Raw genomic sequence first — 141,187 nt, forward strand, 5'->3', positions numbered from 1 at the left:
CCACCATTGAGCAGCAAAAATTCCCAAATGCCCAGCACAAACTTGAAACTGTGTTCTGTCTCTCAGCAGATGTTTGGAGTTGTTAAGGCTCTTGGCTTTAAAGAGTTTATTACTTTGGAAGTTTAAAGCTGTACTCGCAGTAGGGTGTAACAAGTCTCTGTCTTATGAACCAACATGGTCTCTGAAAATTAGAAGAAATTAAACTGGGGAGAGGGGTACTTGGGCAACCGTGGACTCCTGCACTACTACACATGGAATCACAGAATGGTTTGGGTCAGAAGGGACCTTGAAGGTCACCCAGTTCCCACCCCCTGCCATGGGCAGGGACACCTTCCACCAGACCAGGTTGCTCCCAGACCCATCCTGCCTGGTCCGAAACACTGCCAGGGAGGGGGCAGCCACAGCTTCTCGGGGCAACCTGTGCCAGGGTCCTACCACCTTCATGGTGAAGAAACATCTAATGGTGCCGGTGGGACCCCGGCGGTACCTGCACAGTGGCCAAATCCTGGTTCAGGCAGCGATGCAGAGCAGACCGCTGCAATACTGCAAACCCCCTCCTCCGGACAACTTCCAGGGCGACAGCAAGATGCAGTTATACAGCTGCTATTAGGAAAAAAAAAAAAAAAAATCACAAATAAAGCGCTGGTCTCACTCGAATAAAGGCAAAGTTTCAAAGACACTTAAAGAGGCACCTTCCCTCTGGGCATACCCGCAGATGTACCACGCGCTGCTGCATCTTCCCTGCCCTGAGCTTAAATCTTTCAACAACCACCGACACAAACTATCTTTCAACTGCAAACTAATATTTAGCCGAGGCATTAAGTCAGAAGCAAGCAAAGACATGAGTAAGGGAGAAAAGAAGAAAAAAGGTGAGAAAGTTGCTTTGTTTTGACTCATCTGAAGAGGATTTGAGCACTGATGCTCACAGGAGGGACGTGCGAGCGGCGCCGCCAGCAGCGGTCACCCGCTGGGGCGCTCGGCTCTGACACTGCGGCGCATCGCTGCCTACCGCTGGATGTCAACTGGTTACAGCCAAAACTTAACATGTTTTGAGCCATAACCCTCTCTGCAGTTCTTCAGACTGAGCAAACGCTGCAACTCCTGGAGGTTAAAACACGCGCTGGTGCAGCGAGCCGGAGCGCGGGGAGCGGACAGAGCGCACCGCGGAGAGGCTCAGAGGCGAGAAGCCGACGGCAGCCTCGGGCCCTTCCACAAGTGTCAAACACCAACGACGACTTCCTCGACGCCGATTCCCAACTGGGAGACACGCGTGGGAAACAGCTGCTGTTGAACGTCTCGCGTCTGCGGGACGCGCCGGGCGCTGCCTCTGCTCCTCACCAGCCTCGGGCTGGGCGGCTCGGTTAGGCGAGCAAAGGTTCAGCAGCCACAGTCAAGTACCAGGGAAAAAAAAAAAAGCTTTAAATACCTTCTACTGACCTATTTTTTTCCAAAATAGCCTTCTCTCTCAAAAGCAAATGTTCCCTCTCAAAGGTAAGGAGCAAACACTTCCGTACGCACTGTACAGCCCAGCCACTTATCCGGGCTGAAGACAGAGGTTTAGCAAACCTGATGAAGACTTGAAAAAGGTTTTATAAAGAAAATTTGCATCATTTTTTTTTTTTTCTACCAGAGCTTTACAGAGTGCCTGTAAAGCACCTCAAAACTCTTCCCCATGGCACCACTTGAACTGAGCCACTGTTAAGACAAAATGTAGTTTGCCCCTACTTTATTTTCTGCTTGAACCCCCTCAGCAGCTGATGTTCATGTTAAATGAACCCCAGTAAGACAAAGTCCATAAGCTCCTTGTGTCCCATTTTTGCTGACCAAACTCCTTCTCATCACTCCGGACAGAGTTCAGAGGGTGGCATTAAAGCAGGTTCTAAAAAAAAAATACGCCCATTTTAAGGCTCCCTGATCTCACCACAGAGAACGCCATGCTGGGAAGCTGGGGCTCTGCTTCACACTGGAGAAACCTTCTCCTGCAGCAGCCAGCAAAGACACGACACCTGGAAATCAAAGCTCAGCCTTCAAAACAACCTGATGCCTCGTTTCACCTTCCCCTTCTCCTTTTCTCACCGATTTCAGGCCCGGAAGCACACGTGATGGTACAGAGCACCTCCCGTGCCGTGTGCGTTTGCACAGCGAGCCAAACCCCATCACTACGCTGTGTCTTACCCTGCTGTGCTGCACTTCTGCAGGTTCCTTTACAGTTTTGATGTATTTTAGCAGAAAACGGTCCACGATTTCACAGCTCTTGACTGAAAAATCTTCACTCAAACTACAACCTGGACAACTACAGCATCTGCCAGAATTAGCGTGTAATTGTTACAATTTCCAACTTTTTTTACAGCGTTTTGCAGACTCCTACCACTGCTGGCAGTGGAGGGTGTTCTCAGCAACAACCAACAGTAGTTCAGGTTTTTCACCTTAAATGTTGCTCCCCTAGAAATCAAACCAAGGACTGTTACAGCCTGTATCAAGAACTCAAAAGGAAAAAAACATTGAAATAAATGACTTTCCTGCCCAAACCAACGTTCCACATACTGCTGGCCAAGTCTCAGGATTACTCTGAGACCGCAAGTGGGTTTTCGCAGCTGCCTGGGCATCGAGAGGGAAGTATGGCAGCACTGGGGGATCCCTGCACCTCCACCTCGACTGTTTCTCTCTCCACATGAAGATCACTCTGTATTTACAAACAAACCACCCCTGCGATGTCTTCAGCATTTGGGAAAGTCACATCAATAAATAATTACTGTACTTTTAGCAGTTTTGTAATATTTAATTAAAACAGGACTTAAAGGAATGCTGCTTCACTGAATTCCAACACTGACAGCAAACACTGGATTTTGTTTCTTACCCTCTTTGCTTTGGCACTCAGGGTGCCAAACTCAGTGTGCAAAACTCAGGGTAATAAAACCTTTTTTCCACTTCTGGTGTGATGAAGAACGTATTTTTTTCCACAGAATTCTTACATTTAACTACCAGGATGTGCCTGCTGCTCTTCTGCATCTTCTGTTAAGCAGCTTAACAACAACACAAGGAGGAAGCTGCAGCTCTGACTGGACAAATAGACCAAGATACCAAACGTACTCCTTCCCTTCATACCAGGGAACAGAGAGGCAACCAGCAGCGAAAGCAGCGCCTGGAGCCACCCCCCGGCAGCAGCAGAGTTCAAAGGCTGCTGTGCAGGGCGGAAGACGCAAAGGTGAGGAGCAGGGAGGCAAGAACCACTCACGCGTCCTGTCCGGACCGAGCAAACAAGACCACAGCAGGGAAGGAAGGAGAAAACAGACACAGTGTTTAAATTTGGGAAAAAAACCTCCAACCAATCCAAAAAACCCCACGCCAAGAGCACAGTTAAATCACTGACCACGTTATACCCAACCTCGGGCGCTCTAGGCCTCTTGTGATGTTGCAAAATAAAGACATGAAGTTAGGAACTGCTCCCCTGAAACATTTTCTTTTTCCATTGTATTCAGAATTAAAGTTTTAGAAACAGGTTAGAGTTAGAAATTTTAAAATGCTAGATACCCTAAAAGCTTGACCCTTTAATCAAGAATAAACGCTTCTTTAGCTAAAAGCTGACATGGGGACAGTGTTTGGTTTATAGCTCCTTTCATTTTTGCTCTGGGCACCTCCTTTCTGTGTTTTAGCCCTGAAGTAAGAGTATCCAAATATTTATTTGTTTGGTAAAGCCCTTGAGGAGTCCACCCTCTCCCCCCCTCATTTGGTTACATCAAAATCCTCCTGTGCTTTGTATCCGGGCACGGCAGGAGCCGCAGTCAGGCAGTGGCACCGTCCCACCCTGCTCCCAGCGCTCGTGTTACCTCCACCAAAGGGAAACGGCCCCAAATCCTGGGAAATAACAGGCAAATCTGTTCTTCTCAAAATCACAAATGCCAGAAGAAAACCAATGGGAATGCCATTTACTTGATTTTGAATGAGAAATCTGTCTCACAGAAGTAGCAGGGAGGAAAATAAGCATTTTTGTGTGTCAGCAGCAGATTAAGACGACACTACAGAAAACCTTCAGCAGATTATGATGACACTGCAGAAAACATTCCGCATATTCCTCGTTACCCTACGCTCTGGAGCCGCTCCTGCAAGTGAGCCGTGGCAGAAGGCAACAACAGGGCGAGCAAACAGTCAGCAATCTTCCCAATCCCCCTCCAGATAACGTTTAAATTACCACCATTAAAACACCCTAAAAATAGGAAGGGCAGCAGTGCACAGACTATTCTTGCAGGCCTCACTTCCAGGTACCCAACTCCTCAACTCTTACACTGTGTTCGAATCACACTGGCACTAACAGAACGAGCACAAAAGGTACTTTAACGAAATGAATTTTGATCATGGCCTCCCCCACGGCTGCAGAGAGGAACGCAGAACCGCACCACGCCGCTAAAACCGCCTCCAGTGATCTTTGTGAATATTGGGGGGCACTGGGACATCTTTTTGAAGGCGTAAAGGTTCAGCTCCCACTGTTTTACAGTAGGAAATAGGGACCTCCTTGCTCCTTGTGCCTGGGAAAATCTCACCATCCGAACTGGACGTCGAGAGCTTAGCTTCTTGATGTCGTTACTACACTGCGTTAAAGAGAAGATTTAAAACCTCCGAAAGAAGAACCTGCAGCCTCAGCTGTGGAACGCCCGCTGCTGTCCTGGGGGCAATGAGCAGACAGGGGCACTGTAGTCACCCAACGTTTTACGACTCTTTTCCCAGAGCTAAGGCAGAGTTAACACCGCCAGCAGCGCCCAAAGCAGACAAAAGCCCTTGATTTTAGTGTCCACTAATGCTTCTGTCCTCAGTCATTTTATTTGCTTAGTGCCAATGAAAAAGAGGCCCCAGTAGATTTTTTTTTTTTGGTATTCTAATGTCACCAGAAAGCCAACAATGCTCCCACGGCAGCATGGGAGCATTATTTACTTTACAGGCTGGAGGATGAGGCTTTTGTGTTCTGCAGCGCATCGCTGGAATAACGAGAAGGAAGGTGCTCTGGGTCCGGGGCCCGACTCCAGCCCCTTCTCCCCTCACGTTTAATCACAGGGTGCAAACCTCTCACGGGATGCAGGGCTGCTGCTGGTGGAGGTTTAGTTATTGTGCAGTGTCTCACACGTGAGAGAAGCCAGCGTGTCTCGACTGAGCTCTGCCATTGCAAACAGCTATCAATGAGAGAGAAATGCTGGGTAGAGTCGTCTATAAAACTGGGAGAAAGCAGTGAAAGGGAGAAAGGTTTGAAGGACTTTGAGACGCTAATGTAACACTAGAAGGCATGTAAACAATTCTGGACCACGTTAACTCCTTGACTGTAAGAAAAGGAATACTGATACACACTTAACTGAAACGAGAACCCTAAAAACGGTTTCAAGAATACATTCTTCGGATGCAAGAGGTATTTGCAGAATTAGACTACCTGAAAGTTGGAAGTGCAACCCACTACGGGAAGGGGGGCGGAAGGGGGCTAGTTTTAATCTACAGAGAAGGAAGGCTGCTGTAAAACTGTGGACTGACAAAAACCTGATCTTGTTGCTCGTCAGGAATAGCCCCCAAACAGGCTACAGCATCTGCGGCAGAAGGGTACGGGGTTGAGTACCCCCCGGGTTTTTTTGTGTGCTGGCAGACTGAGCAAGTAAGGTTAATTTTAAACAGCTTTCCTATCAAACACAATTTAGACATGCATAAACAGCAGCTTTGGCGAGAACCGCGTGCAGAGTCTTGCTAAACTGACCGAGATCCAGCAGTCTCACAGATTTACATCTGACGAAGGCTTCAAGGGCTGCAGGCCGGCCGTGGAGTGCAGATGGATCTCAAATAGCTGAATAGGAACTTCACCATGTATATATTTATTACTCAAACCCCCAAAATCACAGAGGGAATAAAAAAAAAAAAAAGTATCAACACATTCTGACTTTAGCTCAGATGGGAAGAAATGAAACCCCACACCGACGCGCAGACAGCACGGCATTGCATTGCACCAGCTCCTCCCTGGCTAACGAACTTATTTTGGGCATAAAAATTCTCTCACTGTATTTGGGGTCGCAAGGAGTTAGCTGAACTGGACTAGTTGAATAATTAATACTACCCAAAGCAGGACACCAGACGTCAGTGAAGGAGCGATGGAAGCATACCGAGGGCAGACTGGTGTAGCCCGAGGCCCTCGCCTCGCAGCTCCCTCTGCGCAAGCAGGTTCCTGTGCTCCCGCGGGCCATCGGTCCCAGGGACCTGCACAGAGTCATCTGCAGGACTGGGAAATTATTGTGCTTCTCAGCTCACTAGAAAGGACTCTTTTCCCTATTCCTGCTTTCAGTGGCACGCAGGGAGCACGCTGTTCTAGTCCCTGCTGCAAAAGCACAGTGTAGGGGGGAAAAATCCTGAAAAATATTGTGCAGCACCATTGAGTCAGTACAGAGGGAAGCTGGGATACTCAATTGCGTTTGGTGGCTTCGGAAGCTTCACCAGCTTTGAAATATTGCCTAGGTAACATCCTCACAGTGGTTGGTAGTTCAAAGAGGCTGAAACCCCATCTTATCACTCTTATTAATCCAATTAACTCATCATCTCTCCTGATCCCTTCCGCACACGCACACAAAAACCCCCCAACAAAAGAAAAACAGGATTAAAAATAAATAAATAAATAAAAGCATTCCCAAAACATTCATTTTGCTCTTCCTCTCTCTCAAACCAGACCAGCTTAGAGACGCCAACTCCACCTACCTTCGCAAATTCAGCTAGCGTACGGAGTAACGTGAAACTGCTTTAGACTCCTAAGACCTGAATTGCAACACTCTTGTGGTCACTCATCTGCTTCTGGAAACCTGTCCCGAGAGCTGGTGATGTCCGAGCCCTTATTCCTTTCCCACATATCAGTAACTCATTGGCTATATGGAAAAGAAGTGTATCCAAAGCACACAATGGCACAGTAAGCATTGGGAAAGGAGAATAAAACTACAGCAGTTGTTCAGCCTACTCTAACTAAATGTTGAGCCACTGCAGAACTCCTCCTCCAGCCCAATACAATGTCAAATTGTGTCACCCCCTCGCCACGACATTCTTTTGTGGTACGTTACTGGCACTTTATGTCAGTCTCATATGGTAGATACATGCACATTTGTCTGTGTGTTTACATACAAAAGGTCTGATAACAGTAAAACATTGTTCAGAGAGATATAAAAAACCCAAGGAGTTGCATTAGCCAAAAAAAGTGTTTTGTGAGAAACAACAATAAAAATGATATAACCACAGCTTTTCTTTTCTTTAAAATTAGATAAATACCCAAAGCTATGATTTCACTTGGGGCCTCTGTACCTTGACAGGGAGTCCAATGGAGTATATCTGAAGGCACTTAATATCCTCTACTCAGCTGTATGATGGTTGCACAGGGAGCTGGGGAGCCTGGGATGTGATTTGGGGCATGGAGGAGAGAGATGGATGAAAGCAAGCCCTGAAGAGCTGTGATCCACACAGCACCAGGCGCTGAAATGAAAACAAACGTACAACCCAGGTGTTGAGAAGGTCTCTCTTGAAAAAGAAAACTGCCAATTGCAAAGGTCTTTGTGTTTCTATTGACAGAGCACTTCATGCAACTCTGACTGCATCATACACTCTTAGAGATATTTAGCTTTGTCAGTTCATTGACCTCCTCAGTTCCCGTCTCCTCACAGTCAGTCTTCTCCGCGGCTTTGCCAAACCTGCACCTCTCCTCTGCTTTCACTGCATCTTTCTGGAGCTTCTTGGCGGAAGGAAGGATGTCCTTGGTTTCTGAGTTATCAGTGCCATGGGCTATCTTATCAGAATTCTGTACAGAAGGCACCAGGTTGGCAATCTCATCCGTCGGAGATCGCCCAATGCTGCCATCCACTTGAACCCGAATGTCTGGAGATATAGACAACTGGTGATGTGGCACGATCCCATTGTCCATGCATTTGGGGTAAAGGTAGGTCTTCATCTGACCCTTCCCCTTCACATTGACTGTCCCCCTATAGTCAAAGTCATACCCCATCTTGTTTAGGATGCGGTAGCTCTCCTCACTCACCTGTATACGACACTCGACGCCGGTGGTGTCCATTCTGCTAGCAATGTTCACAGTGTCACCCCAGATGTCATACAACAACTTGGTGGTGCCAATGACCCCAGCAGTGAGGGGGCCGTGGTTAAAGCCAATCCTAAGTTTAAAATTAAACCACAGCATGTTGTTGTTGAAGTCATCCACCACCCGCATCATTTCTTTGGCAAATTCAAAAAGGGTCTGCAAATGTCCATGGGGATGGTTGTTGTCCTGACACTGCGAGGTGTTCAGTCCTGAAGCCGCCATGTAGGTTGCCCCAATTGTTTTGATTTTCTCAATGCTGCTGTAATGGGGTTTGCTCAGCAGCTCATCAAAATCCCCAATCAATTCGTTCAGGACTCTGTAGCACTCTTTGCCTCCCTCGTAGTTCTCTTCGTAGAACTCGCTGAAGTTCACAATACTTGCAAAGATTACCCCACCGCTGTCGTGGTTTTTGGAATAGCTCTGGGAAACCTTCAACTGCTCAGCCACGTGGTACGGAATAATATTCCTCAGCAACCAGTCAGCTTGATCCCTCATGCTCTGAATTTTGGTGCGATGAAGATCAGCCTCCACATCTCCATGGTAGTGGAGACGGTAACTGACCTCAAACTCTCGATTCAGAAACCAGACCAGGAGGAGCAGAAGGAAGGAAACCAAAATCACTTCCTGACCGATCAGGTCTGCTGGTCTCTTCGTGTCATTTGGCACCGAACTGTTGCACGGACTCTTTCTGGAGCTGGAAGCAGAAGAGAGGGAAGAACACAAAAGGTGCATTTAAAAACACAGGGTTAGGGCACTGCCATTTCTGCGCCGTCAGAAAACCTTTGCTAGAAAAAGTAGTGCAGGGAGTGTACCGTACACACTGAATTATAAACATGCTTCGATAACTTTAGCTGCTGTTAAGATGTTTATCTGCATGCTAAAGAATTAATTTCAGTCTTGAACTGAGTACTTTCTTATAGGGATATCATCAGGTTCAGCAACACAGAAATTGCCCAGCCTTTACACAAGTCCTGTTTTAAGGACTCCACCAAGAAAAGAGTTACCTACGTATATAACTGAGAGCACTACAGGTAAATATGTGTGTATATATACATATATATATATAAAAATACTTAGTAGTGCCTGTGTGTACGTTTAGACACATGTGTGTACACGTGTGTCTGCACAGGGGGTGCGTGTGTAAGTTTTGAGGAATTAATTTTTTTTGTATTATCTCCAATGTTCAGAAACATCTATAATTTATACTTCCAGCGCCTCTTCCTTGTCTCCCCATCAAAGACCAGTAACCTTTGCAGTATGCCCTGAATGATAACACATGAAGGTGTTGGAAGAAGATAACCCTGTACTTCATGGAGACCTGCGTGAAAGTGGAGCTCTGGGTTGACACCTTTTGTACGTTACAACCACTGAAGCTTTTCATGGTGGAGATGGAAAGTTTCTCAAAGTGCCGAGATTGAAAAAAAAAAAAAAAAAAATTCATGTCCCACATAGATTGAGAGTAATATTTCAAATCCTTTTGACAATTCGTCAACTGCCTGTGCATATTACGAAGCACTGATGGAGCACGCTTCCAGCGCCAAACCGCCCTTAACAAGGAGACATCTGCAGTCTACAATCTCAACTTTCTGGAGAGATGTGAAAACACAAGTTTAATCTGAGAAGACACCACCTATGCAAGCCTAGAAGCTAAGTCTAAACCCAGACAGATTGGCGTGCAGTGATTTCTGGAGTCACTTAACTGCAATTTTTTCTATAAAACTATGCCAAAGCTTAAGATTTGATATGAGCAGACACATGCCAAAGTTTTTCAAGTTAAGAGATGGTTTGATAAGGGAAGGCATGACATCAGCCTTTCTCCTTGAAAAGCAGGAAGGCAAGCCGTATCTCAGTGTCTGTACTTCTCTTATGAGGGTATGTTAGCCAGAGATTAAAACTCAAAGCACAACTGTAGCAACAGCTCAAGAAGAGAAGATTAAATTTGCTTCTGTAACACATGAAAACATTTCTAAGTTCCATTTGTTTCTTCACGTCCATGGGGGACATGATGCTTCCGCTTCTGAAATCAAAGCGGACACTTCAGCAATTGAGCTGTATTATGGACCCAGGTGCTGCTTCTGAACGCTCACTCTCAAATACTCAATTGACAGAAAAGCACAATGAAGCAAAATCGCAGCACAGTTGTGAAAGAGGAATGCGCAGAATCTCTGAAAACATTTGTATGTGCTACGGTCTTCATTTGTATCTACTAGCTTTTATCATAGTAAGTCTATAGGAGAAACAGTTTCCCCTAAGTAAAATATTTGCAACAGAAGGCTTACAGGTGGAATTCCAGAGTAAAGATAAGACCGCACATTATGGTGGAAATCACTGCTTTTGTTTTCAACCGTAAATACACTTCTCCCAGGAGGAGTGAAGGTATATTCATTTTATTGGTTTGATATTAAAAAATACACAACGGAACAGTGAAAGGAGGAGATTACTCCCAACTCAGAGAACAGGTCCCTACAATCAGGTTCTGTAATTACCGGTGTGTTGCTGTACTAAGATTCCTTCCTTTCTCCCTTACAACTCCTTTTCTCAACGGAACCTCTGTTATGAACCTATTCATTTTCTCCCCAGAAAGACAAGTCAGAGACTGAGACAAAGGCTAATTATTAATCATTAGAATGGTAGCAATTCCTGAAATACAGTCCTTGCTACCTACTTTGCAGGTGGCAAAATATCCTTACGGATTGATGGGCTTATAAAACAAAATGAAAGGAGGATAAGTAAGAGAAAAGGTCTTAGAAAATAAATAATGCTGGAGAAGGTGAGGAATGAATCTCGGCGAATGAGCACGATTCAGGTTCTTTTCAGAACAGTTCATTATTTTCCGTATCTGGTGGGAAGAGATCTGCTAGAGGATCTGAGCAATGACATGTTACTCCTTTGAGAGTATGAGTTTGATCCAGATAATCTGCTCTAACATCAAACGTCCCTGCCACAGGGATTTATTTAAGTCATTAAAGGCTTTTTATTTACAGTTTATTGTACAAAGTAGTCCTCAAAGTACTTTAATTCCTCTTAAATGAATTAGGCAAGCACCACAAATTTTACGTTACAAAAAGCGGCTCGTGTTGAACACAAGATCTGCCTTTTAAGAAGAGACTGCTGCCTCCCATTCACCACTCCTGAAGTACTGGCATCTGCGAGCTCTCAATCATCTCCTCAAGTGCTGGCCTGACCTTGTTTCCCACGTGGGCGTACAACCTCAGAGATCTGCCTGTGAAATGAGTGACTCACTTGTAAGCTGACCTGATTTCATTAATAAGGTAATGGGTTAGTATCTCAAAAAAGAAGGTGCAGTATCTTTTCCAGAACAGGCATTTTCGATCACGATGCGACTGCCATAAGCGTTAGTACAAAGCCACGATGCCAGCCTGAAGGAGGGAGCAATTGCATCTTACTCATTTGGAAATCAAATCTCTGCATGTCGCAGCGACCAGGTTACAAGACCTACAGGACTATAAATCATCTTACACAGTCAGTTAGCAAAGATGACCTGAAGCTACCCTTTAGAATGAAAAGGAGATATAACAGAAACCTATAACAGAAAGGATCACACACACAAAAATCACTTTAAGGTCTACTTTTTATGAGGCACTGCAGCAGCAAACCAATTTTAAAAAACATTCAAATTGAAATCTCAAGCCGACGATGTTCCTTTAACTCAAACTGGTGAAGTGCTTCCTGGCACAGACGCCTAACTATTAACTTGGCATCTTCACCCAGGCTATGTGTTGAATACGGAACAAGTGAGAGCTCCGGAGACAGAATCTCCTTTGGCTTGATCACAAATCATAAAGATAATGGCTTTCCACTTATAAAGATTTTTGGAAAGCCATTTTGCTTCTGAGCCAGTAACTGATGTTTGGATTTGGAGATCTTGCTATATTTAAAGAGGATGTGTGCCTGCTGAATCTTAAAAAGGAAAGCAATGGCGGAACAGTGCGGAGAAGGGAACTCAGACTGCTGCTTGTGATGAGGAACATATAGTGGAAGCAGATAACCCCCCCCATCAAGTGATTTGAGTCTTCCACCTCAAATGGCCTATCAGTGTTCTTCCTGGAGCAGACACTGAAAATGATACACCCTACCTGCTCTGAGATAAGAAATGAATGAAAACGAGAAGAAGCTCCTGTTTAAAAGACAAAGCTTATGGTCATATCTCTTTTGGGCTGAGGAACTGGTCTTTGTGGAAAACATGGCAAATTCCGTATTTTGATATATTGAGCATAGTGTGGACAGCCCAGAGAGCAACTTTGTGCTAAGACTTCATTACCATTACTGGTATCTCTCTTCCCATGCAACATCAATAATTATCTCAATTCTTGTTCAAGAAAAGGGAATAACCTCATTAAAGGCGTGCAAAACAAGTAAGTTTTTGGCCCTCTTAGAGCACAGGAAAAGCTTTTGTGCTGACTGGGCTGAGCAAAGAACCTTATTTATTTATTTATTTCAGTGAGAAAAGAAGAGTAAAAAAGTTTGTCAGGATAAGAATGTTTCAACTTTTTACCAGTCCATCACCAGGAAAAAGGGGAAATTCTGTTTGCACAGAAAGCTGGCATACAACAATGTATGTTAAAAGACCCCCGAAAAGGGAAGCCAAATTCTCTTGCAAATTAATGGTAGAAACAGAATAGGATTAACTCCTAGTTCTCTCTTTTAACTTCCAACATTTAGAAGAATTGTGTTAATTTACAAGTTTGGGCAGCTTCAGATCAGTGGAGCCTGGACTGTTAACAAAGATCACACTGGACTGATCCAATTTCTGCGTTAAAACAGGCAGAGACCAACTAACCTGACAGAGCTGTCGCCAACACGCAGAAAGGGCAGCGCGATGCAGTATTAACTTGGGCACAATATACAGGCATTTTTTCTCCAACTTAAGGAGTGACAGATCAAATACAAATCTAGTACGTCTTGCACTAAAAAGTTGAAAATGAAGTTTAGAAATGTTTAATGAGTGAGATATTTTGGTCACTGCCTTATTCGGCACTAAAGCGCTGTCCTAGGTTACAGTGTAAAATGTGCCGAAAGAGAAAAAAAAGTATTCTATTACCATCTTCAGGAGCTGTTGAGACCAGGTGGGGCGGTGCTCCCTGCCTCCCCCCTCTGGACTGTCTTCTGTTAACGGCCCATCAAGGAACTGCCTCACGACTCCCCATCCCATTGTGAGATGCTCCGCCCGGGGGGAAGGAGCCAAGCAGTCCATGCTAAATAAAAACTGAGAGCTCGAACACCCTAGCAGCCTTCTTTCGCTGGATTCCCAGAGGAGTTTCCGCCCCCCCCCCCCCGCGGAGTTCCAGAGGACAAGAGCTACCTACCTACCACTGGACCTTCGGAGGAAGACCAGACTCTTTTACCTGATCGCTGCTTCAACAGAACTACATCCATCGCTTCAGGAGGACTGCAGCCAGCATCTTATCGGACTGCTACTGCCACCCTAACAGGGTGTCAGGTTGTATTTCTGACTCTGTCAGTGTAAACCAGTGGGTTGGTTTTTTTTTCCTTGCCTTGTGTTATATATATATATATATATATATTAGTAAAGAACTGTTATTCCTATTCCCCATATCTTTGCCTGAAGGCCCATTAATTTCAAAATGATAATAATTTGGAGGGAAGGGGGTTGCACTTTCCATTTCAAGGGAGGCTCCTGCCTTCCTCCGCAGACACCTGTCTTTCAAACCAAGACAAGCGCCAGCTAGGATTTGCAAAGCAGGCAGAGCGCGCTCCACGCCTGTTTGCCAAATATCTTCTGCGTGGTTTGGTTTCCTCCCCACGCTTACCTTTACTCGCCATGAGTTACAAGTTATATGACACATTTAAGGAAGAAAAATATTTTCATGCAAACAATGCATGATAGCTAATTTTAAGACAGATTTCTAATAAATGATGATGTGGAATCAGCAACTGAGCGGAAGACTGTGTTGTCAACTATTTAAAGCAGAAGGAATTCTTTATTAGGGATTAGCAGCCTGTCAGGAGCCTGCTAAGCTGTTGTCAGTGCTGGGCAAGACATTTGTAATTCTGAGCAGCACAAAAGGTTCAGCGATTTCACAAACTAATAATAAAGTGCTAAGGATCCAAACTCAAGCTAATCCTAAAACATTACTTTCAGTGATCACCGTGCTTTAATATTTTGTACATTGCCCCTTCAGCAAATTCCCTTCTGTGTTTCAGTTTACAAAAAAATCAAGCTGCCTCTGCTCTTTTGCCTTTAACTTTCCATTCTGGATCTAGTGAACTGGGATTCTGTTACGAAAATGAAGTCACCTTTCACGAGTCAAAGCCATACAAAAAGGAAAACCCATGTTAAAAAACCAAACCAAAACAAAAAGCCCCCAAACAAACCAAAAAACCCAACACTGTATTAAGTGCTAAATTCCTGGTCAATAAACATCTAACCTGAAAGCAGTTACCGTCTCTCCGTACTTAAAACCCACACGTTTTCTAAACTACCATAGCATTCACGTAGACAACATTTTTTAAAAGTAATTTTGTTCTGATACATAGCCCTGGTAAAAGCAACATGCTCCTGAACACACACTTGTTTAGGTGAATTTCTGAGTCACATATTCACAGGGTCATTGGTTCAATCGAGTACAACATCGCCCCAGTATCACCCCTGAATTTGTGATTAGCAAACACATACTCTTCCAATACCAAAAACCAATAAAAAACTTTTAAAATGGTATTGCAAAACTTGCAATAAACCCACGAGAAATTCAACACTGAAATAACCAGAGTGAATCTTTAACATGTTTATTTATAAGGGACTATTAATAACCCAGGAAAAGATTTCTGCTTGCTTGTTTAGAAGTCTAGGGTCTAAAATGTCATTTGCTCGCAAGGATACGACTTGCTGTTCTGCCTAAGCGAGCTCAGGGTGGCAGACAGCACCCAGACTGTCGCCACCAGCACGTCTCCATCCCAGCAAAGGCAGCTGGCTTCACAGCCATCTTTTTCAGCTGAAGCTCCTCTCCCACAGGGAATTCTCACCTGGCCAGCTGTGGATAGTATCCAACTCAGAACACTTCTGAATGGTGCAAATCAAATAAATAGCTCATCATGTACGGATAACTCTTTAAAAACTGCTACTACTAGAAACACAGATATAGCTCCTCCACAGTTCTAATTCCTAGAAATCAAATTTCAAAAGAAAATAGCATTACATAACTCAGTGACTGCAGCATCAGCTCTCTGATGATTTTTGGTCACACCCAAATGCTCTGTAAAGGAAGTTAGGTGCACAAGGAGCTTGAACACAACTTGCTGAACCTATTTGTTGAATTCCCAAATGCATTACTGTGGATGCAAAGTTTTGCTACACGTAATTGACCAAAAACATTTCTATCCCTAAAGATAAAGACAGCAATTTTATATAAAGCTTACCTAAAGTTCTGTGCCAAATCTAGATGAAAAGTTTCCACAGAGCTGAAATTAAAAAAAAAGCATTGATTTCAGAAGGAAAGTTAAAGCAAGAAACAAAGCATCCTGCCAGAAATTCAGTCAGCATTTTAAACTTCTCCATTATGTAGACTGTAGGACCAATAATTGCATTGCACGCTTGAGCAGCTTCAGACAGACTTTGTTTGAACATGACTTATCTGCACTTTTTCCTTGGGAGAAGCGACCAGTCATACAGAGATGCAAACACCTCTAAAGGGTACCTGATGATAATGCAGTCAAGATGATGTGGGGAATGAGTTAAACAATCCAATCTTACCTTGGAAACATGGAAAATTAATTTCAGAACTCTAAAACCCAGTTATGTTTTAATTTTATTTGACCACACAATACAAAGATTAAAAAAAACCCTAAAAATCAAACCTGACACCCCCCAACAAAAAAAATCAAACAAATACAGGGCCTATTTTTGAAAACGCCATTAGAGAAAATAAGTAGTAGTTCACGCAATTTTTGTGTTTGCTTGCATTACAATTTCTCTACCGCACTCAAGTACTACAACTCTCAGCATTAGTTACTTTTGGAAAAAGTAATAAAGAAATCTGCAGAATGCATTTGCCCGTGATGCATAAAGCTGCAATTACTGCCATGACAAAAAAATTTTGTCCAGACTAATGATGAGAGGAATAAAAAAGCTGTTATTAACAAAAATTATGGATCTCAGTAATTTAACCTGTATTTTTGTCCATGAGAAATTCTCTAAATCACTTTATCAGCTCTGCAGTTGAACAGCTCTGTCTATTAACTTAAATATTTATTTTAAAAAGATGAAATAACAACGTATTCCGTGACTTCTGTACTTCGCCCATTAACGGTCACTGCTACCCAAACCACCAGTGAAAATATGCTATCATTAGCAAAATTTCTTAACATAGCGTTTAACATTCCTGCCACCCTTTAGCAGCAAAAGCTGATGCCAGGAACTGATACAACAGTGAGGTCTCCACCTCTCTGCTCAGAACAGCTTCTCCCACTCCCTTAATAAAGCTGAAATGCAGGGAAAACCCCAAGTTTTGTATCTGTCTTTCTGCACAAAGTCTTAATACAGAGCCTATGCACAAGATGATTTTGTAATCCCACATATAATTTGTTCTAAAACTGTGTCTTTGAGTAAGGAATTGGGAGTTACAATTATGGCACTGAACCTCTCGATTTTCTTCTGCGACAAAACGCCTTCGACACGGACGCACAGAGGGCTGTTCAAACCACCACTCAGGGAACGGCAGCCACTACGATGGCTTTGTCACGCGTTGGCTTGCCTGCCTGCCTTTGTGTGAAGACTTTTAGTGCTACAAATATATTACATTAACCTATTTTAAAAGGCTCTGCCATGAACCAACATCTAGTTATGCCATGGTAGCTCCACGCAGACACGCTAACGTGCATGTAGCTTAATGAGCTGCAAGAACCCCCGCTTGGGGGAACTCTGGAGGAGTAGCCAGGGAGTCAAGAAATGGCATCAAGGCTTTGCTCTTCGCTCTCTTCCCTGAAAAACCAAACCTGGGGCTAACTTCTCGGTGAAGCTGGTGGATGGACAGTGCCAGCATCAGTGTGACAAAGGAAAAAGCCAATGGGTGGAAAGTGACCGTTCTTACTGAGAGAGGGTCACGGTGTGCTGGACGATGTTAGGTAAGCTGGACAAGTAAAACCAAAGGGACAAATCAAAGGTGAGAAAGGGGAGGCATCCAGAAATTAAACACTGCTTCCCTCCACTGAAGCTAGAAAGAACTACCCTGCAGTCCAACAGACAAGAAAGGGATTTTTCTTTAGTCTAATAGGATCTAGAAACCATTTGTCAACTGACTCCAGTTCCAAGTTATTTTTTTTCCAAGGAAATACTTTCTTCCTACAAGCCTTACAGCCACTTCCCAATCACAGGTATGAACAGGTGTTAAGGGGTGACTTCTATTCTCCCCGTCTCTTTCAATATAAATTAGATCACGATTAAACGAGACCGCTGAAGAATAGAGGATTAAAAGCTAAATACGCACACAAAACATGTATCTGCAGACTCTTTTTGGTTTGTTTGGGGCTTTTTCATGGTTTTCACCATATGATTCAGCAGGGCTCTGAAGAAGGGATTGGAACCAGAATAATCTAGCGTAAGAAGTCCTTGCAAAGTCCACACTGTGGTAAGAGTGCCAAAGCCCATGATAGTTCTTAAGCCACTGAGAAGTGCAAGTTGATTACAAAATTCTGACAATCGGAGTGGATGGCTGGAAGGACTCCCTTGACTCTCTTGGCAAGAAAATAGAAGGAGAATACTGCAAACAAGTTCTCCTATGGGGAAAATTGCTTATCGGAGGAAAACCTGAAAAGCCTTAAGGTTATTGCACAGAAAGTGCATTAACTTTATTCCTCCGGTTACTGTCTTGCAGCGTCCTCTGAAAAGGCAGGAAAGTGAGAAAAGAAATATTAGAATCCTATTTAATCTAAGCACCTGCCTTCCCCAGTGGAAAACTCCTTGAGGAAGGAGGCGGAAGAAAGATACACGGTTCCTAGGGGCAAAAATAAATCCAGAGGAGTCGGGGGGAACAACTGGGCTCTCTGGCACCACCAAATGCCTCAGAAATTTGTTAATAAAATAGATTTTCAAACAAACAGTGAAATGTAATTCTATGGGCTGATAAGAACAGGCGTGCCCTAGAAACACATCAGTTGAGGACAGTGTCATTTCAAAACAGATTACAGGAAAGGGCCCCTCAGATATCATCCTGAAATCCTTAACAAAAATAAATGCAGAACTCTTCTCAAATAAAATTATTAAGTTTGAAATGCTGGAGAAAATAGTGGCAGATACTAAAATCCCATGTATTAGACCCTCTCTTCACTGGTGGAAACCCCCAAATTTCTTCATCTAAACCACAGTGTACGAGCGCTAAGGTGTGATGCTCACCTGTCTGGACACAAGGAGATGTAGAGCAGAATGAGAAGCACTGCTCCTACTACGGTTGCCAACACAGATCTCATCCAGGAGCTAAGCTGGCAGAAGTTACAGTACTGCACAATGGTGATCAGAATCGCACAGCACATAAACATGGTGTACTGCAACAAAGAGAGAGAGTGCGAGTTAGCTTCTTCCTGCTGACTGGAGCCCTTCTGCACATAAATGCCAGCGTAAACTAAAGAATCTGTGATACGAAGAGAAGGATCTAATGTTGTTTGTATTACACACACAGTACCTAAGCCCTCACAGTGGGCTCTGCTATCAGGAAACAGCACTTGAAGATGGAGGTCTTCCCTTCAAAGAGCAAGAAAACTTTTAGCACAGGTAGTTGATCACCGTTTTCCCTAAATGGAATTTTCTATTACTGTGTTACACAACCATTATTTTAGTAACTTTCAATACCTTTAGCTTACCTTTGCAAAAAAACTCAGTGCCTCTTCTTATTGAAAAAAAAAGCCACAAGAAAAAGACCATAAACATTCATGGTAACCTCCTCTCAGTTGCTGGGGTTAGACCCTGACTGTTCTAAGCTGAATGTCAAAATTCCACTGCATTGAAAATGTGGAACACATTCACCCTCAGAAACTTCGCCCAACTGCCTGCTCTTAAAACACTTCCTGGAGGACAGTATCATCCTGGCCAGCAACAGGTGAATTCAAATCAGAAAAACTCTGGTTTGATAACAAAAATCAGTCATTGTCAGCTGATGCTTGGTAACACCACCACTTGTGCCAATTTGAAAGGACAATTTTAGATTTTCTGTTCCAAATGCCCTATCTCAAAAAACCTTTCCCTTTCCACATCCTTACTAGACAAAGAAAAGGAAGTGCAGGACAGACATATTGACAGTGGTCAAAATTCTCAAGCTGATGGGCAAATTTTGGTTTTATCAAGAATATTCATGACCATCCAAGCTAAAACAGACATTCCACGACTGCACTATGGAGTTCTGTTCTAGCGACATACTGCATTTCACAGTATCAAATGATCATTCTCTCATTTTAAATTTCCTTTACAGCTGAAGTGCAGAAACTGCAGATTAGCAATACTGTAGCATAACAAATAAGCATGTGATTCAGAAGTAGACACAGTGCATGGGGAAAAAAAATCTTACATAATCTACCATTTTTAAACCACAAGCAGAGTAGTTGTTTTTTAAAATCACTCAAAAATGGATAAAAGAATTTCAGAAGTGTCCATAAAAAAAACATAATTTAAACTTACTTTTGTCCCCCATTTCAGGTCTCCTAAAGTGGCAGAGCACTGGTTCTCACTCCAAGTGATGCCCCAGCATGAAGCCAGCCTATAGAGGGTCAGTAAGTGCTGTGCTTTACTATGTACGCATGGCTTTGGAAAGTTTTTTTTTTTTTTGCATTGCTGTTTTTGTTAATTTGATTTTAATTATTTTATATCCAGGGCGGGTATAAAATGCTATGAATAAAAAAAAACTTCGCAAAACCATGTCATAGTAAAATATGACACTTACCTGACCCTCTATAGATTAACTCCATTTCCTAGAGCTCCATGATTGTTGAAACACTGAGCACAAGACGAGTTGGGACATCTCTTGGAGAGTGAGCCAACAACCCCACGACTCTGGAGGACCTGCAAGAGGAAAGAAAGTAAAGTTCATTCTCAGTTTGGTGACAAACACCACCACCTTACTGCTGCTGCCTGAAGCATTTAGACTAACGACCTGATCCGAACAGGTATCGAGAATACACTAACAGAATGGTTCTTCCAACACCATTTCTAAACATTTGGAGAGATGATCAAGGATGGTGATGAATGGGATGATATAAAAATCAATGGACAGATTTGAGAGATTTGAAGGTTTTCAGCTCCCTTCAGCGTGAGGAAAACATTCCTACAATTAGTTTACTAGTAGTCACGAGGGAGGAAGACCACCATTAAACCAAAAAAATATAATTAATACATTCACAGCTTAAAAATAGTTAACTAACATTCACAGAAGGTAAAAGCTGCAGAATGATTTTAAACATGGGATGTGAAAGAGTATCAAATACACACTTCTGTGACTGTGATAACCATGGAATAGATGTTTAAATCAGGAAGGACCAACAAATGTCTGGTCCACGCATTCCCATGGAACAAACACTTCCTGACACCCAGTATTAAACTGTGACAGGAAGAATGAAGAGGATCTGGCTGTTACCCACACCCAGGGCCCTGAAATAGCAAGGGATTTGTGGAACAGAATTCCCTGAAGATCCTGGAAAGGAAACAGTGTACACTGTGCTACCTCAGAGAAAATTGCAGAGAAATGAACTTTCACTTCCAGTTCCACTCCATTTTATTCACAAACAATTTTAAAGCACTGATTTTATGCTACAGTTAGCCTTGAAATGAAACTACTCGTGCCCTCCCCAGTATTTAACCCCTTGTTTCCCCTTTCTGAACGTTTTTATTAAATTCGCTGTGGGTCTTTCTGTGGCTGGGCTAAATATGCCCATTTCTTTCCATCTCTTTTCAGAAGACAGCTATTGCATCCTTTAACCATTCCTGCAGCCCCTGCAGGGGAATCATTTCTATCTACTAAGAGCTCTCTCCTTTGAGTTTCTCCATCTCACTGCAAAGAAAACACATCCATGGCTAACACCATTCTCGCTGTTTAGATTCACTAATGTGCACGCAAAGTTTTTCAGTATACACAGCATCTCTGGCTACAAACTAAATCAAAACCAGAATGGATGCAATGAAAAGCCTGAGATACACCACTTGCATTATCTAGAATAAACACCTAGAAGTGTTTGGTCTAAGAAAACAAAAAAACACACATGTAGGCAGGCACTTACAGGTATCCCTCTCCTCTTTTGTATGAGAGTTTTCAAATAAGCAAGTGGCTGTATTTACATAACAAACTGGGCATTTCATCATACACGAAAGCCCTATCCCTCTATGGGATCTGTATCAAACTGCTGCAAAGTATGAGGAGTTGAAGGAAGATGGCAGGCAAGCAACAAGCTTTGTTAGATCCAAAACGTCAGATTATGAAGCAGAGTTCGACAACTTACATGTATATTTGTTTCAAAATCAGAGGTGAAGTGTGAAAAAACTGCAAGAGCTGGGAGAGAAACCAGGATGGCACCAAAAAAATGTCGAGGCAGCCAGCCAGATATCACCTCCAGGAGACGCTTGGTGCAAGTCATCACCTCCTCCAGAAAGAACGCCATTCTGGAACAAATGAAATCACAGATCGAGGCATTAATTTCAGCGCATCACTTCATACATCTAATTTACCTGTAATAGTAGAACTCCAAATCCTTTACTCAGACCACATGTGCAATCACAGCACACTACATGCCACAGCACCTGCTGGTAATTTCAGGAAATAATCCCCCTTTGCTGAAAGACGACTGGTTGGTTGCTCTGGCAAGGGGTGTCAGCAAAGGGAGGGCGAGCAAGTGGGATGGTGGGCTTTGAGAAAACAAACTGAAATCCAAGTTTCACTTACTTGGAAGGTAAGTGTAGGAAAGACTTCTCTCCATTCATAAATATTTAGCCTTAAAGCAGGTGGGGAGAGGGGAAGCTTTTACAAGTTAAAAAGTTACTCAAATAACACCAGAAACGTTTGAAAAGCAGGGCTGTGTACCCTGCTAACAGATCGGTCATCCACAGGCTGCGCAAATCCCTGCTGTCTTAACATTACGCTGCCATCAAAACCAGTTCTCCCAGTTCCAACCACCCCGACAGAAGCTCCCGTCTGCAGTCAGACTCCGTTCCCTCTCATTAGGGAAGGGGAAGAAGAGTGTGGGCTGAGAGCTGGCACCCTCGGCAGGCAGCAGAGCCCGAGAAGCAGTTGCGATGAGCACCTCGGGGGCCAGCTGGCAGCTGCCACGCTCCTCCGCTCGCCTGCCGGGATCTCTCATAGCAACCCGGCTGGCTCCGCACACGGCACGCGGGAAGGAACGGTTCTTGCCTCAAGCTGCTGATAAAACGACGGCCCAAACCTGTGAAGTGCTGAAGGAGCCAACTGGAAGAGCTCTGGAGAGCAGCTTAATGGAGATAACTTCTTAAATGAGGGCACTTCTAATTGTTAAGATGAACAAGGAAAGGTAAAATGATGCTTACTGCTCGAGGACATTGGAGAGAAAACTATTATTTACCTACAAAAACAAATCCTCAGGATAACTTCCTCCTTAAAGCTCAAAAACATTAGTCACACTAGAAAAATTGCAACTGCTGTTCAAGTTTCTAATTATTTTTATGAAGACATAAAAAGGTAATGTAGTACAGATGGCTTCATTCAGAGCCATCACATGTGGATGTATGTAACTACCAGAATCAGTCCAGGCAGGTGACTGCTGTCCTAACAGTGGATGAGAGCAGAGCCTAAACAGTAAATAATTACTGCTTTTTTGGGGCAGAGACGCTCACAGCTAAAAAAAAAAAAGTATAAATACAACAAACATTAAATATGAAATTCACAACGTCCGAAGTTACTCAACATCCGAAGTTACACAAGTCATTCCATATTACCTCTATCTTTTAAAAGAGAAAACATATCCACCGATTTTTTAACACTGTTGTCTAAAATACAAGGTATTACGCTGGATGAAAGCCTGATACAAACCAGGATAAATTTAAAGTTCTTTATATGAATTTGACACTCATTCTACTCCTTTTAAACATGTATTATTTATAAATATTATAAGTATTATAAATTTAATATTTAAATATTAAATATTTAAAATATGAATGATATTTTAATTCTCTGGTCTAGACTTCTGTGAGTTTTGTGACCTCAAGCATTTTTTTGAAGCTTCAATAGCTCTTCTCTAATATATTAAAATCTGGAAATTACACTCAAAATGTATAGGAAAAAAATTTGGGGTAACAGGATGGAAGACTCTGTAATACATCAGGACCCCACGAGAGGGAGCTCACACATTTGTTAGTTCCTAGGTTAATGGACTTCCATTTACGCCAAAAATTATAGCCGTATTCCATCCTAAAAAGAATTTCCAACAAAGCACAGAAATTAAAAATTGTTTGTAAAGCAAAATAATTTTTTTGAAAAGCTCTATAGAGTAAGAATTGGATTTTCTGAAGCATTATATACTGTCCTAACTTGTCTCTAACATCAGCGACAGGACTATCCCTGTCTCCATTGGCAGCCAAGTTCACCCAGTATCGAGTACTTCTGAAAATGCCACCCAAGTTCATGCCTCTAAAAATAAAGTTCAATTCTCCCAAAGCCTACGAATTAGGATGAACATTTATACGGCTGAGCTGTGAGAGAGGAAACCGGCCTGGGCCCCAGGGCAGAGCGCTCCCCGGGCTGACCGGCACCCGGCGCTGGGTGCAGAGCCAGGAGCAGCCAGTCTCTCCAGGCAGATCAGCGACACCTCTGCCCACGCTCTGCCTGATCTTCCCTGTCGCTCCCCTGTAGGCTGGCACAGAAACCAGCTCTGTGGCAAGCAAAGCGTGGCAGGTACCCAGTGCAGCTCATGTCTCTCACCCCAACCCACACAACAGGGACTGCATGGTGCAGAAAGCTTTTTTAAATTTATTTTTTTCTTTTCGCCAAGCCTCCATGCCAGGACAAATTCTTGTGGGAACTATAGCAACAAATCCATCAGCGAACGCGATCAGTTAATCCTCCGATGAGGACACTTCTTTATTTAGGCAGCCGTGTGTTTCAAAAAAGCTAGTGCAAATTCCAGGACAGCACCACATTTCTCCTGATAACGTTTACCTTCTCGCATTGATTTTTTTCTCCCAGCCCCACTCCGGTATTTATCCCAATGCCCTGCACTCTGGAATTAAAACAACTGAAATCTCATCCTTCACGGAACAGCAAAAGCCTGTGATACAGCACAACCCCGCCACTGCAGGAAGTATGAAGTGCATTAAATCCAGACGGCAACGAGAGCTGCAGACAGATTCAATGGCTACAGGGCAGTATCAGTAAATAATGCAGTGTCAGTGGGTAGCTCAACAGGGCTGAAATGCTAAAGCATCCGAGATGTTTACACAAGCTGGAGTTCAAATTAGTAACTTTGACATAAATGATTAATGGGTAATGGAGAATGTTACCATCATTTCTGTATTTACTGGCAGTTTAAAATCAATTCCCATAGTTCAAATCAAAAGCTTTTGGCGTAGCAGCAATTTGGTGGGATATTAAATACCAAAGTCACAGATGTTAGAAATAAATAAAGGCAAAAGGAATACATTGTTCTCCCTCACATCAATACTCTGCATCAGCCCTGTTGTTAACAGAACCGGTTCGTTAAGCTCTAGTTGCAGAAAATAATTTCTGCTTCTGGTCATTTGGAACTTAAGAAGATCCAACTGGTTGGTCCCAGGGTCTCAGCTGTGGGTGCTACTTCAGCAAGCCTGGGAAGGTGAAGCACCAGGCAAAGGGCAGTTTTGCTTAGTCTCCATCCTACTGTCTTGATTGTACCTGCTTTCTTCATCTGGAAGACATTTTCTTGCTCTCTAGAAAGGTCCTTCTTAATTCATGAAGCAACTCATCAAGTGCTCCCATCTCTCACTCTTTTGAACAGGGTTGAAATATCCACTATTCTGACCTCACCTCTTCACCCAGAAGTCTTTGCTGAAGGATGCTATCAAAACCTACACTTTTTTTTTTTTTTAAACAAACTTACTTATAGCAAGTTTTACTCGAGAACAAGAACTAGATGTCAAAAGTATCTAGTTAACAAAAATCCTGTATTTACAGCTAAAATAGTGGGCAGATGTCTTTTACCTGTATTCCTGCAGAAGTATTCCTAAGAAATCCAAGTGAAATCTCACAGACTATGGTACGTTCAATTACATTTCCCAAGGTATTTTTATAAAATAGCAGAACTTTAGGACCTCTTACACTTCAGCTGAACTCTTGAAAGTCAAAGTAGTCACATTTCAAGTGGGCAGAAGGACGTTCTTTGCACTACACTTACAGAACAGGAGATGACATCTTCCACATGCTTACAAATGAAGCACCATTTTTTTGCATGCAGCTTTATACAATTAATTTTAGAGTGGCACTTGTGATAACAGCGGGATCCTCATCTATAGATACTCCAATAATTTATTATCAGACACTTCAGAGGAATCAAAACATCCTTCTCCCTTGTAAGCTTTGCTCCATGAGGACTTCTGCTCTTCGAGAACTCAAGTTTTAGCACAGGCAGCAATAGTGCTCTCCTCTCCCACTCCTGCAGCTGGACTAAAGGTTTTAGCCACGAGAGCTGTAGTGAGTACTTCCTAGGCTGAGTCCTGGATCCAATTAAAAGTCAGACTGATTTAAAGGCAGGGTGTTTCGCATCACGATAATGAAAATACAATGAGAAACTTAGGCAAGAATTTTCTGGTCCTAAAATAATCCCTTTTCCTGAAATTCTGGGATTGTGCCCAGCATTGTAGTCCAATCTCCTCCCCAAAGATATCTCGGTAGTATTCTGTGATTGTCATTTGGGATGACATTTCTGCACAGGAAGCTCTGCACCGTTTCTGTACATAATGAGTCCTCAATTTGAAGAGGATTTCAGGAGGAAAAAGACAATTTTCTTCTTTCTGCTCAAGGGAACTGAACAGAAGTGTGTGCCTCAGGTTATGGAGACCAGAGTGGCCCAAAACTGTATTTTATGTATCTATCATAAAGTAAATACATATTATAAATTCAAAGCAAAAACCCACTCCAAGCCAAACCAAGTATCTTTTCCTCAAAAGTCCCCCACCTCCCCAGACACCATTGCCATTACATTTAAAACTGAAAACTTACCAGAAAGCTTCAGAGGTTTTTCACCTACAAAGACTGCTCTTTTTGGGTGTATGAGGCTATTTTCAAGAAGGCACCCTGGGTAAGTTCTACTCAGATCTGAGATGACCCTGTTTTGTACTTTAAGAGATTTACTACAGCGTTACCTCAGATGTGACGATCAGAGTTAAGCCAAACACAAATTATATCTCATTAGCAGAGGAAAGATCACAAACGTGAGCCCACGGTAGCAAACTCCTGAGAACCAATTGCTTGTAACTGTGGAGTAAACAGAGTGATTTGCAGATACTTCCCTCCCACCAAAAGAAAGGAGCAACACATCCCTCACTTGCACAAGAAGGGCTCCAGCAGCAAGGGATACCTTGCGACTCGATTCCTACGTCCCTACTCCTCAACTGCCAGAGAGGGCAGGGAAGGGCAGCAATGACTTACTCCACCCAGCGATTCCTGTTTCCCAAACTAACAAGGAGAATTTGTGGGGTCTTGAGATTAACGGTCAGCTTGACTCCAACGAGTGCAGCAAGCGACCACCGATCATCTGCACCCGCAGCAGCTGTGCAGGAACTGCAGCACCCCCTGCACGCCCAACCCTCCTGCAGGTGCCTGTTAGGATAAATGCAGCCCTGCATGCTGTCAACATGGTGTTTATTGAAAATCTGTTGTTACTACACCAAGCAGGACTACCTGAGTTTTGATGGCTGGCTACAGGTGCTCTCCACAGTGCGAGATGTTTCTCAATCTGTTTTTCAAGTCAGAATTAAGCACAGAAGAATGATTAATATTAAAAAATATATGCTTCTTAGACCTAGAGTCACCCTGAAACACTTGCTTTTTAAATCTCACTGACTACATGAGGCATCCAAGCCAGCTTAGAAAGTAAAATTCGGGCTTTAAGCCAACATAGTCTCACGAAAATATTAGAAATGTCAGTGGCAAAACCAAATGTTAAGAAAACATTACAAAGCCACTTAAACTCACTTCAGTAATGGCCCAGACTCACTACCAAAGAGCACGGCTCTCAACAACATGGTGCTGCAACGAAGCTAAACCTCTGTACAGCTGTACGCAGCTCGGAAAGACAAAACCACTTTGCAAATTCTTGACTATATAGATAGCATGTTGAAAACAACAATTTTCCTTCTCCTTAAGAAACCCCTAAACCACCAATTATAGAACAGGACTGAAATAAAACCTTACGTACCTACCTACAAACAATGCTAAGATTACAGCAATAATTTTTATAAATGTACAAAGTAAGAAAAGGCAAATGTAACGCAGCATTGGAAAACAAGTGGGGATAATAATGAATTGAAAAGTACTACAGTGGAGTAAAAATTCACCTGCAAGGTGAACAAACACAAATTTTCTCCAAACATATCTAAGCTAGCAGAAACCAGCTCTTCTGCAAAGTGGTTGTTGAGTTGTTCAGAGCTGAACAAATTCAGGGATACAATGCCATGGCCACCAAACCCAGACTACCTGCTCGCTGCTGCCTTCCTACTCTCCTACCTGGTGCAGTGAAGGAACTGCCTGGGCACATTAAACTGGCAAAAAACAACTTACCTGTTCCCCCAAGACAGGGTACAGAAACTGTTCTGCAAAGGGGAAAACACATTTCTGGTGCAGGAGAGAGGACAGAGCAACAGTTAATCCAGTTTAAGATGCACTAGAATGACAGTCCTACCAGTTCAACCATCTCCCAGTGCAGGTCTTAATGCTTTCTGAATGTCTAGATTTTCTAAAAACTCCAGAACTACAATACTGTTCAAATTGCAGCAATCAAATATACCTGCTCAGAAACGCTATCCTTAAAAGCATTTCCACTGTTCACAAACAACCTCTCTCCACTCCTAAATGCCAGCTTCCAAGTAAACACGCCTGCATACATTCACATGCAGAGTTACAAGCTGCAGTGACTAAAGTACAAGTTTAGTATTTTTTACCTTGATCCTGAAAAGTCAAAAGCAGCCTGCAAACTGCAATTTGTTTCTTTTGAAACAAGAGCAGAATTGCTTCTAATTTGTAATTACAAAAGCATTTGAACTTACACATACCTGATGGATTTCCAAAACTACAAGTGAACTACAGAACTGCATCTCCACACACCACCCTTATAACACGCTCTTGTGTCACAAGGAAGTGCCGTGAAAAGGGGGGATGTGGAGGGCAGAATAAATTATTATTAGGTCCATCACCTGGGTTAATAATGACAGGTTACACGCAGTATCTGTACAAATCGGACAACACACCCAGGAGAGCACGAGCTTTACTGAATGCACGTACAACTGCAGGCTTCTGCTACACTTGAACGTGTCAGTAACTCCAGCGTGCCTGGGGGAAACCCCACGTTACGCAGGAACCGCACAGGAACCGCTCGCCGACTAGTTACAAACACCAGGGTAAGGCCCGCAAGTGCCCCAGACGTCCAGAGCACACGTCCTCTGGGTGACCGGGTACAAGTCAGGAATGAGGAGCTGCTGCTAAATATCAGGTGTCTTCCTCCGCAGCCAAGCCTCACTGCCAAGGGCACAGGAGAGGCAGAGGCGCAGGGGTTGCAGGGATGTGTGAGAATTCAGGTACTGGGGATTCTTTGGTGCCGGCTGCGAAGAGGCAGCATGGGGGCTGGCACTGCCGAGCACAGTCCTGCGAAGCCACCCTTTCTGCCAGCAGCAGCTGACTGTCACACAGCCCAGGGCTTGGGGGAAATGCTGAACTCCAATTACGTGTCAAACGGAGAACACACAAACTATTTGAATATTAAACCCATGAGACCTGAAACAGAGATCATTAAAAAACCTAAATGCAATGTGATTTTGAAATTTCTTTTAATTTTATTTTTTCTTTTGAGACAAGAGCTGCTCTTAGCATTTCTGATAAGTTATTTCAGTTTTAACACCACAATGGTGCACTTTTATCTAGGAATTTAAAGATGGGTTTGTGTTTTTTTTGAAGGACAGATAAAAGTTTTCTGTTTGAATTCCGTCACACTGATGGCCCTGTGAGGAGAGGAGATATCCAGTTGCGTGTGGCATCCCAAGGAACAATAAGCAGGGGCAAGCATGGCATGCAGATTCTGTTTCCTTAAGTGGCCTCTACCAGAGTCACCTTTCTCTCCTCCAATTTCTGCAGCTAGACCTCTCTTTGCACAAGCACTGCTGCAAGCCCTCTTGGCTTCACTGTTCTCCAAATATTACAGACCGTCCAAGTGAGTTCCTGGGATGCTGTCAAACAAAATGTTCCTGAGCCAGCCACCATTTCAGTTCCCACTGCTATTTCAAGACTTTCTTAAGCTTTATTTACCTAATTGAGATGACAAGGGACAGCACCTCTAGCAGGATGGCGATGACGAACACCACGACTGCTGCGGGTGGTGGAGGGGACGCGACCATCCCGTGTTTCAGGAAACACGTGATAGAAAGTATGAGGAAGACTGTGGTGGAGAGGAACACGTCCAGGAGCGAGCTGAAGGTAGCGCTGGCAAACGTCTTCACTGGAGCATTCCTTATAACCTGTGTGGGATACAGGGATCAAGGGAAGGAATGAAAATGAATAACTTCTACTATGCTGAGTTCAACTGTGCCATAAACAGCAGCTCACAAAAGCAAATAAAGGAATATAGAACTTTTTGCTACTTCATTAATCCAATGCAAGTACTGTTTTGAAACAAGAAACAGAAGAGGTAGTTTAATGGCTATCACAGTACCCTGACAATAAGCCTGTGTTGAAAAAAGGCACTGGCAGTGCAGCCCCTGGTCTGAGGTGATTTTTGTAGAATATTATGATACAGAAATAAACCATATGAGAATTACTATTCTATGCAAAGAAACATAAAACCCACAATTACTAGCAGATAAAGCTATAAGAAGTTTCCTTGAATGATTTTAATTTAAAATAATAATAGATTTTACAATAAACCTTTCAGCTCCAATGGTTCTTTAAGAAAACCCTCCAAACCCCACTCTACAGAAACAGCTACTTGCCTGTGGCAGAGTTCACATCTCCCTTTCGGGCCAGATTAGAAGCAGCAGTCGGGACGCTATGTAATCTGAATTGATGAGAGCCCAGGACACCAAGTTCTGTTCTCCCGTAACCCCTTACCACACATTCCCATCCCTTCTTGTCCTGGCCCCGGTGCTTGTGCAGCTGTGCTGTGTGCTACTTTGGCCAGTCCAGCTGAAAAACTAGATCATGAGCTCCACATCCTGGCTTACTCAGATGAGCCCAGTCTTATGAGCGTTTCTATCTGCTCAAGGGACCACAGAAAGCAAGTTCCAAAGGAAAGCAAAAGTATGTTATCCATATCGCCATGAAGTAGTCCAGTTTGAATACTACAGGGCTGTACTCTGGTTTAAGTTGGAAATTTCTTCTACTCCTTAGAACGCTATCTGCACTCAGCAATACTGGGAAATGAACTTGTTCCTCATTTGTACCTCCCTGCAAAATAATATATTCACTCAGCATCATTCAGTGCCAAAATTAATCTGAACTCCAGCAGAATCCTGCTAGTCCACCCAGAAAGTCACGTAAGTTGAATCAAGGAAAGCAACACTGTACCCTAAAGTGACAGCATTAAGGATGCCCTGACAGTGTTAAGTAGTGCCTTAATTTCCAAACAAGAACAGGCTAAGCAAGCTCTTGGGAAGTGCAGGCGCTTACAGAGAATGATCACAAACCGAGCATGCAGCTGGCACTGTGTAATTAGAGGTGAATTCAGTGTGTTGGAAGTTACTTTCAGCAACAGTTTCCTGCCAGGCAATTAAATAACCAGCAGTGCTGACAAATCATTTCATTCTCCCAAGAGAAGATTGTTGTTGGTTTGGTCCAGTACTATGCTAACATTAAGGCTTTAACAGGTTTTGCCCCAGTGCTCAAAGTTACTATTAGAGTGAAGATTTCCATTTCCAGGGAGCTTTACTTAATTTTCAAATTAATAGCTTGCCACTAACAAAATGCACAGGCCAAGTTCCTGCTCCTTCTATGAATTTACTACATACCCACGTTAACAGGTCAATCTGTAGATGTTTGACTATCACCGCTTTGCTTCTCTTTCCAACCTTTCCATTGGAAAGAATTTGATTTACAATTTTTTGTATAGTTTGTACAAATTTTTCAGGCTGTATCCCACGAGAACCATCTCCCTGTTGTTGCTACATGAGCTTTATTCAGAGAGATAACCACTGGAATACAGCGCTGCAGGACGAGGACGAAGCTCCTGAACAAAGTGAACAAACTGACCTGCAACACAACTATGCTTCCCTTTGTTAAAAAAGTTAGGTCTCGTTTGTAAACACTGGAAAACAAGCAAACAGGGAGTTATTACTAAGGACAATGTGACAACGCTGCCCAGAACAGAAAGCAGCCCATAAACAAGCAGCAGAAGCAGAAATCCTACCTGCCCTCGGATGTAGGACATACTGGGAAGAAAAGAAATCAACACCCACATTTAGCACAATGCAATTCTGCCAGATGGATGGCCCAAACTAATAGCTCGGTGCTACTGGAAGGGAAGGGCCCATTCCCCTTCCTGCTGCCGGACACTTATCTTGCACTGGCTCTGGCACTTGCCAACCTCTCTGTGAGCTGCTGGTTCAATACAGCAGAAAACAGACCCAGACGGAAAAAGAAAAAGCCCCAAACAGAAAAACAAAACATGAATATTTTATGCTAGGCTAGTAAAATGAAGTGGCTCACAGCAGGGAAGCCTGATAAGCACCAGAGCCATTAGAAGGGCCAGGGAGGAGCAGGAACAAGGAGAGGAGAGCAATTGCCCGCTTTTGGCAGCGACTTTTCAGCTGCTTGTGGAAATGCAGCCTCAGTTAGTACTGACACCTAATGTCACTGTATGTAAACCCAAAGCATCTTGCTAGTTCACATCAACCGGGCAGGAATATCTACTGACATGGAAAGCCTGCGATACTATTAGCCCCCAAGGGGATTAAGGACTTTTTACACTCGGTGCAGAGTCCTGAAGAAGGCACCAAGTTCCTTCCAATTTACTCACTATTCCTTACCATTACACAGTGGTTTGAACTGCCTGTTTCTGAACGCAGCACATGGACAGAACTTAGGACATTTGAGTTCAGAGCAGGTTTGGGTTCCACAAGGATAATCATGAGCCTGTGACATGAACAAGAATCAAATTCAAAGTCACCATTCTCAAAGTTAGGATATTTGATGAGAAGGCAAGTAGCGTTTTGTCCTTTACTTTCATCTTAGCATGGTTCTCTGGTCTGCCTAATGCCTTAAAACATTAACCTGAAAATGGAGAAAAGGCAAGTGAGCAGTAATTAGTGTATCTTGGTGGAGTGTGAATATGTATTTCCAGCCTAAATGTTGGAGTAGACTAGACTCAAGGTATGGCACACGGCAGGTAAACTGAAAGCAGACTTTTCAGAGGCAGCAATACCAAGTAGTAAATCACATTTGACATTTCACGACCCTTGTCATTAACTGCAATGAAGCGTGTTAAAAACAAGTGACAGACAGTTGCTTAGACAGATTACAGAAGGAAATCAGCACCAGGAGAAACACACCTCTTCCTGATAGCTTGTCCTGTAGGCCATCTCCAAATCCTGATCCAAGAAGTTCAGGCTCAGCTTGTTAATAGGCGGTTTAAAGAAGTAGTCTTTCATGAGGCTAAAGAGAAAAGACAACATCAGTTTATTCAGCTGTAACTCTTTCAGAGCCCCCTGTTCCATGGGTTCTGTTTCCAGGGATGCTGGCACTTGGCTTTGAAGTTCCTGTAGCTTATCTTCGCTCTCAGTCACTGAGGTACCCCCTTATCCACATCACTCACTCACTCAGAGGAAATACTTCACCAAAAAATGGCAGAATAAACTTTTATACGTTCAGGAAGAGACCAACAAGTCCTTCCAGAAACTTAACAGCTATAACTGCAGATGTCTGCAGATACTTGTAATATAAGCCAGAAAATAGTAAAGGTTAATTGCTGCTACAGAGGCACAACCTTAGGTGATGCATGGCTGCAGGATATTGGTGTCAGGTGGAATTCCATCGTTCAACGCAAGACAAGGAAGATAAACGTGACAATTTGTCAGAAAAAAACCCTCCATTTGTCAGTTTTAGAAAAGAGCACTTTCTTATTACTCCAAATAACTCAGTAACTCAGCTAGGAACATTTTCTTAATGATCTGGGCTGCAGAAAAACAGAACCTGAGGAGATTGATAGCTTACACATACTTCTGAAACAGAAGATTTGAAATCATCAGAATCATCCACAAAGGCACTGACAGATAATGAAACTAGCTCACTAGGACTAACGAACCAGGAGGCAGCATCTACCAGAGGGTGTTTATGCACCTCTCCACCTTCTCTTCCAGTGTCTGGTGCAGAAAAAAACCCCAACCAACCCATAAAAGAGGTCTCAATCATTAAAAAGTTGTTTCTGTTCCTCACCCTCTAGAGCAAAAATAGAACATTTTTTGAGTTTTACATTAGTTGTAAGAGGTTTATGAAAGAAGTTTTCTGACGACATCTACGGCACTTGATCTGCAAATCATTTCGTTCCTGAGTAGGTGTCAAAGAGCTGAAAGGACTCGACTTACAGAGCACCAAGTGCTCTGTGCCCGATGCTCACAGAGTAAGGTCATGCCTGTTTATGCCATTTATTGCTGGGACAGCCTGCCACCCTCTCTTCTGTGCTGTCCTCATCTGAGGCTTCAGAGCACACTCTCTTGGTATGAACCTCCTTTCATTTTCAAGTAACCGATTCCACTTGTTATTTATAGTGAACTAGCTGTTTTTAAAACTGCTGTAGAATCTGAAACGAGGCAGCTTCTTTCCACGTGCTATTCCTGCCTTGAAAATCATAGCACCGGAGCAACAATTAGAGTGGCCTGTTTTCAAGTGGTAACTAAGCAAAAACCACAGAGATGCACATGAGATCAAATTCTAAGCAGATGACAAAGTGGAAAGATCCTACAGAGCTAGTCTGCGCCTGAATCCTTTTTTTTTCAGGGGGTTTGTTTTTGGTTTTTTTGCTATTTTTTGTGAACACTTAGCAAAGAGGTTTGTTGGAAGTACAAGCTCCCCAGCACAAGATGGCATGTGGGAATGTGGGAAGCATTTTTTCCTTGAGATGCAAAACCAACCAAACATACGTTCCTAGACTGAAGGATTCATCAGCTGTGAATATGGCAGATACTTTATAACCTTTAAACATTCTGGCCTTGGCCAATATATTAAAAACAACAGGATAATCTGCAGGAATGACAGGACGCATTCACCTGAGTGCCTCTTCTCCTTCATTCTTCCACCCCTCACCTCTCTTAGATGTTTCTAAGAGTATCTTACAATATGAATTTTGCAAGCTTCCCCCCCCCGCCGCCCTTTTTCTTTCCTTTAAAATATTGTTGAATTCACTTTCTTCCTCCAGGGAAGCTCAACAGAGTATGGTGGTGTGGTGCTAGAGCTGCAAAGGTCTAAGGATGTAAGAAGAACAATCCAATTTGCCAGTGAAGCATGAAACAGAAGGTATAACATTATGAAACCAGGGTGAAGGCAGCATTTCTGATGTCAGCCAGTCCAGCTCCACATCAATAGTTGTCTGTCTCAAAGAGGAAGATCCCAGTTTAGTTGATTAAACACAGTCAAGTACATAATCTGCTTCCCAGGAGGCGCTGTGCCTCCCCAGCACAAGTGATTTCTGTTTTCCCTGAATTAAGCAGACTGGGAAGTGGGAGACGAAAGAAAGAAAGAAACAAATTTTAGAAGTGTTTAAACAGGAAATTGGCCCAAGAGGGGGGGTGACAGGCTGAACCTAGCTTCTGGGGGGAGCTTTGTATTGCCCTGGGACTCTGCTCTGCAAGTCTAAAGAGATCATTTGTAACTATGTCCTGATTAGCGCTTGAGTACTTGTTTCTTGTACTTCAAAAATTGTATAAGCTAAGGAATACGTCATTTTTCTTGGGAACACAAACCTAAGAAGTGAGAATCCTTTGAGCACATCCCCAATGAAACTACATTTGAACATTCTGTACTCTTACACTATAGTTTTCTTTTAAACTAGACTGTAACATGCAGATGACAATGACCAAAGCATGGTATTTTTATAGTGGTTGTAGTAAAGCCAGGCTCAAAGCTCAAACTATACATTGTTTGCAAAACACATATAATCCAGTTGTAAGAAGATGCAAATTGATAACTCCTATGAAAAGGAGTCTTGTATAATGCAGTAATACAAACATGCTGCACTAACACTGGCATCGTTATTATTATTTTTAAAGACAACTGGAACTCTGCTGAGCTATCAGCTCCAAGCTGAAATCTCGGCATGCAAAGAGACCAATGGCCGCTCATAAACTCTCAGCCACACACCTAAACTCTAGAAAGAGGTTGGGAAATGAAAAATATCACCAGTGTCCAGCATTTCCTCCAGGCTAGCCCTAGGCAGCTTCCTAGTGCAGCGTACAGGCTCCCGACTCCTCCCTAGGATATGCTTAACTCCTCCCAGCCGTACAGGAAGCCTGCGTGATTAATTCATACACGTTACCACCGTATCTGGGGTATGTAGCTTCTGTTAAGAGGAATTTATATCACAGATCAGAACACCAGCAACGTGCACCATGGTGGAAATCACTGCCCAGTGCTAGGGGAAGCTCACCTTTTGCCGCTGCTGGGTTTGCAATAACATAAAACCAGAGCAGCAAAGCTCCTGTATTATTACTGCGAATGGGGTTTCACGTAAGATGACCAAGGGGAAATTTGTATTTCTCCCCCCCTCCCTGAGAAAACTCAAATTTCCCATTCAAACATCCTCACAGATACTGGATTTGTCGAGACCAACAATATATTAACGTCTTACAGGAGGGGAACAAGAATGTTTTTTTAAATTACTTATTACATATAACTTCACATTGAGAAACGTTAAAAAGGATTAATGTAAAACGGGAGGCTTAAACCATTTTGCATAGACCTAATTAATCAGAAGATTATTTTTGGAAAGTTATGTTTACATGAACTGAACTCAGCAGAGAAGTTTCCCTGGCAACAAGAAATGGCCCACTTAATATGGTAATGATGATATTTAATTGAGACCAAAAAAAAGCTAGGCTTTGACTGATGTCAAGTCACAGTCCTACTTTTTCCTTTTTCCGAATCAGAAAGAATTATCCATTTTGTAAATGGAGGAGGAATGCACCAGGAACACAAGTGCTTGAGTCAGGCCAACAGCATAAATTAAGCTACTTCTACAACCTAAAATTTGCAGCATGCTAGTTACATTTTAAACAAAAATCCAATTTGTTCTTGCTGATTTCTGACAACATTTGGACTTTCCCAATCCGTCTGTCTTCTAGTATTTGAAAATATCACCTATTCTCAGCCACTGATGACAGACCACACATGGGGTGGGGGGAGGAACCTAAATTTTAATTGAAGTTGGCCACAGGAAAAAGGTAATCTGGAAAAAATCTAGAAAAGAGACTGGAGAGGGCCTGGTGTCCCTCCCTCTCACTTCTCCCTGCTCTGGTCATGTTTTCAGTTAAGATGACAATGTCCCTGTTCCAAGCAGCCTGGAATCTGTACAAGCATACAGTTTCAAGGATATTTAGATAAAGTATCCCTAATCTGAGTGGAAGCAGTGAAGCAAAAATAAGAATAGCTATAAATGATAACAAACTCAAGTTATCTGTTTAGTTGCTCCAGTCAAGTCACTGCCATAATAAGGGAGATATGGTTGTGTGTTTACAAAAATCACACACTACTGAATTTTGGAGAACATACTTTCCTTACCCAAAATAAGTTTTTTCGTCTGAAACAGAGAGAGAAGCTAACTCTAAAAAATGCTGTAGGTAGGTAGTAGATCCATGACAATTCACTCCTATTAATTCTGCTTCCAAGCCCAGTATGATTTCTAGGTATTAGATAGTCACACGATGTTATGTGAGGTTGTTCTTTTGCTACACAAAAATACAAGTTTCATGGTTCATATTTTATGTTACGCTTTTAATTGCACAGGAAGGTACATATTACATACATTAAGAGGACTTTTGAATGTAAAAATAAGAGTTCAACTTCATGGCAAGTCACTTAAAGAGTATTTTTCCTTTTTGAAGACTCAACTGAAGAATGACTGTTCACCACGGAAATAATGAAAACCCTGGCTTTACATATTCCTGAACAGAATGTTTCTGACACCAAGTTCCTATTGTAGTTTAAGCTGGATATAGACTACAATCAGAAAACATATGGCATGTTATATGTTAACAATAATTATTGACATTAGGCAAAAGGCACACAAATAAAGATTAAAGATATGTGACTCCTGTTACTGCTTTCCCACCTTTACACAATTTCACAGCTCAATTTTCCTTACCTGTCTTCTTTAATCACATCCACAAAGTGAGCATCTGTCTTCTCTCTGATGTTTTTGAACCTCAAAGGAAGGAGAGCCGATTGATCCAGACTCACTCCACCCCATCTTCCTTTCTCTTGCAACATTTCATAAAGCGAGGTTTGACTATTGCTGAGCTTTTCTTCCTGTGGAGGACTCAAAAGTCCATTTTGAGTCTTTGGACTGTGTCCTCCTGGAGCCTGAATGACAGAAAGCAAAACATACATGGGGAATATTAGTGATTGAGAGAGCAGACAGAAGAGATTTCATGCAACAAAAGTTGAAAGAAGTTCTTCTCTCAACACACTGAGCTTTTACCTGATCATGTCAAAGACCTAACTCCCCCTGCCTTGAAATCGTTCACACCTTCTGTAAATGCACGCCTATGTAGGTGTCATCTTTTTGCTTTTTATGTACCAAGTTTCCAAGGACCAGAAAAAAAGTACATTTTCACACATGCAATGAAGACCAACCACAAGCCCGAACTTCAATCACTCGTCTTAAGGTCAAGATACTTCTAAAAAGCTTTTTAAATACCTACTTAAGCTGTGCTGCCTTTCCACAGGTCAAGGAGACAACTTACTCTGCCTGTCCTTGCTGATCCTTCCACTGACCGCTACAGCCCTGCTGCTTTCCCAGACAGAGCTTCCTCCTGTCTCCTCCCTGTGGGAACAGCCCTTTTGTACATCTTATCATCCTACAAAAAATTTATCCTGTAAATTAAACTACATTTTCTTCACTGACTAAGTCATAATTATTCTTTCTGGTTTTCTTTTGCCTTTGTATTAATTAATACTGCATTTTTAAGTTTTGACACTAGCTTGCAACACAGCTTAGGTACACAATATTATCAATTCTGCTTTCATTCATTTGAGAACACAAATTCCTTTTAACCAAAAATTATTCTATTCTCATGGAACCTGAAGTTCCTTCTTCTGCATTTTGTTTGACCTAGACCAATATGTACTGAAGCAATTCCAAGAAAAATTAGACAACTAAGTACGGTTAGAATGAAAATGAACTGCAGTTAGTCAGGATCATTTTAAAATGCAAACATATATCAAACTTAGCATATTTGAATGTTCATCTCTCCCCCTCCATGTCTTGTCATTTATCACGTATCATTTATCCTCATCCTGAAACCCACTCATGACAGAAGTTTCTCCATTTCTGCCTGTACAGCAGTCAGCACAGCAGTGACAAGCTCCTCCAGAAGACTATTCTTGGATCCCACCACAGCAACCATAAATAAATACCATAAATATCATCACCACCCCAACCAGGCACTGAAATGTTGATTAGATTGTAAAATCAACTTAGTTAAAGTTAAGAAATATCTGGTTTCTGGCTGCACATGCAAAATCCAACCTCCTAATGTACCTATCCTGTAAAGAAAATGAGGCACATGACTCTAGGCAGGTATGATGAAAGGTGCAGACACAACCACTGAAGATACACGACTAATGGAGCAGCGGGAGAAGGTCATCTTGTGCAGGGAAGAGTCAGAAAGCGCTCGGGCTGGGCTCCCTATCACTGCCAAGACCTCAAGAGCTAAAGTCATAACAAGGTGTGTTGGAATGGTTCCCTGGAGCTACAGGAAAAGCAGGAGGGAGGTGGGTTGTGCTTCCGCTTCCTCCCGCCCAGGAGGGATGCAGGATCCCCACCCTGCGGGCTGCCCTGACGGAGGTGTGAGCCCCTAGAGCCACGTGCTGGGAGCCAGGAGATGAAAGGATTCCCAGTCTAGTCCCTTCTACCACTCACAGCAGTTGTTTTGGCAGCTTGCAGGTGTTCACAGCACAGTGACAGCAGCTGACAAGTAGAATAGGAAATTCAGTAGTTACCTTGGTGTGCTGCCAATGTTTTGCTAAAGAACATAATCAACAGAAGAGAAAGGTGATTTCAGCAACATATATCTCAGCAAAAGCAGACCAAAACCCCTTGGACCGGAGAGGCGCTGGCGTATGACAGAAGGGCACTCTCCTGCTAAGCCAAAGGCACAGGAACTTCTCACATAAAAGGTCACCAGCTTCTTTTCTGCAGGAAAACGTTCAGCAGCTTCAGAGCAAGTCCTCCTGCAACCGTAACGGGTTATCTAGCCTCCCGAGAGGGAACACAGCCCCGGAGCACAAGACATATTGCAGTGCCAGGTTAACCTCTCTGTTTCTGAGATGAGGAGTACTAATGAAAGCAAACCAAAGAGAACTGTCCAACAAGTTGCTAGAAGTGAAGGGTCTTCATTATTTGGGTTTTTTTTTTGGGGGGTGGGGTGGGTTGGTTGGAGTTTTGTTTTGGTTTTTTAGGGTTTTTTTAGAATTCATGCTAAATATTGTATCTGCTCAGAGCACTTTCTAGAACAACTTGAAGCCTAAAAAAGAAAAAAAAAAAAGTCAGTTATCACCATTTTTTTTCTGTTAAAGAATCTTTCTCCTTTTCCTCACCCCTGCAGCATATGTCATTACTTGAAAAGCAGCCACTCAGAGACCACAACTTTTGCTACGAGCAGCTCAAATAAAAGATACAGACTCCTGTGCACTGTTTGCTTTCCCTGTCTGTTCAAGTTCATCTGAAAAATGCAGCGAAAATTTCTGCTCTTTCAGAGAAGGTCAGCATGGACTTCTCTTGGCCTTTTCTCTTTAGCTCCTTGGCAAAGGCTCAAATCCCTAAGAAAATTCTTCCCTTCAGTCAGCTCAAGGTTTTCCTATGCTGTCTCTACTCTGTTAATCCTAAGAGGAGGGGATTAGAGTGTGAAACTGCTTGTGTGTAAGGAGAAAATCCCCATTTATTAAATGTTGTTAGTTCCAGTGTTACTGTGGTTTCCGACGGCAACAGGCTGCACAGGTTTTTTTGAGCACTCAGAGGTTTGATGCACTGTGTGACAGTTTCCTCTCGAGAGACAGGGAGGCTCCAGAGGCTGTTGGGACCCACAGAGGTCCAAAGACGTAGTTAACATTAACATTCCCCAAAGACAGGGGACATAAGTGCTCCAGGGCCTGGCGCAGCGATGTGGCATGGGAAGGGGAGAGACTCCAGAGATGGGTAGAGGGAACTTATGGCTCTTCTTCCCAAGGAAGCTGAGACTGCAAAGAGGATTTGGAAGTCAAACGCCACAGCAACTTTGTGCACGTAGCCGTTTTCTAAGCTTTCAGTTAAACAGGAATACCAGACTTACTGGATAGCCACTTAACTGGTCCAATTTTTGACTTAGCAAAACCCAAACCAGATCAAAGGAGGACATGTGATTTGGTCTCCACCAGCATGTTTCTTCCAGTGAAATTACAGACGTTTTATTCAGCACTGTACAGGCCTCTTCTAAGCAAGGTTGGATGGCTTGCTGATGAACACACATGAAGCTAATATAGCTGTAGTAGGAAGAAACTTAAAGGGTAATTCTGATGAAGACAACACACGACACTAGGCAGCTGGTACCCAAGGAAATTCTCTGTTTGCAGTCGGTTCCTGGAGGTCCCTGGCATGTGGGCAGAGGCAGCCTGGGGAAGAAGCATCTCCTGCATATCATCTTGGCAGCCTGGGCAGATCTCCCACAATGTTTTCTGTCTTCAAGATCTCATGCTGTTGTGAGACCAGAACCTGCTAGCCACTCTGCTCTACCTCTCTCAAGGCTGAAAGGATTATTACCTTATTTTTTTTCTTAGGCTGTTTCCTAGGAACCTTGGCACAGAACATGGTCTACTGTGCTACCATTTCAGCCCTATAAGGCAGTCCCTGCTTCTGAGCTTACAATTTAAGCATAAGAGACAACAGGTCAAATACAGAGAGTAGAGGGACAAACACAGATTAATACAGTAGCTCATCAGTAGTAAGTGCTGGCAAGTTTTTAAATTAGGTCTGTATGTGAGAAAAGTTGTAAAGACAGATGTGAAGAACAAGACAGCTGTCTGTGAGCGTGTTCATGAAGTGATTCTCCCCAACAACGGAAAGCATTAAACTTATATGAAAATGTAACAATCAGGTGATGCACGCTGGTATCCAGTCTGCATTTAGGCAGGAGCTTAACATTCAGGAAGGAGTGAGAAGTGACAGGCAGAGCAGAGAGGCTACGAAGGCCACGAATAAGATGACAAATAGGCAATGTCTGGCATTGCAGAGGAAGTAGGTGGCTTCAGTGAGAATATCTAAGCAACAAGCAAGGAAAGCAACCTTGGCAGCAGCATGCTGAATATGCAAGATGCTTTATTTGTGGGTCAGAAAAAGGATGCAAAGTGACTTAACGGCTGTGAGTTTCAGCTGTGGTGTGAACAGGATGACTGTGTCTTAGAGCTACGATGCAGAAGATGCTGGCAAGACACAGGTGTAACGTGGCAAGGTGACACAGCCAACTGGTGTAAGGGATGGCGAGTGTCGTAGTGTGGTTTGTGCCTCTTACTTTGGGCAGCCTCAGAGTGACTAAAAGAGTCCAAATTTTAGGTCCTTCTCCGTGTCAAACTGGGTCCACAGAACCACTAATAATTTTGAAAACTGAGGGGGAGGGGGATCAACAAAAACTTTAGAACACAATTGCTCAAAATTAAAATCAGTCCTGCTGCTTAAGAGCTTGAATAAAGGAATAGTGATACAAAGAAGAGAAAGCTAACTGAAGCAGAGAAATAAGGGAAAAGAAGGGAAGTGATAAATACTTAAATTACCTTCGTACTGTTTTTATGGTCATCCTGACAACCATTTTGGATAGCTCCTTCGTCTATGCTGACATCACAGTGGGGAGCAAGGGTGGTACTACATGAAGGGCAAGGCTGCAATGAGACAAAAAAATTTTAGCCAGGAACGTTTTGGTGTCCTCGTAGTATTACGCAATTTGTAATTCGGTCCACTTGTATACTCGTGGCATGGCTAAAAGATAAACAAAGCTACAGAATGGGAAGCAGGGAGCAAAATTTGACCGGAACAGAATGCACCATTTCAAAAGTAAATCACAGATTTTCTGTTTACTGAAGCTAAATCTAATCCAGGAAAGCTCTATTAGTGTAAGATCACAGATATACTGTAATCACTGCCTACTAGCAAAGGACCTCCCCAAGAAGGTGGAGTCTCTTTAGTGAGAGAAGTGCAATTTTCTTGTTTAAAAACTATCTGCAAAAGGATCTGAATGGCATTATGAGTGAAGACTTAGCACAAAATGCAGCAAAATTCAAGAAAAGCACAAAACACCATGATGCATTATGAAAAGTACAGGGAAGTGGAAAGCAACAAATTGGAAACTAATAAAGGGAAATACTTTTTTCATATAGTGTTGTAAGACAGTGGAGTGGAGCTCAGACTATCGCACATTGCTGAAGCCAAACACCCAGCAAATGTCGCAGGAGACAAGGAAAGCAAAAACATCAGGACTTGTAATAGCTACAGGTTATGCATTTTGGAAGCAACCTAAAATGTCACACACAAAACAACCTAATCCCTTGGAGTTAAAATGTTATCTTCTTAAGGGGAATTAACCCCATATCTGCATATCGTAAGCTCTCCATACTTTTTTGCAGTCCTGGTAACGTATAGGCAGGGTCCTGGATCAGATGTACTCTGTGTCTGATCCCTGTTGGCAATTCCTCCGCTGTGGAGATGGTTTACTGTTACCAGGCTTGCCAGAAGTCTACTAATGGGTACAGAGACACCAGTCACGGGGAATGGCACACTAAATTTGGCACACTATATACTAAACAGTGATCCAATAAACACCTTGATAAATTTTCTAACAAGTAACTTGAGCATTTGTCCCAAACTCAACATCCCATGTCCATTCTATCTGTTTATTTTGGACTCAGGAAGGACTCATTCAAGTCTCTGTAGTTTATCATTCTCCTGGTCCAAAACCACAACAACATATGCCTTCATCTGCCTGATTTCAGAGACCAGCATGTGAGACTTTTCAGAACTGACTTTTCCGCCCAAATTCTGGTGTCACACCTGAAACTGAATAATGTAGCATGTTTAATTTTCAGATTGTTACGGCATGGCATTTCTCCCAGCCCACTCTTCCTGTGACTGCTGATCGATCTAACCACTCAACAATGCCTCTCAAAGACTTGCATGAAGACTCTGAGCCTTCTTAGCAGCCAGCAGACATGGTGCCTGCTGTTCCTCAGGGGCACGGTGTGGGTTGGGGCACTGAAACTACTATAAGTTTCCTAATCTGTCATCAGATAAGCAAGTTACATCCAGTTCTCAACCTGTACTGTCTGAACAAATACCAGCACACTTGAAGAAACTATGAAGCTGGTTCTCAAATGGTTTTGTTTAAAATTAATCTAGGACTAAATACCATGAATGCCTTGGCCACTTTGTGGAAGGCAATATTAGACAGCTGTAAAAATGAATATGACAACGGGCTAATGAGCCTTCTACTCTCCTAGAGCATTAGTTAGTAGATTTATCTATGGCAAAAGTCAGCTAATAGTAATAAAAACTCAAATACCTCTAACAAAAAATAAAGAAGATACTCCCTGTTTGATCTTGCTAATAAATCAGCAAGACTAGCTCAAATGCTTAGCTCCTGGGGTTAAACCAGAAGGCAAAAATCTCAGAAAAGCAGCCCGACCTATTGAGAAGGGGCCGAAGTCCATCTGACTTACCCCATGTGCTCAAGTCAACACCATTAACTTCCGTCTCTATTGTGGACATTCACACAGGCTCAGTGCCTATGTGACCTCATCACGATGAATAACACATCAATGCACTTTCCGCAAACACAAAGATAAGCAAAAGTACTTTCTATTTTCATACCAAGCCATGATTAAAACATTTGTACAATAGCTTATGACCCCCTGTCAAGTAAGGGATTTTTATAAAATATGATAGAGAAAAAACGGCTAGAGCAGGTTACAATGTTTTCATTCAAAAAAGCAGCTGCTATTACAGATTTACTTATAGTTTTTAGCCTCTATCTGCACCATTTCAATTACGTACATGCATTTTATTGATAGCCATACTGCAACAAGTTTGCAATTAAATGAACTGCAGATACACTCGAGGAGAGGAGGAAATACAATTCCTTTCATGAATCAATTACTGCTGCATTCGCCTTCCTGACTTTCCTTAACAGATCTTGTCCGCTAGAACATCCGTTCAAGCCCAGAACGTGAAAGTCATCCTTTGCAACCAATATGGCCACTTATTGCCTTTAAAACAAAAATATTTCAACTTGTCTGTAATTTTGCCCCTCCTACTTAGTCTCTTTTGCAGAGCTGGAGTCATCTCCTCCTACACTGACACTGTTTACAGCTTTGTATTTAAAACAGTTGGCACATAAGTCATGGTTCTTTTGCAAATTATTATCTCCAGACCCTTCCAGCAAGCTGCAGGCTTTAAAAAAAACAAAAACAAAACCAAAAAAAACACCAACCAAACACAAAACCTGCAAAAACGAAACCCACCGCTTTTCAAAAATTGTGTGTTATCTGTGATTAAACTGCACAGCTGTTCTTTGTGGGGACTTTTTAATATACATATATATTTGGGTTTTTAACACTGTAAGACCTACTCTAGCATGGCTGGCAAATTAAACCATCCTTGAAAGCTTTAGCCAGCCTCCTCGGTCCACAATCACTCCAATAACAGACTCCTCCTCAGAGAGAAGGCTGGTGCACATCTACACTCGAAAGCGTGCTATGGAGTCCGGAATACCTGCACCCAGCCACGCTGGGAGGAGCAAGTGCAGCAACGACAGTCACAGAACACTGTTCTGAGCAAGTGCTCAGCAGTCACACGGTTGCTTCATCACTATGCTATGCACATTCTGACACGGTTTGTGGCACGCATTATACAGATGATTATCAGACCACAGGGGAAGCTGAGTTCGGGGTCATTCAAAATTCACTCCAGCATCAGTGTATTTTGGGCAAGACAGGCATGCTATTTTCAAAGAGTTGTGAGGCTGCTTCGGAAATCACTGGCCAGACCTGCAGTGCTCACAGTAACGAATAAAACCAGGTACCTACAAGCATAAACTCGATGCAGTCGCTTTAGCACAACGGTAGACAGGGCATCCAAGAGCTGACACTTGTCCTAGATGCTCTTCTGAAGCAGCTTCTTTTAGCTTCTCCTTCGCTTACTCGGATAGCCGCATTTGTACTTTTGCACTGTGCAGCCCATCATTCAGCATTTAAACAGCAATTAACACCCAGCCAAGATGGTCCCAGAGCAGAAAATCGAGGACTAGGCAGCAAACAAAACATTGTGGGCCAGCAGCATGCCTCCACATCGCACGCTAGCTGTTCAGGAATAGTGGTGCATCTGTACCTACCCTTCTGCAGAGTAAAAGTCACCCCATGTTTCCGAAAACACATACCAGAGCTAATCCTTAACAACAGATTTCATTTTGGACTTGGATCATTTTAACAAGAAGTACCACAAGTTAATACGTAACAAGTTTCATCAAATCCTAACTGCAGTCAGGTCAGTCCAGTAGATCGCTGCAGTTTCACGGTCCTCCAGTTACACCTTGCTTTGCTGTGTGACATTAACAAGGCATCCTTGCTTTCTCTCCGAACAGAATCCTTGGTTGTCCTGCTTTGCTTAATCCCTCCTCCCTACCCTCTGCTCCATGGCCAGGCAGTTCAGTAATCCTGCTCCACTTGGTATGTTCTTCTTCCTTCCCTATTCGAAATAAAGGAGCTTCTGCCCCTTACTGTCACATCTGTACGTCTGCACGGCCACGCACTGGGCAGCACAGACAGGCTACCCACCGACTGCTCTGAAATGTATTTTCCCACCTTATTTGCTAGTACCTTCATTGAAATATGAGAGAGAACTAGAAAACTGGTGCCTGAGGGATGACAAAGATGTTCTTTTTTACGTGGGAGAAGGAATAGAAAAGTATCACCAGCGACTTGGATGCAGTCAAACCACACACAGTGCATATTTTGAGGAGGGATAAAGATGGCCACAGCTACCTTCTGTGGTTAAACAGCCCTGGCTTGCTTTCTAAGGAGCTCACTTCACTTTGGACCATATCTTTGGGCCAGCCTTCCACCTGACCTCACTTGTGATCCAGTGTTTTTACTCCAAAACTTAAAACTGGGCACAGAGGCAGGATAAAGGTGACCTACTCACGCTCTCCTAATGCAGACAACAAACATAGAAGCAGCAAAAATGGAGTAGCATGAAAGTCACCGCCCCATCAACTCTGTCAGCTCAGTCTCAAACCTCTGTTGAAGAGATCCTCTCAGGACTGAACACACTGAACTCTAAGGACAGTGACCTGCAAATGGCCACTCGTGGCTCTGACATTTGTGCCCAGCTCAGGCAACCCAGGACAGGGAACTCTTAGCACAAACGAAAACAGAGAATAGAACATCTGTTGTTTGGGAAATCTGCTCTGAGCTGGAAGATGGAGAGCAACAGCATAGCTTCAAAGCAATACACATTGTTTCACAGATTTCCTTGTCAAGAGATCTTGTGAGAGGTGTGAACATAACAAAATGTCATCATTTCTCTAAGCTGAATCCACAGAAATCACTGCCCTCCGTTCTAGAGATAGGTTTCTAGAGCAAGCAGATAAAACGCAATCTCATAGCCTACCAGAGCATTTTCTCCCACCACACAAACAATCCTGTCATCTTTTTGCTGGGACATCTGTTACACATGAAAAAGTTCACAGGTCCATGACCTGCACGATAGAGGAATGGCAGAAGCAGGCTGCAGCAAAAGCAGAAAGTCATAGAAGTTACAGTAGCCACATAAAGCATATTCCTTATTTCCCCATAAAACCAAGACCACGAAAAGCAGCATTGACCTCTCAGTTCTGAAATATAAAAAAATTATTTATTTGAAACCGCCTTTAAAAAGTGTTCACTTTACTTTAGGGCTTGTTAATTAGCGAAGCATTTTACTTTGTAAATTTTTTCATCCCTCAAACTATGTTTTGTCACTGTACGTATATATACACGTATGCATACACATGTATATACACAAATACATGAAGCAGTGCCTAAACAAACCTGTAAGTTTTCCCCACCCACACATCTCTCCCTGGTTTGCAGTTTGAGATCTATGCTGCTTGGCTTTGAAACAAAAACTCACTTTAGGTTTTTCCACATGTTTGAGAGTCTTTGTCAAGTCACTGGCATTCTCAGATGACGATGCTCCCTGTAACCTGGCTCCGTCTCCGGACTCCAAGCCGGGAAGCAAAGCTTGCGAACAGCTGCAGTGGGGCTCCTTCACCTTCTGACCAGAGATCAGGTAGGTCTTCAAACCTACAGAGGGAAAAAAAAAAAAAAAGAACAGTCAGAACTGCAGAAAGACAAAACTAACACTCCTTTGGACTTCTTGAGCTTGAAATACAGTAACGATCAAAGCACTATCAAGGCTCGGGAATACAGCACACACAAAAAAGCCAGTGGCTGGGAACAAGCACAGGAATATAAAGATGCTTTGTGTAAAGTGGTGGCAAGTAGGATTGCCCGACATCTGCTGTCCCAGCCACAATAGCCTAATACACAGCAACAGCCAGGACTGACATGTGCTTTCTTTATTTCATTTTCACTCACGTACTTCTGAAAAATTGAGCTAAGACCTTATGTAGTTCACTTCCAAGTTGTAATCTGAGCTCTCACATTAGCTCTTTACTTCTGGAATGGATTTGTAGCCTGTTTTTCAGCGATATCTGTGTTAATATTCTACTTCTGAAAACTCAGCATGTATTCCTCCACTTGCACTCTCCATTTGTCAGAGAGACGTTGTGAAGATTACTTAATGCTGGTAGCACATTGAGAAAGGAAATGGCGTTTAAGTGCTAGCAATTCTGATGGGTTTTCATACTTAGTGCAGACTTCACATTTTTAAAGAACAAAATCAATCTCTCTTGCACGTACACCCACACACGTCCTCCGCAACTGTTGTATGAATTGAAGCATAATTGGAAAGCAAATCTAATACTAAAGGCCAGGCTGGTAAATACCACATTGTATCAAGCTGAGCTGTGTTAAAAACCTGCTGGAAAAACAAAAGATCTGATTTTTTTTTTTTTTTAGAATATCGCTTATTTTACTTCCTTGAAACTTTGCATTATGATGTTCTGGGTTATTTCTAGGCACAAAGGCTAAGAAGGAGCTACTAATCACACTGCTTTCTGAATTCAAATGAGTTAATTTTATTGCCGCTGTATGGGAAATCTCCCACTCAGCAAGGAAGGGCACTGACGTGCTCCAAAAAGCATGGAGGTCATCAGCCCGCAGAACTGGAAAGCGCTCGCTGTTTTGTGGTACCAGAGACTGCTGTCCTCTGTGGTTCTGCAGCCAGCCTCTTGCTGCCCGAGACTCACGGGATAGCTGCTGGTTTTCCATTTGGGTCGGCTGTGCATCACCCCCTCCCTTTTTCTGATACTTGTCACCCAGTGGCAGCCGGACACATGACTGTCAGCCATCGACTGCACTCAATCGCCTCTGCCCATGGGATGAAAGCTGGAAATAAATATGTCAAGTCGCAGCCCTCAGAAGAGGGCAGGTCTCTGTTCCTTGTGATAAGGTCATTCTCTCATCACCTTCTTTACAGACAGAAAGCCATACTCTATAAACCTTTTTTTGTGTGTAATATGTAACACAGGCAGCACTTTGTCCGTACCCTTTCCAATAAGCTAGACATACTAATAGCAATTTTGCCGTTTCTCTGTTTATTCCACAAGCAACTTAAGCTCCTGAACACTTCTAAAACCAACACAGAAACCCGCATCCATATCGACCTTTTCAACCTCAGGCTCAAAAGCTGCTGGGAAAGCTATGCTGTCCTCACATAGTGCTCCAAACCCCAGAGCACTCGCGTATTTGAGATGCTACGCTACAGCCAATCTTTATTTTTATATCATTTATAGTAGTGCTTGGATTTTATTTGGCAGTGCCGCTTAATAAAATCCTGAGCTGCTGCTGGCTTCCAGATGTAGGGCTGTTGCTTTAAAACTTATATTGATGGGGGCTGTCATTTAAGGAATTCACCACAATCAGCTTACAATTATATGTTTACTGTGGTAAAAGCTGGAGCATCAAGCTTACTACTCCTATTTTTAAAAGCTACCTTAAAGCAACAGGATTATTTTACCACTGCTATTATTCCTCCTTTATTTTTCCTGAAAAACCCACATTTTCTTTGGTTTTTTGTCTTTTTGAAAAGGCACTCTTTATGTCTTACTGTGATGTGCAGCGTAATTATTTCGTCAATCTGCTGTATCCAGTGAAATTATCTCCAGTTTGAGCTCCACATTGAGGAAAAAGGAAAAAGGCTACGGTACACCAAGAACTGAACGTGTGTTTGGGAAAGCAGAATCTGCCCTCACCCCAACCTGAAACCACAGCGGGCTGCAGCTCCTCGGCCCCGCTCCACCCCTCGTCCTTGCCACCTGTGGCAAACCGACCAGCCCACGGCCGCAATCGCCATCGACAGCCGCCTCATCCCACAGGCTTTAGCTGCAGGGCTAAAGTTGGTTAAAACAGCTGGTTGTTGGCACCAAGAACTATAAAAATCTCTTTATTACCTCCTCGTGCTCCCCAGCCCCTGAACAAGGAGCATGACTCAAAATGGATAATTTGAGGTTGGACAAAGGAAAGCCAATATCCTGCAGAATCACAGCATTAAGTTTAGCAAGAAGCAGGGCTACTCCCAGCACTAAAGGTCAGGGTCTCAGGAGAGAAAGGAAAAAAGGTTATTTTTGGAAAGTTTTGGAAAAACAGGAGGTGTAAAAATCTTTCATCTTTACCGAACTCTACTAAAGTGAGTTAGTAGAGTTTTGTTTGTTATTAAATCCTTCTTATGACAGGAAAATTCAATTTGCTTTAGTATTCCTTGCAACTCTGTGGCACTTCACAAAGCAACTCCCACGTACAGTCTGAAATATTTCGGTATTAAAAAAGGGGTCATTAATTCAGTAGAACTGTATCGATGTAACTAAAATGTATTATACAAGAACAGTATTCTTCCTCCTCCTCCATCTCCAGTGAATTAGTACGATCAGCACACTGTCATTTTCCATACAAACAGTGCACGGAGTGAAAAACATTCACACCACCATGGAGCACGTTTAACTCAACTAGGTAACGCTACAATATTAAACAAATAAGCCAACCATGGAGGAGCTGCTGTTCTATGTGAAAATCAGCAAACACGGTGCAATTTTTGGTGTGCGTTGCTGCGCAACGATGTAACTCAAGACATGGCAATGAAGAAAGTGCTACGAGATGCTTATACTGCTATTTATAAAGGCAAAGCTCACCCTTTCTTCCCCTCCTGCCATTCTCATCTTATACTCACTTCCTTCCCCCAAATTTATTCAAAATAAATGCTGAAAAATAACACAACCTCAAATTGCCTGATAGCAAATCTGTACTCTGGCAGGCTTTATCCCGAAGCGCATTTCTGCTCTTTCCAGAGACAGCTCTTGGAAGCAAAGACTGGGAACTGGCTACAACAACCCACCCCACAACATACCAGTTTAACATACACAGTATTTTCTGCCCTGGGGGGAAAAAAATTTTAAAAAAAAGGTGTATCCTTCATCTTTGAGAAACACAAGTCATTTCCTTCACTTGTCTTCAAGTTCTGAAAATCTGTAAGCATTATAAAGAGTAACAGCTCCTGCACGCTGGGCCAAAACACTCCTTTCTTGAATTCAACCATTTCGAATATTGACATGGCAGAGCTTGCAAAGTGTATTTTTTGACAAAATAGTTAACAGATGAGTCTCCGTAGAACTACACTGAATTTCTTAGTCCTGCTACCATTGAATTTTAGAAGCATCCGGAAATTTCTGTATTTGGCTCCCTTCTTCAGTTAGCTTTTCTTTTTATCAGTGGCACTTCCCTGAACTTATAAAAACAAAACCATCCTAAACACTAAAAAATACTCCTAATAACAATAACAAAAATCATATGCGTGCACTTGCACACAAATTATTTTCTGCATGCACAAAAATAAACAAAAGTATAAATTAAGGCTGTGTATAAACATCCCAGTCTTAAACCCAGTTTTGGTAGCGTGAGAAAACCCATCGCTACAGAGCGACCGGAAAGTTTGGGAACTTGGGCGCAGGCAGGGGCAGGCAGAGGCTGGGGCTCCCTGCTCACGCGCTGCCTCCCTGCCAGCCCCCGGGTTATACCGATGGGTCAGGCTGGAGGAACTCTGCCATCGTCCGCTGTAGCTGGGTTTGCAGAGAAAAACTGTCTCAGGTAATTAGTGGGAAGCCACTTGCTGGGAAGGAATGGGGAAAGGGAGAGAAAAGATGTTCTGGTCCTGTAAGTCCTTAACTAAGTAATTTATTTCCTTTCTTTCAGCTCATTTATCCTCCTGACTCCAGGACAGAAGTTGCTCTTATGCCAGTCTAATCCGATTTCTACATAAGTAGAGGGCATCCCTCCATGCATCGTTTCAAGATGGGATGTCTTCTCCTACAGGAGATCTCGGGAGATGGGGGATTAATACAAGTACTGATAAGCAATTCCTGGGTAAAATAAGATTCAAGTTTCCATTTTTGATGTTTCACTTGTATGGAATTGAAACTTTTTAGCCCTCTACTGCTAGCAGACAGGAAAATTACTTTCTCTCTGGCAAACCGAATGTGTCATACTTCTCATGTCTATCTAACAAACTTCAAATGCTTTTGAAACCCTTTTCAGCACCGATTCTAACAGACACCAAAAAGTGATGGCAGTATTTCAGTCATTGTCTTACTGATGCATTCAATAAAAAATATCTTTTTATATACTCTTCTTATATAACCCTGTTCCTCCCTCCCTGAATCGCTTCACCTTTTTTTAGTTGCACTACAGGGAAACAGCATTTAACTAACAGGTGACCTTCCTTTTCAGAATAACTGCTTGCCAGTACAGAGTCCTCTGTTCTGTAAGACTAGTAATATTGCTTGTATTGATGTAATAAAACCCCAAATTTTATTGAATACGCACCCTTTTACCAAATAGCTTTAATATAAAACTTTTCCTTCATTGTTTATCTTTCCATCATTTCCCTTAGTCTACATACTTTAATCACATCCCTTTCCAAACAATTAAGTACAAATTTACAAAACTAATTGAGCTCTATTTTCACAACCCTCTACTTTTGCAGTATCTTACCTCAAAAAATTAGAATTTGGATGAAAATTGTTTCATCATGAGAACCACAGTGCCTGTCACTCCCATGTGAGGGCAAGAATTACCGTCCAGCTAGAAAGTAATTTTAATCACCTGCTGCATTCTGCCGTGATGAACAATGTTAGCTATTATCTTTCAATAATTTAATATTTTATATAACTCTGATGCAAGTAACTAGCAGTGGTATATAGCAAGGTCATAAAAAAAGCTTTGCAGTTCAGGGCTGGCTTTAGCTCCTTTCTTTCCAAACTGATGGATGGTAGCATAACTGATGGGTTATGCTTCTCTGCAGTCAATCAGCTCTTGCTTTCTCTTTTTAGAAATACAATAAAAAGTTTTCTCCATGCCTTTTAAAGACATCCTCTTTGCACTTTGCCAAAAATCTGGGAGTGAAAATACTAGTACTCAGCCACTGCCACTCCAGGGAAAGGAAACTGAGACCTACAGTTAGGTTTCCTCATACAAAAAAATATGCTGCTATACAATTTCATTAGACTGTGACTTGCTCTGTAAAATAAATTACTAGCTGCAATTTCTGGAATGTAATATGACAGGCAAATAACAGTAAGAAATAAATTAAAAAAAAAAAAAAAAAAAAAGGACCAGAAATGTATTTACTTCTTCTAACTGCAGTTTCTTTTGGGCATCACTAACTTTTCCATGTTGTTTTTTTTCCTTGTCAAAGCTTAAATAACTTTTCAGGTACTAACCCAGCCTAATGCTTACGCAAGAAGTCATATAGTGCATACCATCATTCCAGGAGCTTCAGTATCCTTTAGGCCAAGTTGTTGCTGAATCTAAAGATGATTTTCAGTAGCGAATACTCTCCCTCATTCTTAAGATTCAATAGTTGCCAAATCTGTATTTATGGGGACTATTTTCTCACTTTATTAGACCCACTCTTGCACCAAGAGTTCACTCAAACCTCTTACTCCCCCAGCACAATGCTCTCACAGCTTCTCTACTGAAGCGGGAACTGGTAGTTCACACCACAAGAAAGCTCAGAACCAGCAAAAGCTGAGTGAGGCCACTGACCCCCGCCAGCCCGGTGGTGCTGCACAGCTGACAGGCACTGGAATATGCACAGCTACTCAAAAGGAGCAACTACCCACAATATACAACTAGAACATGAAACGCTGCCCAAAATACATAAAACCATTAGAAACTGAAGGACAAAAACCTTCACGTTCTGTTTCACTAGAGAGCAAATCTGAAAAGGGATGAATTGGAAATTTAAAATCCTTTTCCTAGATAAGACTCCGCAGCTAACATAACACAGATGAACTGAGGCATCTTCAAAGAGGTACCCAGTCACCAAGCTGAACGTGGCGCCAAGAAATGTGCGACTTTAACTGTAAACAGGGGTCACTACTTACATCATTTTTTCACCTGTTCTGCAACCTTTGTTTGTCAAAAGATCGTTACACTTAAGAAATAACTTCAGAAGTCTTCCCCCTTGAAGGTTCTAATAATTTCACAATTAAAGTACTTGTGTACACAAAAATGAAGAGAGGAGCAAAAGCTCAGAGGAACGGCCTTACCTAGCAACAGCACCTGGGGAATACAAACAGATTACGATATCCCTGCAAAACATACTTCAGTCAACTGGACGGCCATAGCTGTGAAAGTGGAAATGCTATGCTCTAGTAGTTACTCTACATCACAACTCGATGAAATCACTCTGACTTTGAAGCTCAACTTTAGGCTTTTGGCTTTCAGAAATACAGGCATGTAAAGGCCTATATTTCAAGGAAGTGACTGCATTGTAATTAGGTTGCCTGGAGAGAAAATTGCAGAGGAGCATGTCAGCCACTGGGAAAAAATAACAACAAAAAATAATGAATCAGATTCTGCTTGAACCTCTGAAACAGCCCAGAAGTCGTGGGACTGTGCTGTGCCGAAGGCTGTGCTAAGAGACAACTTACAGGCCAAGCGCTCACGGCACCTTCCTCCCCGAAGAGGCACAGGCAGACGATCAAACATCTGCGTGCCCAGGCTGCACAGAGGAGAGTGCTGAGCGTCCATGGCACAACCTCACAGGTTCCCTCCAAGGCACCCCGCGCCCAGGGTGCCGGGTCATTAGCTCCATCTTTAGCTGCAAGAGGAGCAGCTCTTCCAGCAAGCGCACCAGATGCTCCAAGAGCGGGAACAGTTGCCCGACCCAGCCTGCCAGCTGTGCCCGCCCGGCTGTGCCAAACAGAGTTTATCTGATTTCCTGCAGGAACTACCAGCAGCTGTGGTTAAACACCACTAGACAGAGCACCCAGATAAGTGCTGTTCTCCCTTACTCCTCAGGAAAGATCAGAGAGAAAGGAAAGAGTACTTAACTTGAAATTTTGTCTTTTATGTTTCATCTTCACTCCAGCTGCAAGGCTGTAATAGCTCCCACCCCACACATACCCACAGGGTGCTGCTCGTGCTTGCTTCTGACTACAAACTCACAGTTCCCCCATTTTTACTTTTTCAAGATCTTCACTTTATTTCATCACCTTCCCAAATAAACTGAACAGGATTTTCAGAGAAAAGTAGAACATGTTTCCATAACCATACGGCAAACACACAGTTACTTTATTCTTTTAGACAACTTCCCCAGCACCACTGAGAATCACTTCTCTTTCAGGCACAGCATCTCTCCTGCTGTCCTTCCTCCCGGTACCAGGGGTAGCCCAACAGACCGCACCTCTCCCTCAGCACACGACCTGATCTCTCAGGAGAGGTTAGTGCCACGAGGTCCGACGGTCGCAGGTTTGCTCCTTGCAGAAGATGACAGGCAGGGATGTCCTGCACTGCACAGTCCCTTCCTCTTGTCGTCTTCACGCCTGAAAACAATCTGGTCCCCGCAGAGCCAAAGCCAGCAGACTTCACACACAATTAAGGGAGACGTACGTTAATTCTTAAAACCCACTATACAAAACGCTTGCAAAATTTCTACTGCTTCTGCATGATGTATAGTTTATGTGCAACACCACAGTGGTTTACTGAACACCTCAATGTTGTTAAATACAATCTAAAGACCCCTGCATTATGACATCCATCCTTCTCAAACAATAGTGCTGGAAGTGCCAGGCAAGCCAGACACAACACATCCTACCAGTCTGGCAAATGGTTATGTAGAATGACATTAAAAAAAAATTTCAAGAGGTTTGGGGTTTTTTTTAAAGCTTTAAAAATACTCTTAAGAATTGTCCTGCTGTAGTCCTGAATTTCAGCTTTTTATCTCCAGACATTTCAGCAATATAGCTGGAAACCAAAAGCACATCACTGTCTTTTATATCAATAGGCACTTTCTGTCACTCACACTGCAGGACTGCACAAGACGACATTGGATGACTTCATGAAAAGTAAAAGCAATTTTCTCCAACCTGCAAAGCTGCATTTGCGATGAGGCGAGTCCCACCCTCTAACCCGTAGAAAACACTTCCAGCTCAGTGCAAACAAAAGCATGTAACCCAAAACACCTGAAATCTAGTAAACCAGCCTACCTGGAAAAGCACTTTGAATGTATGGAGCAACATTTCCTGCAGCTAAAATTAGAAAGGGAATTTATGAGCCAACTTGTTATCTTAGGTCTCTGGAAAGCAGAAACAACGATAATAAGAAACAGAACTTTATAGACTGGAAACACAAAAGAAACTCCAAAAAACAAAACCCCAAACCAATCTTCATTATCTCCAAAGAACTGCAAAGAGCCAGAGAAACCAGAGGCATCTTCTTGTATTATGGAAAACCACTGTTTTTCTTATGCCTCTTTTGTTTAGCAAAATGCTTACTTTTGATCAGCTAACAGACAACAGTGGGTTTGGAAAATGCTGATCAACAACACATGTGTAATTTTGGTATTCAACATCTGCCAGTTTTAAGTGGGGAACCGTGTACCCAAACCCACAATCTACATTTACAGCTAAACTGCAGAAATAAAGTTGCAGGCTGCTGGTCTATCCTCCTTCAGTCTCTTTTAACTTCTTCTCACCTGTCAGATAAAAAAAAAAACCCAAGCAAATCAAAAACACGGGGGAGAAAAAGGCCTAGGCAAATCCTGCACGGACACGCAGCTCAAACACAAAGTCTAGCTATTGCTGTTGACTCAGGAATATATTTACATATGTATTTTTAAACTCTACTGGCAAAATGAAGGACAGGCTGATGAGCAAGACTGACCCCTATCCTGGGGTGTACAACTGCCCTTACTTACTGTCTGCCCCACCAGCTTTGCCCATGCCCACGTGCCACCGACCACGGCCCAAAAGAGAACAGCGGACAAGCCCGTTCTCTGGAATGACTCCCTGGGTTTTGAACTCATTTTTCTCTACAGCTCACAGCTTGACACATTAATAGGAAAGAAAAGGAAGTCTGAAACAAAAGGTAAGCCTAGGATTTTTCAGACTTGCCAGAGGAAACAGCATGCTCCACAAGGGAAGCCTGAAGTCCAGTAAATTTAGTAAAACACTGCAGGTAAAAGATTATCTCTATACTAAGGGCTCCTCACAAAACCTAAGAGAAAGATGATGTTCCTACCTTTAAAGCAGAAAGAGAGCCTAATTCCAGCTCTAGGATATTTGGGATTAACTGGTAAAGATACTGTCTGGCTTTTACTCACATCACTCAATCCTTCTGTAAACTCTCCTGCAGCCTTGGTCTCTGTAATACCTTTTTGAAAACAAATTCCATGATGCAATTAAACGTGTGAAAAAGCATCTGCTATTATCATATTTGCATTGTTTTTCACATTTATTGACTATCCCTTTGCCCCCTGTGTTAATTTTTACACCTGGGAAGGAATAAGTATGATGAGAGAAAAATGAAATTTTTGAACAATGCAGCTGCCCAAACAAGAGTCAACCAAGCAAACAGGGGCATGGCTTTTTCAGGGGGTTCAAACTTCCTTCAAAAATTATAATACTCCTACCACCTTTTCTGAAAATATACCTAAAGAACAATGAATTAGAAACTGAATCTAACTAAGAACACAGACAGTTTAGAAAGTCAACATTTGCTTCACTGGATGGATTGTGAATGAGGTGCCAGCGCTGAAGAAGCTGCAGAGGAGCAAAAGGGATGTTTTGCAGCAGGGATGAAAACTGAGCAGCCTCAGTCCCAGTAAAGCCACTTGCTAGCACTGTCCTGCTCACTACTACACCCACTGTAAATTGTAAGCTATGCTATGGAGACATACAGCCTGCTTCGCATGGCTGCAGTGATGCAAAGCAGATGTAAATACATTTTAGATACACAACATGTCTGGTTTGGCATGGTAGGGACTCTGCTCTTCAGGAAAAATTATAAGGTCACAACACTATAAAGCCTTTTGAAGATAAAGAGACATTTTCTTGTTTAGGGTGCAAATGTAGTTTGGGTCCCCCCTCCCCCTTATAATTGACAAGAAAGTACCTCAAAGTTCAGAACCAGATGGCCAAGGCACTAACCAACCTTACCTCCTGCCTAGCCCTCCATTTTAACAAATGCAGGGCCACATATCGAGACCCAGGAGTTCCTGTGTAATGCCTTTGCGTTATGTGCACCCCTGTACTTACATGAAATTACTCCTGGTGGCCAGGCCATGATCACGGCATGGAAGTCAGCAAGAGGATGGAGGAAGCCTTTGGGAGTAGCTCCCATAGACTCTCTTCAATGCAAGCTCTCTGTCAGGCAGCTGTCAACGTTTCCCTGGTGAATTTGCACACATGGGAAGTTCTGACATTCCAGATTGCTCAAAGATCCTTTGGGAATATGTAGCATATACTTCCAAAACTTCCTTTTATTATAAACAAAAAAGCGCTTCTAACTTCAAACTACATTTTACTGTGGGAGGGAAACAAGTGATCAGAAAACTGCATGGGGGCTATCTCCAAGGCAAGGACTTCAAACAATCTGTTTAAACAGCAGCATTACAAAACATAGCTCTACGGACAGATGAGGATTTTTCAAGAAAAATTCCACTCTTCTAGACAGGACTATTATACAAAGCCACAAGCATTCAAGAAAGACATCCTATATATTGAATTTTCTTCTGCCCACATAGTGGTTGGCATACCTCAGGAGCTACAAATGACCATACCAGCCTCTGCTAAACTCAGGCAGAATTCAATAAGCTGAAGAGACAGAGGCTCCAAGTGAAAGTTTTGTCAGCTCTAGGCTCTCAGAAATGGGAATTTATTCATTTTAAACTAAAAAGGCATGGCCAGATTGAAAGTGGCTAGAAGTTTATTAGAAATCCCACTCAGGAAAATGTCACTCGGGACCAGAAGATACCACCTATCTTTTTGATTAGTATTTCAGAAATGATGAATAGCGAGCGTGGAGGATGCACGAAAGGATTCCAATAAAAAACAATAGTCTGATGCAACTGGAGCCTGCTCTGGCCCTTGGTAACGGAGTGAGCTATTGTGGCTCTCTACTAACATTTTTTTAATAGAATCCAGACAAGAACACGCACCAATTTAAACAAGACTTTAGAAGTCTATTTTGATATACTGCTGCAATCTCTTTGTGTTGACAGGACTACAATCAGGCAAATTCCTTCCCTCTTGCATAATGCAGGTAGTCTGGATTTGACGTGCTAAATCAGCACTTTATTTAAGCCAGGGAAATCCTACAGGCTAATTATGCCCTCGCACAGAGCTCTGCAACTGCCTGCTCTCCTCTATGGACTTGCAGGCAAGTAAACCTAAATCAATTCAGAGGCGTGTGCAAACCTGCTACGAGCTGGTGGGCTCTGCATGTGGGACTTGTTTTGGTTGGTCATTGTTAAAAAGTCACAGTCTGACATTTAAAAGGTAAAGTAAAAACCAGACGTTGTCCTGTCATTAGCAGTTTTCAACATGTTTTTTTTTTTCCAAGCAACTGATCAAGTAATACTGAAAACACAGCAAGCACCCACGTATGTCAAAATGAAAATACATCATCTCAGCATCTTTGTGACACATATTAAGAAAACTCCAACTTGTTTGTTTCCAAATACCCACCACGTACTGGTAAGAATGACCTTTCCCATTTAACCTTTCCTCAGTGTTAGCTATCCACAGGTGTAACTTACTGCCTCTTCCCATTACAAAAAGCAGTAACAAAATAAAAGCAATTATTTGAGAAGTCATGGCAGTGCTTTAGGAAATGCAGCCACTGGTTCTGCTACTCAACTTCACTACAAACTCTGGCCAGCTTTTCTCCAGGCCTCTTTATTTGCACTGGGACAACTTCATGAAGATGACCCCTGCACTCTGCAAGTTACCCTAAACACTTAATTGAAAAGAAGGACACAGAAATATTCTCCAGACAATGAGAACGTTTTGTGAAATTTTACCGAAGTACAGTCACTGAAGTTACCTCGAATGGCACTTCATTAACTTGATTAGCCTAAGTCATACTCAGAGAACATAAAAGGTTTGTCCTTAAGGGATCAAATTAAAAGAAAAAATTGGCATATCATAGATTATCCTCTTATTTTTAACACAGGAATTTTCTTTTTGGTTTTGGTGGGTTTTTTTTTTTTTTAAATTATATTTCTGTATCAGTTTCTAAAGTAAAGAAAAAGATCATAATTTTTTCACCTGTCATCAGAGCCTACCAGCACAGTTTGAAGAATTAATGTTTAGATCAAGTGTTCGTTAAATACATGTTCGTTAAATACATGTTATTGTTAAACCAGTTAATGATTTTTCCCCCTCATTCAAGCTCTGTTGCTCTTTGGTCAGAACTGAAGAGCTACCTTCTGAGCAAGCACAGTTTCTACAGAGCCTGCAAAAAACACTCCTCATCACGTGGTAGACGGACTGGAGCGGAGCCAGCCCATTTCAACAGCATGGCAATCCAGCAATCCCCCTTCCAGGATCGCCAGCTGTGGGAATCGTGCTAGCATCAAGAGATGTATTCAAGCAGGCTACAAGAAACCAGATAAGTAGAAATGATGTTGCACTACTGAGTTCAGTCATTTCACAACTCCCCCAACATTCTGCCTTGTGCAATACAAACAGGCAGTTGTAATTCAAGGTAAGTTGTTATTCATAACTTATGCACCACTTGTTTACATGTGGTTGACAGTTTTAAATGGTTACTAATTCAGTACTGAAAAATAAAACTAATGCAAATAAAACTGCTGCAGGAGGCACTTCAGAAAAACAATATATAGCAGTAGTATAAACACCGGTAAGGTGGTGAAGAAGAAATTCCTAACTGCAGCCACCACGTAAGTGTGCATCACTATACAGCTGTATTTTTAATTTAATTGGCAAACTTCAACCACAGAGCATTTGCAGTGTTTCTAGCACAAAAGAAAGATTAATTTGAGAGCCACTGCTGAGAACAGCTACTGAGTGTTGTGCCTCCCCAAGCAGAGTATCATCTTTTCAGTTTATTTCCCCTCCTTAAGTAAAACATATAAACAAACAATCCCTCCCCAAAATAAAAAGAATTTGGAAGTCACAAACCAAAGTTAAAAAGGAAATATTTCCAGAACTATGTTTATTCACACAGTCAAAACGTTTTTGAAATTCCTTCCATTTCCTCCACATGTAACACTCAGGTGGCCTCTAGTCCTGACACGACACGTTAACCATCCCCTTCCCCTGCATGTGGCGGCCATAGCTTCAGACTCCAGGTTGGATCCACAACACTGACCCCTTTTACCTGGGACATGGCACTAAGCCCACTATGGAGACCGACCACGTGTTGCTAAGCACGGAGCAGGCCCTCAAGGACATGATGGCTCCTGCGATGCCTGGTTGCAAGACGGAACCCGCCACCGCGCGCAAAGGGTGCTGTGCTCCTGGCCAGTTACGCTGATGAGAAAGATGCAGCCAACCGCTTCACTGGAAGAGTCTTATCCAACGGCTCATTTGGCTTCAGCCGTTTTCAGCCTGTGAATTTATGGAGCAGTTATTTGGGGGCTGTGAAGGAAAACCAAAGAAAACGAGCCTGCTGAGAGCTGGCTTTAAGTCTCTAAGCATGCCAAAGCAACCACACTCATAGAAGTCTGCAAATCAGAACAGGCTGAAAACCACCATAACAAGGGATCTTCTAGGACATCTACTGCCCTCTCCCATTATATCACTGTCCAACGGAATATGGCGCATCTCTTAGTACCAGAAAATGACACGATGGGCAAGAAGGGTGATAACACACACACACACCCCCCCAATTACAAGGACAGAGAACAAACTTTCTGTCACATAATTAGCTGTTGAGGGCCTTCAGCCCATCACTCAAAGCTCCTGGCATACAGGAGCTAAACATCCGGGTCAGGAGGCACTAGAGGAAACACAGGTAATCTTGCGCCAAGACTTAAACCGTGCTACCTCTGGTCCTCTGCATTCACTTCAAATGCTGCATCACCATCCAGTTTAGCACCTTGTACTTCACCAAATAACATAACATGATAGATTAATCATAACTTACATGAAACACGCCCATAAAATATAGAACATACGTAATGAATTCTTTTATGTATCCAAATGGTAAACTGCCTGATGAAAAAAAAATATTGAGATTTGTCACTTGTTACTCAATGGATTTGCTCGATCACCATTACGTCATGTCACTAAATCTACCTAGTGTGAATGACACTAAATAACATACAGTTAATTATTGTCCAAATCCAAGTCCACTGGCATGTTCCTTTGGCTTGTTACTGTGTTTGAAGTAAGTTCATCGTCATACTAAGAGCAACAAGTCTTTCCCCAGTGCTGATACTCAAACCTAGTTTTAAGATCGAAGTAGATACTAACAACACCAGCTGACAAGCAAGTAGAAGTCTTTCAAGTGACATAAAACAGACATGGGTAAAAATCAGCATTTCTGTTTTTCCAAGGTCTGAATATTCCATAAATCATCTATTATTATTCTCTGCGTTTGGACCAAACCTGGCAGCCTGCTTCATACCAAAGCAAGCCCCCGACAACCAGCTCCTCTGTCCACTCATGTCCCATATTTGATTTCTCCAACCTTTGCAAAAACATTCTCAGACTTTGTGCTAATAACTAGCTGATTACATTTCAAACTTCCCTCAGGCTAAAAGTTATTACTGGGGAGTACAGGAATGTGTCTGGAATGCAAAAACAACCGGGGTGAAAATCAGTGGGCTCTGAGCTGGTATAAATAGATAGTTCACTACAGAAACTCGTCTTCTATCAAAAAAAAAACAAAACCAGAAGACAGCGGCCCACTTTCTCCTCTAGTTAATCCACTGGTGAAGTGATTCTGTCTCCTAGCTCTTAGGAAGAGGCATCTCATACCTACACAAAATACAATATAAATAACGTTCCTGTCATGCTTGCATGCCAGATAGCTAACTACCCTGAGTAAGCTGTTGATAAACTGATGTAAGAGACAGTAGTTTTGGGATACACCAAATACTTCACATTTTGGAAAGAAATGGGGCTAAAGTCCTTCTCATGGAAGCTTTCTTATGATACCACGTAACAGGTTTGCTGAAAGAAAGTTTCTGTTATGAAAACTTACTTTAGTCCATGCAAATTCCTGCATCACCCTCCACCTTGCAGTGCCCAGGCACCTTGAGGCAGACGAATAAACCACGAGATCGGCACGTGTAGCACGAAGGTCTGTTCTCTTTTTCCAGCCTCTCTGCAAAGGCTGTTACAGCACATAGCAAGGAATTAGCCCTGCGAGGTATTTATACAGGTACGGGCCAGGTATCTATGGGAATTAGGGGATCAGTCCCCCTAGCTTGATTTTTGGAGCTTTGGGTTGGTGGTGTGCTACACCTGAGTAACTTATATCCCTTCTCACTCAGACATGGAGTTATTCATAATCCCTTTGAAGTAAGGTGTGAAGGACACGGGGAAAAGTAAAGATCACATTTCAGGTTTCCAGAAGAAGATTCCTGCAAAAACTATGTACTTACTAGAAGCCATACCTGTAGAAAAAAAGCTTAAAAAACAACCTAAAAAGACTAAAAATTAAGTGAAAGCAGAGACACAAAAGAAATACCCCATTCCCACAGCAAGACCTAAAAAAAGGGCTCTTGGCTATACTTAGCAAAACTGAAAGAAATCCAACCAAGGCTAAATATTTCCCTGACTCCTGTATTTGCTTCTGTGCTGCTGTTGCCATTTGCTATCCGAACTGTTAGAAAGGGGCCCCTCCATGATCCAACTTCTTTGTACTTCTACCAAATCATTTGCCTAATGAAGTCTTTCATGATTTACTTGAAGATCCAAGCATTCAAAAACAAAATTCCTCAATGAAGAATGAAGTATTTTGTGGGATTACTCTTTCCCTGAGGTTAGGGATCAAGGTTTCTGAGAAACATGATGAATCACAGCAGCTTTAACTTACTCATCTTAAAAAGTGGGGTTTTTTTTAAATCTGATAACAAGTAATTCTTTTTTCAAAAATATCTAAGAAATACTACGAGCTTGTTTGAATAAGAAAGGGAATATGCTTTTTGTTACCTGCATACTTGTATATACTAAATTATGTAAAGGGAGCATTTTATAGTCAACTGCTGACACATTCTAGCATCACCCTGAGGTAACCAGTATGAGGTAACCTGCTGGTTTAGAAGCAACGGCTTATCTAGAGAATAGCAAGGCAGCTGCAAAACTCAGAGATGCATAGGAAGTTTCAAAACAGAAAAACTGACTGTGTTAAAATCACTCTTCAATTTGCAATGTCTTTCTTCAAGGAAACTGAAATTAAATAACCAACATAACCAAATTAAAGACACTGATATCATGAAATGGTTTTAAACAGAGTGCATGACTTACAGGTGAGTTCACAGGTTATTCAGTACCTATACTCCCTGTCACTGACATCAAAACTTCAGTCACACAAGTCTACGTCTCAGTTTTCACATCACTTTTGTGTACAGTGAGATCTCTACTCTTTATGGGCATTTTGCCCTTCACCTGGGTGGGCTTCGGACTACCCTTCACTCTTCCTGTGGCTCTTGCATGCTCTCCTTCCTTAACCGGTAACAGAAAGATTCTAGAAGAACTTTATGTCAAAATAAATAGTATCCTCCCAAGTGATTAAATCTAAAAAGCTTTGTTAACAAACTTGTTTAAGAAAAGTTTACTTATTAAAAACACTTAAAACTAAACAAATACTTTGTAAAAATATTTTTAAATATAAAGGGAGACACGTGAATGCTGTGGGTATCATGTAGAAGTGAGGTATTTTTCTCCTTCAGAAAGCATCACCATTTTAGAAACACCAGGAAAATCAGAACTCTAAGTACGTTACGACATATATGAGCATGTAAATATACATTGCTAAAACAGCAGTCTCCCACTGGAGCTTACAGAATGATCACTTCCTCTGCAGGAAAAAACCAAAAGTTGTACCAAAATTGGCAAGCCAAAACTAATTGCATTATGCAGCTAATAATTTTTAAAGGTGGCTTTGCTGCCCTCCCAGCACACAGCTGCAGCGCTCTGCCTAACAGAAAAAGGCCCCACAGGTTACATACGTGGGCGGCAGTTTTTGTTCCACTTGAGACACTTCCCTACGCTGGAAATCTCCATTCCGTCTCTTAGGAAAATGAAACTTCAAAACCAACAGTGTTATCCTCCTGCAGAGCATAAAATCCAACCTAAACCAAACTTGTGCCAAATACATAATTCAGTGTCTTTTTTTTCCGCAATTAGTTGTCTAGTCCAAGAAACGATGTTTTAATTTTTCATTGATCCAGGCCACTGGAATTTCACACAAGAGTTCACCTGGGAAACTGGAATGGAAGCGTATAAACTTACACCTGAGAAAGGAAATACTTTTCTAATAGTTACTGGAGGGCTCCACTGAGTCATAGCCATCTACCGAAGGTATTACACAGCAGCTGGGTGTCCTGACTATAGAATACGAAGACTATCTAGAATATGGAAATCACATAATATTTCTTAAAAGTAATTTCTCATACGAAGCATATACAATTTTTTAATTTCATTTTATTTTTTAAAATTTATGAAGCTGCCACAATCTTAAGGAGCAAGCTCTGGTTTTAAAAGGAGGAGGTGTGCTTTTCATCTTTATGTCAGAAGCACAAAAGTTGTTTACTTTAGAGGAAAACTGATTATTTTAAGTCTGCTCTCCCATTAGCACCAAAGCACAAGCAAAGCATTTGTCTTTTCAGCTGGAGGTGCGAGGTGCACACATCCAGGGTAGCTGCACTTTCCCTCCCAGGCAAAACAGCAAGCACAGAAGCCTGGAGGTAAAAAGTAGTTGTGCTCAGTGAAGCCTGAAACTGATCTTTTGCTATGAAGCCTGTGTTGCTTTCAGATTGCCATGTTATCTACTGGAGGGTACAGCAAGTTCAGGAAAAGATTTGCCAACTCAAACAGGGAACTGTTGTGAGGACTATCACAACAGCTACGCTTTGTTCGAGATAACAAGAAGATTTCAGAAGTTCAACTGATGGGCCCGTAACAACATCAGAAACCAAATAAGATCTCATGGAAAAAACCCAGTATTTCAGGAAGACACAGAACAGCTACTGCTCTCAAAAGCAAATAAATAAAAATACTAGGTACTGAAGTAAGGCTAAGCCCATTTTTGCCCGATGCACTAAAAATGCTGGGCAAAGACACCAATCCCAAAAGAGAGGAGCATGCAATACAGAACCTGCCACGAGAAACCAACCCTTCTAAAATGCTTCTGTTTATATGCTCTTTTCTGGGAAAGGAAACTTAGAGGACAACATCACCTTCTAGTCCAAAACAAAGAATCCAGTGACTTCCCCAAAGGCTCTTCATCGCCTTCATTATCCATGACGAAACGTGTAATGAGAGCAGCACCCCTGGCGCAACTCCTCACGCTCCCACAGCTCTCGCAGCACCCACAGCACGGCAGCTCAGACCCCCCTGACAGCCAGCATCTCCTCAGGCACTCCATGGATGTACGCAGCTGATGAACACGGAGTCACACTGCGCTTGCAGCAGTGATGCCTGGAAGAACCCCTTTGTTGCACCCTTCTGAAAGGGAAAACAAAAGATGCTCCTGTCCACTCCTCTACTTTTGTTTGTAACCAGATGGACCTGCACATCTCTATCTGCACAGTTTTATCCCGTTTCTCTCATTTGAGGAGGAGTCAACCTTGTAATTACATTTTGGAATATTTTTCCTGAAAAAAAGGAAGATAAAACCATGCATTTGTGTTAAACAGAGTGCAGAGTGGAACTTCCAAGTCTTATGCTGCACTTAGGAGACAACACAAGGCATGTCCCACCAGAGAGGAGTCAGAATCAGGCTCTAAGCCTGGCAGTCCAAAGGGAGCTTCTGGCCAGCTTCTTCCCTGGAGACAGGCCTGGACCAGCTCAGAACCCCTGACAGGTTAAGACAGACATCAGGATGTCCTTCACAACCAAGAGTGGCAATGGCCTCTGAGGTCGCTTATCAAGTTGTGTGTTGCCTCCTCCAGATCCTTTCTGCAAACTCCTCTGCTGCCCACAGCACGACAAAGAAATCAAACACATCAGAGCGGGTCCAGCAAACAGCAGTGAAAGTTCCCTGCTTTACTGAAGAGGCTCAGCCCACCTTTCCACTGTAGAGAAGAGCCACTGACTGCATCAAGCGCAAGAGGTTTTGTCATGAAGTTCTCTGGCTGCATTCTGGAATCTCTCCTACACAAGGAACTAGGTTTCACAAAACATATGCTAAGGAAGAGTCCAAGTCCTTGCAAAGCAGCTAAAATCCTCTGTACAATTTGCAGGAAGGGGGCAGGAGAATGATTTTTCCTCTTTCAGCCTCTTCTACTATGCTTGCCTCCACACAGATGAGTCACAGTGGTTATGGAGAAAGGAGTCCTCTCTACTTGTAACTGTCTCAACGTGAAAGCAAGGTTTGGGGCTTCACCCCTTCCCATTCTGCTGTGCTTTGGAAATGGTCTGTTTACATGAAGCCGAAGAGGTAAAATACTGGAGATGTGTCAGATGGAGTTACTTGTCGTCTAGTGCTGGTACACAGGTTTGGTTTCCTTCCCCTCTACAAAGAGCAGGAGCTCCTCAATTTGCAGATCTCATTTTGAGTAAGGAAACAACCCTGTGCTACCATCGAGTACACAGCCAATACCAAACTGGGGCAGACAGGACACGATGACATGCTGGGAGCAGTCAATAGGCCAGGCTGCTATTCAGCAAGTCCTCAGCACTGACAGCATACCAGTGAGCAGTTGAGACGGCAGTTGGAGAACCATGTCTAGTTTCAGGCTCCCCAGACCAGAGAGACACCTGACACAGTGGAGTGATGCCACAGAGAGCCACCAGGATGATTAGGGGGCTGAAGCACACGATGGGTGAGGACAGAGCTCAGTTTTGCAGCTTTGAGAGAAGACTGCAACTACCTAACGTGAGGGTGGGGAGAAGATGGAGCCAGGCTCTTCTCAGAGGTCCACAGTGACAGGACAAGATACAATGAGGACAAGTTACCGCTGGGGAGATTCATAACAACCAGCTCTAATTAAACCTTTTTGAGCACAAGTTTGGACAAGACAACTTCAGAGATCCCTGAACAACCTATGTTATTCTGTGAAGCAAAATGGCTGCCACACAGAAAACTATAGAAAAAGTTTTTGTCTCAAACATCTGCTTTGTGTCCATTTGGTTTAGATTTTCATTGATCCAGCAGAAGAATACATAGGCAGGAGGAAGTTTTCCGAGTTTTCATCAGAAAATCCTAATCTTCACAATTCAAGTAAATCTGAATACACCATTCGTTTTGTCCGACTGACAAAAACCGTGGGCAAACACCGCTCAGTAACCATGACCACCGTTCAGAACAGCAGCCCTATAAACACACCTGCATCTTATATGTAACTCTGGGTGCTGCAATAAACATAAGCCAGTATTTATTAAAAAAAAATTAAAAACTATATCTATATCTTTTTCAGTTGAGATTTCAACATTTTCATTGCTATTTCTTCAGAAACAACACTGTTTAACATCAAGTGTATTAGAAATTCCCACTCTGTTCTCTGAGCGAGGAATTTCCACCGTAACCTCACATGGCCTTGGAAAACGCTGACCACATATACTGAAATTCTATTTATGCACTGAACGCTTCATGAAACACCTTCAGTGAGATGCCTGTATAGGGCAAGACCTTCTAAATCATTCCTGATATGCAGTGACAAACCGAATTTCAAGTCCTGTTGTTGAAAGAAGAAAGACTTGCAAGACATTCACCTGACTCAAAGCATGAAGGTTACATCAGAAAAGTACTGATTTTAAATGCCAAAGTCATTATTTTTATCACTTCCTCTCATTTACATTTAAAGCAGGGCAGCACTACTGGTATTGTTGGGTGCTAGTGTTGTTGAAACACAATGGGAATCAATCATTTTTTCGGGAAGAGAGAGTGCAGAAAGGAGATGAGCAGTTTCAAGTCTCCTTCACCTCTGCCAAGAGCAGCCTCAACCACATCCTGGATACACAAATCCCAAATTACCTCCAACACCTTACTTCGGCCAAATACACTAATTTTTCTCTCATCATCTAACAAGTCCCTAGCTCTTCGCAACAGCTCTTCCAATTCGAGCTAGCATGATGAATAAAAAAGTATGCAGCATATTGAATTAAAAAGTCTGGGAACAGCTCGAACAGCTTGAAATATGCCGTACAGATTTTATTACTCTCTTGCAGAGTGAGGCAGAGCGTACTTGCAGCAGCCGCCTACCTTCCAGTTCAAAAGAACACAAAGCTCTTACCAAACACCACACTACACATTTCCAGTTGAAGGAGAGTCCAGAGCACAATCATGATTCCAATTCTCACTCTTCGTCTGTACCTCCATAAACTTCCCACTAAGGTTATACATCACAGCAATATTCTTTTGGTAAACAATTTAGTTCTTGTATTCAAATTGGTTTCCTTTATAAACTTGCAAAATTCTTGCACGTTGGGGAAAAAAAAAGGTTAAAAAAAACAGGGAACAAGAAAACTGCTAACAGTGAAGTCATGTAAAGCCTTCATGGCAAAATCATTTTGAATTCAAATTTAATTGGAATATAGCAGTCTAGGAAATTATGGTTCTAAACCACAAACAAGCGAGGGAATGTTTAGTAACCCCAAGCAAAAATCCCCTGGCCTCTCTAACAGCACAGTTCAAGCCTGAAGCTTTACATCTATTTATAGACCTCGGGCACATATCACTACAATAGTTGATTGTGCTTTGCAGCTGTTTTGTATATCTAGAAGGGCAGGAAAGAACAGACTGCACTTTGATCTTTCCCTTTTTTGGAGTATTAAAACAACAACAAAAAATGCCATTAAAAAGGACTCAATATTTTTGAATTGCAAGGGTACATGTTCCAAAAGCCACAGCTTACACTAAACATGTAGGACTTAGAGCTAACATGTTCAATTGTTTACCGTTATTATAAATACAGGCTGCAGAAATATTTATTCTAGAAGCATGCAAACTATTTCACCTATCATGAAAACATATGCGAAATCTAATTATAGGAGTCTTTACTTCCCAAAGCATCTGTTATTAAGTGATACACACATAAAATTAAGATTCCACCTGCATGTGACTGCATCATAAATTAGCACTTAGCATTTCTTGGGCAATAAAAGAAATTAAGCATTTGCTGAAGATATCATTGTGGGATAAGAACTAACTACAGACAACCTGTAAAACCTGCTGGTATTAAAGTGTTGTAAATTAAACAAATGTATTGGAGATAACGCTACTAAAGGCAGAAATACATATATTATTCACAAAGTCAAATCAGTGATTCCTACCTCACGAAGCGAACTGGCCCTCCCTGAGCTCGGAGGTTAGGGAAGAATCTATTGGCCACTCTTACATCCTTACTGTGTGTACCACTCTGGCATTCAAACAGCTGGACAATGATCAGAAAAACCTAATTTTTTTAGCAATAGAAAGGAAATAAGCCTAAAGCAAGCACCTTCAGAGACCCGACTGCACCATATCTGGCCTCCCTGAAGAACATTTCTAATCAATTACTCATAGGAACTACGAACTGCAATAAAACATAAAATGGGATATAAATGTACAGCTTACAATTACTATCTAAATGAGTTTGAACAGCTCGTTTCCAGTCACTTGGACTGAAGTACACAAATACATTTAAAACACAGCAAATGAGCAGTCTGTAGAAGTGATTTAACAAAAAACAAAAAAAAAACAACAACAACAACAACAAAGCGCACCACTAGCAAAAAACAGAAGGTAAAAAGAGCTTGTGGTGAGCCCCGTAGTACCACAACCAGACCTCATCAACTGCCTGGGGATCTTCCTGCTGTACAGCAGGCTGCAGGGCAACCTGACTCTCCCACTCTTTCCAAACGTTGATTCAGGTATGTCAGAGAGAGCAAATAAACAAATCATAGAATTATTGAGATGGAAAAGCAGTAGTAGGCTGCAAGAAATGCAGCAGATCAAACGGAGGAGAGAACAAATCTGTAAGAGGAAAGCTGGCAAGATCAGACTGTCGTTAAGTGCTAAACAGCCTCAGAGTTATCTGCACTGCACAATCAGCACAGCACATTTGATAATTATGAACAAAGCTTTTAGACTTTTAAATATGTGAGATAGGACATTAGATAGTACTTTTTAAAACCTCATTTTAAAAGGAAATATTTAGATCTATTCCTATCATGAACACCGATTTATTTCTGCTGTGGCCTGTATCTCTCTGTTGCATCTATCTTGTTTATTTAAACCAGAGTTCACAGGGATAGAGATTTTTTTTTGTTTTTTTTAAGAGCACTTAAGGGAATGTCCTTGATTTTCATTAGCATTATTATATAATTATAAATTAGAAACTAATATATAAAACAATTTACTAAATTAATTATTTCTATTAGGGTAATAATAAGAATGCTACTACATCACCCTGATGTACGGGTACAGGAGTGGCAAAGCAAGTATTTATTCCTAAATATATAACCATGTTTCACTGTATATAGATGAACAATCACTGAAAAAAAAACAGGAGACACTTTTTTGGCCATAAAAGCTTTTATGAACCATATATTTCTCAATTAATAAAAATTACTGATATAATTCAATCAACGAATAACACAACTACGAACATTACCTGGGGCCATGTTTGTGTTGTTCCCCGTTGCCTTTCCTAATGCTGTGACAACCAGATGACTTAGTTTAAATAGAAGCGGTTGCCCTTAACCCTCCATCTCCTCTTGCTGGACCCACCTAGTGGCATGAAAACCCTTGCCATAAATATCATAATCACGAGGACAGCCAGTTAGAAACAGAAGTTGTCCAGCCGCTGTCCCCATGCTGCTCTTCAAAACTATATCGTGTACAGGACTACTCTGACCAGTAACCAAAAACTCCACTCTGCCATGAAGACTGCAGGTGCTTCAGGAGGAACCACAACTTATCACCAAAAGGGGGATACGAGTTATCACCAAAAGAAGTTGCTACTAGAGAAAGTAATGCAACACAGCGCTTTGCTGGTGGAGAGCTCGTGGTCTTGGAAAGGAGTCTCCAAACCACAACTTCAAAATACAACTCCGTATTAGCAGGCAGTATTAAAGAAAGAATAAACAAGAGAAAATACAAGCTGACAATGATAGCAGCAGCATCGATGGAGACTGTGATAATTAACATTTATAACTGTGCATATCACCCACAAATCTGTTCATCTGGTGTGAGCAAGCCACGTTTCAGAAAGACAAGAAAATGCTCTGAAAGGCTCCAGTGTATTCACATTCTGCAGTGCAATCCGAGACTTAATTTTTGCATTTTAAACTCAATATTTTAAGAGCTGGAAAAGCTGAAATTTAGAAAGATCTCTCACACTATTTTACAAAACTTGTAACAAAAGCACTTTGAAAAGTTACTTGACATGAGTCTGGAAGTACCCAGCAGAAGAGAATATATTTGAGACTAGAGAGCTCTTTAATCTGGCGATCAAATGTGTAACAAGACCTGGTGGATTTAGCTACAATTATCAATGGAATTCCAGGAGTGCTACCTGTTATCATAATTACTCTTTTCAATGGAGGGGTGCCTCTCTATGATATTATTTCTAAAGTAAAACATGTTAAACGTTAAGTTCAAATGTCAGGTTGGCTCAAGCTGAGCTAAACTTTAGCTTTAAGTAGTGTACAGCTGTTGTGCAATGTCAAAGCATGCTAAGAGCTTCCATCTCACTGGTTTCGTGCCCACATGGAAGCCAGCCAGTCTTAATGACACAGATAGGATACAGTAAAGCTTGTGTAATTACTGCTAAACACAAGAACTGTGCTAAAACAACACGATATTCCTTAAATCCAGAGGAGAGTCCCTCAACTAAAGCCATGGGACAAGGTACTTCAAGACACAAGGTACGGTAAACACCCTGTTCTTGCAAAGCACAAGTGCTAAAGATCAAGTTCCAAAGAGAGGGAGAAAACCCAAACTCTGCTTGCCTGGTGAGACACCCGAGATGACAAAAGTTAATTACCAGTGTTTGTAAGGGGCAACGGAAGCATCCCACCAGAGAAGCTTCCCCAGGAGCGCTGCACACGCCAGCAGCCAGGCAGAAGCCCCAGACTCTGAGCTGACCCAATGCTGGCATTTGCTGAAGCCAACTTCCACTGCCTGATCATCTTCCTCAGTTTTGGATTAGCCAGACAGCACCAAAACCAGCCTGGAATACGGACAAACCTCCGGGAATGATAAACATCGCCGGCCATCAATTTGTGTTTGCTGACAAGCGGGTCACATCATCTCAGAAAATGAGTGACAAGCGCGTAAGGGATCTGAGGCACCGCTGCCATCAAAGACATGTTTGTGACCGATTTTAGAAATACTTTCCAAAATACAAATACAACTTTTAAAAAACACTACTATTTTAACCAGCAATAGTGCATACTAACAGACCACTAGAAATAGTTTTACAATTGAAACATTACACACAGTAACCGCTATTTATACTTCAATATGTCAGCCTTAAATATTTACTTTTCCACTCACTTAGTTTACATTATATGCCGACAGAGCACTTTCTTGCATCATTTAAAGAGCTTATAGAAATTTAAAGTTCTCTGAGCAATAAGGAAAAGTGTCATAAAATAATGCAAATTAAATGATGAGGAAGAAAATTCTTAGCTACTTTTTATCCAAAATTGAATTTAATGCAAAGATTCATGATTATTGCATATAATGAGTTTGTTTACTATATTCCTCCTGATAAAATAAGACTTTTTTTTTCTTTTAAAAAAAAGCAAACTGTTTTGAACTTTAAATCTCTGTCTAGGCTTTACATCACTACATGGCGACCATTCATCAGTTGGCAGCACTATGTTATTCCCCTGCCCTGCAGGTTCTGAAAAGCCAACGATCCTAGTCAAGAGTAAGGAAATGTTTATACTTTTCATCTGCACATGACAAGGCTGTACCAGTAGTTACTGGACATTTTTCCCAGAAAGCGAACGGGCTGGGCAGCTGTATTTTGACAAGAAATGTTGTTTCCTTTTATGGCCCACAGAGTCGGTGGCTGTGGTCTGCGCGGGGGGAAGGCGGTGAGCACCCCGGGCTTCATCCTACAGCGCTCTTATCCCTGGGCAAGCTGTTCTTCCCACAGTCATCCTGACTCTTCCCTTCCTAGCACTCAGCTATTTTCAAGTGCAAAAGAGATGCTCCAGATAAGACATGGTATTATTTACTTTCCGTTTTGCTCTATTGTAAATCCCATAAACCCAGATTACTTGGATTGAAAAAGGTTCATGGGCGCTTCCTAGCCCACCAGAGATGGGCTCCTTTTCTGCAAAGGAACCAACAAGGGGCTCGGCTACTCTGCTGCTTACTCTGCCATTTGCATCTTTAAATTTTCATGTTATTAAAAACAGTGAAAACAGGTTTTGAAGAATAAATGGCCTGGAGATTCACTGCCAATTCACCAACACTGAGATTGCATAATGCTCCATATCACAGTCCATATAAAATGAGAAGTATGACCATGACACTTTCCAATCAAGTTTTTGGCTCTTTCTTTGGGAATTCCATCCTGATGGACACATTAACTGGACAACCACAAGGAAGAAAACAAGAAGCTGGAGGAAGTGGGAAATTCCCATGGCAGATCTGCTGCAGACGGATGAGGAATGCCTGTCTATCAGTGGATCTGCTGCGCAAGTTTCCAACCATCCTACCCCAGCCTCTTACACCCATTACTTCATTTACTCCCTTTGCTTCAGCTTTTCAGTCCTTCCCTTGCACCAAACACCGAATTAGCCCTTTCTTGGGCCTGCAGTCTCAGAGTGGAAACCTGGAAGGAAGGACTGGAAGGAAGGGAAGGGGCATGAAGAAAAGTAAGAAGCTGGAGGTGGGGAAGGAAAACATTTCTAAGATTTTATTAAAGAAGGTAAAACAAATTTTCCAAATGGTAATTGGAAATTCAACAATTCTAATCTACGTGGAGGGGGGGAAGGCCAAAAAACCATGCAGCCACATGAACAACCCTGTCCACATCACATTACAAGCAGCAAAGCCTCATTTCCTCCCTGACTCAAAAACCCTCCTCTCGCTTCTGCCCCTTTCCTAAACCAAAGCAAAAGCTGAAATTTCGTATGACGGCAAACACCAAGCAGCACTTAACAACAAACACTGCATTAGCAGAGAAGAACCGACCTCTTAAAATGTATGCATTTTCCCTTGTGTTTCCTTAATTTAATTTGAATGAAAGTTACACTAATGAGACGAGAGGGAGAGAGTGAGCAAAGACGAGGGGAAAAAAAAACGAGTGCAAGTGAGCAGCAGCAACCGAGGGATACAGCCTGAGGAGCATTAAAGCCGAGCCTGGAGGCCGATTTGTAGTGGTGTAGCTTTGCTGGTTAGTTATTTGCACAAGCTTACGGATGTGGGAAAACTGCAGAACATTGACGGGAAACACCCAACCTCCTGTCATGGAAAATCCTGCAGAGAAACGCATCGTGGCCACCATCAGCCCCAGCTGAGCACCAGTGTGGTGGGCATTCTCCTGTCCACCAGCAAACAATGTCCAGCTCCAACAATCCTGAAAAAACTGCGGTTGGCAACCAAATGAAGAAATTTTAAAACCCTGTCTCCTTTCTGTCAAAAGGCAGGATTTAGATTATTGGATTAAATCTCAGGTCTATCCCAATTGCATCAATCCCACACAAGTGGGAGACTGCAGAAACAGGCCATCAGTTCTCCCTGGTGTTTCTTGGGAACGCGTGGTATCATACCAAGTAAGGCTTCAAATTGCTCAACACAGCTTGCTTTCTAGTGAAACAGCCCCAGCAAGATGAGCAAAATCTATTTACACTTTGCTTTTTTCCCCAATCCGAGTTTAAAATCTGGTTTCCACCACCTGTCAATGGACAGATTAAAATGAGTTAGGGACATAGCTCCCACTATAATTTCAAATCGCAAATTAAACACAAGGTATAGCTTGGACAAGTTCGGGACTTGTGAAAGTTTAACGTTGTAGATGATGTTTAAGCTGTAAGGAAGTTACAACAGGAAATTTAAATAATTAAATCTGGCACTGTTACATCAGACTTGAACAAAACCAAATAAAAGACTCAAGTTTCAAACTCAAAAAGAGAACAAATTATTGAGGGAACTGGATACAAACACTCTGGCAGCCTTTCTGCACTAAACGTGGCCCAGTGCTATTCAACAAGAAAATCAGAGAGATACAAAAACGAGTAAAACAGATGCAAAGAAATCCTTAGGTAAGAGCCCTGGTATAAATTGGTTAATATAAACAATACAATCCCCTTAAACTTCCTGAAACCCTATACAGTATAGTACTTTAAGGCAACAATTTTCCTGATTATGAAGATAAACAGAATTGATTTAAAAAAGAAAACCAAACCCCAAAACACACCAACCGAAGCATGATACAAAAACCAAACTGGAGGAGGCAGGGGGCGGCAGGGGAAAGACAGTCTCAAGTTTTAGGTACCTAAAAACAGCCCTTGAAGTGATCCTCCCCTCAGGATATTTTGATCTTAGCCACGTGGTTTTTCTAAGGTATTTTTATTTAGTCTCTCTGTAGATAACTGCAAGGAGAGAACTGCTAACATGATATTAAATTAATTATTTGATGTCTGCCCTCATAGCCGAGCGAGACATTAAGTCTGAAATATTACAAATAAAACCGTTAGGCTCACCGACCTCAGAGAACGTTCTCACACACATATACTGTTTCCATCACTTGCCAACTCTGTCTCAATCAAAAAAAACAAGCTTATTTTCTTAATCTTTGACACAAGTACTTGGATACTTACCTGCTTATCAATAAGCAAGCCTATACAATTGTACTGGTAGATAAGAACAAAAACAAAACTAAGAAGAGAAAATATTTGAGAATGTTTCATGACACACACGTGCTCTTGTTTACACAAAGAGGAAAAGGATCTTTTACTATTCGTGGCTCATACTTTCACCCAAATCACCTATTTTTTCACTTTTATCTCACTGTTTGCAATATAAATTTGGAAAATATACAGAAAGAACAGCTCACACAACAACCTGTCCAAATAGTTACGTCTGGTTTGTTTTTGCAAGTTTAGACATCATGAGTGAAGTTTCCAGTTAAAACAGACCTGGAAATGTAATGGCAAGGCTCACAGACCAGAGCGGAATACATTCCAACAACAAACACGTTTCTAATCACACGAACTTATCATACAAGTGTACCCACAACAAAAACACCTCCAGACCAGGGATCACTGGGGCTGCAAATCGAGGCCTGGCTAACCAGGGTGGAATTGGATTCAGCTGGCCAAGGCAAACACAGATAAGCACAGAAGAAGACATAACAGCCAGATTTGCTCATGCACAGGCAACGCCGACCTGGGCTGTCACACCTACCTCTGCAGTGAACGCACCACTGCAGTGACAGCTAGAACATGAAGAGATATCCAGCTTCTATCTTAGCATTTTATATGGCCGCAGCATCCAAAGGTTTTCATATTAAAAGCAAAACAACCCCCAAAAACATTAGTTTGCATTATTTTTTTCTGAACTAATAGAATCAATGCATTTATTTATATACCTACAACTGTGTGCATATAAAGATAAAAGTTCATACTGCTGTATGCTGAATTTCCACCTATAGGAAAAACTCTGGTAGTGAAAAGGAGAGACTGGTTAGGTGTTAAAAAAAAGAAAAGGAAAAAAAAAGGAACACACTCTCTGAAGCACCTTGCTCTGTTCAGCAGCTGTTGTTAGGAGGTAGGGCAAGCACACAATTATCTGTTCAACACCACATTTTCATTTCAGAAATGGGTGCCACAATACCAACACACATCTGGGCCACCATCTTGCAACCTGTGTGGGCAAACCTGCACCCATGTGCACTCCTGGGCTCCTCTGGGAACACACTACTGGGCTAGGCTACCAAGACTGCCAGGTACCCCACTTCCGTAGAAAGGAAAAGCATAGCTTTAGCACTACATTATTACTCCATGCAGCTTTTGATGACAGCAAACATCATCTCCATCCACTTCAAGCAGAGCAATTCTCTTACTGTGCCCTGCACAAGTCACACAGTTCATGAAAAAACCAAACCAACATTCTCCCCATCTCCGTAAATCTGCAACAGTTCTATGCCAAATTATTCAAAAAGAGGATTAAAATTCTTTTAATGCCATCTTACTGAAATACTGCATCTTTATTACAGCGGCATAGCTAAGCTGTTAGAGCAGCAGTCCATCACTACTCACAGCTTTCTGGTCCATTCTAGAAGGTGGTAAGTTATCTTCACAGCAGTAATAAATGATGAGGCTCAAACAACTGCTGAGCAGCCCAGCGCTCACCTGCCCAAAGCCAGACATCCAAAGCAGTCCCTACAGGCAGTTCCTTAACTTCTGCTCAGGCTGTTGTTCCCCCCACCCTGACACACCCAGTGCTTTTGCAGCAATTTAAGCACAGGGCTTCTTGCTCAGTCTCCTTTCCTCTCCACAGGCAGCCTTCACCGTGTCTGAACACAATGACGCTCTCTCCCATCCAGCTTTTTACTCCAGACTAAAACAACTGCAATTCCTTTGCTCTTTTCTAGACACCTCAGTTGCTCTCTCATGGACTCTCTCCTTTTGGTTCGCATCTTTTTTGTTTATGTTTCTTCTATTACTGAAACAAAATTTATGAGATTTTAGGACTAAACAAGAAACACCCCACAAAAAGCGATTCAGGTTAGTATTCTACAGATTCCAACTTCTTATAATCTCTTCCCTTGCACTGTCACCCAGCATCCCTTTGATTTCCACTCCCCCACTGCCTACCAGTTTTTCCAAATACCATCACAAAATTCCTCTCAATTCACTTCTCAGAAGAGACAATCTAATGGGTAATTAAAAATACAAAAGCAAGTTTAGGAATAACTATTTTCCCTTAACAGCTTCCATCCCATTAAAATATTTTGCTGCTATAATGCCTACAGGGCTTATCGTCAGTTGCAAGAGAACAAAGAAAACAAACACTGAAAATTTATCTAAATAAGCCACAATATTTTCAGAAAAGCTGCCATGGTGCTATGGGACCTTGGAAACTTGCAGCAAAATATGTGAGATATTGCTCAGAAGTAAGTTTTGCTCTTCAGTTCCATAGCTAGAAACCGTAATACCAGTAACTGTAAATTCTACCTGTCCTATTTCACAACATATTTCACGTCAGCAAATTGCATTGGAAACAGCGTTACAACTCCCACCCCAAAGTCCACCACTACCTCCAGCTGTCTATGCTTTTGCATTATTAGCAAACAAACATTAGAGCACGTTAAAATAAATACAAAGGGGGAAATAAACCACAGCATTAACATAGGATCAACTACATTAAACTGTAAATAAAAGTACAGAGTCATTTTTAAGGGGGGAGGGGGGTGTGGATGTGGACTGCTAGGTTTGTTTATAAAGGATTCTGGTTCTCTTCCAAGTTTCATGTTCCAGCCTGAAAATAACTTCTTAAAACAGCTGTCAGGTTTTTTGGGGGGAGGGAGAATGATCTACCAGCAAATATGATCTTTCTTTAGAAGTGCACAAGTTATCATGGGTAGTAGCTCGTGCTTCACTGAGAAAATTCAACTCCCATGCAGCCCCTAAAATCTGCAGTCAAGAATGTAAAAGAGCATCCAAAAAAAAAAACTAACCTCCACGGAAAGACCCCAGCATCTGAGCTCATGAAACAGAGAAGCACCATCAACGCCGTGCTCAGAACCATGGGAACTGATCATCTCCCACTGGGCCAAAAAATCAGCCATTAATATTCCTTTCACTTTAAGTTTTTTAAAAACATTGTTTTCCCTCAACTAACTTCTTAGTTATGTAGATTTTTTTGAAAACTTAAAATTAAAAACTACAATATATTTAAAAATTAAGTAATTAAAGCTCCAAATCTCATAATAGTATATTTTAAAGGCAAACATGAAGGAACTCAACAACCTACTGACTGCGCTGTAAACATCCACATTAGCACTTACCCTTCAACTTTTCATGGATTACACACACTTTGTCTCTTTGCTGTCTTGGCTGATAAAACCACAACTAAAAATATGTGATTTTTTTTTTTTTTGTACAATGTATGCTGATAGTTCAAACACTCCAATTTCTCCACACATGGAGACACATTCACAACAGAAATATTCACATAAACAGTCACGCTAAGTAGTCTCTGTATTCAAAACAGCCAAATATTAGCTGGATACGTTTACTGAATCAATTCCTCCTTCTACACATGGGACAAGTAGAGGCTCCTCCATGTTTTAAAGGTCTTGGAATTTACTTTGGGGAGAGCTTAGTACAAACGAACAACAAAAAACATCTTGGATATACTGTTGCTGCTGTGGTAAGCTCTTTCCATCTCCAAAATCCAAAAAGCTAAATTCTGTTTCAGGAAACAGCATGAATTGCCCCAAATGCTAGGCAGCACCAGAAAACTTGAGACCCTTAAAGAATCACTTCCTTCCTCCCAAATAAATGTCACTTAAAACTCCTCTCTCTTCTAGAGCTACCATAACATTGCAGTAAGAAAGATAAATCATTATCTGTTTTGTATGAAGGAAAGAAAAAAAAACGTACTGAAAAATATAGTTCATGAACTTCTCCTCTCTAAGTCCTGTGGCACAACACTCAGCTCCAGCCACGAGTGCAGGAACTGAAAACCAAACAAAAAGATGCAGATGGGCAACTGGGAAAACACTGCTAATGAGTACCTGCCATCCCAGCACAGGAAAGCAAACCAAACGCCAGATGCACGATGAGAGGAGATCTCCTTCCTGAGGAGGTCAAGTGGACATTCTGCCTGACAAATACCGCACCTACCCAGAGCGGTGAAAGGATTTCAAATGCTGCTGGGCTGAACCTGCAATTCAAAAAATCCTGGTTTTGGAACAACGCCTGCTATCTCCACAGTTCCCCTATTGCTTCTCATTCTAATGTCCAAACACAGATTTACCTTTTTAAGACCCCCAATTATTTATACTGCCATACTAAAAAGGGAAGGTACAATTCTCCCCTATATTCCCCCTTACTTCAACACAGGGAGAAAAATGCTATAGGTAGAAAATGTGGGACTGTGATGGGGTATGAGAAAACATTCCCGTCTGAGCAGAAAAGGAAAATTTGCAGACAAAAAATTCTACCCAACACAGAATTATCAAGCAATACACCCTGCGTCCCATGGAACAATAGTTTTAGCTACTTACTATTTAGTCTATTTAACTCTGCTACAGTAGCAAGCACCTGGATTTCTGGACAAACCTCAAATACAGCATTTTGGGAATCGCTGCCAACAAAGCATTAGTACAGCTTCTTATCAATAAACAAGCCTATTACCCTACCTCGGCACATACCAGCACTTCGTGTCGCTCATTCTATGACAAACACATTTTAGAAGTGAACACATGTATGACTGCTAGGGGTTTAAACCTGGTTTTAGGAATCACACAGTAGAAGGTACAGTAAAAATCTCAGCTACAGCAAGCCAACGCTTCATTGTCACATTTTCAGGACATGTCTGGTAAGCTTCACATAAAAAAAAAAACCCTTACATCAGCAGCAGTTAAACTTCACAGAACAGGAGACTGAAGCAAACTATTCCAGAAGCTTTATTGGAGCAGGCAGGAACACCACAAAACACAAACACCAAGACATGTGACAACAGCTATAACTGGGGTTTGATTCGGGATGACTTACTTCCTTTGGCAGATTATTGAATGGGCATATCCGAAAACTAATACATTCAGTCAAATGTCTAGACAACGTTTTTTCAGGAATGGGCTACACAGTTACAGACGAGGAGTTTATTCATTAAGAAACTAAAGACAGGGACTCTAGACAGAGTTTCAAACCAAGCACTTTGCTCACTCTTACCACAGTGTTCATGTACAAGTAACAAACATTTAATCCACACTAGTTATCAAATACCTGGTGATCTTTCCAGTTTGTGTACTGTGCCTATGTGGTAGATTTTTATCCCCTGACACGGGAAAGGAAATAGTAAATGCTAGACAGTAAAATTTCATCCTCCATTTGTTACAGTTCAGCTATTTATTAGTATCAAAATACCCAAATGTATATAAATCAAGACATTTATTTTAAGCTTTCTTGAAAGAAAGGCATTTGGAAGGGAGTTTCTTCAATTTACAAGACATGACAAAGTCACATCATGAAAAAAGCTAACTATGCTCAAAAAATAACTATTTTTTATCCTACAAGGCTTTAACAGAGCCATTACCAATTCAAACGTAGGGATCGGTTCCTTGCTGGTTTTGCTAGATTACAGCCCAACACTGAATTCAAGCATCCCCTTCTTTCCTTGCTTCCGTTAACGCACACTCCCTCGGCTGCGCAGCGTGGGCCAGCACATCTGGAGTAAGTTACCGGCACTACCAGCTCTCTGCTTTCTGCCTTCGCTGCGTGAGGGTGCACCTCGCTGGGGCTCAGCACCACCGGGAAGCCCAGGTAGCAGCACAGACTTTGTAATTAATTCGATACTGCTTCTTGTCTGGGAAGTGCCTCACTATAAATAAAGATCAAAGGATGAACCCTTTCAGCGACCATCTAGTATCAGCTACACTTCACTGGCTAATTTTCCGTGAGATTGTCTTCCAACAGTCATTGCAGCAGAGCTGTGATTTTACATATGCATTGAAAGGGAATAAAACCTCCCAGTCATCCCTCTTCTGATCCCAAAGTCTGTGTTTATAGCTTTAACTCTTGTACTTTGTGTTCATTTTACACTGTGTCACCTATATACAGCAGTGGGGACTTTTAGAACACCATTTTGCTTTACTTACATTTGTGAAAGTCATTTGCTACACTTAAAGTTGTCTCCTTTAGTTAAACTATAGACATACTCCATGTATATTAAATGCAGTTCCTGAATTATTATGCATTTCCCCCACACAGACACTTGTGTTACCATAATGTCCCAAAGATCCCATTTAACACACACACAATCACAGTGTTTCCACAGACTGGTAACGCTGCTATTAAAAACAACTGGCCCTTCTTTGAAATGAAACAACTATAACTGTAAACTTTGACAAAGAGTGTCATTTGAATTAGGAGGATTTAGTGTTTAAAAAGCTGCACCAAACATCGGTGGGGCATGGTCCAACTCCTGCGCTTAGTAAGCGGTGCAAGAATTAACAAATCCTGTACTCCCAACGGGTTAGACAAATAATGCACTGTCAGCACAATCTAGGGCCGCAAAGCCTTCTCCGTTACAGCAGCAGCAGGACAACTCACACAAATTTATGACCGTATTGGCTGCACACTTGCCTATAGCTGCTATTAGGCTCATACAAGTCCAATCATAATCTAAGTCCCAAAATACATACGTAATGCAGTTTAATTAAGTGTTTATCAAATACGCTACTTCAAAGAAGCACCGGTAAGTGTAGAGGCCTAGCAGGCAAATATCCTAACATGGAAAAAAAAAAAAAATAAGCTGAATTTTAAGACAACTTCCAACTTTGTCACCTCCTGAAATCTTGGAAAGAATTAAATGCTTAACAGATGCACTGCATGTTAAATATAACCACATCACGCACACATTTTTTATAACGCTTAGAAAACACTGTGCCTGATCAAAAATGTCTCCTGTATGGTCTGATTCACTTTCAGTACCCGATTACTGACACAAAATCATTACCAACTCCTGAACAGCAAGCAGCCGTCGCCAAACTGTCTCTATCTCCAAGCAGGGGTAAGTAACAAAGCACAGTCGTTCCAGTGCTCCATCAGGGCTCAGAAACCAGCACCTTCCTCTCAGTAGCCCCCACCTGCACGTTTAAAATAACGGCATCCTTTATCTCCTTTTTTTTCCCATCCCCTGCATCAGCCAAAGCAAGAGGTCGCAGGCTCAGTTACCAGGAGCACACAGACCATATTCAAACACACCTCAGCTACAGCAGCAACAACCTTCCTGCTCCAGAGCCAGGCCCCTGCAAGCAGAGCTGGGCAGGTCCCACACCGTACGAAGCCACCTCGGCTAAAGACAGGCGTGCTTTGAACACCGCTCTTAGAAGTGGCTCCCACCTTCTATTACCAACAGGTAGATTTTATGATGCTCCTTATTAAATACAAACAGCTAAGCAAAACTTTTAATAAAAAATTTGATGAACACCTAATCACTCATGCTACAAGAATTAAGCACCTTCCACATTGATTAAACATGGTTGAAGCATCTAATTATTTAGAAATAATGGACTGCAAAGACAACTTGGAGTATTTTCACCTAAGAAACATCCTAAGAATGCACATGTTTACTGAAATACTATATACACACATATATACGTAAGCATAAAAAGCAAATAACAACAGCTTTATGTAATTCAGATTTTTGGAATTATTTGTGGAAAACTATCGTCAAACACCACCAAACTAAAGTATCCACAGGTAAGAAAACATGACTTCAGTGAAGACTAGCAGACCTTTTGTTTACTTCTGTATCCACAGCAAATGCCAGCAGCAGCAACGTTTCATAACCAAAGATGTGTATGTTATTTTAACATCCTCAGCAGAAAACCTCAGTTACTGATCAGTTCTGATTCCAGAACTCGGGGTGAGGCGCGGGGTGTGTGTGTGTTTCTCTTAAATGGTTTATTGGGATTATGAAACAACTTCTAATGAATTTTCTCATCCTCACGTGGTATTTTTAAGAATGCTCTCTGCTTCTAGTTGATGCCACATTGCCAAGCAGCAAGTAAAACATAAAATATTGTCCGTATTGTCTCAATAGCTACTTATATGTACATACCTGACAGAATCTCTTTTATAACCTGTATCTTAGTAGGAAGGTCAGCCCCAAATAGGGAGTCAAACAGCAAAATTCTTTACTTCCCTCCGTATTGTTATCCAATTAGAACCAAGTTTTAAAAACCACAAATAGATGGGAAAGGTTACAAAAGCCTTGGATCAAAGCCTGATGATCTGCTGGTGTAATTTCACCATGGGTGTGCACGACACTGCAGAAGCCTGTGGCCATTGCTTCTCTTGGTGCACTCCAAACGCAGACCTCCTGGAAACACTGACACCTCTTACTAAGCATCACGCTGTCTAAACAAAGGAAATTTGGAGCTAATGTTGTACCTGGTCTCTTTGCAAATAATGCCCTTACAGGAACATTTCCTCATTACATCCTGTCTTTTAACACCGGTCCTGTCAAGCCCTGAACATTTCCAAAAGATTTATCTGTGGTACTTTCATCCAAGTCGGTCAGAGGTGAAAGACACTCAGTACCTTACAGGACAGACTTCATATGTCCATTAAATAAGAGTTAAAGAATGGAAGAATTTGATTCCAGGAGCTCCTGGGAACAGCCATGCAAAAGCTTCCCAGGGAGGTCTTTTGAAAATAGCATACCTAATGTAATAACCTGTAAAAAAAAAACCCCAAAAACCAAAAAACTTCTATCCCATATATTAGGCATATGCATCTAAGCCAAACATCAAAGCTGCATATATAAAAAATAGCAAGATTCCATTTCTGAACCAAATATCCCTGTTTATCTAATGAATGTGAAGAATTAAGCATCTAGTATCAGAAGCAGTTTTCCAATGTTTCCTGTAGGCTGAATCAATATTTAACAGCATGTTTGATTTCAATTACAGACTTTTTTTTTTTTTTGCTTATTGTGCAATTATGCACAGTCAAGCAAACCACCACCATTTTGGCGCTTAAAACCTATGAATATTTAATATCGTTGTGATTATCAATTAGCTTGGCTTTCCACTTTCTCCTCCTCCCTCCTTTTTCAGGAGGAAAAAAAGGAATTTTTCTATTAAGGCCTATAAATTAACAAGACTGGAAGGAAACTCAGTCTTTATAGACCTAGTTATAGACAGCTGGATGCGGATGCTTCTCGGCTCTCTTTCCGTGTGGCCCCTCTCCTCCCTTGCAACGGGAGGACCTCTGCTTTAAGGAATCCCCTGGCCGGCAGGAACCTTCCAGCCCATAACGACATCCACACGAAAGTGAATCTGAGTTAGCTTCAGCTGAAGATAGGAAAAAAAAAAGCAAAAGAAAAGCAAATTGCTCTCTGACTAGTAGATATTCAGGGTGTTACATGTATAGCAAAAGACATTTTCCCTCATTTGCATGTTTCTGCATATTGAGCAGTAGACAGAAGGAAAGGTCCATCAGCAAGCTAGTGGACTTTATTCCACTAGTTTCTCTGCACTGTTACAGTAACTTGTGGAGATTTTATAAGTAATGCTACTTTATGACGATAACATGATTTCTAAATTTATCAAGTCAAGTTGATGACAACAGCTTTAGAAGTGCAACAAGAGGAACATAAGTGCTATCAGTGAAATAAAGACTTGCAATATAATCATTGTTATTTATATGGTTTGCTAAGAAATCCCGCGTTAAGGTACTTAGCAAATACAAACCCCGAAAGTTTTCAGGCAATTGTAAGGGCCATTTTGAGTCCGAGGGATGCTAGCTGAAGAAATATATCTAGCATGTTTTGTTCCTTCACAAACTAATTTCACAACCATGAAAAATATCTATCCCTAAAACCATATATCCACCAGGCCTATTGCTCTAGGTTAAAACGTTGGGGGTGGAGGGATCAAAGAGAATATTCATTTGATGAAAACAGTTTGGCTTAGAAGGGCAGTACAGATCTCTGGTACAGTCCAATACTGAGAAATGCCCAGCAACATGAGCCTAACCAGCAAATCTGTCCTGTTGCCTAAGACAGTACCAGTGCCCCGACAGGACGTCTGGGTGAAGAAAAAGCTGTAACACTGTGGTACAATTTGCAGGCTACGCTTCTCTTCCAACTGCCACTCTGTATTTTCACAAATTATTACTTGGGAGCCAGCAGCTACACTTTCAAAACCTGCACAGCTGTGCTTTAAATCGAGTTCCAACAATTTCCTACAAACCAATGAGTAGGAAACAGCCATCACAATAATGCAAATGTATAGAACAGAACCTGTTAAAATGTGTTAATTGACTAGGTGACTTCTTTGAAATAGCAACTCCCAGTGGAAGTTAAAAATTTAAAGGCTAGGAATTTTTTTTTTCTTTTCAAAGGACTGAAATAAGATTGAAAATCATCTAAAAATAGCAGGGAATTTTCAAGTGTCAGCTGTAACGGAAAGAGGAATGGCTGTCTCTCCTTACAGAGCCAGGATGGATGGAGTGAGCTTGTGATTCAGGATCGAGAGAGAGAGGTTACACACAACTGTAGATGGCAGAAAATAATTTTAATTTACTAATTCTAGTAATATTCCAGGACAGTCTACAGCAATTTGAAATCAAATGAAATTGTACTTTGTTTTAAAGTGGAGAATGTAATTTCTTATACACTTCACCTGCCAGAAGGAAAAGTGAAGTACATATTGTGAAATAACTGCAAGAAGAGTTTTAAACAACCCATTCAAATCATGCATCTTCCTCATGACAGAAGATGAATATAAACTATGTGTCTCTGACTTTGTTTTGTCTTTTCCATCAATCTTTTTTCCTCTAAAAGCCACAGTGTCAAGGCTTTTATTTAAACAAGTTCTCTTGCATTTAAATAGGCCCTCACCTACCTCTGAAGGTTTACTGAAGTGAACAGGGAGAGATCAGAGTTGTTATTTGTGTATATCACAGCACCTACACTTTGGGCAGCCAAAGAGAGAAACATAAATGAAGGACTCTGCAGACAATGATCACTGAATGCTGCAGAATCCATGCTGTCCCTCCAGTATCTCTGGACCTCGGATTTCAGCGCTCATCTTTCCCATGCTCTAGCACAAAGCTCCACTCCTGCCATGCTCACTCCAACTCTTGTAGGATGTAAGTGACTCAAGGTCTATCGAAACTGTGACTTTGTGCTACAGTGCTTATACAGGGCCTAAACAGGCAGAGCGGCAACACTTTACAACCAGACTGTCAGTACTGCACTGACTTAATTGTTAATTAGTGTCAGGACACACAATAAATTGAAACTGGAATCCCAGATTGTTAAAACAAAGCACATGGTTAGAGTCAGTCTCCATCCTGTACAAAGTGGAGAATCTTACACAGATACTAACTATGCTTACAGATTATTGTTCACTGCGTGCAGTCAAATTAGCCCTTAAGTATGTTATTAAATTCAAAGCCTCAAAAGCCAACGTCCAAGTTTCTCTTAAACAATAAAAACAGCTTAAGTGTGAGTATTTTTTAATTGAGGGCTTTTTTCTACTTGGTCTCACAGAAACAAAACCAAGAGCAACTCAACAAACCTTTCTCGAAATCTGGAGAAATCGTGACCTTCCTGCAGAGGTCACAGAACCTACCTGGCAGTAAAGCTGATCAGCACTAATACGCAAATCCATAGGTTTACTTCAGAAAAAGTTATGTCATTGCATCACGTAAAATATCTGGAAAGCTCAATAATCACTATGTTTTCCTACAAAGTTCTTTCTTTTGTTTATAGTTATGAAACACATCTTCACCACATGAAGACCTGACAAGAACCAGGTTGAGCAACTATATTCACTATTTACCTCCTTTTCTTTTTGCTATTACATGGTAAAATTACAGATCATGTCAAAATGTAAAATCAATGTAGAATTTACTTATTCCTGGCAATATGCCTTCATGCAAATTACCTCTAATTATAATTCTTTATCTGTCACTGCATACTTTTCATTTTCTAAATACAGGAGTGAAGTCAACCTGCATATTGTATTTTATTTTCAGTCTCACACTTGAAAATAAGATCATGAACCACTGCCTCAATAACAACAATTAATAGGTGAGATTATATAAAAATCGATAAACTAACTAGTCACCACAATTTTCTGTCTCAGTCAGCACTCAGAACCCTGTTTTGTGGGAAAGTGGAAATACATACACACGCTTACTTCATTACCACTTAAAAAAAAGTGACATTTATTCTATCAATTGTTGCCTGACCGTCCGATTAGTATCGGGACACATGAAATCCAGAATTGCCATGTCTGTCACAAACAAGTTCAGTAAATATAAAAAGCCAGTATCTAAAGATTTACAGTTATTGAACATGATGAAACTAGAGGCTGAACAGGAAGCCCTGCACAGCAGCTGGTAAGACACAAGACAAGCACCCTGACCTCCTACACTCACCCCAAAAACACTCCCTAGCTAGAGACTAAAGGTGCTCTTAGCCAAGCCACAGCGTGAAGCTGAATCTGTGCAGAGCTCGCTGCAGCGCCATCCTGCTGGCACAAGCACAAGCCTTCTAGATTTACACTACTCCCAGCAGGCTGGGCTCAAAAAGCTAAGGAAAACTTTCATCTTGTCTTTCATCTACCTATGAACTTCCAGAAGCACGTGACAGCTACGGGTCCTCTGCATGCAGGACTGGTAAAGGACACAAAGACAGGGCAGGCAGGGAAGACTTCACTGCCATCAGGGTGTAATCGTGGTCTCCCCCTGATCGGCTGCAGAGGGGAGAAAGGGAATAAAAATTCAATGACTTCTCTTCATAACCTTATCCGAGATTTCTGTCTTTCAGGAACACGCGCACTGTGTTCCCTGTAACCCAAACCTGAAGCAGCAGCAGAGTATCGAGTCACCAGGCAGAGCTGTATCCCATGGTCTGCCAAGGGAAAAGCATCCCATGGGTTGCAGGTTGCCATCACACAAAGAGCTAGGCTATTTATGGAGAAATAATAGCCTTAACTTACAGTAAAAGGTTTCAATATCGAACAAAAGGGTGACTTTTATAACTGATTTGCATTATTAAAAAAGAAGTAACTTGAAAGTAAAGCAGGCATTAAAAGAAACATGAAGAACAGTGAAAGACAATCCAGTAGCTGCAGATCTTTGATATGCTTTATCAGGAACAGCCACTAGTTGCCACAGGTGAACTGGTGGCTTTTCACGCAGTAAGCGTTGTGAAAGCTGCCCTTCCCTCCGAAGCCACCAATGGCTCGGTTTGGTCAGCCAGGTGACAGCGTGCACTTACGTTTTTTTCCATGAGGAAGCAAATGACAAAATCAGAGAGAAAAGCGTGTCTATCTTCAAGGGCTTTAACAGAAATTCAGCGATAAAGCCGTTCCTTGAGGCAAACTGAACAAGGAGGTGCCTCGCTGCACAAAGTTGGGGAATTATTTTAACAGGAATTCCAGTAACAGCGACTGACCAGCGTATCAGCATACACACAAATGCCCCAAATGAAATCACAGTTCCTCTGTGCTATGCTCTACAAACACAGAGAAAGCATTCTTGCCTCAACATGCTTATGTATTTTGAGCAGTGAAAAAAAAAAGATGCCGGTGACCCTGGTATTTCTGGAAGAGTTGCTGGCTGGCTGGCAAACAGCAATATTGTGACCTCCTCAGTAACAAGAAAGAGAAATGCAAACAACCAAGAAGAACAGAGCAAAACAAAAATATTTCCATAAGCAGAACTTTTTATATCCTGAGATCTCTGACTCGAGTTCAGAAGGGACCCACCAATGTGTATTATGTGACTCTCAGTATCTCATAGTCTTCAATAAATTTATTTGCTAGGAAGCTCAGCAAGAAAACAGAAAAAGTGAATTGTCTCAAATCCCACAGCAAAATTATTATGGAAGATATAATTGAACTGATGTCCAGGGTTTATCTGCGAACTTCAAAAAAATCACTGCAACATTGCTCTCCTGCGCTCCCCTCACATCCGAGGGGATCACGTGCCGTGAAAACAGACGGCCTAAGCAATCTTAAAACAAACAGCAGTCAGAAACAGGTGAGAACACTGTAAGGTCAATGGCTTGCTCCCTTTGTTGGTTTGTTTTAGGCACCATCTACTTAATTCAGAAGTCAGAAACAGGAGGGAACATACCAGGGCCCCACTTCTTGCAATAAGGAGCCAAGGAAGCACAGGAGGAAGAGAAGGTATTTCCATCCTAAGATTTCAGTGAACCACAAAACAGCACAGGGAAAGAGAAACTTAGTTTTGTCTATTCCAAAAAAGGAGAGCAGCACTAGGACAACTCAGGGTATCCCTACATTAGTATTTCAAACGGAACGGGGAGCACGGCTCTGAAGCAGTTTGCCCAGTTCACTCCTACGCACCCTGGCGCGCGCTGTAGGGTTGTACCTGGATTCCTTCTGGGTGAAGTGAGCCAAAAGACTCGCTCCAGGAGCACACTTGACGCGCTCCAACCACAGGTGTACATTTGTTCAAAGCCCCCATCCAGAACCAGTCTTAGGTAGAAGTCCCGAAACGTGTATAATGTGGACACCGAGTCCTCAGCACCTCCCATCTTGCTCTATAAAGAGCTTACTTGATCATGTTGACTTAGCCTCAGAAAGATAGCAACGACCACTGTGGGAGCTCAGACAATTAAGAGATAATATACTAGACATACAACATAAAAAATAGGATATCATTAAGATATGAAAGGTTGAAAGGAAGTGGAGAAGTGAAGTAGGGGTAGGGAAACAAAGCTTCTGTCTGTTATCTTCGCAGCACTTTCACACTTGAAAAGAGTACAATGTATGACATAATTAAACAACCACAACAAACTTCCTCTTCTCTATCACTACTATCAATGAACTCTCAGGGAAAACAGCAAAGCAAAGCTTCCTAACAGCACCTCTGTTCACAAAACTGGGCAGATGCTTGGCAGAGGACAAATAATTAAGAGGTGACATCTCAGTTTACTCTATCACATCTTAGAGCTGCTCCTTAACAAAACCCTCCCCTGCAGCAGGTTCTAGATGCCAGCCTGTGGCACTGCTGTTGGATTGCTTCTATTATCGCCCTCTTTTTTTCTCCTCATGCCATTTACCTATCAGCCAAGTAATCTGACTGCAGAACAAAGTACTGAGGAAACAGGAAAAAATGGGCAACTCTGTGGCACCCACCATGTGCCCCTGCAGGTCCGGGTACAGGAGGGAAAGGGACTACACGCGCCACAGACCTGCGGATAGGGGCAGCCATGGCAGAGGTCTGCTTGGTTTAGAAGTACACACAGACTCTGATTTCTCTAACTATGTAAGACACTGATAAGAAGTGGAAGCTAATCGCAGTTCCACAACAGAAGGGAAAGGGGAAAAAAACCCCAACCCAACCCCTATTCCTCATTAAAGCAATTCTTACCACATGCTCCAGTTCCTTTCATAGCTGGGTTTCAGGGGAAGAAAAGACCACTAAAACCTCAGTCCACAAAGCATGCTTCATCTTATCTATAGTGCATTTCAGCGTGCTCATCTGTAGAGCCCTGGCTAAAGCAGGGCCTGAGAAAGGCACCCAAAGCTGCAAAACCCAAACCACCATACCGACGAGACGCAGCAGCCTGTGCCCTCTTGCAATAAATTTAAGTGAGGACAGAACACAGGTCTGAGACAGACCCTGAAAAAAACACTCCTGGCATGGGGTGCTCTTGTGATCTCCTAGAAAATACAAACGAACAAATAAAAATATTTCAGAGCAGTACCATCAGTTTCCACAAGTAAGTTCATGTCATTTTGTGATTAATGATATCGAGTACAGTTACAAATTTAGCAAAAATACTTAATTCCATTTGTTGCCACAACAGGGCCTTCACACCAGATCTGGCTGTAAAGGTAGATGGAAGAGGCAAATATTGTAGGGTTGTTTCTCTACAATCTATTTGATTTATTTTCACCAGAACAGCAAGATTCAGCTTAGAGTAACAGAGAGATGATGTCTGATCCTTTTTTCTTGAAAGCACACTTCCACTGAAACACATCTGTGTCAACAGTTCTCGAAGAAATTAACTGAATTTGTATTTTTAGAAGCTAAATAGAAAGCCAAAGCCCAGGGACACACGTCTGCTTCAGTTCTACGGCTTCCAGCCACCAATGTCACTGTTGATATTTTTCCTCCCTGTAAGCCTCTCATTTCAGCCCCGCTGCCATATGCATGCAGACAACTAGCTCACCAAAAATAAGTATTTGTGTCACATCAAAATAAGCACCTGCCACAGGCGAGCAGCCTGCCGTTACCGCTCCCACCACTGTTTTGCAATACTCTCCCCCCCCACCCCGGCCTTACTCACTGACCTTTCTACAACCATCCTGGCCTCGTTTTGTATTTGTTGCAACAAATAACTCCTTCCTCCATCACAATGCTGTCCTGTGACTCCTTCAGTTTCTTCCACTGTTTTCCATGCTTTATAAAAATGGGTACATTTATAAACAGAACGAATAAACTCACATAGCACAAAAGGGTTTGCAACCTATTCCGCTCCCATTTTGATTCGTCTGCTCCCCACCTTGGGCTACGAGCACTGCAGATAACCGTACCTCCACGAGATAAAGGCACAGCACTGAAGAGACACAGCTTTTACTGGAGAGGCAATTAAACCCTCAGCATGCACAATCCTCCGGCACACGCTTCTAAGTGCTGCTAGAAAGCAGTCAAAGGTTTCATTTCAAAATGAATACTTCATAGAAAAGTGAAAATCAGACCCTTAGCCAAGCCATAAGAGGAACCGAAGGATCCCTCATTTTCTTTTCTGAATGGTAAATTTGCAGTTTTATCCCCAAATCCTTAGAGCTGCAGAAACAAGAGCATCTGCCAGCTCACCGAACCACCTGAGTAACTTTTTCCAGCCTAACTTCTAACTGTAACAACGTGCTATATCAAACTGCCAAATCTACAGTGCTCATTTCTTTCTGTGAATCCAGCTGTCATTTTTCCCAAATGCCTTCGCAGTCCCAACTCTCCCAATGCCAGAAAAAACTTTTCACAGATATACATAATTTTGCAAAACACATATGCTCTATGTATGGCACATGAAGTCAATTAACAAGTTTACTTACTAAATTAAAGGATGACACACAACACTAAAACAAAAACCTCTTGCAGACAGCAAACACATTAACCTTCTCCCTATGATGTGCTACTCTCACAAGGAGCGCTAAGGAGTTTTGAAGTCTGAGCACACTTTGTGTACCCCAGATGAATTTTCACGCTTATCTCCGTGGCATCTTTTATTCTGTAATTCCCATGATGTTTCTGATCACCAACACATGCAGTCAAACGCAAAATGCGTTCAATTTGCAAGTCAGCAAGCACAAAACATGAACTAGGGAAAATATATTCCCTCATAAAAGAAAAATTTAAAAAAAAGACTAGGCACAAAATAAAAAGCACGTACCTTTTAACTGGTCAGCTACCACGCTCTGACCAACTCGCTCAACCACCTTTCCATCCTCCATTTCATAACGATCATCCAAATACTTCGCAGTAGCTTCCGAAATATGGACTTTTCCAGCCACCCCGAGCTGCTCCATCAGATTGGCCAAATTGACATCATTGGACCACACATCGAACTTGAATCTCCTCATTCCCAAAATGCCACACAGGACTGTCCCGGTATGAACACCGACTCTCATGTTCACCATTTCTTTTTTCTCTTGGCAGAACTGCTCGATGGCTTTAATCATACCTAAGCCCATTTCGATGCAGCAGTAAGCGTGATCTGCCCGAGGCTCTGGGCAGCCAGCTACGCAGTAATAGCAGTCTCCCAAAGTGCTTATCTTCTCGCATTTAGTGTCCTCGCACAGACGGTCAAAACGTCCAAAGAGGTCGTTCAGGAGTCCCACCAGAGCGTGGGCAGATTTATTTGCGCTCATTTTCGTGAAGCCAACAATATCTGCAAATAAAATGCTCACTTGCTCTATCTGCTGCATTTTAAAAGGACGGAATATTATGGGGGTTTTCTGTATGGAGGGCTTCTTCTTCCTGTTTTTGGGGCTTGAAGTGGAATGACGTTTGATGGAGTTTTCACTTTCATCATCCCCCTGCTTCATTAAGTCATCAGCTATTATTCTTGGCATAACAGAATGAATCATCCTCTCTTTCAGGGCTTTTTCCACTTCCAAGTCTTTTCCATGCATGATGGATTGTCCCACTTTCAGGAATGTGCTTCTCGATCTGACTTCGGACATGATAAATAAATGGATACCTATGGCGTGGATGCAGATGTGCAGGAAGGCTTTACTCAACACCTCCCAGTAAACCGCACCAGCTCCGAGAGGTGTAAAACAGTTCTCATCACGGAAGTGATAACCAAAGGTCTCGAAGAGGACCGAGTACGACAGTCCCAGAAACAAGCTTAAATACAAGGGTAAGTGCATCACCGTGTACAGCAACAAGAGCACTTCAATACACATAGAAAAACTGCCTACTTGAGAAAGACAAGTGTCTGTGGGATCTGCCGGAGGAGTCTGATTGGACATGTCACCACTTCCTGAGATAGGCTTCAGAGCCTGGAACTGCGGAGCAAGAGTCAAAGCAAAAACCAGGAGGGTGAGTATCAGCGAAGTCCATACGTAATGGCGGGCGTAAGTCTCAGTGAAAGTGAACACAAAAAACACTACACATACCAAGAGGAAGCACAGAGCCGGCACCATGAAAACAATCTGTTTCTCTCCCATGTGTATGCCGAAGTAGACACCCCAGAGAAGGCAGGCTACGCCGATGTAGAAGAGGGCGTAGCGAAACCTGCGCTGGGTCTGCGGGAAGCACCTCTCCATGCAAGCCTCCTCCAGGTTGTTGGAGTCGAACTTGGGATTCCACCACTTGGAAGAGGCCCTCTCGAAGAGCTGCGGCAGCTTCTTCTGCCGGCGGAGGCCGGGGCCGCTGCCGCCACCTCCGCCGGCTCGGCGGGTGCCCCCCGACTCCCCCGAGCTGCAGCTAGAGGAGATGCTGTACTTGCAGTGCTTGGAAGAGGAGCAGCCCTGGTGCTGCTTGGGGTTGATTTTCACCGTCACGCTGTTGCTGTCCCCGCTGGAGTCGCAGCTCACCTCGGTGCTGTGGTGATGCAGCAGCTGCTGGTGCGGTGGGGAAGCCATGTTGTCAATTCTTCCTGAAGAGCCCGCTCAGGAGTTGGGTCTCTCGGGCTGGGAAAGCCACCGGGCTCCTCCGAGAGTCGCCTCTAGTCTCCTCCCGCCGCCACCGCCGCCTGCGCGGAGGGGCGGCCGGGCAGCGCCGCGGCGCTCCGCCGCTCGCCGGGCTCGGCACACAGGGCGCTGGGGCGCGGGCAGCCCCACATATTCCCCTCGCCTCGCTCGCCTCTGCCGGCCGGGCAGGGCCGGGGCTGCCGCCCGCCGCTGGCCCCGCTCCCGCAGCCCCGCCGAGGCGCGGGGCGGGCGGCCGCTGGCTCAGTTCCGCGGGGGGGACGCCGGGCCCCCGCCGGGAGGGGACCGCTCCTCCATGTCGGCTGCAGCTGGCCGCGGCTTCCTCCCCGCGCCCGCCGGGCAGCGCTCCCCTCACGGCCGCCGCCAAGGGGCCGGCTCCCGCCGCGCCGCCCCCTCCCTCCCTCCGTCGCCCGCCCGCCCAGCCGGGACGGCACCGGCGGCCGCCCCCCGCCGGCTTGCGCGGCCCTCCCCGCCGCTCCCCGCCAACGGGGCCTTGGGCCCGCAGCCGCCCCGCGCTTTCTTTGACGCCGCGGGCAGCGCCCGGGCGAGAGAGCGAGTGCCCCTGCGGCGCCCCTCGGTCCCCGGCGCGGGACTCGGCCACCGCCTCCGCCTCCTCCTCGCCTACCGCGGGGCCAGTCCCGTCACCGCTCCCGGCGGGGTGGTGCCGCGCCGCCGCGGGGAGCTCCGTGCCCTGGCGGGGGCCGGCCCGCCCGCCTGCGCGCCGCCGTGTGAGGGGAGGGGAGGGGAGCGACGGGGGCGCGCTCAGGCGCGGGCCGCCGCCACCATCTTCCTCACGGAGGGGATGGGGGGGGGGGGGGGGGGGAGCTGTGGACGCGCGCCCCCGCCGGCCAATGGGGCGCGGCGCCGCAACGGGAGCGCGCACACCCCCCACCCCCTTCCCCTTGCCGCCCGCCCTCTTCCCGGCCTGAGGGGCGAAGGGCGGGAGCCGGTCCCCTCGCACCCGCACCGCCCCGCGCGGACGGGCCCGGGGGTTTCTCCCTCCGTGAGGCAGCGACGCCCCCTCGCTGGGAGGGCTGAGAGGGACGCGACGGCGCGGGGTAACCGGCGGCTGGAGCCGGGCGGGTCCCTGAGGGCGTCGCCGTCCCCCCCGCTCCGCGGCCCGGCCGCTCCCCGCAGGCGGTGGCTCCCACCGCCGCCCTCAGGGCCGGGTGTGCTGCCGGGGGGGCCGGGGAAACGCCGCCGTCGGCGCGGCTGGGCCGTGCCGTGCGCAGACACCAGGCGCTCCCCGGCGAGCGGCCCGACCCCTCCGCATCCCCGCGGCCGCTGGGAGCTCGCTGGGGTATTTTTCTCCTCTTTCTTCGCTTGTTTACAACTGACGCTATCTCGCCTGCACCGCTCCCTCAGTTTTATTATCTCTTCCTCCCAGACGGCCCCTATCTTTCCCTCCTGTGTAGAGCTCCTCTGCGCTTGCTTCGGCTTCTTGTCCCCGTCCTCCGCCCGGCTTTCCACCCCCTCCTCTGCCGGGCTCTCCATGCCCCGCCTTGCCCCGCTCTCCCTCCCTCACCCCTGCCCACAGGTGATCCCCACGGAGCGCTCAGCCCCACCAGCTCCTCCTCGCCCCCTGGCCCGGGGCCTCTCCCCAGTCTCTCAGACAGTCCCTTCTCTGAAGATGACACCGTTCGGTAAAATACACTTTTTTTTTTTTTTTTTTTTAAAAGTAGTAATAGAAAATATGTGGCTACACAGTTACTGGAACTGAAACCTGTATTTTTTTCCCATTTCCTTTGTAAATATATTACCTACTGTGCAGTAACCATACTGTAAACTGTGGTATTATTATTTTGAAGAAATTTGTGTTTCCTGACGTACTCAAATACCAAAATACTCTGTAATAAGAAAGTCCAATCAATAGCAATAATTGTTTTGTTTTGGCTATGACACAGCCATCTCTCGAATTCCAGCTAATGGCTTCCTGATCAATATTTTATAGTGAGTGCTGCTTACCACGCAAACATCGTTAGGGAGAAAGAAATCCCCCAGCTGGCGGAGCAGAAAGGTGGGATGGTCTCCTGGGCCTGGCTATTAATTGGTACTTTTACTGAGACTTCTTTGTAGCCTTGGTATTGATTCATCTAAATGTTCTTTAAGTTACATTTTTACTTCATAAAGGCTGATGAATTTATTTATTCTGGAGGATTAAACAAGTGTGACGATTTCCAAAGATTCATAGATACTGTAGAAATTTGGTGGGAAAAGGAAAAAGGGTTTTTATTTCAACGGCAAAGAATTTAAGGGAAAACTGCCAGAGGGTTTTTACTTCATTATGTAAACCTGTAAGATTTACATTGCTGCAGAAATCGGGTGATTTGATCTTTGAGACCAGAGGTACTGAAGTTCAAACATAAATTTTTTAGCCTTGCTTTATGATAGTACTGGCTTATTATTATTGCTTATCACATCCTTACTCAACTGCTAGTCAGGTCAGCTGCATTTCCCTCCAAAAACGGTAGAAACTACAAAGAGCTAAAATATGGGGGAGGAATAGGAAATCATTTAAGCCCTTATTATTTCTAAGTAAATCAGGATGTCGTTGAAAACAACGCCAGGGTAAATTTTCCTCCCGTTGAAGGTGTGAGTTTTCCCTCTGGTATCAACAAAGTCACGATTTCATTCAGTTCCTTTGGCGCAGGGTGATTGAGAGCGCCTGGGTGGTAAATAAGTAAAACGTGGTTTGCCCGGAGCGTGGTAAAAGGTGAGGCCTTTCAAACTGATACTTATTACTGAACTTTGCTTGGGTGGGCTTTAATTCAATTCTCAAGAGTATATAAAATGAAGAGGCAGGATTGTACCTTCACTCAAAATAAAACTCAGGCGGTGGTTTGTGTGTGCACGGCAGCGAGCGAGCGTGCAAAGCGGGTGGCTCAGGTGCGTGTGTGCTGCACGGAGAGCGCCCGGGCACAGCCACGCTCGCGCAGCAGAGAGAGGCCACTCATATGCGCTTTCCTGCCTGCACGCGGCAGCGACCGGCGCTTCGGGCGTGGAGGTACGCGTGTGCCGGAGACGGGCGACAAGCAGAAGCACAGCTCGGACCGAGAAGTGTGTCTTGTTCCCTCTGCGCTCAATAAAGCGGGGCTTCGTATGTTCCCAGAACAAACAGAACAACATCAAAGATCCTGGCTACATCACAAGTTTTAGCTGAGTGACCCACATGATCCCAAATTTTGTCTGGCTGCTAGTCAGAGACTGCTTTTGATCTCCGCTAATGAAGTAGTCTCCTCTTTCCCAGCTTTCATTTGCTGGTTCGGAGGACAGCGAAATGGGACTGAAGAAGACATCTGACATGTCAAAACCTCTCTTTGGTTGGCTTCAGATCGTGATCTCAAGGCTGTTCAGAATCCTTGCTCCTCCGAGGAAACTCCTACTAGGTTTGCTACTCATAGGCTCCCATCCTGCTCCTCCTTCTGATCTTTCAGGTGAAACAGTCACCAATGCTCACCAGCCCAGCCGTCCCCCAGCTTCCTCCGTCGTTATCTGGTTTTGCGGAGGTGTGAGTGCAGTAGGGAGAACAGTTGGCTTGTATTCACTTGTGTTAGCTCTGTGCTGGCTGGGGAGGACCTAGTGCTGACTCCCAAAAGACTGAATGTTTTTAATTGAGTGTTACATCATGGGCACTGTTCTTTCACCTTGCTTTTATCATGCAGATTTTTCTCCACTGAATTCAAGCAGCAGATTAAATACAAGTAAACCGTAATCAAGAAATGCCACTGATGCTTGTGTTTATTTCAAGCATGAGTAAAATTTGTCTTAGAGGGCAAGAAGTGGTTTGACGTTGTATCTGTTATTTCCACACACACCCCCCCCCCCCCCCCCCCCCGCCATTCTGATTTGTTTTTATCCAGAAGGAGTTTAACCCCACGGAACTTTACAATCAGCACGTCCCTCCAAGGCAGTGCCTGCATGGGTAATGCTGGTAGCATCCTTTAAGGAAGGTGCTTCCTCTCGTCTGCTTTCTTAGCAAGCAGAGTTAGCAGGTCTTGGGAGAGCTGGGAGCTGCCATGCAGTGTTGATTTTGAGTCCCGGGTTCATTTTAGTGTCTGGTAGTTCTGGGTTGTGCGGTTTTCCCGCAGAGAACTCTGACTGCCCTTCCAAAATTCCCTGTGACTGGTTTCCTTTCTCAGAGACGGAGTTAGAGGAAATATTTTACAGAGCAATAGCTGGGCAAATGCATATCCTGCTTGCACATTTCTTTTAACTTCATGCCGCTAAATATACATATTTAGTCTATAGAACTGACTTTACTTCCCTTCTCAGAGGCACAGCTTTGTCAGCTCTAATGATCAGCTTTTGTTTGACGTTCATAATATTGTACTTCAGCGCTTATCTGATGGAGCTGTGCAAAACTGTTGCGGGGGGTTCTGAAATGTGACAACCCACATGATGCTTTTTTAGACTTCACAAACCGCCTTCGTAAGGCAGAGGAATATGACACGGGAACTGCTGGCTAGAACAACAGCGTATATTGATGCCAGTGTAGTTGGTGTAGTCGGGGGGGAGGAATGCTATTTAGAAGTTCGTGGCTTTTATGGTATGCTGTCAAAGGAAAACTGACAGCCTGAAAGAGAAGGCATCATGGCTGGAGGCTGTTGATCCTGTCTGGCTCTGGAAACAGCATCAATATTGGAGGAAAAGACATTAAAACCTGTTTTGTCCATCCACAGACAGAAAGGCTCAAGGGACACAGCCCAGATGCCCCATTCCCTACTTTCTCACCTTAATAAACAGGAGGATCTCACTTTCTGACAAACTTCTGCATCTGCATCCTGGTTGGCGTGTGCAGCATTTGTTATGAGCTTTGTTTTGAATCCTGGTAACCTCTAGGTGAAAGAGTTCATGTTATGGATTTAAAAAAACCCATCAACTTCTCTGACTTCTGTTCACAGACCAACAGGTAAACATTAGAAAGTATTTTGGAGGATTGTTACTCATCCATGGCTTTTAGAATTAGGAAAGTATCACAATACTTATTTCATTTTTCCATCAAAGACATGCACAAGGATTACCTTGACGTCTTTTCCACTTGTAGCCACAGAAGCTGAGTACGTGGTGCATTCTTCTCACTTCCCTGGGGTAGCCAGGTTGGTTTTGTGTTCTAGGTTTGCATCCTTCTGCAGTTGCAGTTCAAATTATTCATGTTACTGACAAAATTTCATGTCCCAGATGAGATGCACAGACAAAATAAGCAAGTAAGCAGTAGGAGATCTTTTTACGTGACATAGACCTCAAGAGGGAGGATAAAACCTGGCCCAGCTGAGTGAGAATCGCTGGCTCCCGCAGGACCAGGATTTTACTTGCAGGCTTTATGGTTGTCTCGTTCGAGTGGCCTTCTACGCTGAAAGCAGACTGTACCACTTAACTTGGCAAAATGTCTGCCACCAGGAGGTGGCTTCACTCAAATATACATTTCTGTAAGACGAAGACAAAATTTATTGCTCATTCCATTCATAACCAGAAGTGCTCCTGGCTTGCCAAGCTGCTGAGTCAGCTTGGGTACCTCACCCTTGAGTCAGCAAAGCCTGAAATAGAAACTTGCTCCGTTTCCGAAGAGAGGAAGTAACACTGCTGCCTGCAGACACAGCCACATCTAACGCGCTTTTGTAAATACGAGCGCTCGGTGGGGGAATGTGCATGGCACTCTGCTGCTTTTTTTAAAAAAAAAAAAGGAAAAAAGAGGCATTTTTTTTACTTGAAATAGGAGTGTTAAGATTGCTATGAATGGGGCTGTCTGGGTGTGGAAGCACCAAAGAATAAACAGCAGAAGGGCTGTGCAAGTGGCAGTCGTTGATGTCACCTGGGCTAGCCCAGCATCAAGCTCCCACTCCATCTACATGCAGCTTCTCAGGACATCAAATTAGGGAGACAAGGGACAGGCTATGACCAGGCTAAAGAAAAGTCTTCAGCCATTAAGAAATGATCGCAAGAAGACAGGGTAGAAGCTATAAAACACTGATTGGAGACCAGTTGCAGCAGTGCTTGTTTGGGATTCCCAAAGGAGAGTTGAGTCACTCCCGCCGCTGTGCCGTAATCTGCTTTACGGCACGGCACAGGGTAGCAGAAAACAGTGAAAATGACCCACAGTTGCAGTCAAGTAGTAAGGAGTGACATCAAAGTCATCGTCAGGACTGTTGTGAGTAGGTGGAAGGCAGTGAAAAGGCATGTAAAAATAGTCCCTATATGATACAAATTAGGGAGGAGTTTCTGTGACTCCAAGTCAGGCCAAGAAGTAGAAAAATAATCATAGTGTTAATTCACCCGTTCTCACCTTCTCAGGTTGCTCAGCTTTTTATCTCCAAGATGTAGCATCGGTGACTTTTAGCGTCCTGCAAAAGGACACCCGTCAAAACGCTGCAGGGGGCCGCCAGGCAGACCCTTGTTGTGTGCCACCTTCCCGGGAGCACTCCCGGTTTTCCCTTCGTGCGGGGTGCCGGCCACTCTCACGCTCTTCCTGCTCCAAGCAGACGGCTGCCGCTGGCGCTTCCGTCAGAAGTCTTCGGAACGGGCTTCACCTTCCCCGCGGAGCAGGCCGTTCTGATGGGCAAACAGAACACCAGTAACGCTTTTGGAACCCTGAGCAGATGAGATGTGTAACCACTACTGGCCTGAGGGGAAAAAAAACAACCCTTTGCTTTAGGGAAAGTCCAGTGTTTTACTTTCTCTGGAACCTTTTCCTCCATCTCCTCTGAAAGATGGGCTGGACGCCCGCGTGCTGTTCTCCTGTGCCATCATGCGGCCTGCTCCCCTCGGGCTGTGAAGCTCCTGTGTGTGCTCCTCTACCTGTCTAACGTCACAACTCACGTGATCTCGCGAAAGAAGGTTTCTAAAGCCAACTCTATAGAGAAACAGAAAATAAAATCTTTCTGCACTCACAGCTCACTTTTTTAGACAGCCTGTCTCCATAGCACAGTTTCTGTAGGAAAATCCTCACGGGTAGGGGGTTCTCTTTTACAGGAGCAGCAGAAGGACCCTCAGAACTAAATTATTCTAAACTAACCTGGTATTCAGAACTAAACTAGTCTAAACTATTCAGAACTAAACTAGTCTAAACTATTCATATGACCTTGCAGGCTAGTTTCCTCCTAGGGTGACATTGGATATGGGATTTTCCTGCAGCCCTATGGAGGAAACGATAGAGATTTGGAAAAACTGTCATTTCTGCAACATGTGTGAACCTTGCAGTGCACAATTTTACCCTTTTCTGATTTTTGCAACAGCACAGTGGCAAATTGCGACACATTTCATGTTTAGTATTTTGGATTATTCAAGCAAAAAGAGGTGGGGATGAGAATTTACCGGCACCATTACAGGCTTATGCAACCATCTTGTGCACACGCCGCCGGTTTGGAAGAAAGACGTGCTGCAAATCTACAGAAAACCCTGGCTACGGGATTGTGAGTGCCACGAGGAATTACACAACGTGAAACTTAGTGAAACATTAGCTATGCGTGCACCGAGCCCTTTTTAAATTTAGGTTTCTGGGGAGGAGAGAATTGCTGTGGCTTTTTTGTGACTTGATCCCTTGTCTCGGTTGATCTACGACAGAAAGGTGACCCCGAGCACTGCTGAGCTGGTGAAGGCTATGGTGAGAGCCATCGCCACCCGAGCTGAGCATTCCCAGCCACATCCCTAAATAGATTCACTTTCCCTTCCCCTGGCTCAGGCTGTCACAGCGTATTTTAACTACAAATCTGTTATGCTGCGCTGTGGGTGCCAGAATCGTTTAAAAAAATAACCCGACTCAGTAATACTGGATTTTTTGTGATTTTCTTTTTTTTTTCCCCAGAAAGGGTAGAAGAGAGCATTCTTCTCAGCTGTACCTGAGATTTCACCTCTGTGGCTGCAGCTCCGATGCTGCCAAGGAATACAGATGACCCCCACTACTCCAACCGGAGCAGATATATCTGAGCAATTCAGCAATGATGTGACAAGTGTGAAGTGGAAGGCATTGAGAAAGTATTATACCCATTTTTCATTTGTATTTAAGATGGTTTCTGCACGCTTGCGTTCTAGAAGCTTGGAAAAAGTACACTTCTCCTGTCTGCAAATGCAGGAACCAGCCATTACTTCAATTTATTGCTGGGTGGTAAGATTAAGCCCTTGACGAAACAAGAAAAAAATTATACAGGGGAATTTGACCCCTGCTCTGTTAGTGTGGTGACTGAAATTGGGGTGACCCAACACAGTCCATTGATTCTACTGCTGGGTGATACATTTAGCATTTATGTTGATTAAAACCTGATTTCATTCTAAACCAGTTGCTGCTGCACTTCACGCTTTATGACTTAAAGATTTTATTTACACTGCACAAAGACTACAGTAAAAGATTATTGTTGGGGCTTCAGAATCACGTACTTAAAAATTACCCAAAAATCACATTAATTTTAGCATTTTGATGCTCTCATGGAGTGCTTGATGCTCTCTGAGTATCTGGGACTTTTGCGGGGCAGTCGACGGAGCATGAGGGCAAAAAGAGCAGCGAGCGCCTCCGAACAACCATGTTTAAACTGAACGTGAACGCACGTTTCTGCCACGTGCCCAGCTCTGTTTCCAAGGAACAAGATGGGAAGAAAATGTAGCTGAAAACACTAATGCAGAGATGGTTATTGCATCTCCTAGCCAGCTTTACCTATGTTGCTGCCCTGACAACTGTGGTGTATTACTGAGGTTAAATGCGACGTCAGTCAGGTCTGGGTTCTGCTGTTTGTGGAGCAGGCAAATACGTTAAATACCTTTTGGTAGCGGTAAGAGAAAATGCATGCTTCTGCAGCGAAGGCGGAATATCGGCCCTGGGGGACTGAAAACAGCAAATGTTTGTTGAATGGGGGGGGGGGGGGGCAAACCGCAGTAGCACATAGGGTGCAACAAAAGATCGTGGAGGGAGAAATGATACAATCCAGCAATTATTGGCTGGATGCAATCAGGATTCAGGAATGGGGCCCTAGTCCTTTTATAAACCAGGAATCTCCTTCGATTGGGCAACGGGAGCACCAACAGTCACACTTGCTAAGCAAAAATCAAGCACTCTTGTGCCCTGTGGCACGCACTGAACTCATCATGACACAGCCAGGAAAAACCATAACCTGTCACAGGCTTTTCGGTAAGTTCCCACCAACGTTTCCCTCCAGGCTGCAGGTTTTGGAAGCTTTGTGTGCTTTGTGCCTGTGAGAGCTGCTCAGAGGTTATGCCTCTGTCGCTTTAGACAGATGAGTTATTTACCGAAGGGTATCTCAAAAAGGGAATTTGGTGCAGACTGAGTTGGCGGCTGTGCTACCATGTGTGACCCCATCTTGTCGCCACATGCCTGAAACTGTCCCACATATTGTCTGCTAATTTGGTAAATTATTTCCTGGAACTCTTAGAAAACAAAGCAAGGAGCTGAAATTGCCTCTCAGTATTTCTTCAAGTCCAAACAAACAAACAAACAAACAAACAAACAGATTGTGTGTCTTATGTGTCTAGTCAAAACATCTCAGTTATTAATATTAAACTCCTGGGTGCCTAGAGAACCTGCTACAAAGCTGAAGCATGGCTGAAAATCTATTAAAAAAAAAAAAATCCACCATCTTCAGGTGACGTTTCTGCAGGGCAGCAAGAGCAAGCTCCCCTCTCCACTGTAATGACGGGGCACGCCGTGTGGCAGCAGAAGTGCCATCGCACCGGGGTGTACGTGGTGCTGACCGCGGGCTCGCGCCTCCCTCGAGGGCTCTGTCTCTCACAACCAGCTTGCCTGGTCCTCTGCGTGGATGGCTGGAGGATGTTGCACACTCCGGTGAACCCCTGCAGTGGTTTCAGGAGGCAAAGACACGTGGCAGTAGAGAAAAGTGTTCAGCTATAAACTGAAGTTGGGGCTGAGAAACAGAGCTTTTGTGCCAAGTGGCTTTTTCCTGTCTGCTCATTTCTCCTCTTTTACCATCCACTTCAGTTCCTTCCTCAGCTTTGGCTCCATGGAAGAGCAGGCAAAATATTCTATTCCCCTTTCACAGTCATAGCATGTATTTATTAAACCCCACTTTATTATAACCCAAATAATGATTGCCATGTTTTATTTTTTATCAGGACCATTTAAGCTCTTCTTGAAGGATTTGCCCTTAATCTGGATGTCTCTTCCATTTCTTGTCACGTTCAGTTGAAACTCAAGGCACATGCCATATTCCTTCAGAGACAGTTTGTCCTGAGTGGAGTGCGTTGATTTTTAACCAGATTTTTCATCCTGCCCTGTCTTACCTTCACAGCCCAGCTGCTTCAACCAGGCGGCTTTCATCGCTTCGCTACAGCCTCAAACTTCCTCTTAGAAGCCAGAAACGCAGGCAGGGCTCTCGGAGAGATTATCATCTTCCCAACCTCAGCCAGACTGCAAACCAGCCCGCAAACCTCCTTCTTCCCCTAAAGGAGCAGCGTGCTTCACTAACCACAGGAACTCCAGCAACCCCAGTCGCTGCCTTAATTTTCCCAGCCAGGCAGGACACGGCAGCAAGGATTTAGCGCCGTTCGTGGGTGGATGTCTCTCTGTTTGAGAGAACAGAGCTCAAGCCTGGAGCCCATCACTTCTGCACCGCTCAGCATCCTAGATGAGGATGAACAGGTAGCGTTTTGTCCTGAGGTCTTATTTAAATTACATATTAGGCTCAAAACTCGACACCCCATTTACAGGCATAAAGGATGCTCCCAGTGCCTACAGGTACTGCTTTATTCTGCAAAAGCAGCGCTGGGCTGTGTTGTTGGAGGACTTTTACCTATAGCAAATAATAACTGTGCTTAATTAGCTTTTTTTATACAACAGATGTCAACGTTGAACTCTCTGAATTAAAAGGGCAGAATGTCCTTAGTGGGGAATGTGATTTTTGAAGCCGAACGACTTCGAGCCAGCGGGAAGGTTTTTGCTCAGACTGCCTGGGGAGAAAAATCACCTTTGGCTCAACAAAACAGGAAGGATTTCAAGCCCATAGCAGAAGTTTTTCAAGAAACTAATGAAAATGGAGGATTATGGTTTAAACTGTTTTGCAATCGCTGGCCTCAATCCTGCAGACACTTTTCACACGTGCTTAGCTTTGTGTACGTGGTTAGTTTTGCTGACCTGCATGGGGTTATTTACACGTGTAGATATAAGTACATGACTGAGTGTTTATGAAGCGGAGTTTAAACTATAGCGTCGGTTACCAAGAAAACTACGTGATCTCAAGATCTCCCTAATTGGCTCATTGAGATTCTTTATGTTAGAAAAAAAAAGCTGAGAAATTCAGGAATTAAGATTCCTGAGGCGGTCTCAGATCTGCTGCAATGTGTGAATAGGATCTTTTGTTGTGCCAGATCATGGCATTGGGCCACAACACTTATTTAGCAGCTATTAAAAAAAACCAACCAAAAAACCTTTATATAGTTTGAATCTACTGCTCATAGCAAGATATTGTCCGCATTTCTTTCCGCTCTCTAATGTATATCAAAGCTAAAAAAAAGTATGTTTGACCACTAGCTGAGACTGAAAGGTTTTTCCTCATCAATGGGAAGTAACTGATTGAAAAAAAAACAAAACAATTTTTGTGATTAAAAACCCCCTTTTTTTTTTTTTTTTTTTTTTTTTAATGTCATGGGAGTGTATCCTACCTGCCATGAAGCGACTTGTTGAAACCTCCTGAAAGAGGAATAAATCACCTCTGCAAACTGTAGTTCTGCCGTTTATCAGCTTGTTTCTGTGCAGAAGCCAAACTGCCATTAAGCTGACTCACATTTTGGCATTTTGCGTTTATATACAAGATGATGATGTTTGCAAGCAAGGGGGGGGGGGGGGGGGGAAGTTGTTCCACAGCCCTGCAGCCCCAGCAAAGTCTTTCCCTTCTCTGCCACGGCGGCAGAGCCCAGGGATGTGGCTGGAGCCCCGGTCCAGCACCGAGACCGTCCCTGCTGCTCTCTGCCATCTGGTGCCGGGTGAAGCCGGGGTGTTCCTGCAATCCCCCCCATTCCACCCCAGACCCATTGCTCGGCTGTCACCACCTGCCATGTCCCCAGCCAGCTGGGCTCTGGGGCTGCTGGAGTCCCAGACCTACCCGAATTTAGGCAGATCTGGTATCCCTGCCTCCCTCCCTCCCCATCCATCCTGACCCTCCAATTGACCCTGGGAGATTCTGCCAGCAACTTTCGTGGCTCTGAAAAGCCGGCTTTGGCTCTCAGGACACTTTTCACCTGATCTTTATCACACTAGGTCCAAAATTTTCAATGTAATATCCCTGGCACCGGTATTATACTTGCTGCCGGGTTCATTTTCCCTTGCTGCCCCTCTTTATCCCCAAATCCCTCGCCCTAAGACTTATCTTGGGTTTTTTTGCCTTTCCCCAGGCCATGTCAGGGGTTTAAGGACCTGCTATGGAACGGATGGGACGCTGGCCACGCTGTTTCTAACCTGCTGTGGGATGACATACCTGGCTCTGTGTTGCTGCCGCCCCCAGCCGTCTCTCCTGGCATTCCCTAGATTTTAACCACAGTTTCTAGCCATGTCGCAGTCCCATCAGTCACTGGGGAGAGGCAGAGGAGGGTCCCCCTTTGGCCCCCACAGGCTTCTCTCGGTGTCCTCTGGCGAAGGCTGACCCATTGCCACTGGCCCTGCATCCCACCCCACAGCATCCCACTCGTCCTTCGCTGGGAGGGAACCGCAGCCAGAATAAACCAGGCGGACACCTCCGTGGGGACACCTTGCCCCAGGATGCAATAACCGCCGCCCCCCCCCGGCCCCATCCTGCTTTGCCCCAGGGTCGCACTTGTTGGCACGGCTCTGCCGCAGACCTCGGGGCTGCGCACGGCCCTGCGGGGTCGATAGCCGGGGCTGGCTCTTTGGCAGAGTCTGGCTGAGGTCAGTCACTGTTGGCTTAAGCAGGAGCAGGTCTCAGCTGTTGAAAAATCCCATCCAAATCTGCTGCAAGGCGGAAAGAAGTTGTTAAATGATTTGTATTGGGGCAGTAGCAACCCTTCATTGAGCAGAAAGCAGACTGGAGAGGAGCAGGGCTCTGCGGGCACCCCCAGAGCTTCTAAATGCTTCTTGATGGATTCTAAAACTCTTCAGTTTCCTGCTTGAATGAGACAAAAAGATCTGTCGAAGCAGGATGAAATGTTTGATCTGAGGGTGCTGGCAAGCATGGTGTGCCATGGCGCTGCGTATTCCCGGCATCCCCAGGCTATTCGGGGTCTGGCGGCTGATGGAGACGATGCGGCCGAGCTGGAGGGACCGCCTGGCTTCACAGCGCCGGCGAGAACCTGGGCACCTCTCCTGCATTTCCCCAGGTCCCAGCATCTCCCCACACAGCACGAGCAGGTACCGAGAGCACCCTGCACCTGGCAGCCCGGTGGGTTGAGGCTCCCCTCTGTGCTCCACTAATCATTTTACCGGGGTGCACCACATTCAGCTGACATGGAATTTCCATGCGTTGCAAAGGGACAGCAGCAACTGGGGCTCTTTCCTCCCTGCTTAAGCCCCCACCGTCGGGAGCCGTGGGCAGGATTAAGGAGAAAAAGCAATGTACGGGTCATGGGAAGAGGGAAAACAGAAGCAGCTCGGCCAGCTGAAGAGGAAACGGTGGGACACAGATGTCTGTGGAAAGCTGAAGCCACTTACAGAGGATGCGTTTGCTCGTGTTTCCTTCCACTACAGCTTAATTGCCATGTTTTTTAGGGACAGGTAGGACAGGAGCTGGGCTTCTGCCTAAGCACTTCTCCATCCTGCATAAAAGTGCTGAATTTAATATTATCGACAATTAATCACAGCTACTGGGAAGCACCTGACAGTATTCCCCACCCCCGGGAGTGCTCGGTTCTCGTGCTCAGCCCCATTAATTCCCATCTCCAGGCAAATGGCACTGGAGAGCCACTGGGAAGTAAGGGGCTTCCCCGTCCTGCTGAACTTAGATCCAGAGTTGAAGTGGTGGCTGTGCCGGCACCCCCTTCCCATCCCCTCCAACAGCCTTTGCAGTGAATACGGGTGGTTTCGGATGCCCTGTCCCTCTCCCGTGGGTAGGAAACAGCCTCTTGCTGTCAGCTCACCCATCTGCATTTCATTCTCTCTCCTTGTCCTGAAAGGCCACTGGGATAATTCCAGGTCATAGCAGGCTGGCTGAGCTAGGTTGGGTCTCAGGTTTGCCAGGGCATTGCTGTATTTTCCCCATTGTTGCTACCGTGACTCCCTCTGTCATTAGCAGCACTAATTGCTTATTGCATATTTTGCATACGTATATTACTATTTCAGAACAGCTCATTTTTGTATCCTGTAATTAAATTACCAGTAATGAACTCACTAGAAAAGGAGCAGCCAGATGAGATAACCCATGCAGGACTGCTGGGCGTATATATAATAACTGCGTTGGATTTTGATAGAACATAACACCGAACTGCCTCCCGTGCTGCGCGGGCTCTTGGCCGGGAGAAAGCAGCATGGGAGCACCCTGCAATCCCTCTGGTCTCTCCTTGGCTTCAAGGGACCCCCCAGCTCCTGGCCCGCCACCCATCTCCTTCTCACCTCTTTTCTTCCCAGCATTCAAGCAAGCTTTCCAGTTGAACCATCCGCCACCAGCCCACTGTCGCCCATTTTGCAGGGATTACATTTGCTGGACATGCTGTGGGGTGAAAATAACCTTCCCAGAGCTCTGGGCTGCCCTGGCTCCTCTGCCTCTTGCCCTGAATGTCACCCAGGTGTGCCAAAGCAAATGGTGACCTGTCAGGACCGATATCGAGGCTTCTCCCATCTCTCTCAGGCAGCCAATCCTTTGGGGGCACCACTGGTCCCCAGCCCAAGGCCGTTCCCAAGGCAGGATACCCAGTGGTGGGCTTGTTCCCCATCCTTCTCCCTGTCTCCAGCGGGAAGGGCCCATGTCACATGTAAACCCCAATTCTGGGTCCAAACCCCTTTTCAGCCTATAAATGGGCAACCCGCCTCCCATGGCTATCAGCTGAGGGAAGTGTCCCCAAAGCACCTGCACACTCTTCAGGACACGGCTTTACTTGCCCTCCTGATTCAGTGACCTGCATATGTATGTCTTGGGCAAAATGTATGGATTTTTGGGGCTCTCTGAAGACATAAACTGGCTGCAGTGCTCTGACTTGAGGCAGGGGGTGTTCAGCTACATGACCTGAAGCCACGTGCTGCACATCAACGTTTAATGTTGAAACTCTTCCCATTTCGGGTGGTGAAGGGCTGATGAAATGGGAGCCCTGTCCCTGCCGCGGCACCCCAGGGAAGGGATGGCCCGAAGGCTGGCAATGGTGCGAGCCAGGGTTGCCCTCTGGGCTGCAGAAACCTTGAAGGTCCGAATAAGGAGGGACTGGCATGGAAGGGGAGTTGTGTTTGCTCTGGGGTCTGTCAACAGTGGCTTGAGCCAGTCAGGTGGGTGCAGCGGGGATGGCAGCAGCCCCAGCTCTGTGGTGGACAACGGGGTGGGCAGATTTTGGGAGCCACCTGAGAAGCGAGCAAGTGGCTTCGTAAACGTGCCATGTTCGCTGGTGTCTCACAATTGCAGCAGGAGGCATTTCAGGGGGAAGGTTTGGCGGGGCTTTGGCCCCAGCGCCAGGTGCATGGGGACAGCAGGGGACAGGCTGGATGGGGATGGCGGCACAGGGAGATCGCCACTGTGATGCGGGTGGAGCACCGGGGCTCCCAGCAGCCCCTTCCAGGTGTTTTAGTTCCTTTTCCAGTGAAAGGTGCAATGAATCCCCACGTTCCCCATATGTGGTTGCTGCCACCGAAAGGCACATGCTCTGCCACGGGGTGGTTTCGGCTGTGGGGGTGCGGAGTTTGGCTCATTACCTCAAGTTCTTACCTTGACCTCACAGCAAGAAAAACCAGGCACCCCCTCCTCATCTCTCCCTGCAACGTGCATTTGATGCCTCTAAAAACACAGAAATCAAATCAACATCATCGCAAATGAGCCACTGGGATACGGGTTGTTTTCATCCCTGAAGTGCAGAGATGCTGCCGAGGGGTTGAGGTTGTGGAGGGCAACCAAAGGGGACCATAAACCCCTTGGCTTACGTTTGAATATTGGCAAGGCCACCACCGGGCTTTGGGAGACCTTTGGGAAACCTGGTTGCGGCTCCCCTTGGCAGGAGCAACCTGGGTGCAGGCAGGATCTGGCCGACACTGGGATCTTGGCAGCACCAGTGGCTCTTCCTCAGCAATGTCTCTAAGATAAATGTTTGTCTCTTCCATCCAAGAGATACAGCAGAGCCGCTGCCAGCACCACGTCTCAGTGGAATTGGTTTTCATCCTGCCAGGAGCGTTGCCGGCTCATGATTCACATCTTTACAGCAGCTTTGGAAGGAAAATGTGTTTCTCGCCAGGCAGACCTTCACGCACATAGAGATGCCACAGTTTTTCCAGACTTTCCAAAGGAAGCCACGGCCAAGTGAGACATTCCTTCTCCTCTTCCAGCTTTCTTGGAACAACCTTCTTTGATTAGCAAGTGAGACAGATAGCTGGAAAGTCAGACAGACAGGCCAGGCAGTAGGGTTATAATAAGCAGTTTGTGTGAGCCCCAGCATCTGGTCGGGTGGTGCCTCTCGCTGGGTGGCTGTGACACCCCCTGCTCTTCACCCTGGTCCCTGACCCCCTGTCCTCCTCTGTGGTCCCTGACCCCTGCCTTCTGCCGTGGTCCCCAGTCCCCTTCCCCCCACCGTGGACCTGGAGCCAGGTGCTGCACAGGCTCTGCTTTGCGGCGCTGCTCCCACCTGGCTCCGGGTGCCTTTGCCACCAGGAGAGGACCGAGGCCGCATCTGCAGGGCGCAGCCAGGGCATCCCTGCGGGGCTCTCCCCGGGCAGCCGCCAAGGCAGGCGGGATGTGGACGTGATGCTGGAGGGAGGAGAAGCGGCCACTGTGTGGAACATCCCTGCGTGCGGCCAGCCCGCCCTGCTGCCGAGGCGGGCGAGCCGTGCGTGGCACTGCCGGCGAGGCTGAGTCACGGGGCGGTGTGCCTGTCACGGTGCACGTGGGCCCGTGGCCGTGACTCAGCCCCACAGCTGCCAGCGCTCGCCGCCATGCCAGCGACTCCTGCTTCTCCCTGGGGCTTTGTGCCGGAGCCCCCGCGGGTGAATCAGAGCTGGCTTTGTGCCGGGCTTCGGGGAGACTGTGGTCCTCGGGTGGAGGGGAGGGTGCTCCGCATGGCAGGGGCCTCTACGAAGCGAGGAGGAGGAGGAAGAAGGGGACCGCACACAAAGGGGGATTAAAGAGCATCTCCTGGTGCAGGTGGGAGGAAGGATCTGTCCCACCAGGGGGGATCGCACCGCCCTGAAGCAAAAAAGTGAAGGTGCTGGGGTTCGATTTGCCCGTTTCTGTGTACAGCACGGGTAGCTGGGTTGGAAAAAGCAAGCAAATGGCTCAGGCATGGCTGGTAGGTCCCGTGCGAGGGATGGGTACGAGCTCGAAATGCAGGGAAGGAAAGGGGAGCTCCTGCCTTGCTCCCTGCAGCTGCATCCCCCCGGCCACCCCAGCCCTGGTGCTCACACCACACTGGCAGGAGAAACAAAAACAAGCATCTCCAAGGAGTGTGTTTGGAAAATACCAGGTTTTATTAGACAGGCTGATGTTCAAGCTGACAGGTTTATCCCAATGCACATGATCACGGCAGCTACGTGTGTCCCAGCTCCCTCCCTCCTATGACGCTCTTGGGCTAGATGCTCACCGCCCTGGTGCCACGGGTGCTAGGGCTTGGGGTTTCTTGGCAAAATGAGAAGGTATCCCTGCTCCTCATTTTTACTCCCAGATTCCCAGAGCTCTCCTAAGAGAGCTTGGAGAAAGCTGGGCTGGGGACTGCAATCCCTTCGGTACTGACAGCCACTTGGATCCACGGGAGAGAAAGCACCTCGGCGTCGGCATCTCCCCGAGCCAGCACGGAGCCGTCAGTGTGCATCGCAGGGAGCAGAAAACAGCCCCAGCTTCAGACCGTCGCTGCCGTCGCTTTGGAAAGAGAACCCTGATGTACAATATCAGGGGGAAAAAGGGTTTTGGCTGTCACAGGAGCCCCATCCAGGACAGGGACACCAGGGCTTTGCACAGGGTACGCGGGTGATGAAGGGAAGAGAAAGGGAGGAGGGGAGGCAATGAGTGGTGGAGGATAAAGCAAAAGAAAAGGAAAACAGAGGAGGGATGGGGAGAACAATGGGAGTGGCCTGAGAGCAGAGTGGTGGTGCCTTTGGGTTCAAGGCCGTAAGGAAGAGTCAGAGGTCCTTCCTGGGATGAGGGGCCTTCCCCTGAGCCCATGAGCTTTAGGGGGGACAGGGCAGTGAGGAAAGACGGTGTGATACAGTGCTTGCAAAGAGAAACATTTGATGGCCTTTGTTGCCGTGACAGTGACACGCAGTGTGTCGGCAGGAACAGTGACAATATTAGCCCCTTTCTGTTGGCATTGCTATTCCATTAGCTCTTAAGAAAATCATGCAGACTAGTCCGGCGGAGGAGAGTGAGAGGCGAGGAGGAGTGGGTGAGACAGAGAGGGACGCTGATGAGCAACAGGATCATGTACAAGAAAGAAGAGGGAACAGCAGCGGAGGCAGGCAGCAGCTCTGGGGCAGGTTTGAGACCTCGCAGCACTGACTCACAAGCACGTCACTTCTCTCCAGGCTGTTCCGGCTGCTGCTTTCTCTGACACTTTTCTTGCCTTCCCTCGGGCCGCCGGTCCCGTCTGCACTGCAAGCAAAATCCCTCTGCATGAGCCATGTCCCTTCCCATGCTTGGACGCAGATTTGGGTCTCATCTTCCTTAGTTCAAATGTAGGGTCCTACCTCGAAGCAGAGGCAAGGGGCACGGAAGTCCCTAGGTCAGTGTCCCCCCAGACTCACCTGGACTCGAGGGGACCTCTTCTCTGCAGCACCCGGTCTCAGTGCCAGGGGACGTGGAGCCCCCATGGACGTCCTGTCTTAGCTCACATCCCGCTGAGCACGTGTGGACAAGGGGCACTGCCCTTCACACCCTTCCCATCGCAACAGAGCCTTCTATTCCCAGCTTTCTCTTTCCCTCTTTCATTCCTTTTGCCTTTTTCTCATCTCAACTGGCACCTCCACATCTTCTTGTTCCTGTCAAAGGTAAGTCCCTCTGCCCCAGAGGTTTTCTGGAGAGCAGCGCTAGCTGTGGTCATTCGGCAGGAGGAAGGAGAAAGGATGTTCAGCAGGTCACTGGTGGGCTTGAAGGCACCGACCTCCATCCAGGGCAAGGTCTACCTCTTGGTCGGTCTGCTCTCGGCTCAGCAGCCAGCCGTGAGGGCCAAGTGATGAGGCCACCCTTAATCCCCTGGCTTTCACTGACAGGTTTTCAAAGTTGGCTGTCGATGGGGAACCTCACCCTGCTCGGGTGCTTCCAGAGCCGTACTCCTTCTTCTCCCAGGACTGAGCGCCAATGCACAGAGATGAGCCAACGAATGGTTAAAATGGTGAACAAGCTACAGAAACCTGCCTGGATTGCCCTAGGCGGAGCAGATCAGCAGATGGACAAAAAGGATGTGGCCAGTGACCCCCTGTTACTGCCTCCCTCCACAGAGAGCAGAAACACGGGGCTCTGACTGAGAAAACAGCAACATGGACTTGAACTAGGTCAAACTGCCAAACCCTTAACCCTCAGAGCCCTGCTGATCTGCAGGCTTGACTGGCCAGCATGGGTTTTTGAGGTATTAACCTCACGGTGCCTGTCCCTGTGCTGGCCCAGGGGGAGGAAAACCCACTCACGGCTCCTTGCAGGAGTACATGATTTGGGGTGCTGGCCCTCCTCCTCCAGCACAGCTCGGCCAGTGCTGGCAGCTCCTTCCCAGCCCACTTCTTCCTCTGACAAGGACTTGCAAATCCCATCACGGCTACCTGTCCGGAGCTACAAATGCCCCTGCAAAAGTCCCTTCTTAAGGCGAACACCCAGGTGAGGGCTGCAGAAGTTCAACTCAGCAGTTGTGTGAAAGGAGAACTCACTGGGCGACCTAAAGGTCTCAGAAAGAAAACCAAGATCAATACTTGCAGAGATCTGTAGCATGTTTGTGCCTGAAAACAACAGCTGGGACCTGGCCTCTCTTTCCTTGCCCAGCGCTTTGCCCCAGGGCTCCTGGCGATGCCCTGGGTTACCGTGTCACCTCTCTCCCCTGTGCTCTCACACCGTGCCCTCATTCTCGCTCCCTGCCGGCTTCGGGGATGAAGAGGTTGAAATTCCTGTTCATGCACTCTTGGCACCAGTGAAAAAGCAGCTACAGTTCTAGCTCACTGTGCACTGCTCATACTTACAGCTTAAACATTGCCTTCTACTTGAAAGAATAAAGATAAAATGTCAGGAATTCACAGTTTTTATTCTCTTTCTTATGCCCACCCATCTTCCCCTGCCATCGATGTCAATGACTCAAAGTCCTCATCGTACAGTAGCCTTTGCCAGTGTGGCACTCAAAGGGTTAACAAACCACGGCTTCTTGGACAGATAAGACATAAGCTCATTCACCGGTAGGAACGCGTGGACAGCTACATGACAGAACACCTTAGGGTTTCCTGTAGCGATTCTTTGGGGTTTCGCCACAGCCAGTGATGTCACAGGAGAGAACGTTGGGCTTCTTCCCCAAGCCGATGCTTCCCAAAAGATCGGGAAGCTCACGAGTGATGGCCTTCTCGATCTTCTCTAGGAAACACCCTCCCATGTAGGAACACTGCTGAGACAGCAGCTTAAAACTGGTGATGGGGTTGATGCCAAAGAAGTCCTTGTAAGCCTCACGGTTGGGGAGGTCAAATTTGCTGACATTGGTCTTTGCCAGAATGGACTTAAAGATAAAGAACTTGTCAGGATCTTCCACAATGTCCCTGAACACCAGTTCTCCATCACTAAAGAAGGTCATTTTGTCCTTGTAGGTCTGTAGATAGCGATCAACCAAAAGGGCGTGGATGCGTACCCGGATGGCGTGCTGGCGTATGAAGGCGATCTTATTTTCCATCCTGTTCTCAATCACCTGGTTGAGATCCTCCAGGAGCGATATCTCTTCTTTGAGGAACAGGTCTTTGTGGGTATCTGGGTGGTACTCCTGGGGCCAGAAAGAGCTCACGTACACTCTGGGTGGCTCCGTGACGTTGATGAGAGGAGCCAGGCTCCAGAACAAGGCACCATAGACTCTCATGAGCTCCTGGGTAGCCAGGCTGTCAGCTTTGTTCAAGATGATTCGGATCTGGGACTCACGGCCCTTCAGCTGGCGAAATAGCATCTCCAGCTCCAAACCCACGTCCAGCTTCGTAGGGTCAAAGACAACGAAGATTAGATCAGCTCTGTCAATGAACCACTGGCACACGTCGTTGAATGGGTAACCTTGAGGAGAGGAAAGAGAGAAATCCAGAAGAAATGGCCAGCATAGCAGGGGTCCTTTCAGGTCAAGGGCCAGATAAACCTTGAGCCTACCATGCCTCACGTCTGGGTTGGACAGGGTGTGAGATACAGCTGACTTCCCATGCAGCCTAGAACCTGTTTCTCGTGAGCACTTGAGTTTCTTGGCATGAAAACCCACCCCTGTATGTCTCGGGCTGTGACTACGCATCTCCCTCAGCCTCGCCTCCAAATCTTCTTTCTCTCCGCTGCTGGCCACAGATTCCTGCTGACCCTGTGAGCAGGTATTGGCCACATCATTGCTTTCCCCAGTGCGCGCCAAGTGGGCCAAGAAGGCCTGCTGATCTGTCCTGGCAGCCCAGGTGCTGTGGGGATGGGCTGGTGCTTCTCAGGGCCCTGCTGCAGCACCAGCCATTGGAAAAGCCTGGATCCAAGGATGACAAACGAGGCATTAAATGCTGAGCTGAGGCAGACAGTTAACAGCCCAGGGAGTCCCCAGGAAACACCTTGCCGAAACGCCTGTCTGTCACACCTCCAAAGAGCAGAAATGGCTGCTCTAGCTGATCACCCTTGGGTATATTCCCCAGGTCCCAGCTGCTGCTGCCATAGCCATGGGCAGACAAATGTCACCACCCCCTTCAATGCAAGACAGCTTTTGTAGCCTAGGGCTCTTCCCCGTTGTACTTCAGCCATCTTTGTCATCTCCCATCATTACGCCATCTTTTCTGGAGTCCCTTAGATGAACCCAGGAAACCCCTACCTCGTTCTTGCTGCTTGCGGTTTTCAATGATGCCCGGCGTGTCCACAAAGGTGACTCGCTCCAGCAGTTTGTGGGGCACCTCGATCCCTATCAGCTTCTCCAAGAAGTTTTGCCCAAATTTCTCCAGGGGCGAGAAGGAGCGGGCGCTGTCAGCAGCCATCACAATGCCCTCAATGGTCTTCAGCTTGGGGCCGTGCATGATGACAGTGAATTCGGAGGTGGTGGGTTCTGCCCCTGCCCAGCAACGAGAGGAGCAGCAGAGCTGTGAAATCCATGCCAGACAACGGACATGACAGGGCTGGCCTGGGACTAGCCAGGGAGCTCAAGAGCATCGCTCGCTTGCCAGGAGATGCTGGGGGAAGGCAAGCAGCAGGGCTATGAAATTCTTGCCAAACTTCTTGAGAAATCGCCAGCAGGGCTGTTTTCTGTGGGGACTGGTTGTTCTGGAGGTGGCCTGACTGCACAAGGTGCCCTGGAAAACCACCTCCCCTGGGAGCCCTCGTTACTGTGGCACAGAGCTGGCCACGGACATCTGCCCTCAGCTGCAAGATGACATCTGTGGGAGCAGGGAGGAGGGAAGGGGAATGGCTTTTCTCCTGGGAGGACAAGTAAATTAGCTCCACATGAGGAGGGAAGGGGAGAAGACAAAGGCGAGTCACCCTTGTGACGTGACTGTTGCTCTCACGGTTGAGGCCAGAGGTGGTGAGCCCTGCGCTCCAGGGCAGGGATGCTGTGGGGAGAGATGCCCTTCTCCTCCCTGGGGAGGGTGGACAAGCCCTGGGCTGTGGTGGGGAGCGTCTCCCTCCGTATGGCACCACAGCCAGGTGGCACGGACCAAATCGCAACCTCCCTGCCGTAACGAGAGGGATCAAAGAGACGTGGCCAGGAATTGTTGACGGCACAGATGCAGAAATGCAGGTGCCAGCATGCCCTTGGCGGAGCAGGGAGGGAGTGGTGAGCGTGGTACCTGTGTAGAGCTGGTAGGGAGTGTCGTCCAGCCCAAGGAGGTAGTTTATCATGGAAGATTTGCCGACGCTCCACGGTCCCAGGAATAGCACCATTGGCTTGGAAGTGATCTCCCCATCTGCAGAGAGGGGAAATAACAAGAGGAAGTGAAGAAACAATAGCCGTCGCCGCTGCGCGATTAACTCCCGGCTGTAACGAGCATCCCATCTGAGCGGCACGGTGATGCTGCCGGGGAAACAGCCACCCTTCGGGGCCGCCAGCCATTCACGAGCCAAGGCATCGCCCAGTGACATGCCCCAGTGTCTGCAGGAGCGGGATGTCACCATGCTCTGTGGGAGACCCCACCTCACTCGTCTGACATCCTCCAAGGTTTGGCCCTTCTTAGACTACGGGAGGACTTGAAGGTCTTTTATATCTTGTCTCGGTTTGGTTCTGGTTTAGCCAGAGTGAGTTTGGGGCTGGCTGCGGCAGGGAGTTTTGTTCGAAGGCAGCCGCCGCAAAGCACGGGACATGCGAAGGAGGTGGCCATGCCGCAACCGGGCGAATGCCTCGTGCAAAGGGAGCTGGCGTGGTTTAAGGAGCAACGCTGGCGCAGTGCTTGGTAAGCGCGGTGCGAGCTTTGTGCCGGCTGCCTGCAAGCCTTACCAGCACACCTTCACAGGGATCTGCCCCCAGGTCGTGGCTCCCAGCCCTCTGGTCAAGCAGAAGGTCCCTGCCTACGTGTGGGCTGGGTGCGAGGCTCCAGCCCGGTGAGGGGAGGGCAGGCCAGGCAAACAGCCCCACTTTGGGCTTGGGGAAGGGCAGGAGGAGAATGAACTACAGTCGCCATCCTGCACTCTTCAAGTTCCACAGTTTGTTAAAGGGCTCTAGGAGGCTGGTGATGGGCCCATAAGGACCTGTCCCCATGATCGGTCCAGGATCACAGAGGTCCCTGCACACATGTAGCAATCCCTGCTCCAGCAGGACTCATGCAATCAGCCTGTGCCCACACTGCTCCCCCCACTCCAGACCCCAGGCGACTGGGCAGTCAGCTGGCAAAGCCAGAGAAGCCCCTGGCCCACGCCAGCCCCCAAGCCATGCCCAGAACTGCCGGGAGCCTACTAGTTGGCTTGAGCCCATGTCAGGCCAGAAATGGAAGTAAAAAATTGGATGAGTGAGTTCCTGTTGATGGGAACTTTCCCTGTCCTTGTCCTGCGCTCAGGGTGGGAGAGGGTCCCTCCCACTGCTGCCAGCAGGAGTCTGGCCAGGGGAAGGGCTAGATGCCAGCGGGGGAGCTGGAGGCTGCTGTCTCTCAGCCAGAGCTGAGCCTTTCCCCATGGCCCAGAGCAAGGAGGTGTCCTTGGGGGACCCCTGCTGTCCTCGGCACCCTCTCTTGGGCCCCATGCCTAAGGCAGAGCTATTTTCCCTGTGGTGACTGAGAGACCCCACTGCTCCATGACTGCTGCCCCCACAGGAGCCCGCAGCTTGCCAGCAAGCCGGGGATCTATCTCCAAGGGGAGGGGAGCTGCAAAGCCCACATGGTGTTGAGCTCCTGCTCTCAAGGGTGCCGGAGGGCACTGCGTGGCAGCTCCACACCGTACCCGTCTGACCATGAGTTCAGGAGCTGGGCAGCGTGTTCCAGCCTCCTCCTGCCTGCCCATTGCAGAGCCAGCATGTCACTGCTGGGGAAAGCAGTGGGCTGGGGACATCTCTCCATGAGGCACAGCTGTGTCCATGCAGCTCAGCTGTCCTCACCAAAGCAGGGCAGCCACATCCAAACAAGGGGGGGGGGGGGGGGGGGGGGGGGATGGCCCTGCCCGCTGCCCGCTCCCTGCCTGCAAGCCACAGGGATCCAACATTGTCTTCTCACACGGGACAAAAACAAATGTTGAAACCTCAGACTTTCGTTATTAATCATTCTGCTGTGCCACTCTATCTCTGCTGCTCTCTTCGCCTGCTGGTTTTAATTGAGTTTCAGATGATTATTATTGTTATTATCCCCTGTGATGTTGTGCCAGAGGTTTGAGGCGGGTCCCCGTGTGCTCTTTCGTAACACGTTCCTGGCCAGGTGTGGCTGTGTGAACGCAGGCAGCCAGCGCGCCCCAGCTCTGCTTCCCATCCCGGCCTCTGCCCCGCTGAGGCGATGCAGGCAGCCACCCTGCCGGGTCACCGACAGCTCGTTGTGCCCATCTCTACCCCTTGCTTTGGGGTGCTGGCACCCCGTGGGCTTTGTGGGCAGCACCAGACACCTGATCCTTGCAGCTTTTGAGGTAGCACAGCAGCTCCGAGGGTGTGAGGCCATGCGTGTCTGTCCAGGCTCTGGGAGAGCAAAGAGCGTCTCCCACCCAGAAGGGTGCTGGCCTGGCTTCTGTCCCTGCTACGTCCCCCTGCTATGACTGTCAGCACCCATTTGGGTCACCCTGATGGTTCCGCCAGGGGAAAAGAGCCAGTCCTTGCCGGCTGCAGGGCAGGGATGGCAGCAGCTCCATCACGGCAGCTCTCTCCAGCCACCCTGTGGCTGCTCGCTCCCAGCCCAGCCTGCCTCACTCCCAGCTCAAGCTCATCCCGGCTCAAGATCATCCCAGCTGGAGCCAGGCACATCCTGGTGGCTCTCACAGAAGCGGTCGCACCCTGGTGCATGATCAGGCCCTGCCTGTGAGCACAGAGATCCTCAAACCTTCATCTGTGCTCCTGCTTAAAACACAGCAGCTTAAAACACAGCTTCTCTAAGCTGCGAGGCTTGCAGGATAAAGAACACACTGCGATTCTCCAAAGCACCTGGCAAGCAAGGCCAGGAAGGTCACGTCCCTCTCCACAGAGCCTGCATTTGTCTTGGACTGTTCAGCTCTGGGGGTAGGAGCAATTTGTATGTCCAAAAACTGGGTTTTTTCCTAGACTGATGGCTTTCTGGGAGGTTTTTGCGTGTCACTTGAAATGCCTGGCTGCCCTCGGGTCGGGAGCACTGCTGTTCTGGGACTGGGATCAACCCTGGGCTGAGTCTTCTCCCTCCTGGTCCTCAAGCCCAGTGGAAGTGGCTGGTATTGGCTCACACCCCCCACCCCGCCCCTGTTGTACAATCCTGTCCCGAGGATGCTGGGCAAAGCAGAGGACATGGCAAAACCCCCTTCCTTTCCTGGTTCAAACAGCCACGGGCATGAAGGTCTCACTCTGTTCCATTCTCAAACCACCCAGGAAGCCTAAAACACCCGGGGAGCTTTGCCCGCACTGCCGCCCCATCGCTGTACCACAAACACCACTGGCCACTCTGCCTGTGGCGTGGATGCACCGCCCGGCAGCCCTCGGAGGGCTGGCCAGCTCGCTCCCGGAGCTTCAAAAGCCATGAGTATCTGCACAACACGTGTGCCCGCTGACGGAGGGACGAGTCACACGTGGCTACAGATTGCCTGTGCCTGCCTCCACGCCGTGCTCCCCGTGTGCATACGCCCACACAAGCAGCGCGCGTGTGTGCGCCTGCGGCTAGAGATGCAGATAAGACGGCTATCGAAACACGCTGTATATATCTACAGCCTCTCTGCTGCCGGCACACTGGCACGACAGGGAGCCAGAGGCCCTCCAGGAGCTGGCAGGGCTCCGCCGCGTCTGGGGCCAGGGTGTGGAGGAGCCCATTTCGGCAGGATCCAGCAGCGGGGGACCGTGGGGTAGGACACAGGGGCCAGAAGATGGGATTTGCCTGCCTCATATCGCAGCGGAGACATTGTCTCCATGGCCCAGAGGAAGGGCTGGGTGTTGGCTGGCATTTCTTGGCCCATCTTCCATCTCCTGCTTCTCCAGGGGGACCTGGCAGCACACCCCGAGCAGGATAGGCGGGGAGAGGAGCCAGCTCTGCCTCCCAAGGGAGCTGAGGCTGCCGCACAGGGGCCAGCCTGTGTTACTGGGACAGCTGCTGTGGGCTCATCGGCTTAAACTGCAGCCAGGGGGGATCAAGGGTGGACATTCAGGAAAGTTTCTGCATGTAGGAGGGTGAAGGGCGGGAAGAGCTCCTCTCCATAGAGTGGGCTATCTCCTGGGCTCCTCCAGTTCATACCAGATCAATCCACAGGTCCTCCACAAATGCCGTTGCACCATGGCTAGAGGAATCTACAACCTCTTGAGTCTTAACCCAAGAGAGAAAGGTGTCAAAGCCTGGGCGAGGTGGGCATTGCAGGAAGGAGTGGGCTGTCAGGAGGCACAGAGTTAGGCCTGGGACAAAGTGCAGCGACACACGTGCTGAGCTCTGGAAGGGCTGGGGACACCGGTGGGTGCCATGGGACAATGCGTACCAGGGTCTGCTCAGTGTTTGGGAAGTGTGGCTCTGTCAGGGCAGGTGAATAGGAAAGCTGGAGGCCAGCAAAGAGCTTAGGCAGCGCTGGCAGCATGCAGGTAGCAGGCAGCGATACCAACCTGTGGCGGAGGAGCCCAGAGTGCGTCCGGGGTAAGCTGTTAGCAGGGGACACGGGGAGAGAGAAAAGGCACCATGAGTCGAAGGAGGGATGAAGCTGCCTGGGGCTGGCCCAGGCCAAGGAGGGAGCTGAAGACTGGCCCTGGCCTTCTCATGGGCAGGAGAAGCCGTCAACGGCCACATTCCCAGCAGGAGAGAAGGAGTTACAGTCTGTAAGCAATGAGACCCGCAGCTACCGGGACAAGCACCAAACCCCAGTCTGCCCTGCACACCGGGGCTGTGGCTTGGGGGAGCAGCCCCAGGAGAGCTGTTGCATTTGTGACAGCACCCCAACCCTCCTGCCCTGCTCAGCAGAGTTATTGCCTTCCCCTGCAACATTCACCGAGCAAACAGAGCCCAACAAGCTGTGGTTAGGACAGCAACCAACCCCGGCAAGTGTCCTGACCACCCCAGTGGTGTTGCTACCTGTATCCAGCCCTGGGATGGCTGGTGATGGCAACTGGGAGGTCATTCCCTATAGAGGGACACTTGCTAATTGGCACACATATAGTAATTAGGGTCACCAAGCATGCACCACAAACTGGCATGACTCCACAGCAAGCTTCCCATCACCAGACTGGGAGAGTCCCTCACCCCTGAGCTTGGGACAGTCCCTACAGGGTGGCTCTGCTGTGACTGAGCACACAGGCGCACCCAGCCGGAGCGTGCCCGCACCCCAGGGGGACAGCAGAGCTGAGATGCAGGAGGGTGGCAGGCAGGGAAAAGGAGACAGCGCCTGCCAGGCTTAAACACACTGTAAGCAGGGGGTGCGGAGTGAGTTTTCTGGGATGCACCCTGACAGCTCACAGTCTTAGGTGGTTGGTGGCGGTCACAGCTCCCCCATGACAGGGGATACTCAACTACGCGGGTGTTTTTGCGAGCTGTAGGGAGCAGAGGGGCCCCTTGGATTACACTAGCTGGTGTGCACAAGCAGAGCTGATGATAAGGGTGACAAAATGGAGGGCTGCTGCCTAATGGAGGGGCAAAGGTGCTTGCAATGGCACCCCTCTATATTGGCTTACACCTCCAAAGGTCACACATATTCCATGACAGGCCTGCCCTGCTGCTCTCCCAGCTGTCCCGCTCCTCCCAGCCAGCTGAGCTGGCAGCTCTGCACCCTCCAGCCTCCCCCCTGCCACAGTGGGTGGGTGCAGGGGGTGAGGTTGGAGGTATCTCCCAGCTTGCAGGGGCACCACCAGTGCAGCGAACCTGCTCAGGACAGAGGCACCATGCAGAGGAAGCAGCTGAGAAAGCTCTCTCAGCCCCACCATGTCACCTGCCTTGCAAGGTCAAAAAGGCTCCCTGGGCCAACACTAACTAATTTGCAGGTTTCTCTAATTACACTGCTAACAAGGGATTGGGAAAAGCTGGATCTGTGGGTATTAAAGGCAAACTGCTGGGCTCTAGGTTTCCAGGATGGGGTTGTGTGTGCTAGGGTATGGCTGGGGTGTCAGAGGTGCTTCCAGGAGTTTGGTGGCAGGAGAAATGTTTCTGAGGGAAGCCTAGCTAGAGTCTCTCATGGCTGAGCCAAGGGCTGTAGGCAATGCAGCATCCCTGTGCCCTTGCCTTAGGGCCAGGAGGCTGTGGGTGACCAGTTCTGAGGTTGCATCTGCATCACTGGGAGAGTGCCATGTAGGACACAACAGGCTGTGCTGGGCACTCACACTGGGAGCTGACCTGGGGACTGTCAGCCTGAGTGATGATTGTTCCTTACAGTGAAGTGAAGCAGACCATGGAGCATTGTGAGATGAGGCTGTGAGGAACACCAGAACCTGCTGTCTGTGGTGAGTCCTGCTCAGGAGCTGGGTTTGAGAGGGGCCTTGGATTGGGAAAACACAATGGTTAGTAGTTGTTTCCTCAGGATCTGGGAGGGAGGAAGCCAGCAGGGGCCTGAGAAACACTTGCTTCCTCCCAAAAAAGGGAGCAGGGAGGTGGCTGCTCATGTATGGGATGGCTGGAGGGCAGGGTGGGACGTCCTGAGCAAGGAGACGGGTTGTACCCTAGGAACTGAGGCTGGGGGCTGCATACTCTGCAGTGAATAGCAAAGCGAGGGTTGCAGGCTGGGAGCCCATCAGCTTACCCTGTAACCCCAAATGTTCTCCTAAACAGTGTCCTAGGTTGAGCTGACAGTAAATGCAGATGCTTGCATTGCCACCAACACAGATCAAAGAAGCCTGGAGAGGTGGTTGAGGGGCTGCTGAACCTGTGAGCTCCAGGATGGAGACAGCTGGGACAGGGCATGGCTGGGCTGTCCTCGCTGTGCAGTGCCACCACTGAAGAGTCTGTGAGGATGCGTACCGGGGTCCCAACCCTACAGGTCCTGGTGCTCCTTTCCCAGGCATGTGGCAGTGCTGTGCTGGCTGTGCGAGGGCAGGGACAGACCAGCGCACTGAGTGGGTGACAGCAGCTCTGGGGTGAGGGTCTGCGGGGCACCCCTCCTGTGCTGGCTGGAGCATGGTGTGTTGTTGTGACACACCCCCCCCCAGTTACCCTCCCACACAACAAGCGGATCATGGTCCCCAGCTGCTGGCAAGCAGCACAGAGCCAGGCAGGCAAAGGCGGTGGCACGGAACTGGCTGCAGGAGGCTGCCAGACACCACTCGTGTCTTATGAGGCCTCCAAATGCTGCCTCTAGAGCCCCTGTGGGTGGGTGGCAGATGATGTCCAGAGTGCCTTGGGTCTTGACGCAACAGGACCTGGGCTAGTGATGAGGACTCTGTAGCCCTGTCCCTGCCTCGTGGGTCCCCCGTGCTCCCCACTGGCTCTAAGCTGGAGATGAGGTGATTGGGTATGGAGATGGTCAAGCCTGCTTACAAAATGTCTGACATGGATTTAGGTGTTTCCTTTGGGCTGCAGAGGGGTGCCTGTAAAACAGGGGTTCTGCTCTAATGGGATGCATCCCAAGGGTTTGCCCAAACGAATGTAGGACCCATGTGCTGGTGGAGCAGAGACCAGCTGCAAAAGGAAGCTCTGTGTGGAGGGTGTGTCTAGGTCCTGTCTCACCAGCAGGGAAGTTATGGCTCCAGGGTGTGAGAGGCTGGAAACATGGGGAGGAAGGCAGAACTTCAGGACAAGGAGGGACCCTGGCAGGAGGCTGACACGGGTGTGCAGCCCTGGGACACAGGCAGCAGGGACTCTGGCCTCCCTTGCCTGCCCAGCCAAGGCACAGGGGGCATGTGGCCCTGGCTCAGGACAGGGCTTGAGCAGGGGCTCACAGGAGAGTTACCTCAGTGAACAGAGACCTCGGACTAGGGCTTGAGCCATCTGTGCTTGGAAATTGGGTCTGCTTGTGTCATACAGGTCACAAGAGCTTCCTGTAGCTTGTGAGCATCTTGGGGCCAGGGCTGCACTTTCCTCTTCCAGAGGGGCACGTGTGCTGCTGGGGCTCAGCCCAAGCTGATGCCTGTGGCCATGGGGACCTGCTCACCTGATCCAATGTGTCTGTAATTGCCAAGGGATGGAAACTCTAACTCCTAGGATGAATGAAGGCTGCTGAGCTTGACGGATACCCTGCCCACATGGCTGTGTCCTGTACTGAGCAGGAAGGATGCCAGCCCCAGCTACCCCCAGGAAGTTCATCCCCAGCCTTGAGAGGTCCTAAGCTTCCTTGCCAAGCCTATTCCACTAGGCTGTGATCTCTGCTTGGCATGGGTACAGGTCATTGAGTTGAGCAGGTGGAGGACCCGAAGCAGGCAGGGTTCAATGCTCAGCCTACACAGATGGTCCTGACAGCAGATGGGCTAAGGCAGATGCAGGAATGCCTGCTGCTGGGTTCACTAGGGCATGTCCTCTAAGCCCAGCATGTTCATGGCCTTCTTGGGAAGCTGCAAAGGAAGACAAACTACTCGAGCCTTTCCATGATCTGCTCTCTGTGCTGTTATCTGCGCCCCAATGACTTGATGGTGCTGGAGACTCTGTTGCCCGTGGCATTACCTGTGATCTCGTGCTGCCTCAGCTCGTTGTATCTGTAGGACTGCTCCAGGGGCTTGATGGAGGAGTGGTAGATCTTCCTCAGCCGCTGCAGTACTCCTGCAGGGGCAGAAGCATGCGGATGGGTGAAAGGCAAACCCCACCACCCTGGCTGAGTCCCTCCCAGGTAAGCTGCTGGGCTTTCCCTGCAGATCTTGAGGGTGACTCATCTGTGGATCAAGGGACTTGGCTCGCAGCTGAAATCTTGGCCAAACTGATCCCAGTCATGCATTTTGATGCCCCTCCCTGCTAATGTTTCCTCTTGGGCACTGTCCCCATCTGCTGCTGGTCTTGCACGTGCCAGAAGCTGATGGAAGGAACATTTCTCGTTAATACTGTTTAGCACTCAACACCCATGATCCCAAAAGCTCTCCACCACATGCCAAGGACCCATGGCACACCCCCTAAACTGCTGGCAAGAAGAAAGAAGGAGCTTTTTCCATAGCAGTCTTTATCCCTTTCCAGTCCAGACTGCCCAGGGGGCTAGCAGAAGCAAGACTTGTAATAGCAAAACCCAAGAAATAATTTGAATAAAAATCCAAACCCTATATTACAAGTTGCCCTGGGTTACTCTGGGCAGCAGCATGGCTGGCTTGGGCTGATTCACCACCTGCATTTTTCAGCCTCTCTACCCTCCTAATTCTTGTACGCCCTTGGGGCTGTCTCTAAAATGCCTAAAGTATGTTAATGTAAGAACAGTAAAAGGGCCGTTATTGAAGATGAGATGTTGGTGGGCCTACAAGAAGTAAGGTTAAAACCAAAACACTCTAGGGAAGGGAAATCCCATCCATGCTCTTGGTGCAGCAGAATGGTGAGGAGCCTGTCCTGCAGGGATTATCTGGGCTGAAAGAGCAGGGCATGCGTGGCTGGGTGCCACCCAGGCCCCCTCACCTGAGAAATCATCGGCAGGTTTGTCCTCGTTCAGCTTGAGGGTGCTCTCCAAGTGGGACCGGTCACGCTTGGTCGGCTCGCTGGCATCTTCAACCTCTTCTGGAGGAAAATCCAAGGAGACCTGTTACTGCTGGAGCTGGGGACTCCACACAGGAGCTCACGCAAGCCACTTCTGAGGATAGGACATGGGGGAGCACACACACCTGGAGCCCATGGACCTGCCGGGCACCTCAGCAGCTGCCTTTGCCCTTGCCATGCCACACAGCTCTCTTGCAAAGGCTCCTGGAGGCTTAGCAGAGGCTGCCAGGGGAAGTGTTGTGGGCAACTGCTTGGCTCCAAGGAAGGGCTGGCGAGGGAGACATGCCACGTCTCCCTGGGGGAGTGAAGCCCAGCGGCTCATGGGGAATGCGAAGGCTGTGCCTGGAAGGGGCTCCTGGGGTGCAGTGCAAGCCTGCGTGGCACCTGCTGCCCAACAGGGCCCCTGCCTGCCCCAGCGCTTCCCCAGCAGCTGCAGCTCCTCCAGGGCTGAGCCTCGACTGCAGGCGCGTTCTGATCTGCCTCTCTGTCCACTCCCCCAAAAAAACTATGCTTTGAGCCAGAGACGAGAGGATGTGCAAGGCTGGGGCTGGCTCTGGAGAGCCCGGCCAGCCTGACCCATCCCGGCTGCCTTGCCTTTGCCAGCGGGGTCATTCCCTCCCACTTCTCCCACCTTTACCCCTGTATTAGGCTGGAGCCCTCTGCGTGGGACCTTGGCTTGTGGTGGTCCTGGATGCTCCATGCCAGGCCCAGGGAACACGAAACAGCTGCCTCCACCTAGAGTAGGCACCCCAGTGTCCCCAAGATAGAGGTGTCCTCACCCTGGAGGTACTAGCACACCAAGGGCCCTGTGCAGCTCCGAGTGCTTTCTGATATTGGGAGCTGAGTCGGGCTTTAGTGGGGGTGTTGGGACAGGTCTGGGGACAGATGTGTGCTGGCTGGCTGGGCTGGGGATGCCTGGGCCAAGCAGGGCACTGCCAAGCCCTGGGACTGTGTTGAGTGTCTACCGAGTGTTGGGCTGAGGAAGACCTTTTGACTTGCCAAGTAAAACCACAGAGACAAAACTAGGTTTCCCTTTCAGCACAGATGGGAATGTTTTGAGCTGAGCTGTTACAGATGAAAGCAGAAAAAGACTCAGCTGAGTCTAAAGGTCGCTGCCCAACCTGTGGGCCAAAGTCCGCAAGCATTTCCAGGAAATCCTGGTGGGGGGGTGTCCCTTTTCCTTAGTTAGCCTTTCACTGACCAAATGTGTCCAGAGCCAGTGCCTCAGCAACTGATCAGTCTGAATTAGCTCTTCACACCTTCCCTATGAGGTGAGGGCTGGTGGACATGAGACCCACCAGCCTGGGCAGCATCCTGCCCTTGCACCAAGGAAGCTGGGATCCAAGAAGACTCTGAGGGTGGAGGATAAAGAGCCCTTATAAGAGGTCTGTGGGTGCTGAAAGGGGCCTAGGCGTTAAAAATCTAATCCATGTCCACATCCCAGAGGAGAAATCACAGGCTTAAAGTGCAGCGAGGGAAATGTCAGCCAGCTTTGGTATCGCTGTGACGAGTGCCTGCATTGCAGGCGACTGCAGGCTCCTGCCTGTGCCCTCGATGCCTGCAGCCGGCCCAGCCGTGCAGCGGTTAGGGGCAGGCACGGGAAGCACAAGCATTAGGAGAGGGCCATGCACTAGGCGCGGTTTAATGAGCCAAGCTCAGCTCCACCGGCGGCTCATAGTAGATCACTCTTGCTGCTACAGCACACCGACAAGAAAAGACTCCAACCTATCTGGCTGTGCCGGAGCTCGGCGACAGCTGGGTGGGTGCTCTGGCCAGCTGGGTGCTCTGTTTCTGCCAGCGATGGCTTGTCTGCAGGGGAGTCTTCTGCTGCTGGGGGGTTTTCCACCACTGCTGGTGGATCTTCTGTTGCCGGGGGGTCTTCTGGTGCTGGTGGGTCTTCCACCACTGCTGAGGGGTCTTCTGGTGCTGGTGGGTTTTCCACTGCTGCCGGTGGGTCTTCTGTTGCTGGGGGGTCTTCTGGTGCTGGTGGGTTTTCCACTGCTGCCGGTGGGTCTTCTGTTGCTGGGGGGTCTTCTGGTGCTGGTGGGTTTTCCACTGCTGCCGGTGGGTCTTCCGCCGCCGCTGGCAGATCTCCTGCTGCATCCCCACAGGGTGGGTGATGGCAGCTGGCAGGGCCATCCCTGGCTTCTCCCTTGCTGGCAGCTGCTGGTTTGCCATGGCCCTTTTTGCCGAAAGCGCCAGACACTTCCTTGTCGCTCCCTTTATCTCCATTCTCTGGCCCTGCTGGCCCAGCACCATCTTCCTCAGACTCTTCGTCCTCCTTAGACTCTCCCTCCTCCTCAGACTCTCCCTCACCTCCATCTTCCTCAGACTTGCCATGTTCGTCTTCCTCAGATTCCCCCTGCTCACCATCTTCCTCTGAGCTTTGCTCACCTGTTTCCTCTCCCCTCTCAGGGGGAGACACTGCTCTTGGCTCCTCTATTTTCTCTTCCCCAGGCTGCCCATGCTCCTCAGAGGCTTCTTTCTCAGTGCTGGGCTCCTTATCCTCCTGGGCATGGAGGCCATCTTGTGGGCCTTCACGATGTGCTGCCACGGGGGTGCCCAACATGGTGTCCTCCCCTGGGCCCTGTGCCTCACCAGGCCTCTCCTGGCCCTTCGTCATGGTGGTCTCCTCTGGCTGTCCGGCCCCTGGCCCCAGGTCCCCAGTCAGGCCACCCGCCGGCTCTTCCTCCCCCTCTCCGCGTCCCTCCTCAGCAGCACTGGGCAAGGAGGCGTTGGCGGGGCCACCTTCTCGGTCCTCCTCAGGGCTGCCGTCTGCTGCCTTCTCCTCCAGCCTGGGCTCTGCGGCTGGCAAGGGGCTTTCGGCAGCACCGCCGACATGGTCCGTGCCAGGGGCGTGTGGCTCTAAACGATGAGAACAGCTCGGTCAGTCTTACCCGCGCTGGCACGTGGCTATCGGAGCACCCACTGGCCCCCCATCAGCGCTGGGGCGGCCCTGAGGGAGGATTTGTGGCTGTTACCAAGAGTTTTAAACTCTTTCCTAAACCTTCTCTGGTTCCAGCTCAATATTGTGTCCTTGTTGCAAGAAGCTGGGTGCAAAGAGGTGGGGGGGGGGGGGGCAAAGCCATTGCTAGCAGGGAGCCCTACGGCTGCGCTGGCCATGGCTGCCTGGGGCTGGGGCTGCCACCTGCTGCGAAGCTCTGCGGCAAGGTGGCAAAGCAGCCCTCAAAAATGGGGGGGAAAGAATAACAAAAAGCATAGCTCAAGGGATCGAGGGCACTTGGCAGGTTAAAAAGGTCCTTCCCCAGCCCTGCCTCGGGAAAGCATCGCACCAGCCATGGCGGGTGGCTGGGCAAGGAGGAGGAGGAGGAGGAGGAAGGGGCGAGGGGCTCCCCGGCTCAAGGCCCTGCCTTTCTGCAGGCGGGCGAGCGCAAGCAGGGCCTGACCCCGGCAGCAGGGCTGGGAGCTATTTATTGTGAGCATCCCTTCACTAGGAAAGCATTTGCTGCGCTGCGCGGCTGGCGGGGAGACAATGAGTTTGTTCTGTGGCCGGGAGAAGCCATCCGTATTTTCCATAGGCCTCCAACTGCAACTTAACATTAGTCAACGGGTGCCAAAAATAAAAGATCACCAGCTATACTGTCTCTGTTACAAACAGTTGCTGCTAGTCTAAATAATCCCCCGAAACGTCTAATGCCTGCATACCAGGGAAGCGTTTCAGAGGAAAATAATTCCTTTGTACTCCAGCTGGCAAGCAGATGCCAACCAGGAAAAATGCCACCTCCTTCCAGGCTGTGGGGAAGAGAGTGGGCAGCACCGGGCACGGGCAGCGCCAGGCATGGGCAGCACCGGGCACAGCCGTCCGGCTGGCAGCCAGCCCTCTCCTCCGGCTCCTGTGCCGCATCCATGCCAAGGTGCCACAGGGCTGTGTGTCCTGCAGAGCACCGGCAAGGCCTCGCCAAAGCCATAGTGCTGGGGCTCGCTGGGCTTGGCCATGGGTGACCACAGTGGCCGAGCGAGGAGGAGCTGAGCCAGGCAGCGTGCTGCCAGTCCCAGATGGCTCAAGCCAGTTTGCCGCGGCCAGGGATGCCAGGCAGGCGGTTGCACCTCTATCCATGCTGGGGCCACCGGTGCTGTTAGCCAGGAGTCGGGCGGCAGGCTTACACCAGGGAACGAACCGTGCCGGCAGCAGGCAGCTGGGAGGGACTGGGCGTGCCTCAGCCTGCCAGGGTTTCCAGTCGCTCTCGTGTGCAGCTTGGCACAGTGGAGCTGCCGCCATCGCCGCGGCTCTTGCCCTGCCAAATCCGGATGCATGGGTCACCCTTGCTCTGCCCTCGCCGACCTCCCCCGTCCTTTGCTGGCACGTGGCTCGCAGGTGCTTCCGGGATCCCAGTTCAGCTCCCAGCTGGAGGGAGATATGTTGAGGGCAGCTCCCACCTGCCTGCCCCCCACCCAGAGCATCCCTCTCCTTTGGGTCACCTTCTGGCAGGTCCCCTGGGACCCCTCAGGGTGTCCAGCCTGCCAGGAGCCACTTGAAGGGGAACGTGCTACGTCTGACCTGCAAAGCCCTGGGTGGCTGAGGGCCAGCATGCCCCTGCCTGGCCCTGGTGGCCTGGAGACCAGCCTGGGTCTCCTGAGGGTCCCCTTGGCCGACGGGGATATTCTCAGCTTGGCTCTAAAATAGCCAGTGACCTGGAGGGCTGGGAGAGGAGTTCAGCTCCTTGGGCGGGCATTAGGGGAGGGTCAAGGCAGGTGTGGGGGCCAGCAGGACCAGGAAGAGGACACCCTGCAGGTCTCAAAGGCTTTGTCCAGGGTCTGCGTGTCCCCTCTGACCCAATGCAGGGGGACAGAGGGGCCATCACCCATCATGGCTGGGCACAATGGCAATCCCAGTGCCCATTGTGAACCATCCCTCGCAGGAAAAGGAAATATTCCCCAGGCTCTCGACTGGGATGTTCCTGCTGGTGTGCTGGTCAGAGGCTTTATTTCCTGTGACCTTCAAGGTCTTATATAAAGTCCCTCTCCCTCTCCACCTCCTTCTCCCTCCTGTTTCCCCTATATGGTCTGCAAATCCAACGCAAGGCAAATTGTGCTGATCTGCAGATGGCCGGCCGATGAGCAGCGAAATGGGCCGAAGGTTACGGGCTTAACACCCTCTGTGTGTCCGCCCCAGGCTAAAAATATGGCCCAGCCACGATACAGGGGGAATCAGAAGGAGCAGCCTGGCGGGGTGCAGCCAGCGAAGCACCAGCCCGCTCGGCCGCTGGCCCCAGCCCCTTGCCCTGCTGCCAGCCAGGGGTGACGTCCGCACCTGGGGCCCATCCTGCGGGTCCCGGTGGACTCCAGGAGGGAGCGGGGACAGCCACGATGTAAAGTGACACTGGGGCTCCCCTTGTTCGCGCCCTGCGCTGTGCCAAGTGGCTGGGTGGCACCGCAGAGGAGCCCTTGCCTCACTCCCCTTGGGGACCTGACCTCCAAGCCTTGCGCTGCCCCTGCCTGCCCTGAATCTCACGCCCATCTGCAGGGCTGGGAGGGCTGTCAGCTGCCTGGGGACGCCTTTCCCTGGTGGTGACAGCACCCTGGGGCACAGCTGCAGGGTGGAGAGGTCACAGCGAGGCTCTGCGTGCCACAGGATGCCATGGCTGGTTTATACCTGGGAAAAGCCTGTGCAGAAAGGATAAGGATGGCTGCTGGAGGCTGAATGTGACCCTGCCACAGTGTCCCCTCCATCCCTGCATGGGGCCATAGGGAACGGCAACGCCCTGGCGCCGAAACGGGTCCTCCAGGAGGGACAGCCAGGGCAGGGGTGGGCTAGGAGGGACAGATGGGCACAGGTGGCCCTGGGAGGGACACGCTCCCCCTCCAGCAGAAATAGGAGCCCCGAGCGTGGGGCCAGCGATGTGCAGCGCTGCGGGGATGGCTTTTCGCACGCCCCCTTCCCCTGCCCGGATCCCGGCCCCTACAGCACGCAGGGGAGTTATCCAACAGCTACTGCGAGTCCTGCGCTCCCTTCGTCCTCCCAGGGGGGTTTTGGGGGCGGCGCCTGCACCCCAAACCTCTCTGTCCCTTCCTTTTTGGGGAAAGGCAAGGCTGAACGAAGCCCGAAGGCTGGGCTTTGTTGTGCCGAAGCCCTTTAAAACCTCCCAGAAAGTGGCTAGACCCAAAGGAGCCACAGCCCCAGGACATTTGGCCCTGTCCTCAGCAAGGGTGGGCTCCTGCCTGCTCCAGCTGTCAGCTGCCACACTGGGGTCTGCCGGGGAGGGGGTGCAGCGCCCGGGGATTATGATGCTGCGTGCTGTTGCCAGCCAGCAGCCTGGCTTCTGGAAAAAGTAAGTCGAGGCGGATTAGCCCTGGGAGCCTGACCTTTCTGCAACCAGTAACCCTGCCCAGGCGGGAGGCAGGGCCAGGGGAGCCCAAAGTGGGGGCCATGCCCCTCAACCAGCCTCAGGCCTGGGTACCCCAGCTTTGCACACCCACTCCTGGGTGCTCGGCCGGAGAGTGGCAGAGGATGGCATCTCGTCCCTGCTCTTCCCATGCCTCAGTTTCCCCTCCGGAGGAGTTTTATCGCCCCCATGTTTCACACAGCATCCAGGCCAACACTTTCACCAACTGGGAGAGGGAAGTGTCCCAAAGTGACTCAAGAAGCCCAGAAGACACAAGCACGAGGGCGGCCAAGGGTGGGGGTTGGCTCTCCAGACCCCTGTGCACCCCAAAGCCCAGCATGCCCAGCCACAGCATCCCATCCCAGAGGCTTCGTGATCCCAAGGCACCAGCAAAAAGCAAATATTTTCCAGTTATTCCATACAGAGCCCAGCAGGAGTATAGGAACCAGCTTTGTCAAACTAACGCAACCTCGTTTGTGGAGGAGATTTTAAGTTTAGCTGGGAAAAAAAAAAATTGATTTGACTTCTATAAATAGTCAGCTAGAACTGCATATTTTGATTAAGAAAGCGTAAAGAAACCTCACCAGGATCCACCAAAGGGATTAAAACCAGGCTTGGAGCTTTCTAAAAATAGAGATGAAAATGAGGAATCACTTCGGGGGGGCGGGAGGGAGGGGGTATGTGTTTGACTGTCTCTACACAGGGTGCCCACCCAAAAGATTTGGGAGGAAACCTAAACTCCTAACTTGCAGAAGACACAAAGATCAGGGTGATGGAAGACAAAGCAGCCACCATTCCCTGGCCGGGGGAGATCTGGGTCCGTAAGTGAGCAGATGGAGAGAGAAAACAGCATGTATTTTGGCACAGGCAGATGTCACACTGTACATCGAGAAACATCTACCCGTGGTGACCCTTGCAGGGTCAGCAGCCTGGGGGGATGCTGAAGGACCTGAGGGAAGCGCTGTGCCATGGCTGGGGCTGGAGGAGCCCCTTACTCCGGAGGAGGGACTCCTGAAAGGTCATGCTGGTCCTGTTCCCGGGCCTCCAGCAATGGGAGGCTTCACCAACCCACCCCAGGGCTTCCCCGGTGGTCCCAAGGGACATCCTCCATGCACTCAGTGTGAGTCTTCCTGGGTGAAGACTCCCCATCCCTCTTCTTTGGTCATGCCAAGGATTCCCAGTCACCTGGGCAAGACAAGGAGAGACTTTGGACTTGTCAATTTGGATTTTAGTGCCTGATGACCTGTTGTCCCACAAGATCCTCAAATCCTTGAGAATGTCCGGGCAGAGATGCTGCTTGGCTGTGCCAAGCAGCGATACCCAGCCCCAGGGGTCTCACTCATAGACCCAGCAGCAGGACGGGGAACCCCAGCTCAGCCATCGCACACGGATGGGGCCACGCAGCTCCGAGCCCTTTTCCACGGCATGCCCCCACGAGCGGGGAGGTGGGCAGGGTCAAGCCATGTGCCCAGCTGGCACCGGGGCCGTGCTGCCGCTGCCAACACCCCAGCCTGGCTCGGGGTACCCAGACGGAGACTCCCCTGCCCCTCCGCCAGCCCCCACCGGCACACGAGGTCGCCAGCTTCCTTGGGCTATCGCTTACGAGGGAAATGTCCCCGCAGGCTGAAAATAGCCTGGTGGAGCCCTGCCAAGGCACCAGGGCCCACTGCAATTCCCACAGTGCCTGGGGAACGGGCGATTTTATGAGCAATTCGGTCGCCTTTGGACCCGCCAGCCGGGCTGGGGTTTCAGCCCAGCAGGGACGTGGCAAGAGCGCAGCCCACCGAGGGCTGTCCCTGGGCACAGCGCAGCCCTCCTGGCCCTGGGTTGTCTCGTGGGGACCCACTAGTGCCACTGTGCCTCACACGAGTGAGGTGTCCCAGCTGTCCTGCCTGGCTGGCTGTCACCTACACACCGGCACAAGAATGGCTGAGGGGAGAGGGTATCACAACGCAGCCACCCTGCCTGACATCTGCCTTGATTTACTCACCCAAGTTTGGGAGAGAGATGTGGCACCCACGGGGGCCGGGATCTCCTCCAGGTGAGGTTCCAGGGGTGTGACAGGGATGTAGGTGGCACAAGCAACCAAGATCCGTGGGTGCCTGTGGCACCCCAAGGCCCTTGCCTCACTGTGGCCACCGCTGCACCCAACAGCAGTGGTGCCCATGGCTGTGCCGATGCTGGGGGGCATGGGTGTCACTGGGACATAGTGGTCTACCACATCTGGGGAAAATGGTTACTCTGGGGAGCCTGGGATGATCAGGGTGGGGAGTCCCCATGGGTGCTGTGTCCTGGGCCCTGAGCCCACCCGAGGTGACACAACCCAGGTGGTGGAGCCCACCCCAAGATGTTCTGTGCTGGGAGATGGAGTCCACCCTGAAGTGACACATTGCAGGTGATGGAGCCCACCCCAAGGTGACATGTCCCGGGTGATGGGGAACATCCCTAGATGGCATGAGGACATGGTGATGAAGCCCATCCCGAGGTGACAGCTCCCAGGCTGAGGCAGGATGACGAGTCCTGGGGGCGGTGGCCCACGCTCACTGTTACCAGGCGAGGTCTGTGCCAGCCCCATCATGCCCTCTGCACTTGCTGCAGGAGGATGCCAGCATGCCAGGGCTTTCCTCAGCTCCTCACCCAGCTTGGAGGTGGTGACAGCACAGCCCGGCATAGCCCTCCCACTCAAATCCGTGATGGCTGGGAGGGGCCAAGGGCTCCCCAGGGCAAAGCTCCCGAGGGCGGTGGCTGGGCGCTGCCCTGCCAGCGTCCCTGTGGCCCATTCCCAGTGGCCACAGGGACGTGCTACGGCCACCTAGCCCGGAAGGGATGGCCAAGCTCTACCCAAGGTGCAACTGCGGGGAGCAGGAGACTTTCCCCTGGGCAGGAGCAGGGACAGAGCAGGAGGCGAGTGCCCTTGCCCTGAGCCATTGCCTGGCCCTGCCGTGGGTGCTGGCCCCCACCAGAGCTCCCAGCCATGCCAGGGAGCTTTGCCAGCCATGACCATGTGGGCCATGGGCCGTTTTGTCTGGGGCTGCGTGAGCATGGGTGCAGGGCACTTCCCACCCCCAGCCTCTGGGAACGGTGACAGGGTCCCAGCGGCCCCTGGTGTCACCAAACCCTGCCCTCGCCCTGAGGACTGCACCTCTCCATGAGGCATCGCTAAAGCCCTCAGTTCCCTGCTGGGCTCCCTCTGCCTTCTCCTCACCAAAGGGGTGTTAAATGGGAAGACAAGGCCCAAAAATAGGAAAATATCCACCCCCTGCCCCCCAGCCACCTCCTACACCCCAAAGAGCCTGGCTTGGCACCAAAGGAAAAGCAAAACTCATAGTGCAAACCCCACTGGTCCCTGTGGAGGAGAACCACGTGCAGATTGTCACTGCTTGTATCTTTTTCCCAAACCAACAGGATCAGGGTAAAACATGTGACCCCAATAAGCAGGAGATGCCGAGGGTGGGGACTCAGCGGGCTTCAGCCACCTGTTGGAGCCAGCTCTGGGACTGCAGACCCCAACATGCCTCCCAGCCCCGCAGCCACCTCCGAGACGGGGCATCCCAGCGCTGGGCTGAGCAGGGTGCTGGTGGTGAGGTGCCCCATGCCATGTCCAGCCCCATGGCATCACCCAGGCTGCTCCCTCACTGTCTGCCGCAGCTCGGGCTGCACCAGCCTCTGTGCCAGCCTCAGCACAACCAAGAGCTGGGCTGATGATCACCCACATTGGTGACAAGCCCCTGATGTCCCGTGGAGCCACCAGCCCAGCCTCGGGTAGCACCAGACACTGGCCATGCCCATAGGGGACCTTTCCATCCCCCTGTCCCGAGACCTAATGCACGGCCCCATGGAGGGCACCCCACCACTGACAGGGTGCATCACTGGCCCCAAAACCCGTTTATTCACAAGAATGGGCCAAGATGCCCTTAAAAGGCCAAAACTCGGTGGGCCCGGGGGTGCCGGGTGCTGGAAGGCGGCAGCTGCGGGTGCCTGCACGCGGGGCCGCAGCGGCGCAGGCCGGGGGGGGCCGGAGCCGGGGGGGGGCCAGGGCGGCTGCAGGGAGCACAGTGTCCCCTTACACGGCTGTTTCCATACTTAGCCACCCCCCCCTCCCGGGGCAGCGCGGACACCAGAGCCTGGCCAGGCAGAGTACCGGCCCAAATTAACTCAAGGGCAAGCAAGGGTACCAGCGATGCCGCCCCACTGCACGCCCCAAGGGACGCCCAGGCAGGGATGGGGGTGCTAAGCGGGGATGGGACAGCCTGGGCAAGGGGCTCCGGGGTCACCCGAAATGCTATCTTGCTTGGGAGGTCCTTGGGTGATGGGGAGACACCACCCCCACCACCCCAGGGCAAACAGCCCACCCGATCCTGCTCTGACTATGGGGTGCCTCAGCACACCAGCAGCCCCCTCCAAGTGCTCACAGCCCAAAACCAAGCCACCTCGGCACCCATGGGTGACATTGTCCCCAGGCACCTTGGTGGCAGCACAGCCCCTGCACCCATCCTGGCTCCGGAGGGGGGACCCCAGCCCGTACCCCTCCTCCAGCCCCTCCTGGCCACGTCACCTCACTGTGTTTCCCTGCACATTTTGGGGTGACTCTGCAACCCTGGCAGAGTTGCCGGGGAGCCTGGATGGCTGTACCCCCACCACCCTGTCCTCCTTCTGGCACCCACTCAGCCCTGGGGTGCTGGCTGGGCTCACCGGGCACCTCATAGCCTCACCGGCACCCGCAGCCCCACGGTCACCCACAGCACTACCAGCACCTGCAACCTACAACCCTGCAGGGCACCCCCTATCCCCATGGGCACCCACAGTCCCAAAGGTGCCCACAGCCCCGTGGAGACCCACAGCCCCGCTGGGTGCCCACACAGCCCCACAGGGACCTGCAGCCCCCACAGGAACCCACAGCCCCATGGGCACCCTCAGCCCCACAGGCACCCTCAGCCCCACGGGCACCCACAGCCCCACAGGCACCCACAGTCCCAAAGGTGCCCACAGCCCCATGGAGACCCACAGCCTCCTTGGGGACCCACAGCCCCATGGGGACCTGCAGCCCCACAGGAACCCACACCCCCATGGGGACCCACAGCCCCAACGGGCACCCATAGCCCCACGGGGACCCCCATCCCGGTGGACAGCGGTACCTGCAGTGGCGAGGAGCAGGAGGGAGGCCACACAGCAGCAGAGGAGGTTGAGGCCCTTCATGGTGGCTGCCAGGAGCTCCCTGCCGCTCGCTGCCTCTATTTATACGGCGGCGCGGGCGCGGGGCAGGGCAGGCAGGCAGGCAGCTGCCGGCACGGCCAGCACAGATGCTGCCACCGCCGCTCTTCTGCTCCCAGGGGGCCCTGGGGATGGGGACAGGGACAGGGATGGGGCACCGCGGCAGCACTGCAGCACCGGGAAAGGCTTGTGTCGGGGATGTGATGGCACGGGACACCTCCTGGCATGGGGTCCCTGGGGTGGCACTGCCCATGCGGGGCCACCATCCCCGTCACGGCATCCTGCTGGCATGGGGTAGCTGATCTCCGTGGGCCACCCCAAGCTCCCGCAGCCCCGATTCAGCTGAAGCAGGGTGTCACGGAGGGGGAGAGATGAGTACCACGGCACTGCGGTGTTCCCCATCTGTCCCCAAAGGCAGGTATTCCCGGGCACCTGCTGGGCTGATTTGGGGTCCCCTCAAACCACCATGGGTCACCAACTCCAGGCGATGCCACACACCTTGTAGGCAAGTGGACATGCCCCCCTCCACCCTGGCATTGTTCCCGTCACTGGCACTGTGCTGGCAGCATGGCACAGGGGACGGTGGCTGCTGGAGGCACAGGGTTGCCAGCTCCTGTCACCCTTGCTTCCAGGGGACAGCCATCCACTGCTGTCCCCAAAGCCAGGCTGTGGCAGAGCAGTCCCTGGGCTTCATCACTGGAGGAGACAATTTTAGGGGGCAGCGATCCAGCTTTTTCTTGAGGAAAGGGCCAAACTGGAAGGAAAACAACAGCCCCTCCCCCCCCCCCCCAAGACCAGCTCCCCCTGCAAGTGTGCGAGAAGGGGGAGCCCCTAGTCCTGAAATGGGAGGTGGCACGGAGGTGGCAGTGTCAGGGGGCCTGGCAAAAGCCAGCCCTTGGTGGGGCTGGTTGTACCCTTGGCTGGTCACCAGAGGGCCACGGTGTGGGGGGTAGCAGGAGAGACCCACAGCCATGGGAGATGCTGAGAAGTGGGTGCCCCGTGGGAAAAGATGGGTGTCCCCCCCAAAAAAGCCATAGAGAGATGGGTGCCCCCTCCCCAACAGAGCCATGAGGCAAGCCAGCAGCCCCATAGAGAGCCATGCGGGGAGACGGGTGCCCCCCCAAACCATGCAGACACCCCCACGCTAGGGCATCTCCAGTGCCATCCCCCGCACAGGGGGACACAAAGCCTGACACCCCCCTCCCCAGCTGAGCAGCCTCACTAAAACCAGTCCCAGACCCGCCCGCTCCATCTCAGTGGCGAGCTGAGCCCCGATGCGCTCATAGCACATGTGGGCAACGC

The 141,187-nt window shown here is 46.8% G+C and overlaps 2 protein-coding genes and 1 long non-coding RNA gene across 5 annotated transcripts; 1 reads left to right on the forward strand and 2 right to left on the reverse strand.

The window, feature by feature from the left end:
• Nucleotides 1-7,502: 7,502 nt before the first annotated feature.
• Nucleotides 7,503-95,920, reverse strand: ADCY9 (adenylate cyclase 9). The gene is made up of 10 exons (XM_086473079.1): nt 94,171-95,920; nt 47,639-47,811; nt 42,256-42,360; nt 37,595-37,812; nt 32,793-32,895; nt 29,560-29,768; nt 21,545-21,704; nt 18,459-18,607; nt 15,488-15,529; nt 7,503-8,783 (listed from the first exon to the last, which is right to left on the reverse strand). The coding sequence occupies exons 1-10, from the start codon at nt 95,867-95,869 to the stop codon at nt 7,595-7,597; spliced, it is 4,047 nt and encodes a 1,348-aa protein (XP_086329205.1). The 5' UTR covers nt 95,870-95,920; the 3' UTR covers nt 7,503-7,594.
• Nucleotides 95,921-97,375: 1,455 nt separating this feature from the next.
• Nucleotides 97,376-107,492, forward strand: LOC147414501 (uncharacterized). 2 transcript variants are annotated; one of them, XR_015183878.1, is made up of 3 exons: nt 97,376-97,578; nt 103,734-103,903; nt 106,183-107,492. It is a non-coding gene; the product is annotated as an uncharacterized LOC147414501 (long non-coding RNA). The 2 variants fall into 2 exon arrangements; XR_015183877.1 differs by lacking the exon at nt 106,183-107,492 and having other exon boundaries at nt 103,734-104,204.
• An 8,930-nt stretch (nt 107,493-116,422) lies between these two features.
• SRL (sarcalumenin) lies at nt 116,423-139,870 on the reverse strand. 2 transcript variants are annotated; one of them, XM_086473205.1, is made up of 8 exons: nt 139,810-139,870; nt 130,056-131,195; nt 128,253-128,351; nt 127,326-127,421; nt 123,356-123,391; nt 118,977-119,093; nt 118,010-118,243; nt 116,423-117,234 (listed from the first exon to the last, which is right to left on the reverse strand). In XM_086473205.1, the coding sequence occupies exons 1-8, from the start codon at nt 139,868-139,870 to the stop codon at nt 116,423-116,425; spliced, it is 2,595 nt and encodes an 864-aa protein (XP_086329331.1). The 2 variants fall into 2 exon arrangements, with proteins under 2 accessions (XP_086329331.1, XP_086329333.1); XM_086473207.1 differs by lacking the exons at nt 123,356-123,391; nt 139,810-139,870 and having other exon boundaries at nt 130,056-130,953.
• Nucleotides 139,871-141,187: the final 1,317 nt, after the last annotated feature.

Source organism: Leptosomus discolor, chromosome 14 (assembly GCF_034619465.1).
Source record: "Leptosomus discolor isolate bLepDis1 chromosome 14, bLepDis1.hap2, whole genome shotgun sequence".
Classification (NCBI taxonomy): Eukaryota; Metazoa; Chordata; class Aves; order Leptosomiformes; family Leptosomidae; genus Leptosomus; species Leptosomus discolor.

Bases quoted from the DNA above. Each gene is read 5' to 3' on its own strand.
- ADCY9 (XM_086473079.1), bottom strand. From the start codon at position 95,869: ATGGCTTCCCCACCGCACCAGCAGCTGCTGCATCACCACAGCACCGAG. The intron at 42,361-47,638 runs GTGAGTTTTTGT...GTCTCATTGCAG, and splicing joins AACATGTGGAAAAACCTAAA to CCTTGCCCTTCATGTAGTAC. The intron at 32,896-37,594 runs GTAAGGAAAATT...TTTTCTCTTTAG, and splicing joins GATGTGATTAAAGAAGACAG to CCTCATGAAAGACTACTTCT.
- SRL (XM_086473205.1), bottom strand. From the start codon at position 139,870: ATGAAGGGCCTCAACCTCCTCTGCTGCTGTGTGGCCTCCCTCCTGCTC. The intron at 131,196-139,809 runs GTACCGCTGTCC...CTCATCGTTTAG, and splicing joins CCTGCTCCTCGCCACTGCAG to AGCCACACGCCCCTGGCACG. The intron at 118,244-118,976 runs GTACCACGCTCA...GTTGCTGGGCAG, and splicing joins TCCCTACCAGCTCTACACAG to GGGCAGAACCCACCACCTCC.